Raw genomic sequence first — 144,179 nt, 5'->3', positions numbered from 1 at the left:
GTTTATTTCTCCAGGGGAGAACACGTCAGTTCGGACAAACAAAATGTCTTCTCGAGGTGCTCCCCCTGCATCTCTGTGGCATTGCCTTTTATACATGATCTCAACTCTTTATTGCAGGGTAACACATTCCTGGCATTGGTTTACTACATCCCGGAATCCCTGCTTCCAGCTAGTTCCCACACATACCCAACAGCAAATGTCCCCCACCCTGGTCTCAGCAGGTGATTGCTATTGTGCAACTGGGCATTCCGGCAGGATCTGAAATATGCATAATCGGTCAGATCTAAGCGGGTCGTGGCATTGATTATTTCCGGCCCCTTTGATGGGAAGCAAGATCTTACTGTACGGGGGCAAAAAACTGTATCCGCAGGGGTTGGTTATTGCCTGGGACCGGATTGAACAGCCAGGTGCAGGGGAGGAGGTTATCGATGGGGCCTGTTCGTGCGTGGGGGATGAAAGGGCATGGGGGTTTGGCACGGGAAGTGACTCCAGGGGTGAGTCGCGCTGAGGATGCTTTATGACTCTAGCATGTGTGCTTGGGGGTCGTCAGCGCGCGGGGGATGATGGCGAGGTCAGGGTGATGCGTAGGTGATCAACAATGCACGGAATGGTCGTGGTATCTTAAAATGGCTGCCGCTTACGCGCTCGCAGAGGCCTAAGTTAGACAAGATGGCGCCGGTAATGTTCACATCATAATTTAATTTCCAACTCTTTGGACTTGGTTGTCTTGGAATGAACCATAATGTCAGGGCATTCTGTGATCCACTGGGAGAAGTTTTTTGCTGCTTGTTCTTGGAGGGTGTAGAGTCTGGGAGGTGTGAGCAGATAGCGTTGTCCCACCAGTCTTCTGATATTTCTTTCCACTCTCTGCGCTTTGATCTGGGGGGCTCAGAGTGGGGGTTTCTGGGTCCTGCAATGGTGAAGTAGACGCTTTAGTAGCCGCTCGTGATTCAGAACTTGTTTGCCCTGTGATCCAGTGTTGCTGAGCTCTGCTTGAGCTTTATTGGAGACGGAGGAGCTGTTTTTTAACCTGACTCGTCGTGGGAGGATATTTTAATACCTTGTGACCGCAGTGGAGAGAGAGGCGCCGGCCCCGGGACTGCGAGGACCAGCAATCACCAACTCGCAGCTGGTCCTCTTCCCGCGTGAGCCGCGCCCCCTCCCAGAGCCACACCCCCATCAAATCAGATAACTTCTCGCGGCCCCCGCTTCGCGGGTGCCGCTCGTGATTCAGAACTTGTTTGCCCTGTGATCCAGTGTTGCTGAGCTCTGCTTGAGCTTTATTGGAGACGGAGGAGCTGTTTTTTAACCTGACTCGTCGTGGGAGGATATTTTAATACCTTGTGACCGCAGTGGAGAGAGAGGCGCCGGCCCCGGGACTGCGAGGACCAGCAATCACCAACTTGCAGCTGGTCCTCTTCCCGCATGAGCCGCGCCCCCTCCCAGAGCCACACCCCCATCAAATCAGATAACTTCTCGCGGCCCCCGCTTCGCGGGTGCCGCTCGTGATTCAGAACTTGTTTGCCCTGTGATCCAGTGTTGCTGAGCTCTGCTTGAGCTTTATTGGAGACGGAGGAGCTGTTTTTTAACCTGACTCGTCGTGGGAGGATATTTTAATACCTTGTGACCGCAGTGGAGAGAGAGGCGCCGGCCCCGGGACTGCGAGTACCAGCAATCACCAACTCGCAGCTGGTCCTCTTCCCGCGTGAGCCGCGCCCCCTCCCAGAGCCACACCCCCATCAAATCAGATAACTTCTCGCGGCCCCCGCTTCGCGGGAGCCGCTCGTGATTCAGAACTTGTTTGCCCTGTGATCCAGTGTTGCTGAGCTCTGCTTGAGCTTTATTGGAGACGGAGGAGCTGTTTTTTAACCTGACTCGTCGTGGGAGGATATTTTAATACCTTGTGACCGCAGTGGAGAGAGAGGCGCCGGCCCCGGGACTGCGAGGACCAGCAATCACCAACTCGCAGCTGGTCCTCTTCCCGCGTGAGCCGCGCCCCCTCCCTAATCCAATAGGGTGTCACATCATTACTACAAAAGTAAGCCCAGTTACGCGCCAAGCGGGACGCGCGCGGGGCAAAGCTCGGGGCGAAGCCCGGGCAAAGGGCGGGCCGTCTGTGGCCGTCCGGGGACGATCGAGGACGGGACGGGCCAACCCAATAACATCTACGCCCAAAAAATCATATTGTGACCATCGCAGAGACAAAACATCGAAGAAAGGTAACAATTCCCCTTTTTTCCCTCTCTTGCGATATAAGTGGCACGAGACTTCTCACTAATGGGTCTAAAAAAATTACGCTCGCGAACAATCTTCATGAAACGAATGGGAACCGAGGAAGCTGTTAGAAAATCCACTGATAAAGGAATAAAAGCTGGCCGTAACACCCTGACCCCAGCAATCAGTGAATACTTCTCGTCTTTACCAGCAAAAAAGAAACCGGAAAAAACAATGTCTGCCACTGAAAATAAAATATCTGGGAGTCTGGACGATCGATCATGTTTATCGGAATCCCCCCATCTGTCTCATAATGTCAGCGATATCGTGTTTACCAACAAGTCTACTTATACAATAAAAGAACAACAACCTGAAAACTCCAACTCTAGTGCGGTGAAATCATCAACGCCTATAAAAGACCACGAGAGTTTACACAAAACAGAAGACTTGAGTATTTTTAATTTTACATCAGAACAAAAAAGCTTGAACTCCAATTTACTCTTGATAAAGGGCAATGGGAGCCCACAAACATTAAAGGACTTAAGTATATCCAACCAAAAAGCAGGAGAAAATAGTCTAGAGCTAAAGTCAACAAACACAGACACAAAAAAACTTTCTATACATGAACAAGATTCCTTTTTGGATCCCTTTTTAATAGAAAATAATAATCTTGAAAAATCTTCTATTCCTCTATCCAAGGCTTTCTTCTCATTACAAGAAATTCTCGAATCAGTTCTCTCCTTTTTAGGAAACATCCTTGAAAATTCTGATCAAACTTTGGATGTCCAAATTGGTATTCTGAAGTTTCTAGTAGAAGAGAAAAGGAAAAAGGAGTCCTCAAAAAACATAGAAGGAAAACTAGAGGATACCAATTTACGAAAAGAAAATGATTACAAACAAAGTAATTGTCACTCTTCTACTCAGACATCAGATGATGATCTTAAATCAACTGACAAAAGGAAAAAAAAGGAATCTTTTAATGAATCCACTCTATACTCCTTAAAACGATTGTTTAGAGAAAACCCCCCAAAAAAGCAAAAACAATTCCCGATTTTCAACAAAAAAACGAGAAAGGAAAGATTCTACAAAGACTCTGTAAAAGAAATCGAGGAATCACATGCAGAAATTAAATCTGAAATATTTTCAGGAGAAACAACACCAAATTTAACTAAGGATGTTATGCTAAAAGGAAAAAACAAAAGGAAGAAAAAACCTTTGAGAAGGATTCACAAAAAGCAAGCTCGCAAATTGAAATTTCAAAAAATTAAAATACCACAAAAAGATCTACAGGAGGAAAATGACGAGAAAAGTACGCCATGTAGGAGTAAAAAAGGAGAATCCCCCAAAGGAACAAGTATTGATAGAAAGAAAGCCTTGAACCCTAAGGCGGATGTATATCTCCCATTAAACACAGCTATAACGACAAGATATGAAAATGCTGATAAAACTATTTTTGAGAAGGAAAATGACTGCAGGATTGACACACAATCAAACGTACTTCAATTTGAAGAACTATTTCCCACTGACAATATCCCTTTTAACAGAAGCAGGATCCTTCACCTTTTACAAAATATAAAGACTCTTCAATTTATGACAAGCAGTGACATTGATCTAGTATCATTCCCAAAGCGAGGTCAGAGCAAAATCGCAATAGTCTCGTTCTGGTCTCCAGTAATACCAAGTATTATTCTGAAGGAAAAAGAGATAATATATCGATTCGGTTATGATGTCATTGTGAAAGCTGAGCTCAAAGGAAACAAAAACTACCCAACTTTCAATAACAACACGCAACTTTTTTCTACACTGCACTTGAACGAGGGACAAAGATCCTCGGGGACTTTAAGAGATCCAGAGGGTATCCAAATTAGAGATATAGAACAGGGAGAAGAGATTCTGAAAATCCGAGTAAAAAAAGGGGAAAGGGAAGTGTGGCATATGGAATCGAAGGCAAAAAATTTTGCTGAAAATAAAATGGAGAATTCATGGACCTGGCTTCCAGGGATATTAAATTATAACAAAGGTTCTAATCAACTAAAGTACCCTGTTTGACCAAGGTCTAAAGGTCACAACGTGGAATATCGCTGGTAGAACAATGAAAAAAATGAAGGAAGTCCTCAGTAATCAGCCCGACATATTGACCCTACAAGAAACCTGGGCAACTGAGCCCTTTTTACAAAAAGGTTACTATGTGTATAACATATGTGCAAAAGCCTCAAACCGGGGCCATGCCAAAGGGGGATTGGCTATTTTAATGAGAGAGGATCATTTGTGGGCACAAGAGATAGTGGAAACCAATAGTGAGAATGTGCAATGTATTAAACTGTCTCTGAAAGCCTACAATTTGACCCCAATTAGAATAATGTTGCTTTTCAATGTATACGCCCCTCCAGGAAAAAAGCACGACACCTTATATGACGATACCCTGCAAATTATTATACAAATAATAGAAGCCCATATGTTTCCACCCTATATAATTATGGGTGATTTCAACGGGAAAATTTCCAATACAGAAATAAAAAAGTGGGGAAAAATTTTGGAAGAGGAAAGCCTGGAACCTTTAATCCCTCAATTCCCCAGTGATATTCGATCTAACAAAAGAGGGAAAACACTGTTAACAGTACTGCTTTCCATAAATGGAACAATTCTCAACGGAATGTGGAAGGCGATATCCCGGCATCGTATACAAGACAGGGAAACGGGAGACCATCTATAATAGATTATATCATCTGTGGTAAAGACCAGTTTGAAACCATGTCCCATCTCTGCTCCAATTTCACTATAGATAGCGATCATGCTGTCATGCAACTTAGAACCAGTTGGTCGGTTCCGTCCGCAGAAGAAGGTCTGATGACCCTCGATAGAAAGGAAACTCTGGTAAACAGTGATCAGAGACGTATCTTTTGGAATCCATCCTCTTTGAGTAAAATGACAAATCTGGTCGAGCATCAACATTTCTTAAGGAATCAATATTCTGAAGATCCTATAGAAAATTTTGAGACCATGCTCATTGAACTTAAGGAGGCATTAACTGAAATGAATTCTCAAAAAATTAATACTAACTCAAAAAGAAAAAATAATAACAAAACAGGGAACTCACTGATAAAGAAAACCCTAAACAAATTGATACGTGCTCAATACTTATACCCCTCACCTACTAAAAAGAAGGAAATAAACAAATTGAAAAATCAATTAAGAAGAGAAAAAACAAGTGAGAGAAAAATCCTTCAAGATCGTAACTGGGTTGAATTACAAATTGCTGCCAAAGAACCAAACCAGAGAACCTATTGGTCCATAATAGCCAAAATATCGGGGACAAAAAAGAAATTACAAGCAGTACCTGTTCCTCCGAAAGAGTGGGAAATCTACTTGGCAGAACTCTACAAAATAAATGTGGACAAATTACAAGCAAACTGTCCAGATAATGTAAAGGAAAAAGTTAAGGAAAAAGTAATCACGAAAACAACAACTATAATGGTAGAAACACACATCCGGAGGGCAAGAAGTACAGGAGCCTTTGGCCCCGACCAAATTCCTATAAAGGCCCTGCAGACAAATTCTAAGGAATGGAGCCTTTTACTAACCCCACTTTTTAACTATATTTTTTCCACTGGTCAAGTACCCAAGTCATGGCAAGGGAGCACTATTATCCCTATTCACAAAAAAGGTTGCAAAACGGTAGCAGGAAATTATCGCCAAATAGCGCTGATGGACGCTACCGGGAAAATCTTCGCAGCAGAGGTACTATTGCAATTAAAAAACTGGGCCTTCTCGATGGGTTTGATACCCATGTTCCAGGCAGGCTTCAGACCCAAACATTCTGTTACGGATAACATTGCAATTATTCAGTTTTTTCTGGACAAATATGTCACACGAAGAAAACAGACGGTCTACATGGCTTTTATAGATTACTCGACCGCATTCGATCGTGTGGATCGTCCTACATTGTGGAAAAAATTGAGGAGTTTGGGAATCAATGATCATTTGCTACAGGTAATAATAAGCCTCCATACAACTACATGGTGTCGAGTCCAAATGGGGGGCGAAAAAGGATTAACGAAAGTAATATATACTGAAAATGGCCTTAAACAGGGTTGTCTACTAGCTCCCATGTTGTTCTCGTTATATCTAAATGATTTGCCAAATCAATTACAAAAGGGCTTAAGCCTGCCCCCAAAAATTAACCAACAAAGAGTTCATTTGTTGCTTTATGCGGACGATATAGTCTTGTTCGATCTCACACCATTTGGTCTGCAAAAATCTCTAGATATTCTGTTCAAATATTCAAATGACAATTTTTTAATCCCGAACGTAAGAAAAACCAAAGTTGTAGCCTTTTCTGGGAGGAAGAAAAGTGCCAAATATAATTGGAGGCTAGGAGATGAAAAGGTCGATGAAGAAAAAGAATATATTTACCTCGGCAGGATTCTTTCCAAGAATCTAACAAATACAAAGCATATTGAGAAGCTAACGAAAAAATCTGATTTACATGCAGGAGCACTTTCAAGACTATATAATGCCACGGGGAGCAGGCATTTTTCCTCATTAATAAAAATATACAAAGTGAAAATACCTGCAGTCCTGTCATATGCCACAGAATATATTCCCATTCAACAATGGGGCTTCATGGACCGTCAAGAGGGAAAAATCTTGAAAAAAATTATGAAGGTCCCAATTGCAACACCAGTTCAGGTTCTACGGCTGGAATTCGGAATTACTAGTGCTTCTGCCACTGCTGTGGCAAACATAATTAGATGGGCCTACAATCTCCTTCATGCAACGGAGGGTACTCTTAGATTTCTGTTACAAAAAGAGACTTTTGGCACAGATGTAGTTAAGCAAACTTTCTTAGTGAACATGTCTGCGGCGTTCCAAATGGCTGAAATTTCTACAGATATCTTGCAGACTTGGTCCGTGTCACAACTAAAACTCTTTCTCAAATGTTTTACTCCTAGGTTGAGTTATGATTTGGACTATGCTCACAGCTATAGGCTAAAAATATTCAAGCCATTCACTACACTTATAGAGTATAAACATATACAGCCTTATATTTCTTTTTGTCTTTCTCATAATGCAAGGAGGGTAATTTTCATGTGTCGAACTGGGATTTTACCTGTACAATCTTATAAAGCAAAATGGTCACCTGGAGAACTCTCCCATCTATGTTTGTTGTGTCAAGGGGGTGAGCAGACTGTGGAGCACTTACTGTTCATTTGCCCCAACTCTAAAGTAGTAGCAGCTCGCGCTCATTATATTACACCGATATACAGATCCTGCAGGCTAACAAATGAAAAAGAAATATTAACAGCGGGCATAAATCCTCCGAACGAATTTGTATGCTATAATTTGTACAAATTTTTTAAATCCATGTTAGCTTTATATTAATTTGTGAAGTACTTATCTTTTGTTAATTCTTTTCTCATTTTATGTTATATTTGTGGTCCTCGGTTGAGTACCTACACAAATAAAATCTTTTTGACTTTGACTTTGACTTTGACTTTAGTAGTCAGACCATGAGAGTAGTGTGGAGTCGATGTACTTGACTCTGTCGCTGGAGGTAAAAATGGGATTGATCGTGTGTCCTGCGATTTCAGTAGGGTCTGTGACTAAACCTGTAAACCTGTAGACTTGTAGAGCGCAATTGCTGCCCGGAGGCGTCCAAGCGCTAGGGTAACCAGAACCTACCGAAGAGCAGATGAGGAGGAATCTAGGGATTAGTGGGGGGAATTAAACAGGAAAGTCTTTAATTGTTTACGAAACACAGTGAGGTTGGGATTGGCTCTGAGATGTAGGGGCAGAGTGTTCCAGGTTCTGGACGCATTGTAGGCAAACGTCCTTCCGCCTGACCTGGATCTTTTTATTCTTGGCGCCACTGCTAAAAAGGTCTGGCTGGAGCGAAGGCTTCGGTTGGGAATGTAGTGAGTAACTAGGTCACGTGAAATGCTGGGGCCTGTGTCCCAGAATGCTTGGTGGGCTATGCACATAGCTTTAAAAAGGACTCGCTGCCGAATCGGTAGCCAGTGAAGGCTGACCAGACCGGCCCTCACTGATTGTCTCCGAGGGTTCTTGAGCAGTAAACGCGCTGCGCAGTTCTGCACTATCTGCAGTCTGCGCAGAGTGTAATCTGGGGCGCCTAGATAGAGCACATTGTTGAAATCGAGGCGTGAGTGTATGAGGCCTTGTATGGCTACCTGTTTGGCTTCCAGGGGGAGGAGGGGGAAGATTTTATTTAGCATCCTCATGATGCCAAAACAGGTGGCTGATAGTTTTGTGGCTTGAGCGTTGAAGGACAGAGATCTGTCTAGCCACACTCCGAGGCTCTTAATATTGTTCTTGGGGGCTGGGGGGGACTAGCTGCTTGTGGCCGGCCGATGTTACTCATTCACTTCAGGAGGTCTGTTCCCATGAGGCACAGGGTCAGAGCTGATTTGCATATAGCCAGTGTCTAACCCAGGGTGGTGTGGAGTGCAAAAAAACGATGGATTTAGGCCCAGATCCTTGTACTGGGGTGAATGTATGACATTGTTCTACATTCTGTCCAGCAACTGTGTTTTTTGCAATTTTCACCCTGAGTGTGCTGGGTATACTCAGACGTGAGTCCCAGGCTCTCCACACCACTGGAGTCAAGCTATCCAGGCTGAAGAAGGCTGATAGCCAGAAACCGGTCCTTGGATGCTTGATTCCGGTCTGGGAAAGACATGGCTTGGTAGTTCGGACTGGACTGTTCCCATGAGGCACAGGGTCAGAGCTGATTTGCATATAGCCAGTGTCTAACCCAGGGTGGCGTGGAGTGCAAAAAAACGATGGATTTAGGTCCAGATCCTTGTACTGGGGTGAATGTATGACATTGTTCTACATTCTGTCCATCAACTGTGTTTTTTGCAGTAGACGCTTTAGTAGTCAGACCATGAGAGTAGCGTGGAGTCGATGTACTTGACTCTGTCGCTGGAGGTAAAAATGAGATTGATCGTGTGTCCTGCGATTTGAGTAGGGTCTGTGACTAGCTGCTTGTGGCCGATGTTACTCATGCTCTTCAGGAGGTCAGTGCAGTTGGTATTGCTAGGGTCATCGAGATGGAAGTTGAGGCCCCCTAGGAAGATGTAGTGCTCAGAGTTGATAGCGATTGGGGTGATTATTTTTGGTATGGTGTTGCAGAAGATGGGGCGTGTTCCTGGTCTGTAGGGAAGTGTGCCTCTGATGGCGCTTTTTCAGTTCCTGGGAAGTTGGGAGTTGAGGTGTTCCACAGTCGGTATCGGGCCGTCTGGCAAAGTCGTGCAGTGGATGGCGTCCTTGTAGATGATGGCAATTCCACCTCCTTGTTTGTTGGTTCAGTTCTTGTGGGTTATTTTGTAGCCTTCAAGGATGGCGATGGCGATGTCTGGAGCGGAGGCGGGGTTCAGCAAAGTCTCGATGATGAAGATGACATCTAGGGTGAGGGATGAGTTGTGTTGTGTTTGCCGAGTGAACGTGTGTTGAATAGGATGCACTGGAGTTTAGTAGCGGTGGTCTAAGACGACGTGGTGGACATGGTCACATTTGCTGTATCTCTGGTGTTGTTGGTTGTCTCTGTGCTGAAGGTGAAGCAGCAGTGTCAGCAGGTGGCCGGTCCTCTGGTGGTGCATGGGGAAGTGCAGCAGCAGTTGGTATCAGTGAGTTGGCTCAGAGGTCTACAGCGGTGTAGCTTAGTGGAGTGAAGGTGTGCAGACGGCTTGCCTTTGGCACATCTTCAGCACTCCAGCTGCACAGCAGCTTCCATAAGTAGTCCTGGGAGATTGAAGGGGCCAGCTGAGAGGTGGGAGGGTGGGAGCTGGAAGTGGGAAAACTGGTGGGAGAATCGGCGGCAAATACCAATACAAACAATAGTAAATCTCCTGATAAACTGGAAGAACCCCCAAGGCACTAAAACGCCACCAAGTAAAAATCTGAAGCAACAACAAGACAAAATAAATAAAGTAAATGTAAATACGATTTACAGGCCAGGAAAGGTCCCCACAGTGGGATCAAACCAGGGGGCTCAGGGACTGCATCGCGGTCACCTAACCATGGGAGCCAGGGCAGATGAACTGCATCAGCGGTGGAGCAGTGAACAAGACCACAGAGGTCAAGGGCTGCTTACAAGGGTCGCAGAGTGACCTCAATAAGTAGTCATAGGAGGTGAGAGGAGCCTGCAAGGAGGCAGGAGGGCGGGAGGACGGGAAGTGGTAAATCTGGTGGGAGAATCGGCAGCAAATACCAATACAAACAATAGGAAAACTTCTGAAAAACAGGAAGGACCCCCAAGCCACTAAAAACCACCAAGTAAAAACCTATAGGAACAAAAAAACAACACAAATAAAGTAAACAGTTGGTTCGAACCAGTGACTCGGGGACTAAGGTGCGGTCATCTAACCAGGGGAGCAAGGATAGATGAACAGAGGCCACGGGGAACAGCAAACAAGGCCATGGAGGTCAGGAGCTGCTTCCTCCTGGGAGGTGGGAGGGGCCGGCAGGGAGTCGAAAGGCAGGAGGATGGGAAGTGGGAAAACTGGTGGGAGAATCAGTGGAAAATACAAATTCAAGCAATAGGGAAAACTGAACAACAGGAAGAACCCCCAAGCCATTAAGTCAATAAAAAACCACCAGGTAAAAAACTGAGGCAACAACAAAACAAATAAAGTAAATGTAAATAAGATTTACGGGCCAGATAAGACAAGATTTCCACAACAAGATTGAACCAGTAGACTCCGGGACTGCGGCGCAGTCACCTAACCAGGGTCCAGCGTTACAGAGACTGGAAAGGGTGAGCCTTGAGGAAAAAAGTGCTTGTTTGGTTTTTATCCTTTTTGAAAGATCTGACCCTAGCGTAGCATTAGCTAACTACAGATAAACCCATAAGACAATCACCACAGGAGCCCCAGGGACTGGTTTTGAGCCCAATCTTTTCCATATTTACGTAGCCCACTTGGCCAGCCTGATCGAGTCATTCGATATCACCTCTACTCGATGATACACAGATCATTAGATTAGAAGAGAATACACCTCATCGGGCCATTCGATATCACCTCTACTCGATGATACACAGATCATTAGATTAGAAGAGAATACACCTGATCGGGCCATTCGATATCACCTCTACTCGATGATACACATATCATTAGATTAGAAGAGAATACACCTGATCGGGTCATTCTATATCTCCTCTACTCGATGATTTTTCCATACATCATTCATTGGACACAGTAACATACAGATATTTTACGTTCCGCACAAGCTGACATGATCGCTCCTAAATATTTACACATGCATGTTAACACAACTAACTGGTGATCTGCATAGTCGCTGGAACTAACCAGGTACACGTACATCACTTTCAATTAAATGATACAGTACTTATTGCATACAAATCACATTTGTACACAAATGCTGTAAGAAGAATTCAAACAAAATTGGCAGTAGGGGATACATGTGCAAGATAGTGTACAATATCTCTCAATATTTCAGGCAAGCAAATGCTCAAAGGCAGGAATACAACCACTGCCAGCAGTTGTAGAAACAGATAGACAAGGTCTACCCTAAAGCACAATCATAGTTTCAAACATGAGCAAAGCTAGCATAAATCAGTGTACATATCAATAACAAACTCTCTTTAGTGGTATTGAGTTTCTTTCCTTCTCTTTATAATTCCATTTTCATGGATTCTTCAGGGTAAAACAGTTCTTATTTCTTTTCAACCACGGGTAACCATAGAAAATTCTTGCCACAGTTCGTAATTTGTAAATTCCTCAGCCAAAGGATAGCCAAAAGGTCTTGCCAACACATGTTTCTACGCTCTGCATCCACTGAAAAAATACTCACAGCAGTACAGACTGCTGCAGTGGGAGAAAGAGCGCTAACACGGGAAACACATAATTGTCGTGACTCCGGTACTGACCTTATCGTGATTATGAAAGCGATAATTCAAAACGCTAAGCTTTACATCCAAGATGGATTCAATGGGCTAACTCTCTCACTGCAGCCGATGCAGATTACAGATTTAACTCTACATTACAAACTCAAGCATTCTTGCAGTACGAATAATAATATCCTCTGCCGAATGAAATTTTGCCTCTAGATCGATATGAATGCATCATTTATACCTAGGATTCTACCCAGCCTGCCGTAGGAATTAAACAGCAATATTCTGTGGCATGTGCAATTGTTAAATGGCAAATACATAAAGTAAAGTTCAGTCTGGGGAAAATACACTCAGCACAGCTGGTGGAACTCAAAACCCTGATACTGGCACAACAAAAACATGGATTGTCAATTACCCACACTTATTGTGTGCGATTCATTTTACTGGGCCAGATTCACAGAACTAACTTAAGACAAAATCCTAAACTTACTACAATTTTGGTATTCACAGAAGGCACTTACTCATTTCGGTATTCACAGAAGTTAGGAGTCCTAACTTTAGGACTCCTAAATGCCTTCTGTGAATACCGAAAGTCTTAAAGTTAGGATTCTTCTCAGTTTAGGAGTAGTAAAGGACTCCTAAACTGAGAAAAATCCTAACTTTAAGACTTTCGGTATTCACAGAAGGCCTTTAGGAGTCCTAAAGTTAAGAGTCCTAACTTTGCTACTCCTAAACTGAGAACAATCCTAACTTTAAGATTTTCGGTATTCAGAGAAGGCATTTAGGAGTCCTAAAGTTGGAAGTCCTAACTTTACGACTCCTAAACTGAGAAAAATCCTAACTTTTAGACTTCCGGTATTCACAGAAGGCATTTAGGAGTCCTAAACTTTGGACTCCTAACTTCTGTGAATACCGAAATGAGTAAGTGCCTTCTGTGAATACCAAAATGAGTAATTGCCTTCTGTGAATACGAAAATGGTAGTAAGTTTTGGATTTTGTCTTAAGTTAGTTCTGTGAATCGGGCCGACTGTGTCTGGTCTCCAAATGTATATTTACACCATGGGGGCCAGAATCGATTTAGAGATTCTAAAGTTTGAACAGTAAAGCACTATATGCTTTGGGAATAGGTGACAAAGCTGAAAGAAGGTCTGCCACCGGCTTATGTTATTCATGCATTGAGTCATCAACATGTTGGAGTTCACATTGAGGGAATTTAATGGAAGATGAAGCCGCCAAGGCAACAGTTCATACTGCTACAGTTGCTGCAATAATAACATTCTGTACCCTCAGATTCCAGATGTGGCGGATAGAGTAATACCAAACATTGATCGCAGATTAGTACTGATAAAAGCTGCACATTAGGGTCTGGGTTTGCTCGTGCAGGGATTACTGCTACAGTTTTATTACTGAAGCACCGCTATTGGTGGCCAGGTCTATCAAAACAGACTAAGGATTTTGTACTAAAATGCAACATCTGGCAGCATATGAAGGCTCCACCTTGGCACGTCCAGCACAGACATCTCTTTTGATTTCAGGCAAGCCCTGTGGTGCCTCACAATCAGATGGGGCTTACAGGTACATCTTGGTGGCAAGGAACTAACTGTCCAGATTCCTGTAGGTTTGTCCACAGCGCTCAGATGATGCTCAAACTGTAATAAAGGATTTATGAGTCTTCATTGGGATATACTCAATTGGCACACTACATTCCGACTATGGTCCGGCATTTAGCTCTCTGGCTTACAAAGAGGCCACGGGAAGTTTGGGTGTGGCATTGCGGTACTCCACTGTTAGAAATGGAGATATATAGTTGGCAGAGGTTGGCGCTGAGGTCCAAATAGGGATGCTTCTTCCTAACATACTTAACACAACAAGGAATCTGGTGGTCTCAAGACAGACACAACTCTGCATAAATGGACTTGTTTTCAAATTTCTGAACCCCTACACAATTACAAGCTATGGTTACTGATCCTGTACACTGTTTTTGTGTCTATTATTTTGATGATATACAACAACAACAATGCTTCCCTGTAGACTTATTATGAACTAAGACAGTTTACAAACCATAGAAGGAAATGGACTGTCTATAGTGCCGGGTAAGTCACTCGAGGAGTCGATTCATACGTTTTCACTTTGTCTCGATGCACCCTTCACTTCTTTAGTCACATGAGCAGCTGTTCACATCTTGAGCACTTTATTTCACTATTATAGCTGACTTCATTTGCTAAATTCTGTGAATAGATTGAATCAAGTGGGATTGTTCTATCGTTGTTTTTCAAATGTATTTTCAAAATTGTCGAAGTCATGTCAGAAAATGTTAAATCTGTACATTTCTGGTTAATGGACTACTCGTGGAGAGCGGCGGCATCCACACAGTCATCAAGTTGGTATTTTTCAGTAATCAGTCTACAGGGAAGCATTGCTACTTGTTATCTGCTGTTCCCCCAGGTGCCTGGTCTATCAGTTTGGGCATACCTTTGTTCTCTTTATGGCATCACTTTGTTGCGGCACGAGTGAGTTACGGGCACTGAGTGTGCGGCTGCCCTTCACATGCTTATTCCCGGAGGAATTATTCCTCAGAACTACATTGCCTCTCCTTCCCAAGTGGTGACCTCTTTCCATCTGAGGCAATCTGTCACCCTTCCCACCTTCTACCTCCAAAGGAGGCGAGAGCAGATCAGAATGCGCTTTATTCGATTTATGTTTAACCATAAAATGCACAATACATAATAAAAAACTTGCATTTCATGTATATATACAAAATTACAAAATAAAAATTCAAACGATATTTTAAGAAGGAGTGGGACAATCCATTGTCAGCCGTTGTCTAACCACCCCTTTCAAGGATTTAACAATGTGATCAGTCACAGATCTGTCATTCAAATATTGCAACTTTAGAAGGGTGGGCTGCATTGTCTCAAGCCAAATTGGTAAAATCCATTTTTTCCTGGGCATAGCATAAAACTTACAAAAAACATAATATGAATTGTCGACTGAGCAGAGATGTTATCACACAGGCATAAACATAGGGTGCGGGACCAGTCATTAGTTGTTGGGAAGGTAACCCTAGTGTGAAAGCTGCCAAGGCGTAGGCGGGTCAATAACAATCTATCATAGGCTCCTTCAGTGTTCAATAAGTATGGCTGTATTCCTGGTTGAGTCAAGAGGAGTTGGTGTGTTCTCACTGACGGTTTTACAATGTTGCTAGATAGATTAATGGACTCCAAATAATCCAGACATAGTGATATTAAATTATTTCTAGTAACATTGGTCAAGCTGTCAGGGTTAGAGAAATATTCAGGATGGCCTAGACTTTCTAAAAAATATTTGACATAGGTCAACTAGGAAATTTGATCAGCACCATCAAGGGACATAAAATCATTATCAGGTCCCTGTTCAAGCCAGTGGAAGTGCCAGTCCAAACTTTATGCCACAACAAGATGGGCTGCAGTTTAATCAAGTCTAGGAGATAAGGCAACCCCAGCTCAACGTTTCATACGAATGTGGCTGTACTACTGGGTACAGCTAAAAGATATCTCAGGAACCTATTTTCAACTATTTGCAGGCACTCGGCATTGGCAAGACCCCAGATGCCTGCTCCATACATGGAAACAGGAATGCATTTGGCTTTATAGATTGTTATTAAATCTGCAACTGGGCGCCTCCCTAATTTCCTGGCAAAACCAGTGGCTTTATAAAATAATAACTTCCTGGATTCAATAGCTTTAGCCCATAGATCCCCTTTTTCAAATACATTGCCCAAGTAGGAAAAATGAGCCGTGAATTCGAGTTTCCTGTCTTCAATAAAGAATTCACAGGCACTTAGTACTGGGCTTACAGCATTTCATTATAAATGTTTTATTTATATTGACACGAAGGTCAAGATCTAGTATATAGGCAGAAAAGCTGTTAATTACATTTTGTAGGCCAATGGGGGTACGAGCCAATAGGACGGCATCATCTGCATTTAATAAAGCTCCTATTGGCCGTCCGTTTATGCATGGCAAGTCCTGACAATCATTACCTAATTTTGCTCTCAAGCTATTAATATAAATAGTGAACAGGAGGGGTGCCGACACGCACCCCTGCCTCACCCCCTTCTTTACCGATAGGGTCTTACTGAGTTCACCGCCCCTTCCATAGTGCACCCTGGCCCTAGCATCTAAATAAGACTGTTTTAAAAAGTTAAGAATGGGTTGATCAACCCCCATGGCGTCTAAAATGCTCCATAACTTCTGATGGTTAACCCAGTCAAAGGCTGAACTCAAATCAACAAAACATAAAAATAAATTCCCTCTTTTAGCCTTTAAATACTTTCCAACCAGTAAGTTCAGGTTTAAGCATTGTTCGATGGTTCCCACACCTTAGCGGAAGGAATACTGTAATTCAGTAATTCAGAAATTATTCAGTTTTCCTCTGCGCATAACCGGAGGCGGTTTAAAACAACACGCCCAGCCACCTTTGCAAAAGAATCTAGTAATGAAATTGGTCTATAGCAGGACGGATCGTCACGATTGCCCTTCTTATAAATAGGGACCAGTATCGATTCTGTCCAAGTGGCTGTAAATCCCAGGGTGAAACAAGCTTTTAAGACCAGGGCTAACAGGGGTCCCCATTGCAGTGGATCTGATTTAAATAATTCCATGGGTATGCAATTGGGGCCTGGGGCTTTGCCCTCCATACTTTCGTTGATGGCCAAGATCACATCCTGGGCATCAAAGTCGATTTCAATAGGAAGATGGTTTGGAGGGATTAAACGCATGGTCACCTCGTTTTGGGGATCCACGTGATTATTATAAAGGCCAGAAAAATGGGACACCCATTTATCCTCCTCTATTTCGATACTCGGCAGGTTACCCGAGGCAAGGAAAGGGGCATTCACTGCCTTCCAGAAACCTTTTGTATCTTTCAAGGCTGATGCTCGTTTTAGATCTTGCCATAATTCGGACTTTATGTTCGCCTTGCTTTTTTTAAGAGACATCTTATAGGCGAATCTTGCCCTTTTTATATCTGCTCGATTTTATATGGGTTTATGTAAGGAGGTTATCAAGGCTGCATGGGTGTGGGAACATTTGGCACCAAAACAACTGCTTCTCTTGTTAGCCCATTTCTTACTTTTTGCCCGTAGTCCATTTTGTATAGTCTGAATTATTTTCCCAAAAGAACTAAGAATATCTGTTTTGTTAGTGTTTTCATCGAGACAGGCTGTAAAATAATCTTTACAGATGGTTAAGAGGTGCTTACAAAGTTCAGATTGATTTACACCCGCCCATTTGACTGTGTAACCATTTTGTCTATTAATAGCAACATCCCCTGCCAGTGTGTTGCCAGTGTTGTACTTGTTAATGCTTTGGCCCCTGACCTACGCTCCCTGCCCAGGGCCACCATGAACCTAGAGCCGCCCCTGATTTGCCAATATTATTGTATACGGTGTGGCTTCTGGAGGTAGATTTAAGGTCAGGCCTTCTTCATTTACCCTGTCCCTTACCGTATATGTGATCTCGGGGTTGGGCAGTCTTTGATTAATAATGGGTGCTATATCAGATGGCGCTTTATTATAATATAAATTAAGATGACTCTATGTCCAACACCCCTCCCAGATTGTACGGCTGGTTGTGAGATGTCCGCCATATGAGGGTTGGTTATATTTCCACCATTTAAGCAACTGGGCGGTATGTTATTTGTGCCTAAACCCTGTATTTTGCTCAACAGTTCCTCGATCGCCAGGGTCATTGCCAGCAGTTTCTCTGATGTGGCCGAAGCTGATAGTGAAAGTTGATGGTGTGGGGCATTGCCAGAGCTCTGCCCCTCACTAGGCACCAAAGAGTTCACGGAAATGGAACACGACTTCAGGCGCCCAGACGAATCAGTCAATTAACCTTCTAGAAGCTTTAAACGGCCGTCCAATGAAGCAACATTTTTGTCTATAGATTCCTGATCCGACCAAGGGCAGTGTCCAAAACTGTCATATTAATGGCATTAATGGCTGTGCCGTCCTCCTTGGGGCAGAATTGCGTAGACAATGAAACATCCAGGGTCTGAGTACCTACAGAGCAACTCTTTACCGCTTTATTGGTCTGGGAGTCACACTCAGATTCCTTTTGAAGTTTTTGTTTTGATTGACCGATACCCTTCTTACGGTTCATGGATGCCTTTGCCTTCGGCTTAGCCTTTGTGCCCCCAATAGAAGATTTGGAAGTCCAGGTTCTAGAGGCTATGCTTGGCCCGTTAGAGATATCCATTTGTAGTGCTGGCGGCTCATCATGTAGAAGGACCAACACATCCGAGGCCACTGGTACTGTCCCCAAGTTATAAGGTGATGAGCAGGATTGGGTTAGGTTTTGGGAGATACCTGCTGGATTATGTAATCCTAATGAGGTTCGCCTTGAATGAGATAGGGGGTCTAGAGACAGCCGCCTCTCTGTTAGTTCTATCTCATGGCATAGTAATGATTCTGCCCTCGTTATAAATGCATCAGATAGTCACTCCACCACGACGTTAAGTACCAATCCCGCTTCACACAAATCAATGGCGCAGAAAGCTATAATTCAAATCTGTACCTGAAGGTCGTTATAGAGGTGGAATGATGTAGGGCCACTTGTTAGAGTGTGGCCCAGCCCAACCTCCTCCGGGCCTCAACGGGCAAGGATCCCCCGAGAGTTTTATGGACCCGGTGGCTGGCTGGGGCTGCTTCTCACGTGAGACCGCACTGCCCTCTGGGAGATCGAGTCCAGGTAGTCCGTCGTCCGCGTTTGGGAGCAGAGAAGAAATAATACTGAGTCCAGTGGTGGTGCCACAATATCCCAACAAGGGCCCAGGCAGCAGCATAAACAGCAGAGCAGCAATGCGGGCAAGTAAGGGCGTGATCATATCAGCAAGAGCCCCAAAAGAAAGTCTATGTTTATATTGACCCTAGGTGCGGACTGTAGAGGCTTCAAGAAGGGCACCTCTGCCCAGAAGAGGACCGTATCTCACTGCATCAGTCCCCGAGAGCAGAGTCCTCCGCATCAACACTTGTCAGGGGTGTTCTGTGGCTGAGATTTACTGTGCGGTGACATGGGCTTCCCTCCTCCACACCTTCACTAAGCGGTATTGCATGGATTCAGAGAAGAGGAGGGATGGCCAGTTCGGACGTTCAGTGCTTCAGGGTCCTTAACAGCGTTATTTAACACCATAATGACTCTTGGTGTGGTTCCAGAATCATGGAAGTCTTCCATAAGTGTGGCGATTCACAAGAAAGGGGTGGAGAGATGACCCCTCCAACTATCGGCTAATTTCCCAATAAGGCAACATCAGGAAAATCTTTGAGAAACTCTTACAGTCACGACTCAAGACCTGGACAGAGGAGAACAATATTGCCTTTAACCCTCAGGCTGGATCCTGAAAAGGCCAATGTAGTATCGAACAGGCTCTGAGGTTGTACATGATCTGTATGAAGTTCGTGTCCCTGGAAACTACCCGCTCTTCTTGGTCTTTGGAGACCCAAAAACAGGATTCTATTCTGTCGCTGCTCCGTACTACGGAGGCTTCTGGAGGAAGGAGGTTCCCAAGCAACTATTTGAAAATCCGAAAGGATCTGCAGCGGCAATCATTCCAGAGTAAGATTTGGTATAAAAGAAGAATGCACAGAGAAGTTTGAAATAAACATTGGCATTGGGCAGGGTTGCGTACTTGCCCCAGCTTTATTCAACATTCACATCAGTGGAACTGATTCTCTCGGGAATCTTCATCTTGATGTTCCGATACTGGAGAAGGAGAATATTCCGATCCGGCTGGTTGCAGATGATGCAGTAATATTAGCGCATACTGAAAAATCCATGCATCAACTTTTGGAAGGCTTAGAGCTATTCTGTAAGAGACAGAAGTTAATAATCAATAAAGAGAAAAATATATGATAATTATTCCTAAATCAAAGGTATTGTTGACATTCAGGATTAATGGTAAACCAACTAAGCGACTTAAAACATGACTACCTCTGCATATGCATGGATGACCATTTATATTGGAAAGCTCATATGGCGAAGGCGGAAACAAACTTGACGCCACTATTCTAAATTTTGCTAACTCAAGCAGCAAGAGACCAATAAAACTAGCACTGATGCATTCAAGACAAATGCACGTGTGGCCTGCCCTTATGGTGCTGAACTGTGGGATTTTACGAAAGTTCAGGCTCTTCTTAAACTGGGAAATATCTTCTTGTGACATGTACTAAACCTGGGTCCTGGAACCCCAATAACAGTATTAAGAGCTGAGCTGGGGTTCACCGGAGGATCTCACCCCGTAAGATAATGGATGCGAGTGTGGTCAAATCTATCCTTTGCATCATATAGTATCATTCCGCAGGAACTGCGACGATGCAGGATTACAAAATGTTTTCCCCGGTTCAAGCACGCTGAGAACATTCTAACATACACTAGTTGAGTAGAGCAATAGAATCATCTGGAACTGATGAATAAGGCAACACTAGAACTGATTAAAAAGAAATATTGGGCATTCATGTGGAGCAAGCAAGAAGCCAGGAAAGGCATCCTTCCGACTAATTACCAGAAAGTAAAATGTGAACCGCGCCTGGAGCAGTTCTTTGACTTGCTGTTCCCTGCTGAGAAAATGGTTTTATATCTCATGTTCAGATTAGGAACTCTTCAGGTGCGGGCCTTTACTAAATCATGGTTAACCCCTTCGACACTCATGACGAGCTGGGCTCGTCATGGTGTAGCCTCCTCATACACTGATGACGAGCCCAGCTCGTCATAAAACAATGAATATAGCAATTTCCCAGCACAGGAGGGGAATTGCCTTAGCAGCCATGGAGTTAAAGCCCCTGGCGGCGGATCTGACACGTCCCCGTACAAAACAGGGCCCTGAGTCATTTATGCGTGTTATGCTGCTGTGTGATATGTTGCTTAAAATCCGAAGGTACTACCTACGTCCATTTTTTCTAACACGTAATCTGAAATGCTGCAGTGCAGTACTTTTCTTATGTTATAGAACTGATCGTATGGAGATTTGCCAGGCAGTTGCTTTGTATATGCAGACCTGCTATAGACAGCAGCGAAGGAAGTGGGTTCAAGCCATACACCAACTGTAGTGATGGATTTGAAATTTTCCGTTTATCTCTGGGGGCTGTGCTCGTCCTTTGACATATTTGCCCTCATAAACTGGAGCGCAGCTCGACTCCAGCATGAAAGGCACTGGAGAACCTTATGGACTGGACAGAGCATCGAGAGGTATTGTTGCACATTTCTACTTGTACCTGCACTTTAGAAAATGCTCGCTTAGGTGTTGGCCGTCTATTGGCCCATATCTGAGGGTTTAATTTCCACCCGGCTGTCACCAAAACTGTAATTATTTGGTCAATCCTCGATTTTTTACCACACTAGGTAACGTCTGCGCAGCAGGCTTGTGCTCTTCTTTTATTTCTGTTGTTTATAAGACAGCTTTCAGGCTTCCTAGCAGGTTTACTTGCTCTGAGTGGGCAACAAGCAGACGGAGACACCGGTATCTGCACCTATGTACGTGCTTGTTAGCTGGTACGCTTTGTAAGATCTAATGACCGCTCTAATTGATTGGTTTTAATAGTAATTTACGTCATCCATTTGCACTAGCATTTTACGCCAGATCATGGATTATGCGCAAAGTGTAGTATTTGTATGAACGGTGCTTGAGTCGTTTTAAATCAACAAGAATTGTGATTGTTTTATTATCTGCTGTAAATAACGCTGACAATAAACCTTTGCCATCAAGTACCACACCTGCAGGAATGCTCAGTGGGTTGTGCGTAGCTAGATTTAACATGGACGTCTGTGGAAGTGTGTCCCTCCAGAAAGCAGAGTAGATCATACGGTGTGGGTCAAGAAAGGTTTACTTAAGTATCACAGATGCAGAGACCCCATCCATCATCAAGCTAAGACCAACGGACAAATGTCTTTATTCCAGCTCACGGCCTAGCAACTATCCCCACATTCCAGAATATCATGACACAGGACGTCACACCTTCTCCCCCCTTACATATAGGGAGGAGTCACTTTAGTCTGGTGCTCAATTACATGTGTACATGTGAGTCTGGTGGTGCCTGGTAACTGAAAGGCACGCATTTGTTTACATACAATTTCAAATATGTCTGATTTATTATTCCTATTACCGCGCTTTCAACCTTGAGAAGGCCCATCCTAGACCAGTGTGTGGACAAAACACATGCAGACAAATTGAGGACAAAGGGATTGGGACATGGTCTAGGGACACTGACAACAAATCCTACATCGAACCTCACCTTTAACTGATGGAACGCAAAGAGCGATAGAAAGCGATATACTGAGAAAAAGTAACCTTGAGATTTGCTGCAAACTAAAGTAAATTACAAAAAACTAATAAAAGAACTACATATCCACAGCTGTGAGACCTGGAAGCCGATTATTTCTCAATATAGCCCTATTTTATGATTACCTTACAGTGCTCACATTATCATCCGCGCTAGAAGAGGTGGGAGCCTGGGGTGTCTGGTCACAGAAGCTCATTTACATACAAAGTGGGTGACAGCCTGTTCACAACGTACAGCACCGCTTGTACACAGAAAAGGGTAAAGTCTTGAGTCTTTTTTTTTCATTTTCTTTAATATATCCTGCACCTCGCTCTCTTTTTCTCTTTCTCTCATTTCAATGAATAATAAATTACTCAAATTCCTTATTGCTTTATCAGCACGGCACAAGTCGGGGGTAGCCACAGTTTGAAGGGGTCCCCACCACTATTATCTAGAAACTTGACTCAGTTTCATCTAGCTCCTTAGCCTACAACTGATAATTTTAACTTTGTGCCCCAGCACTGCAGCCACAGGCCTCTGAGTGTTTGTTTGTGTGAGTGGCGCAAGAGAGTAACAGAGAACTTGACAAAATTAGCCCTTCTTTTGCTTAATACACTGTAAATGTGAAACACTTTGGGGCTTATGGGCTGGATAAAGAATAACGTCAGGAAACAAACGCAAATTAAAAGCACATTTTATTTATTCGCTGAAAACTGTTTAAAAATTGAATTTCCAAGTTCCACATATCTGTTTAAAAATATTTACACTTTCAGTCATTTCCGAGTTTAGTTACAAACTAATAGTGGGAAAAACACATGATGTATAAAAACTGAAACCAAAAACTTATTTTTACATTATTTTATGTTTCTTGTTTTGTGTTTTTTAACAGGCCGTCAACCTTTTCTGTGAAAATTATTATAAGGGCCTGACATCACTTCTTGTGATGTCACTACATGTGATGTCACTGTAATTTGCATATGATAATGGGCTCCTTCACTATTTTCCTTACTTGTGCGCTGTTTATTGGCATGACATGGGTCTATGGGTATTAAAAATAAACATGTAAATTCACAGGTGTTCAGCCCATTTCTCTGGTGATGTCACACATTGACATGTATTTGGCAGCTTCTTCTATTTTTAGGTGAGTACAAATAATGTGCAGTTCCCCCTCCTTTCATTTCTCTCTTTTTCTCATCCTTTTCTTTGTCTCTCTCGCTCTCTTTATCTCTCACCCTCTCTATCTCCCACACACTCCTGTAGCGTTAGCTTCATGAATTTCACTGCCACTTCTGGCATTCATACGACAAATCCTTTAAAACATTTGAGAATGTTGTATATTTATACTTACATAAATATGACTACCTGGTGTCTGTAGTCCTTTCTTAGTGTTCCTACCTTCTCTATCTCCCATGTTACCTATCTGTGTTCTATTTGTGGTGTTGAGGATTCCAGCCCTGGCAGTTGGTCTGGTCAGCTGTGGGGTTTCTCTGCTCTGTGTCTTATCTTATCTAGTAACTTAATAAATACATCTAACTACAAGAAGACGTGTCCTGCTGCCGGCTTAATTCCATTTACAACATTTTGGCGACGTTTGAAGCTGACCAGACCAGAGGCAGACCAAAGGAGAAGACCAGGAAGACCAGAGCAGTACCTCACCAAAAAAGAACCCATCTAATTGCGGCAAGAAGCAAGAGGAAAAGTTGAAACAGGCGTAAGAAAGAAGGTTTGAAGAAATTAACCGCAAGTTACAAGAGAAAATCAACAAAACAAGCCGCAAGTAAATTCTGTGAAACGCTTGAAAATCAGTTAAAGCAACTGTGAGTAAAAGGAAACGAGTGATTTACAAGGAGAATACAGTTTGCTGAAAAGGAAAAAAACGAGTGATTTTCAGGGGGAATACTGTTGTGAACATAATTTCTGGCGAGCGATTTTACTTTGTTTGAACTGTCAACTGCCTTATTTTGTGCATGCAGAGAGATCCTTCTCCTAGGCAGTCATCTTCATTCTTATGACGTCGTAGAATCTCCGTGGGGTGTGATGGAGAAGTAGAATCTTCATTGCGGTATCAAGCGTCATCAAACTTTGAACCGGGAAGGACTCTCAGCGCGTCACTGCGCAATGGCACGTAAGGTGAGCGGCCATTTTTGTATTTAGATTACCAAGGTTACCGGAACAATGCTACGCTGTCGAAGACATGCAGGCTGACCCATGTTTGATGTGATCGGAACAATACAAAGCTACCCAAGTACGGCGAGTAGAGCTGAGGAGAGGTCATTCACGCGCAGTCCGACCGATATTCACACGGTGAGAGAAATGAAAAAGTGTGCTGCGTTTGTTTAATTTTGAAAGATGTGTGCTGGAAATCCTACAAGTGGAAATGTGCCGTACATCATTATTTGTGGCAGTACGCTTACATTAAGATTAAAGCTTAACTTTTGTCAGAAGTCTTGCTGTTCAACAAAACGTGAAGGAACTTCGCACCGAGCGACCTCAAGAAGATAATCCAGTGGATTCGGTGCCCCAGAGGAATTCCATTTGCTCCAATGCACTGTGCTCGGTGTTCTAAGTTATTGGTTCAGATTACAAGCGGATGACAATTTTGAGGTAAGAGTAGTGCCAATGGAATTTATGGGATGCGCTACCAGCCTGTGTCTTTTTGGACATTTGCAGGGTGAGTAACTTCTTACGGGAATGTCATATTGCTAAATTGTGAAGTGACGGAGGTTTAGAACTTATGACATGACATGTCCTTGAATTTGAAAGCACGAGGCTGACAGGTTTTTTGTTGTTTTCGAGGCGTATTTGTGAAAGGGAAGAACAGTTACTCAGTGAAATCCTTGACAACACTGCCACCTTATGGATTTAGAAATATTTTATGTTTGTTCAATTCTAATTAATGTAGAATTCGATCGTCACAACATGAACTGCTACAGTAAATACTTTTGGAATTTCATTAAAAAATGATTTAAAGAAATGCAATGTGATTTGGCGGAATGTAGCAATTGGCAAGTACAGCGTTTAACGGTGAGGAGCCTCTAGACATATGAGGCAGAAGGAAAATAAAATAATCAAACTTAATGTCAAAGGAGGAGAAAAGTAAAAGTGAGACTGTTTAGTCCAGTTAGGAGCCAAAGCTACTGCAGAACAAGAACAAGGATGTGTCAAGACTCAATGGGAGGTCAATACAAGGACCGTTAGAACCAGCGGGGGACTAAGTAGGATACAAGAATCTAACTGGGAGAGGACAAGTAAGTCTCAGGACCGGAGGGGGACAAGGTCCCAGAACCAGGAGGGGACAATGGTCCCGGAAGTGGTCTCATGTGGAAGTGGGCAAACGCCCCAGTGACACAGCAGATCTAGATGGAGACTCCTGTGGTTTAGTGGGACAAAGGTTCTATGAACAAAATAGAGATGAAAACGTGAATTCCAGGACCCACTTAACTGAAGAATGGGTGGGGACAGAAAAATTTCTCTGGACTGGTAGAGGAGATAATACATTCCAGAACCTGCTGAAGCAAGGCATTGGTGGGGACAGAAGAATGTCTCTGGACTGGAAGAGGAAAAATAAATTCCAGGACCTGCTGAACCAAGGAATTGGTGGGGACAGAAGAATGTGTCTGTACTGGTAGGTGACTAAGTGAATTCCAGGACCCGCTGAACCAAGAGTTGGGTGGGGACAGAAGATTGTCTCTGGACTGGAAGGGGACAAAAGTTCCAGATTTAGGACCGAAGGAGGAGTGCCGGGAGTGGACAGATGACGTCCCAGGAGCGGTGGAGGACAAAACTCCAACAACCTGTACCGGGAGAGGACGAAGAGATTCCCAGAACGGGCGGGGTTCACGACTGAGGTTCGTGAAGGACTAGAGCTTCAGTACTGCAACAATGTTGTGATGAGGTGGTTCTTTGAACCGGCATAAATGTTCTGCGTTTTTGTACCAGACTTTTAGCCCATAGTGCTGAGGCAAATTGTCCACAGGAAAAATGAAATTTAAAGAAATTTCGGAAGCCTAATACAACCAGAGGCTCTTAACCTGAGGAAAAGACCCAAAAGACACCTGGTTCAGAACTAGTTTTTGGACTGTAAGAAGTCTAGATCCAACTTTTTTTTTTCTTCGGGAGCATTCTTCCAGAACTGTCATTTATTCAACGTTAGCTCAAAGCTGCGACGGACAAATATGCTTGGAGAAAGTGAACTCTCTATTTCTGTTTTTGGTGGCCACAATGATGGAGTGTAGAGAGTGGACTGGCTCTTTGTTTTTGTCATTTGAAAGGGGGAAGGTGGTCATAGTGATCTTCATCTTATTTCTTGATCCTGATTCTCTTTCTCCCTGTTCTGGAAGTTAATGAGATCTTTGATCTCCTTAGTGTTATATGTGTCTTTCTTCATGCTTTAACTCTTACTGTGTGTTTGAGTCTTTCATTTTGTCTTTTGTTTGTAAGGGTATCTCCCACACACTCCTGTAGCGTTAGCTTCATGAATTTCACTGCCACTTCTGGCATTCATACGACAAATCCTTTAAAACATTTGAGAATGTTGTATATTTATACTTACATAAATATGACTACCTGGTGTCTGTAGTCCTTTCTTAGTGTTCCTACCTTCTCTATCTCCCATGTTACCTATCTGTGTTCTATTTGTGGTGTTGAGGATTCCAGCCCTGGCAGTTGGTCTGGTCAGCTGTGGGGTTTCTCTGCTCTGTGTCTTATCTTATCTAGTAACTTAATAAATACATCTAACTACAAGAAGACGTGTCCTGCTGCCTGATTAATTCCATTTACAACAGAGAACAAGGGACAATCAAGTGTGGAAGACGAGTTGCTGGGAGTGCAACTGATTGTCCTGGCACATATATACTTTTGATGTGGGATTTTGCTTTTTCACCATATTCTTCAAACAGAGTCTGCTGCTTACAATGGCTCAATTCGGGTAAAAAGTAGAGTTTGGCAAGTCACAAAATGAATAGGGAGAGCCATGTCGGAGAGGAGCCACGGGTCACACTTAGTTATGATGGGATATAAAATCCTATATAGATGGTATTGGCGAAATATATCCAATATATGTGTTAGCAATATGTACTCATTAATTTCTTTCTCTGATATATATATTTAGTATTGGCTCAATGTGTCTAACCAATATGAAGTTCCCGCTTGTTTTTCATGTGCTGCAACCCACTGAGCTATCTTTGAAATGTGCAAGCTTTAGGTGTACAGAATTGTTCCTGTAATGTGGAAACTCTTATGATACTCTTGTCCCCTCAGTAAGGGACCTGTTATGCTACATTGCTTTCCTTTTGTTAGGTTCCCAATATGAACATTTCTGTATATTGATAGAGGCTTGTTAATGGCAGGAAAACCTCTGATGCAGACACTTGTTCTGTAACTTCACTCATGGCATAGTCCCCCTCCCTCTTGGAGTTTGAATTACTGAGAGCAGCTTCAAAGTGAACTGTCTTTCCTTTAACTTGAGAATCCAAGGCCATCTGGCTTTGGCTTGCTGAGACACACATTCTTGCAGACTCTGTTCTCGTACTCTCAGGTCCCGAGATAGGTAATGGAGTTCCCTTTCTGACCTGTCTCAGGAATAGTGCAGGCCCTGCTAGCTGTAATCAATTGTGCCCTACATGGACTTACTGTATCATATGCTGACAACTTGTTCTTCCATGAAAGGTGATCTTGATAGTGACTCAAACTGTATAAATGCATTGTATCAACTGTATGCTGGCAGTCTTCTCCGCGCACCCAGAGGGGTGAGGATGAGAGAGAGGCTCCTCTGGCCAGAGCTCTTTTGAAGAATAAATGATTGATCCTTCTCCACTGCCAACTGATTGATTATTGATAATTGGTAATCAGGAAGGGGCTAATTGGTAAGAATATCCCAATAGCTTTATGGTAATGTCGTAATATTTTGATTCCTTCAGTTGGGGACTCATCCGGGATTCCGCGTTTAGGGTCACCCCCTCCCATAAGTGGGAGAAGAGGGATAGGGGGGAGTTCTGGTAAAAGGGGTGGAAAAATAAGGATCCTAATTGCAGAGCCAGTTTTTGGTAAAATTCCACTCTTGCGCCCAGAGGCCTCCCCAGCTGCTAAAATGACCCTTCGCCGGAATCCTATAAGGTGTAATCCAGGAGCTGACCGTGTTAGTCTTCAGAGCACTTTGTCGGGAGCTGGCAGTGGAGAATATGCAATCACCTAAGTGCACCGGGTGAGGTTCTGTGACAATCATAGTGATGTTTTTGACTCGTTTGAATATGGACGAGTTTGGTATCTATGAACCGCAAATGATGAGTTTAGTGGGTGTACGCGTTTTCGCTACGCTGACCTGAACCGTTCGTCTTATTCGTGGGTTTCTTCATCTGAACCCACGGGTTCCATTTTAGATACGGCATCCATTTTGTCTCTTGCCCTCAAGTAGCCAGCGAACGGACACTGTCCGCTTCATGACCTTGGGATTCCTAAGCTCTTGCGGAAGACACGTGTTCCTTTGAGGGTGTCTTTATGATGAGGGGGATGACACTGCAAAGGCAGATGGCCCCGCTCGAGGCTCATCTTGCCGTGCCGGTCTATTGTTTCAGCCGTGCATGCATTAGGCACGAATCCTTTGATCTTGCAATCACGCTTCCGATGTTGCCCCTTACACTCTTTCTCAATCTGTTGTCTGTTTTCTGTCTTCCTTGCACCTGTTTCTGTCTCTTCCTTAAACTCGTTTACAGCCTGAATGGAATGTACTTAATGGTGGGATAACGTACTTTTACAGTTGGGAACCAGCGATGCCACTGTAATTAAGTTCCGGGCCTCTGAATACATGAAAGCGACCCTTCTGAAGTTTACTGTGGGAACTGAGTTGTAACCTTTTGTTCACCATGTCGTGCTATGACTAAAATCTGTATAAAAGGAGCGATCCACTTTAGCAATTTCAAGCAGTCTCCTAGAACCTACACACGTTGTACTTCTTGTGCCTTCTGTATTCCCTGCAGTAAATAAACGCTGATCTTTGACGCCGAAGGAAGTGTCCCGTGTCTCTGTCATTTGTACGCCGGAACAGGTAACCCACGAAGGTTTCAGGTGTTGTCCCCTGGCACCGCTGGGCCTTAGAATAGCCCAGTCCTTCAGTTGGCGCCCATGTGGGGCGACATCAGCGGTACCGGTCCAAAGCCCGACGATCGTGAGGAACTTCGTGTGAAATCTCCGAGGGAAGGTGCACCCCGCTTCATCGATCCTGTTGTCGAAATAAGTGGCCCGAAGACTTTTCCCACGAAGATTCCCGCCTCCTGACGGCTGCGACGGACTGATGCCCTGACTGTCGACCTGTTTTGGCGCCTGGCGTAGTCCTTTGTACAGCGAGACGATAGACGGGCCTTCCTGGTGACGCCATTGCTCTTTCAGTTAAGTATTTGTGGGTCGCTCCCAGAGTTCTTGGTTGTTGTTGGTGCTTGGTTGCTTGCATGGTTCCATTGCATTTGTGGTTCTTAGTTGTTGGTTCTTAGTTGTTGGGTTTTATTTGACGATTGCAATTGCCAAAGACCGAGGGTCTTGCATTTTTGCGAGGACATCGTAATTCGATAACCCTTGAAGTTTGGAAACTCGGTTAGTGTGCACGATGCCTGGCCATAGTACTTTGTTTAGTTGCTTTAAAAGTTGCGGTGCGGATTCCCGATTGGAGGACTCATGTCCGATACCTCCAGTTGGAACTCCGATATATGAGCTCTATAGTCGCCACGGAGTGGGTCCTATCATTTATAATGATTATTGGATCCGCTACACTAAAGATGATGGTGTCCTTAGTTGGCCACCTCATGGTAGTTTTGAAACAGCAATTTTGGATAATCTCGAAGCAAAATTGTTCAAAAAGAAGTCTAGGCCGGCCATGTTTGATTCCTTTCGGTTATGGCGTAAAGAGGCCAAGCAGAAAGAAATCAAACAGCTTAAGAAAAATAAGAGGGAAGGTATTGTTACGACGATGAGAAATGCAGAGCAGTTTCAGCGAGACAAAGAAGAGAAGGAAAAGGAAGTTTTTGCTAGACTGCAACATATGGCGGTGGATAAATGTTATCCTGTTTTACCGTCGAGTTCTGATAAGAAGGGAGACGAAGTGATAGAGGACCCTTTGTTGTCCTATCTACTGAAATCACCACCCCCATATGCACAGGATACTACAGCGCATGTGGTTCCTCCTGTTCCTCAACCTGTCGTTCCGGCAGCTGCTGGTCAGCTTGTCGCTGGTCCTGTTCTTCCGAATCCTCTTGTTCCTCAAGTTGTCACTGCTCCCTTACCTGCCCTTCTTCCTACTGCTTCACTGTCTATACCTTCTCAGTCTGCTGCTCCCGGTACTTCTGCTCTTTTTGCTACTCCTACTGCTCCTACGTTTAGCCCTCATGTTGTCGCTCCTGTACTTCTCTCCTCTTCTCCTTCTGTCCGTAGTCGCATACCTAATGCGGTTGCTAATCTTTACTCTCCATTTGGACCGATCCTTGGGTCGGATGTTTCTGATGTCTCTCAAAGACGAAGTCAAATTCCTGGTGGTAGGGAGAGTGATACGTTGGTGAAAATGTCGCGTAAATGGATTAGGTATCCCGGTAAATACACCCCGCGCATGGTTTGTGAGACGTTCTCTCAGTTTAATGAGCCCACACAAAGATTTGTGTTTGAAGAAATGTGTAAGTCCCTACGAGAGGAGTGGGATAATGACGAGGTAGACAACGTGCCATCCGAAATGACTGAACTCCAGAATCAGTTTTCGAACGGTGTGATTGTGGGTACTAATGTTCGTCGTGCTTTAGAGCGCCTCCTATCCTTTAGATCTATAGTACAACCTCGAGCACTGTTTAAAGACGAAACTGAGGAATGGATGGCACAACCTGGACAGTATCCCATGCGAGAAGTTCCTCCAGTTTGGATGCCAGGTGATGCTAATGCCGTTCCTATTATTCCGCCACACTTCCAGAGAGTTTGGATACACCTCCCATCGAAGCGATCGGAAGTTTTGCAGGTGAAACAATCTTTGCCTGACCCCCGCAAAAATCCGGCAGGATACTATAAGGAGTTATCCCAACTTGTGGATGCTACTATTATGAACCTTGCCGACATTGACATGTTGTTTGGTAACGTGGTTCCGCAACCAGTTTGGGCGAAAATACGTCAAGAGAATCACGCAGCTGAGTTAGGCGGTGATTGGGCTGCACTTGTAGCAGCTGATGCATTACAGGTTGGTGGGGCTAAGCCTGAGCAGTTAATTACGGCTCTGCCTCAAAGAATCATTACACTTATGAAGACACTTATGCCAGCAATGAGAGTTAACTGGGATAAATTGTCTGCGTGTAAGCAAAAGAAAGACGAGAGTGTCTCCGATTTCTTTACGAGATTTGAGGAGGCATTCATCGATCATAGTGGTCAGGATATGAGCACTGAGGGAGGTCAGCGATTATTTGTAGATACATTTGTATCGAATTTGTTGCCTGAACTCAGCAACAAGTTGAAAAATTCTGAAAGTTCGTGGGCTGTTTCTACTTCTGCTCAAATATTGGCCACGGCCCAATATTACGAAAATAGGGAGAAGGAGGAAAATGATCGTGCGGATAAGAAAACTAAGGATCTTAAAACTAAAGTTCTGTTGCGACAAGCGTAACCTCAGCGCTCGAATCAAAATGACTCTCAGCAGCAAAATAGATCGCAATCACAGTCTTCTAGGACGCAGTCACGTACTGACTCCTCTACACCGAGATCTATGCTCGGTTATAATCAATGCGCATACTGTAGAGAGGAGGGCCATTTGAAGTTTAATTGTCCGGTTTTGCGCGACCGAAATAATGGAGGTTCGGCTTGAGGAGGTCGTAGTGGTCCTCAACAGGCTTCACGTGGTAGAGGTTGTGGTGTTACTCAAAATCAGAATGAGCGTTCTACCACTTCCTCAGATTCGACTAATTGTTTTGATCAGCGAAATTCCTCGTCAGGTAGATCTGCACAATATCATTTGGACGATTGTTATGTCGAGCATGATATTGATGACGGCAACTACTAGGACAGCCACAGACAAAGAGAGGGAGTAGTATCAGTTCCGGTTGATCAGAGAGGGCCTTACGTCGCAGTTGCCACATCGGGCGTAGTTGAGCCTTTTCTGTTGGACACTGGTGCAGCGAAAAGTTCTATCATGCATTCGAAACTCCCTGGCGCACCTTTGTCTGGCTTAACAAATGTTTCCGTTGGATTCTCTGGCACCCCCGTTAGCAATCCGGTTTCCAGCCCTTTGCCCCTTACAATTGGGCCTCGTGAGCTGAAAGCTCCTTTGATTTTGACTACTGGTTGTGGTGAGAATCTTTTGGGCCTGGATTTGCTGAAACTGTTATATGCGACCCTGTACTGTTCTCCTGCGGGAGTGGAGCTTACATTGGGTCAGAGAGTGATCTCTCCTATGTACTTGTCAACTGATAAGCTCCCACCGGAATTGAGTTCTCTTCCTAAGCTAAGTCTTTGTGGGCAACGGGTCCCAATGATGTGGGCCTGCTGGACATATCACCTTATGTTGTTCAATTGAAATCGAATGTGCGATTACCACGTATTCCCCAGTATCGTATCTCCCTCGATGGTGAGCGAGCACTGTTAGCGATCATCTATGACTTGATCGAGAAAGATGTTATCGAGGAAACTCTGGGAAATGTGTGTAATAGTCCTGTTCTACCTATTTTGAAACGGACTGATCCATCCAAGCCTCCTGTGTACCGTTTTGTTATTGATTTACGGGAGGTGAACAAAATTGTGATTCCACAATTTCCTGTGGTGCCTGATATTACGGCTTTACTGACTCTGATTCCAGCCTCTGCCTCTTGGTTCTTAGTGATCGATCTGAAGAATGCTTTCTTTAGCATTCCGATTGCTGAGGAAAGAAGAGATCTATTCGGTTTCTCGTTAGGAGGTCGCAGCTTTAGATTTAAACGCGCTCCTCAGGGCTATTGTGAGAGTCCATCGATCTACAGCCAAGCTCTTAAGAGTAAACTTGATGCGTTTGTGTTACCAGCTGGTGCGGCCTTGATTCAGTACGTCGATGACTTGTTGGTGGCTGCTGACACTAAAGACATTTGCAAAGCTGCTACAGTATCGCTGCTACAGCATCTCTGTGACTTACATCACAAGGTGTCACCTTCTAAATTGCAATATTGTTGTCAAGAAGTAACCTATCTAGGTCACTTATTGTCAAAGGAGGGAAGAAGGTTGACCCCAGAACGAATTGCAGCGATCGCTCGAATGACTGTGCCAACAACTCAGAGAGATGTGCGTGCCTTTTTAGGTATCACGTCGTACTGCAGGCAATGGATTCCAAATTTTTCATTATTAGCGAAGCCATTGGTCGCCCTCACGTGCAAAGATGTTCCGACTCCTTTGCCATGGACTGAAGAGTGTCAGAAAAGTTTTTCTGAATTGCGTGATGCGTTGTGTTCGGCTCCTGTGTTAGGTACTCCTGATTACAGTAAGCCGTTTACACTATACGTTCACGAGAGAGAGAGTTGTGCGTTGAGTGTCTTGACGCAACAATTTGGTGGTAAGCAGCGTCCATGTGCCTATTTTTCCTCGACCTTGGACCCAGTAGCTAGAGCATTGCCGAGTTGTCTGAGAGCGACAGCGGCAGCTGCGGTGTCCATCCGGCAATCTGCAGGACTGGTCATGGATAATATGCTTACGGTGATGGTTCCTCATGCAGTTGACACTCTCTTGAATCGTACGAAAACCCAACACTTGACGAGCGCAAGGTTGTCCGGTTATGAGTTGACGCTTTTGGCAAGTCATAAGGAAGAAACAAAGGGTCGTGTTGACCTAAAAAACACTCCATTGGCAGATCCTGATGGTACTTTGTATGTTGATGGTTCGTGTTTCAAGTTGCCGAATGGTGATGTGACGACTGCGTATGCTGTGGTGACATTGAGTACGGTTGTGGAAACTGCGAGATTAAGTCAGAATTCCGCACAGGCGGCAGAGTTGGTTGCGTTGACGAGAGCATGTGTTTTGTCTATAGGAAAGCGAGTGAATGTGTTTACAGATAGTCAATATGCTTTTGGCGTTGCACATAGCTTTGGTCGACTGTGGAGAAAAAGAGGATTTATGACATCGCATGGCACGAAGATCCAACACGGACAGCTTGTGAACGATCTTTTAGACGCACTTACATTGCCTAAACAGGTGGCGATTATTAAATGCAGCGCGCACCGAAAGGTGACGGATGATGTTGGTCGTGGTAACGCGTTTGCGGATGAGATTGCTAAAGACACAGCTAAAAATCTCGCAACCCGAATGTACGTTACGAGTTCAGTAAGGTGGCCTGCGGAGACTGGTATGTGTGAGGACACTGTTGAGAGTGTGAAAGTGATTCAGAATGAGGCCACTGAAACTGAAAAGACTAAGTGGAAAGAGAGCACGGGAAAGTTATATGCGCACGGATGTTGGATTGATTTGTCGGAGTGTCAGAGGTGGATGTTGCCGATGCATATGTGCTAGCCGTTGTGACTATGGCTCACGGCTTGGCACATATTAGCGCGAAAGGTATATGCAAGTTACTGTCCCCTGTATGGAAGAATGATGGTATCGCTAAGTGTGCTGAAAGAGTAGTTAAGAATTGTATGGTGTGTATGATGTACAATCCCGGCAAAGTCACACCCACTCCATCTGGCCATTTTGCTCCTCCTACATGTCCCTTTGAGGTTATCCAATTGGACTTCATCCATATGGAGAGATGCAATAACCTGAAGTACGTTTTAGTTGTGGTTTGCGCGTTCTCCAGATGGATTGAGGCCTATCCTCTTAAAGATAATACTGCCCTGTCCACAGCGAAATTCCTACTGAAGGAATACTTTCCTCGGTATGGAATGCCACGGATTGTATGGTCAGATAACGGAAGTGAGTTTGTGGGGAGTGTGATGCAGAGTGTGTGTAAAGGCCTTGGAATTCGACAAAAATTCCATAGTGCCAATCATCCCCAGTCAGCGGGTTTAGTTGAAGGGTACAATGGTACTCTGAAGCTGAAACTTGCTAAGATTCAAGCTACCACTGGTCTGTCATGGCCCGATGCCCTGCCTCTAGCTCTCTTGTCGACCAGGGTGACTGTACACTCTCGAGTAGGGCTTAGCCCATATGAGATTGTGTTCGGCCGTCCTGCGAACATTTGGGGGGTCCCGAGGCCTAGGGCCTTCGATAGTCTTGAGTACCCAATGTTAATTGATTATCTTCATGATCTGACTGCTAAACTGAGGTTAATTCATCAACAGGTCTTTGAAGCTCTACCGGCACAGACTGAGGGTCCTGGACATCGGCTCCAACCGGGTGACTGGGTGGTCACCCGCAACTTCGGCAGAAAGCGCAATTTGGAGCCGAGATTCGTGGGTCCATTTCAAGTTCTCCTGGCCACAAGGACTGCAGTTCGTTTGGAAGGCCGGAAAAATTGGGTGCATGCCACCCACAGCAAAAAAGTGCCTACCCCTTTGCCAGCAGATTCTTGGGTAAGGACCGGATTTGCCGCAACTGAAACGGAGACCCCAACGAAATTTGTGCCGTTTAGTGATGCTCAACCTGTAGGAGACACTTCATTGCAGCCAGATACATTTGTTGAACCTTTGTCATTGGAGAACTCAGGGCTTGAACAGTCATCTGATCGATTGGACGCTGTTGCACAATCTGAACAATTATTTGAAGAACAGACTCGTCCTGGAAGAAGCAGATATTTTCTTCGCTCTCACAACAAAGACTAATAAAACGTTTTTTTCGTTTTTTTCCCCTTTTTGCATATTACCCCCCTTACTGTCATTTTGAACATTATGAACAATTGCATCTTCTATTAATTCTTGAGTTCTTTTCCACATGTGTTTTTCCACAGCTAGGAGATTTGCACTAAAATTGAATGTTTGATTAAAGAAAACCTTACATCCGCGTTGACCGTAGGGCCGTGCGGGTACTTCCTTCTGTTTAGCAGGTTCCTGACACTAGGTCGGTACTTTTGTCGATTCCTGGGAACTCCTGGGAATTGATAATCGCTACTCAGAACGAAGTGCGTCAAGAACGTTGAGGACGGTTTTTAGAGGATGGAATTCTCAAAGTTGTCGGAAGTGGAGAAGACCTTAGCTCAAAGATTGACGCTACACAGGGTTGTAGGAACTAAATGCTTTCTGTTTCAGGTGTTCCTGCTGTTCTTGACTGTTTCCGTGTTATTGGTGGGTGGAGTGTATTTTGGACTACAGTCGTTATTACCTTCTGCTTTACCTACTTCTTCTTCTGTACAAAAATCTACTCTCACTGTTTCTCCACATTCCTTTCATCCTCTGCCCCAACACGAACAGGTTAGACGTGCGGAATTCATGAATAACTCCTTTGTCCAGCTTCTTCATCAACATCAGTTGGTGATGAACACTACTAACTGGTGGGTGTGTGGTATAATGCCACATACCATGGATAGGGGAATTCCGTATTTGGTCCTTCCTTATAGTTCTCAGGGGTCAGCTCGAGCAATCCAAACCATGTTCCGTAGCGCACTAGATTCCTACCCCCATCGAGAGCCACGCACTGCAGATCATGGTCCTGGCCCGTACCATAAGCCTTTGGCAAGAGCGATTGCTGATTTAGACAGATAGTTTTGACGCATCGCTTATCCCAGAGGAAGAGGTGCGAGCATACAGGGATCTGAGTGAGGCTGAGTATAGCATGTCAGTGGGTGATCGACAGCTTAAAAGCTCGTCTCCGATCTGGATCGTACCCCATCTCGGTAATTTCTGCTTGAAGGGTCTTGGCCGAAATCCGCGAGCTCAGCTTGGGAAGAGTGCTTGCACTGAAACGTATGTTTTACCAACACTCTCTTCCCCTGTTCTTTTGACTGCCAAGGGTACATACTTTGTATGTTACGACCGCGCATATACATGGTTGCCTCGTGACTTCTCGGGCACCTGTTATATTGCGAATCTGTTGCCACCGACCTTCACAGTTGCCTTGGACTATCACAAAACTAGAGTTGTGAGAGGTGTTATTAGCGAAGAGGACACTGCCGGTCAAGAAGCAGGAGACTTCTTTAAGGGTTTCCTGCCGTTTTGGGGACCTATGATTAATAGTAGGAACCTGAGACAGTTGACTCATGTGGTCGAATCGACTGCTAATATTACTGCAAGTGCTCTTGGTAATCTAACAGCAGAGCTTCAGGCGGATAGGCTTATGACGTTGCAGAACCGTATGGTTTTAGACATTGTTCTTGCAGATAGAGGTGGTGTATGTAAGGTGATCCATTCGAGTTGTTGCATTTTCATCCCTGATAACGCTCCAACTGTCTATCAAGCCATCTCGAAGTTGCATAAGATCTCCGAGTCCATACACGTGGACGTAGGTGATTGGACGCTACTAGGATGGTTTTGGGGCCTAATGTCGACGTGGGGTTGGAAGATTCTGACGATCATTGGGGTTGTTGTAGCATTTCTGTTCACGTGTTGTCTTTGTGTGCAGTGTGGTCCTGCCTTATGTGGCCTCTGTGCTGCAACGTGTATAAAACGGCCATCTGTTACCAAGGAAGCATTGATGGATAGAATAATGTTGCAGCAGCATCTGAATGATCTGATGAATATCGAGATCGATTCTGATATCGACTAGTGCTTGCCTACATGAGGGCAAAAGGAGCGTCTGAGGTTCTGTGACAATCATAGTGATGTTTTTGACTCGTTCGAATATGGACGAGTTTGGTATCTATGAACCGCAAATGATGAGTTTAGTGGGTGTACGCGTTTTCGCTACGCTGACCTGAACCGTTCGTCTTATTCGTGGGTTTCTTCATCTGAACCCACGGGTTCCATTTTAGATACGGCATCCATTTTGTCTCTTGCCCTCAAGTAGCCAGCGAACGGACACTGTCCGCTTCATGACCCTGGGATTCCCAAGCTCTTGCGGAAGACACGTGTTCCTTTGAGGGTGTCTTTATGATGAGGGGGATGACACTGCAAAGGCAGATGGCCCCGCTCGAGGCTCATCTTGCTGTGCCGGTTTATGGTTTCAGCCATGCATGCATTAGGCACGAATCCTTTGATCCTACAATCACGCTTCCGATGTTGCCCCTTACACTCTTTCTCAATCTGTTGTCTGTTTTCTGTCTTCCTTGCACCTGTTTCTGTCTCTTCCTTAAACTCGTTTACAGCCTGAATGGAATGTACTTAATGGTGGGATAACGTACTTTTACAGTTGGGAACCGGCGATGCCACTGTAATTATTTTCCGGGCCTCTGAATACATGAAAGCGACCCTTCTGAAGTTTACTGTGGGAACTGAGTTGTAACCTTTTGTTCACCATGTCGTGCTATGACTAAAATCTGTATAAAAGGAGCGATCCACTTTAGCAATTTCAAGCAGTCTCCTAGAACCTACACACGTTGTACTTCTTGTGACTTCTGTATTCCCTGCAGTAAATAAACGCTGATCTTTGACGCCAAAGGAAGTGTCCCATGTCTCTGTCATTTGTACGCCGGAAAAGGTAACCCACGAAGGTTTCAGGTGTTGTCCCCTGGCACCGCTGGGCCTTAGAATAGCCCAGTCCTTCACGGGTGAGTGAATTGTATTGTTGGTGTCTTTTGGAATAGCACTGTTGAGCGGTGCTTTTTGGTAACAGTTAACTGTTCTTTGAAGGTGACCAGGAAAGCCGGATCACGAAACTTGGTTGGGAATTGGGGATCCGACGTTGTGGCATAGTGGCTGCATGGGCGGACGCCTCGCAGACTCGATTTGAATTTGAATTGTTTAGAGGATCCTGTTGCCTTGGTGAACACATGTTTGTTCACACGGGTGAGCCCTATTTTGGATACTCCGGGGATGACCGGGTAAGCTCAGAGTCTGGTGCTAAAAGCTCAGATAACTGGCCCAACCGGAACAAACCTGCGAGGAAACCAGAGGATGGGTTCAGGGATCCTTTCGGTGGGACAATAGAGAAGAACTAATCTAGAGATGGTTCTTAGCGGCCGTTAGAGGGTTGTCCCAGGATTTTTTTCTTTTTTCTTTGGTAGATTCGATTCCCTGGACAAGAGTCGATGGGCTCTGTCTGTATTTGAAAGCATGCTCTTGGAATTTGAAAAAGCATTTTGAAAACTTGTGGCCAGCGGCGCTTTACAGCACTTTGGGTATAAACAAGTGAGAGTGTGTGTGACAGAGTGAATGCTAGAGAGGACACGTCCGGATGAGTGAAGATTGTGTCAAGTGTTGATACAAAGAATTGTGTTTATTTGAAAATGCCTTGTTTCAGTAAGTTATGTTTTGAATGTTGCTGGTACTGGAAAAAGCGTGTGATTGAATGACTGTAAATATGTGAAAGACTTCTGAGAAGTGAAATTGTTAAGGAGTGAGTTTAAGTTGGTCTCATCGCCGTCAAAATGCGTCAAAAAATCGCCGTCAAAATGCGTCAAAAAATCGCCGTCAAAATGCGCCAAAAAAAAAAAAAAAGAGTAATTGAGAGGGGTGTAACTAGACCAAAAAGCAAACTCTGTGATTTGATGACACCCTTAATGTACAAAAATACTAATGAAAAGTAATTGGGGACAGGTTAAAAGTTTAGTATGAGAAAATTATGGGTATTTCGAATTTGTGAATTGTTCCCATGCAGGCTCGTGTTCTTGGTAGTTCAGTGAATAAATGAGCTGGGTCCAGATTAATATCATGGTTGCAGGTTCTGATTCAAACTGGGCCTGCTGAGACTTTCAGCCATTAGAGGTTGATAAAATAAGTACCATTGTGTGGAGTAATAACATATATCTGTTCTATGCAACTATGTTATATATTTTTTTAGGTGCTGTAAATTATTTACAGTAAGCGGTTTACTAATCTGAGAATAGTAATACAATTCTGACCCCCCTGGAAAGAAATTGTATATAAAAATTTAATTTTGAATAGGGCGAATTATTGCAGTTTAGAAAGTATTAGCAAGACTTTTTGTCTTTGACAGCTTCAGAGCAGGGCTGTGCCAGGCAGATTTTACCCTTAAGGTCTGTAAGGTGGGGGCAGGAGAACAGTTGGCTAGCAGTCCAGGCACAAGCCGCGCTGAGGGGGCTATCTTTAGCTTCTCTGATAGAACAGGGCAGCTGAGAAATGACACTAAAGGAGTCTGCCAAGCGGTCTGTGTGCAATCAATGGTTGAAAAATAAAGTGTTCCATGGAGCTGCATTTATTTTTTTTAAATTGATATATAGGTCCTGGACAAAAAGTAAAATGATGATCTTGCATTAAATTTGATGGGCTACAAGCCTAGCTGAAAACGATTTTCAAATTCAGAATGAATTTTCATAGTGGAAATTGTGGCCCAAAAGGCTAACATGGAGTGTCAGTGAAGCAATTATGCTTTTAGAAAGCTGAAATTAAGATGGCCCTTATTAAGGTGGCCTAGTGTCGCAAGCTGATTAACAAGATGATAACAGTTAAGTAATGGAAATGTATTTTTGTGTTGGAACATGTTTTTTCTGATTAATAGTTATACTTGTTATTTTGTTATGGGAAAATGTCTTTTTCTGTTTCTGCCCACAGGTCATTCATGGATTGACAAGACACGTGAGTTGAAGTGGCAAACAAAATAAAATGTCATGGTTGTGAGAAGAAAAAGTGACTGTCAGCGATGTGTTGAAATGGATGTATTTTTGGCATAACCCCTCTCAAAAGAAATGTTTGTGTGTTCTCATGCTAAGCATTTTGGTCCTGTGTGTCAGATGCGACATAGTAAGTTCAGCTGACAGCTGGTCATCATAAAGATGACCTACTGTCAGATGGGGGTTGGAATTGCAAGGAAATTAGTTCTTAATTTTAAGTCTGACAAATTGTTGCACTCTGAGCTGTGGGTTCAGTGATTGTGCATCACTGCTCGTTTATATATGTTATTGTAATTTGTCTATGCTCTCTGTGCTTGGTATACTGATGGCTTGGCATATGTAATTTTATTTTATATATGATTTTGTCTTTGTGTTGTTTTGACAATTCTATTTTTTAGTACAAGTTCTCCTGTGATGTAAGGAGATGCCGTGACGACATCTGTCTCTGCGCAGCACTTGAGGGGAACTTGCTTGAAATGATTACATTCCACAGATATGGTCTTTTATCATACTGTGATCATAACTGACAAACACATCAGTAGTGTATGTCAAATTGGTATTGGAGAAAACCGAAAATGGTATGTAAAACTAAAATGTGCCACCTACAGTTAAGCCATGACTGTCTCTTCCTTATGAACACGCAGTCTTTGATTAAAATATTTCCTGAATTGGACATAACAGGAAGAATTGTGTTTTGAGGCTCTAGCTAAAAGGTGACTTAACCTCGTACTAGTTAAATTCTGTTCTGCTTCCTAGGTAGTGTATGATACCTTGAAGGAAAACCAGGTTTTCTTGGTCATATTCCTTAAATAGGCCTTAAAAATAAAAAAAATAAAAACGAAATTTGCCTGTTCTATGATAAAATAAATCCTTATAAAAAACTCTCTTTAGATATACTGTATTAGACAAGTAATGGGTAAACACAGCATTTGAATACATTGGATTTTGCTGTATTACACAGACATTTTAAGACTCGAAATATCTGTTTTAAAGGCTGCTACCACAAGCATGTTGCAACACTGAGAAGAGCATTCACTGCGAGATGAGCAAAACAGCTGTTGTTGTTGTTGTTTTTAGGCCACAAGTAGAACAGGAATGTTTACCCAGGCAAGATTTCCTCAGTTCAGCACGAGTGAAAAGCTCTGCATTTTAGAAATGCTGTTAAGGGATTTCACCAATGAGGTTCAATATTTTGGATAATTGAAAATATTTAACATGATTCCCTTTTCTTAAACAGTTGTCATTTTATAAGCTCATTCTTGTAAATAGTGGCAAAGAAAGTTGCCATGTTTTCAAGTTAGGCTGCTAGGCTTACGCTTATGAATAAAGGCATCTAAAATATGATAGGTGAGAGATGCCGCTTGCTTTAATAAATGGAATTATTAAAAAACGATTGGTTTTATTAAAAGATAAATTATTAATTATGAATTATTAGAATTGAATAGTACTTTTTGAAATTTCGTTTTTTAATATTTAGGAAGCTTAAAAGCCATATTATGACCTCCTAGCCTTATTATTTAATTTGGGTGGTGTAGGATTACATGATGAGGATATTTGTATCAAAATTTCACTCGGACAGGTGTAAAAGTAATTTTTTCTAAGGATTTACACGAGATATATCTGATGTCCAATCTTTGCAGTTAGTAGGAAACATTCTGAGGATAGTTAATATGTAGGCAAGGTGTAGGATATTTCTTTTTCAGGGCCCCAAGTAGCAAAGTCGAAATTAGGCAAGAATTCATTAATTTGCAACAACAAATTGTGCATTTAAAACGATTTTGGTCTGCCTTAGGTTTCAGTGAATACATGCATCAGGGTGTAATACAAATAGCTGACGTCTGTATTATGAAACAAATATAATACACACTGCTTTTATTGTATTTCTGCATTTTGATTAATAGATAGCCTTTGCCATAAATATGAAGCATTAATGCTTATAGGCTGAGGCAATAAACGTTTTTACATTTGCTAAAAGGATTTCTAGCCCTCTCAAAAGTGCTATGTGTCTCCTTTAAATTTTGCTTTAACTTAGTTGCTACACATAGGGATTTATAGTGTTGACAGAATTGAAACCTGTTTTAGATTTCCTCCTGTCAAACTGGGGGAAGGAAGAGGAGGTTAGCTCCCCGTTAGCCCCACTGCCCCCCCTTGCTAGCCCCCTTACAAATTAAGGCTAGGTAATATGTAATGTTGCTCTCCCCTTTTCTCATGTTTTATTTTGATCTTTAGGGGAATGAGTTCGGGGGGGGGGGTAGTTTCCTAGGTGACATGGCTAGTTCTTTATTAGCTAGTCTGTGTAAATGAACACACACTCCTTATTAGAAGCTAATGTTGCATAATTTGGAATAGGACAAAGCAGTTTTATATTTTCTTGCAGCCCTTAGTATATTGTTCAAGTATGTATTCCCAGGCTATAGTGATGTATTATGGACCCCCCCCCCCATATTATAATTCCCTTTTGTATGACTAGATGGGTTTTCGAGACCTTTTCTTTATGTCCACTTGAACTATAATAGACAAAACATAAAAAACCTTGCGCTTATTTCTGGAACATGGCATAATTACAAATGCCCATGTTAGTTGGTTTTTACCTTCTGTTCCTACTGTCTTGAATGTTGGTGGGATCAGATGAGATTTAAATAGTGGTAATACCATCATTAGTCGGTATTGCATTATGCACCTAATACACCATTATTAAAGGGAGGTATTTGTGTGCCTCTGAAAAGCTGTTTCCATATGTTTCTTTTTTTTTATATGTTTTAGATAAGAATTGTAGGAGCACATAGATGTAGTATTTCAAGAGATGTTTACCCCATTATACAATGCCATTGTATGTGAGGACATAGACATAGATAGAATTCCTGTATAGCTGTCTACCCCTAGACGACAGAAGATAATGGAAAATACCCAATTGAAAAGGCAGGAAGCACTGTCTTGGCCTTTGTATCCTATGAAAATAATAATGCATTCTAGAGTAATCCCATGGCGCATGGACACTCCTTGAAGATTACAGGCCACCTGATTGCAGTCACCATGTTAAAATTCTGAAACTCAAGATGGCCAAGATCTGTGAAAGCACTGGTCTGAGTTGGCCCGATTCACTCCCCCTGGCATTATTGTCCATGAGAACTACCCCTCACACTAGAACTGGGCTATCACCTTACGAGGTGATTTTTGGTCGTCCTGCAAATGTGTGGGGAGTCCCTAGACCCCGGTCCTTTAGGGACATTGATTACCCTCTGATGACAGACTACTTGTATGCCTTGACTAAAAATCTTCGTTCCATTCATCAACAGGAATCGGACACACAGCGGCCACCGCCAGAGGGCATCGGACATCGTCTGGAACCAGGAGAGTGGGTTTTGGTACGAAACTATGACCGACGAAACTGTCTGCAGCCAAGGTGGACGAGCCATTCCAGGTCCTCTTGGCCACGAGAATGGCGGTGAAGGTGCACGGGCGGAAGCATTGGATCCATGCTTCGCACGTGAAGCGCCTCCCGCTGCCACTACCTTTTGATGTTAAAAATCACTATGGAATTTTGAGTGAAGAAAACAAGGTCCCTGTGAGTTCTGTGCCTTTTTCGGATGTTCAGGATAAAGGGCAACCAAGTGAGGGGCCACTTTCTGTGAAATAAGCAGCACAGTCTGAGGAAGCTGCTGATCCTCGGGCATTGGAGGAATCAAATGCCCCAAATGTTCTTGCTGAAACGCTGTTCCCCGATCAGGAACGGCCTGGTCATTCGAAATACGACCTCAGGCCCCGAAGGCCACGCAGTACCCCAGCAACTGTTGGAAAGAAATAGGCAAAGACCTGAATCGAGGAGCGTTAGATTTTAGAAACTGGGGTACTGAGCGAGACACTGGACTGAACCTGTTGAGAGCTGGGAACACTTTGTAAAATAGCTCGTTTCAGAAAGAAAGACTGAGTTAAGGGCTGAGGTTGTGTTGGAATTGGAGTTGATTTCTCTTTTTGATCAAAGGAAAGAGCCTGCCTGTGAGGCTCTAACGGACACAGGGAGAAGATCCCTCAGGAAGAAGGAAGAACCCTCTGGTGGTCTGCGTGCTGTGTGGATACCCAGTTTAGATTTGTGGACTTTTAGAGAGCGGCCGAGTTTATATCTGGACTTTTAGAAAGTATGTTTCCCTTTGCTCGATTTACCCTCGAGGATGAGAAACCACTTGCTCCCCGGCGGTCTGTTTATTCTACACAGTTCTTTTCCGATGGTCGACCAGAGTGAAGGTGGCCTTCGTTGCTTTTATTATTGTAATTTCAATTATTTTGATGGGCATGTTCATATATTTGGCTGTTTAATGGAAGTAGTATCAAGTCCATCCTATGATGAAGAGTATCTCCATTTCTCTGGGAGTTTTGATAACAAACACCACTATTTCACTTGAGTATGTATAGGATTTATTTAATCTCACACAAAGACTGGCACAGATGAAGTATCTATTAGTTGAAGGGCCCATGAATTTCTTTTTACTCTGACTAGTGAAGGACACAAAGATGTCATGAAGTACAGTGTATTGCATTAGAGGTATATCCCGAAAAGACAGTAAAAATATATCCTGCAGCTCAATACCAGCCCAAATGTAATGAAGGAAGCATGAACTTTTCTTGCTAGATAAGAAAATGAAGTGTAGGATTCCAATGGTTCACCAACACTGAGTACACTAGTTCTTTCCCTTGAGCAGGAATGTTTCCCTTGAGCAAGTCAGTACATTTGTGTAATAATATGTGCAGTCAGTAGAATTCATTAGACCTATATAATGTGAAAATGTCATTATTAGAAAATGTATCTGAATATCTGTATATAATAATGCAGAACATATCATTTCATATATGTAATCCACTAGTATAAATTGACCTAGGCCTTAGGCCTCAATTTGAATTTTTCTTATGCCATCTCTCTGGCTTTCAGAAACATGATCAATTAAATGAAGGATGGTATAGTGCAAGGTAGTGGTGATCTCCCCCTCTGCATATAATGGAATGTCAGGTTCTTAGTTTTAGTGGCACTTTCAAATAAGAGAGTGTTCTAGGATTAGTTTTTGAATATTGGCTACATCACATCAAAAGGGCGGTCTGATATGATATAAAATCCTATATAGATGGTATTGGCGTAATATATCCAATATATGTGTTAGCAATATGTACTCATTCATTTCTTTCTCTGATATATATATTTAGTATTGGCTCAATGTGTCTAACCAATATGAAGTTCCTGCTTGTTTTTCATGTGCTGCAACCCACTGAGCTATCTTTGAAATGTGCAAGCTTTAGGTGTACAGAATTGTTCCTGTAATGTGGAAACTCTTATGATACTCTTGTCCCCTCAGTAAGGGACCTGTTATGCTACATTGCTTTCCTTTTGTTAGGTTCCCAATATGAACATTTCTGTATATTGATAGAGGCTTGTTAATGGCAGGAAAACCTCTGATGCAGACACTTGTTCTGTAACTTCACTCATGGCATAGTCCCCCTCCCTCTTGGAGTTTGAATTACTGAGAGCAGCTTAAAAGTGAACTGTCTTTCCTTTAACTTGAGAATCCAAGGCCATCTGGCTTTGGCTTGCTGAGACACACATTCTTGCAGACTCTGTTCTCGTACTCTCAGGTCCTGATATAGCTAATGGAGTTCCCTTTCTGACCTGTCTCAGGAATAGTGCAGGCCCTGCTAGCTGTAATCAATTGTGCCCTACATGGACTTACTGTATCATATGCTGACAACTTGTTCTTCCATGAAAGGTGATCTTGCTAGTGACTCAAACTGTATAAATGCATTGTATCAACTGTATGCTGGCAGTCTTCTCAGCGCACCCAGAGGGGTGAGGATGAGAGAGAGGCTCCTCTGGCCAGAGCTCTTTTGAAGAATAAATGATTGATCCTTCTCCACTGCCATCTGATTGATTATTGATAATTGGTAATTGGGAAGGGGCTAATTGGTAAGAATAGCCCCATAGCTTTATGGTAATGTAATAATATTTTGATTCCTTCAGTTATAAGGCCTGAGGCACGAGCTGATCCATCAACCGATATCAGAGTGTTAAAGATGCAGTAAATGATACTAAAAAACAAGGTATATGCTCTTTTATATCTAAAAATAGGTTATTTCTTGAACACTTGTGCTTCGCTTTAGTTCATCACATATCCTGCAGTGGCATTTGTTAATAGTAATACCTACATTTTACCAATTAAGTTTCTCATCTCCAGAGCCCTGACAACATGTCAACTCTGGGTGTGTTTGGTTTATAGGTTTTATCATTAATCCGACATGTTAGCTGAAAATATCGTTGTTAGTCCCAGTATTGTTCAGTGTTGCTTTTACAGATAGTGTGATCAGGTATGATTGTATGGTTTTCTTTGTATCTCTTCTTCACCAAATGAAAATCAACAATTTTTCTTTTCTTTTAGTCCACATTGTGCTTGCCTCCCACTGTGTATCCTGGTACATCATGTCGCTTTGCTATGTGTACGGAAGTGAACAATCACTGAAAACAAACTTTTATAATTCTGCAAATACTGTTATCTGTTTTCCTTCTTTACTGCTAGTCCGGTGTTCTATCATCTGGCATTTCAATGTCCCACATAATTTGAATTAAAATCTTTTTCCGTAATTCATTCCTCTCACAATAACTGCACTGTTCTGCTCTTGTCTATGTCCTCAGATAGGTCAATATTATTTTTGATGTTTTTTAAGTTCTTTCCGGAGTCTCTGTGTTCGCTGATGTGTTAGGAGGTTTGATAAATGACTAAAGTTCTTCCCACATTCACTGCTGTTGAATAGTTTTTCCCCGTGTGTGTTTGCTGATGTCTTTGAAGGTGGGATAACTGACTAAAGCACTTTGTACATTCACAGCACTTGAATGGTTTTTCTCCTGTGTGTGTTCGCTGATGTCTTTGTAGCCTTGATAATTGACTAAAGCTCTTGACACATTCATTGCACTTTAATGGTTTTTCTCCTGTGTGAGTTCGCTGATGAATCCTTAATGCTGAAGAGCTGCAAAAACTACAGTCACATTCACTACAAGGATAGGGTTTTTCCCCTGTGTGTGTTCGCTGATGTGTTTGGAGGTTTGATAAGAGACTAAAGCTCTTCCCACATTCACTGCACTTGAATGGTTTTTCTCCTGTGTGTGTTCGCTGATGAATTTGGAGGTTTGATAAGTAACTAAAGCTCTTCCCACATTCACTGCAGTTGAATGGTTTTCCCCCTGTGTGTGTTCTCTGATGACTTTGTAGTCCTGATAACTGACTAAAGCTCTTTAGACATTCATTGCACTTGAATGGTTTTTCTCCTGTGTGAGTTCGCTGATGAATCCTTAATGCTGAAGAGCTGCGAAAACTACAGTCACATTCACTACAAGGATAGGGTTTTTCCCCTGTGTGTGTTCGCTGATGACTTTGTAGATGTGATAATCGGCTTTAGCTCTTCGGACATTCACTGCCCTTTAATGTTTTTTTTTCTGTGTGAGTTCGCTGATGATACCTTAGTGCTGAAGAGCTGTGAAAACTACTGTCACATTCACTACAATGATAGGGTTTCTCCCCTGTGTGAGTTCGCTGATGATACCTTAGTGCTGAAGAGCTGTGAAAACTCCTGACACATTCACTACAATGATAGGGTTTTTCCCCTGTGTGTGTTCGCTGATGTGTTTGGAGGCTTGATAAGTGACTAAAGCTCTTCCCACATTCACTGCAGTTGAATGGTTTTTCCCCTGTGTGTGTTCTCTGATGACTTTGTAGCACTGATAATCGACTAAAGCTCTTCCCACATTCACTGCAGTTGAATGGTTTTTCCCCTGTGTGTGATCGCTGATGTTTTTGTAGCCTTGATAATTGACTAAAGCTCTTGACACATTCATTGCACTTGAATGGTTTTTCTCCTGTGTGAGTTCGCTGATGAATCCTTAATGCTGAAGAGCTGCAAAAACTACAGTCACATTCACTGCAAGGATAGGGTTTCTCTCCTGTGTGTGTTCGCTGATGTCTTTGTAGTCCTGATAACTGACTAAAGCTCTTCCCACATTCACTGCAGTTGAATGGTTTTTCCCCTGTGTGTGATCGCTGATGTTTTTGTAGCATTGATAATTGACTAAAGCTCTTGACACATTCATTGCACTTGAATGGTTTTTCTCCTGTGTGAGTTCGCTGATGAATCCTTAATGCTGAAGAGCTGCAAAAACTACAGTCACATTCACTACAAGGATAGGGTTTTTCCCCTGTGTGTGTTCGCTGATGTGTTTGGAGGTTTGATAAGAGACTAAAGCTCTTCCCACATTCACTGCACTTGAATGGTTTTTCTCCTGTGTGTGTTCGCTGATGAATTTGGAGGCTTGATAAGTAACTAAAGCTCTTCCCACATTCACTGCAGTTGAATGGTTTTTCCCCTGTGTGTGTTCTCTGATGACTTTGTAGTCCTGATAACTGACTAAAGCTCTTTAGACATTCATTGCACTTGAATGGTTTTTCTCCTGTGTGAGTTCGCTGATGAATCCTTAATGCTGAAGAGCTGCGAAAACTACAGTCACATTCACTACAAGGATAGGGTTTTTCCCCTGTGTGTGTTCGCTGATGACTTTGTAGATGTGATAATCGGCTAAAGCTCTTCGGACATTCACTGCCCTTTAATGTTTTTTTTTCTGTGTGAGTTCGCTGATGATACCTTAGTGCTGAAGAGCCGTGAAAACTACTGTCACATTCACTACAATGATAGGGTTTCTCCCCTGTGTGAGTTCGCTGATGATACCTTAGTGCTGAAGAGCTGTGAAAACTCCTGACACATTCACTACAATGATAGGGTTTTTCCCCTGTGTGTGTTCGCTGATGTGTTTGGAGGCTTGATAAGTGACTAAAGCTCTTCCCACATTCACTGCAGTTGAATGGTTTTTCTCCTGTGTGTGTTCGCTGATGAATCCTTAATGCTGAAGAGTAACTAAAACTACGGTCACATTCACTACAATGATGGGGTTTCTCCCCCGTGTGTGTTCGCTGATGACTTTGTAGCTTTGATATTCGACTAAAGCTCTTCACATATTCACTGCATTTAAATGACTTTTCCCCTGTGTGTGTTTGATTATGTCTTTGAAGGTGTGATAACTGACTAAAGCACTTTACACATTCATTGCACTTGACTGGTTTTTGTCCTGTGTTCGTGTGCTGATGAAGCTTGAGTAGTGATGACAAACTAAAGCTCTTGCTGCATGTGTATGATTCTTCTTTCTTGGTTAGTCTCTGCGGGTCGGGTATATATTTGTCTACATCCCATGACTGTATTTCCTGGTGGGCCAACATGGCTGTTAAAGCACTTGTGTTATTCTCACACACTTTATATGTGTGCAGTATTTAGCACGTTTTATTTCTGTTTTAACAATAAAATGCAATAGCCACCAAATATTTTCCACACTCCTAATACATAGAATGTGTCTTTGTAGGCAATTGTGCCTTTAGATTGGAATATGGCTATGCACGATTGCGGTAAAAGATGTATCTTCTTTCTGGCCGGTGCAAATTTGGACAGTCTGTTGTATTGTAGATAGAAGAACTCCTCTTTCCATTACCCGTCATTTGTCTGGCTCCACTCTGTTGTGCTTTTCGCTTGTTACTGTGGTTTGGCCAGAAAGAGTTACTATTCACCTAGAGCACGGAATGATGGCTTGTCTTTATTTTAGAAAATAGAGCACTGCGGTAATCACATCATACCGATCCCATGATCAAAGTTAGTATTTAACACTTGTTTATACAGAAGGCAGGTTGTTATTGCCTTAATTTTCCTAAGATCATTTCTTCATCTCGTTGCGTGGAGGCGCACAGCTCAGCCCCTTGCAATCACTGAACCGCCCTTGATGCTTCATGCGGGATCTGTCTGTTTGTGTGCAGGTTCCTCTGTCGCCGACTGCACTAATGTTTTCCTGAATACTGTAGCTCATTATTTCTGCTATTATTGAAGATTTACAGCATTCGCTTCAATATTGATGGTCAATTCATACATTCAAGGCTTGTTTTCTGTTGGATGTAAAGATATTTAAAATTACTAAATTGAAACAAAATGGAATGAGAACGCACAATAAGTAACTGGTTGTAAAATACATTTCTGGGGAGATTTACCAAATCTCCACGCAATGCAGCGCAGGCCTCCCCCTGCGAGGCTGTGCTGCGTTGCACGACAGGGAGGGAGCAGGAGAGCACCATATTTTCAAAGATATGGCTCTCTCCTTCCCTTTCCCTTGAGCCAGCACTGATTACAGCAGCCCTGCACCATGCACACACCTTAGCACCAGCGCACTAGGGTGTGTGTGTGTGAGCCCAGCATAGGTTTTGTACAGGAAGGACACCCTTCTTGTACAAAATACTATGACTCGACACGAGGGAAACCTTTTCTAATTTTGCATGCGTGTTGCACAGTGCAGCACGCATGCAAAGTCAGACAAGGAAGCAGAAATAAAAGCATCTCTCCTTCCAAGCGCCTAGTTTAAAAGGGTGCCGTTTTCTCACGCTAAACCAAATCTACTGTATTTGATAAATTGGGTTTAGCATGAGAAATAATGGGTGGTTGCATGGGAACCCCCATGCCCCACCATTGGCAGGCCCCCATGGTGCAAAGTAACGTGAAGCAGTGCTATACGATGCTTCACATTACTTTTACGTTATTTGCTGGAAAGAAAATTAGGAAAAAAAGATTTTGCACTGTTTTGTGCCACTTTTGTGACGCAAACACGACAAAAAATCTTACTAAATCGCCCCCTTCTTCTTTACTGCCTTTGTAACTTAGTAGGGAATATTTCATCATACACAGATATTTAACTAAAAGTTCTGGTGATCAGGTGACATCTTATTAATGTTTGAAAACAAGGTGATTTAACAGTGTTCACAGAGTAACTTAGCAAAGTAACAGCACTCACGGAGCACCCAAGTGCTTAAGGTTTTGCTTAAGATAGATGCATATGGTCAAGATTTCATTTTTTTTTATATATATCTTTTTATTATTAACAAACAGAAGAAAATCGCATTGGGAGTACATGATCATACATTTCAATACAAAGTGTGGGTCGTCTCACATTCAGGATAGAATTACAAAATAAAATAAGTTCTTGGGATCAAGGGGAATCATGAGTGTACAAGTCTCGTCGTCTGGCCGGGGGAGTACAAATATCACAGGAAGCATTCCGGGCCCCCCAGACCATACCACACTTTTCGGGGCAACCCTTAGCAATATAAACTGCACTCTCTCGAAACATACACCAGTCCAGATCCTGGGTCCATTTGGTACGCTGAGGCGACAGACTGGCTCCCCAAAGTTGTGCAATAATACGCTTCGCAATCATACATGCTAACAAGACCCATTGTTTCAAATATTGATTCAAATATGTGGGCTCCCAGATGTTTAAGAGGCATCTCCGGGCTTCCGGTTGTATCTCACACCCCAATACTTCCTCCATGACAGTATGTATGGCTCGCCAATACCTCAGGACATTCTCACAGTGCCACAGGATGTGCATAAATGTAGCCCCCTCACCACAGCCTCTCTTACAATCACCACTCGTTACCCATCCCATGCGTACCAGACCCGGCCCAGTGACGTATGACCTGTGGAGAATCTTCAACTGTACCAATCTGAGCCTCATCTAAATCGCCACCACTCTGGGGGAAGACACCGCTTCAATCCAGTCTTCATCATCCATTTCTAGCCCATCTGCTCCCCACGCTGCTCTAACACTCCCCAACGGATCGTCCATGTTGTTGATCAATTTCCTATAAATCAAGGAGATCGTTTTCTCGGGATGTGGCCGTCTAACACTCGGTGCTCCAGAGGGGAGGCCTACGGGAGATCTTCATCCTGAGATATATGGGCAAGGAGGGCATGCCTAACCTGCATGTAACGGAAATATTAGTTTTGATGAAGCTGGTATTTTAGTCGGAGGGCCTCGAAGGTCTGTACACCTCCGCGCCCCCAAATATCCTTAATCTGGCTGATCCCTATGAGTTCCCACCTATCGAACCCTTTAGTGGTCCACAAACTCCCCAGTTTCGCTGAGCTAAATAGGGGGGTAGCCAAAGTCAACTTCCCATCCCAACCCAGGCTCCTAGTGGCAGAATGCCAGACCTGCACCGTGTGCGCCGTAGGCCCGGCAAGTGCAAACTGCCCGGACTTAGCATACAGAGCCCTAAGGATGTCTCCACCCGGCGGCTGGCTGCGATCCATAGCATACCCCGGATCAACGGGTATGCCGTAGACCATCTGATTGATCGCCGCCAGATGTGAAGCCCAATAATATTTCTTGACATCTGGGAGCCCAATTCCTCCATCAGACCATGAGAAAGTGAGCTTAGTAAACGCTATACGGGGCCTACCATCCCAAAGAAGCAATCTCTGAAGGGCCTCTATTTCTCTGAAATATTTACTGGGCACCAGGTCCATAGCATTTTGAAGCACGTAAAGAAAACGCGGCAAGGCCATCATTTTGAATAAGACTGCTCTACCCAGAAGCGACAATGGTAGCATCTGCCATCTTTCCACATACCTGAGGAGCCGAACTAGTGGTGGCAACAAGTTCTCAGCATAGCGCCTCTTAGGGTCCAATGCAATATAAATGCCGAGGTATTTGAATCCTACCATTTCAATCTGTAAGGGACAGTTTTGCGGAATCACTGGTGGATCGCCCGACAACACCAACATCACCGATTTCGCCAAGTTAATGGCAAATCCCGAATATTTACCGAACGCCGCCAATATATCCAGAAAGACGATCAAAGAAGCTCTAGGCATGGTAAGATACAGGAGGATGTCGTCTGCATAAAGCGAGATTTTATCCTCCCATTCCAGCGACCACCGCAGTCCACAAATCGATCGGTCCCACCTGACCCAAGCCGCTAAAGGTTCCAAAGCTAACGCAAAGAGGAGAGGGGAAAGCGGGCACCCCTGTCTCGGGCCCCTTTCCAGTTCAAAATCCACCGATTTGCAATTGTTAACGACCACTCTGGCCAAAGGGGCCACATACAACAATCAAACCCACCCAATGAAATCAGGGCCGAAGCCCAACTTCGCCAATACCGAAAACAAGTAAGCCCACTCTACCCGTTCAAAAGCCATGGTGGCATCTAGGGACACCAACACAGCCGGCTGCAGCAGATCACGGGACCGACCCAGGACTCCGTGAAGTCTCCTAAGATTTAAAGCGGTGTTTCGACGCAGCATGAAGCCCGACTGATCCGGGTACACCAGCGTAGTGATTACCTTAACAAGCCTAATAGCTAGCACCGTGGCCAGAATCTTAGGTTCGGCATTAAGGAGTGAAATGGGCCTATAGGTGGAGGGAGATGTCCGGGGCTTACCCACTTTGTGTATTACCACGACATTCGCTATCCTATGGTCGTATGGAAGTTGCCCTATCTCCTTACTCTCCAGGAACATTGCTCGAATATGCGGAGCAATTTTCTGGGCATTCAACTTATACAACTCAATCGGCACCCCGTTAGGACCTGTCGCCTTCCCAGAGTTTATGCTCTTGATTGCCTGCACTATCTCATCATTTGTAATGGGAGAGTCAATATACTGCCGATGCTCATCAGATAATCGGGGCATAACGATATCCCTAATCATGTCCGCATGCTCAGCTTCCGTAAATTCGTTGGTGGAAGAGTAAACACCCTGATAGTATGAAGAAAAATAGTCTGCAATATCCTGAGGATCAGTAATGCTATCGGGTCCAAAACCCTCCAACTCTGGCACCAACCGAGAGGCACGCTCACCACGCTCCAACCAAGCAATAAGCTTACAAGCCCTGTCTCCATGTTCATATACCCTGCTCTGAACATCATTATGCTGCGAAACCGCACACTCCCTAGAAATGCCGTTATATTCATCCTGCTTAAGTCTCAACTGGTGGCGATCCTCCACCGATGCTGCCTCAGCCACTCGCTTCTCCAAAGCTATAACTTCAGCTTCCACTCTATTAACATCGGCTAGGTGCTGTTTCTTTTTCCCTGCGATTAAAGACAGGACATCCCCCCGAAGAACCACCTTATAGGCCTCCCATAAAGATTGTGCCGAGTCAACAGTGCCAACATTATTTTGGAAATACTGCTCCGAGACCTTATGTATCTCTTTCCTAATTACCAGATTTTTAAGTGCCAAGCATTAATGGGTGCGACTCTGCCGATGGCAGGCTGCCCCACTTCAACCCGCAACCAGACGGGGGAGTGATCGGAGACGCCCCTTCCCAAGTGTCGAGCTTCCCTAATGGTGTCCGACATGGCAGCAGTATGTGATCCAACCTGGACATAGTGTTGTGTGCCGCAGAGACATGCGTGACGCTTTTCAGAGCTGGATTGTGTGCTCTCCAACAATCTACTAGACCCAACGATTCCATAAAATCAGGCAGCCATTTCTGCAGCGGAGGGAGGACCCTTGGGGGAGAGCGATCCATACTACCCTCTACCACTGAGTTGAAATCCCCTCCCAACACAAGGAGGCCAAGCGGCAAGGTCAGAAACACAGCAGTCAAATCCTTGAAGGTATCAGATTGGAGGCCCGGGGGCACATATATGGAAAGTAAGGTGACCGCCTTTCCCCTGACCTTCCCGGAGACCCCTTACATATCTGCACCTCTGATCGGACCATGTGGCCTGAATCTCAAGAGGAAAGGAATTCTTCACCAAAATGCCAACCCCCTAGAGCCTGTTGTAAAACCAGCGTGAGCGACCAGTTTATAGCTCCCTCTATGCAGGCCCATGCAAGGATTACCCACCAAGTGCGTCTCCTGCAACAGCGCAACATCCGGGGAGTGGCGCCTAATCAGCTGGCTAACCATACCCCTCTTGAGCTTGTCCGCCAACCCATTGACATTCCAGCTCAGCACTCGTTTCCCCGATCAATGCAAGACATTTACCCACCACCACCACAATCGTAATGCAGACTCAATCTCCAATGCGAGTCAAACCGAAACTGAAACTTAACATGCCTAGAAAACAACCCCCCACCCTCCCGGAAATCCCCCCCCCCCCCCTCCACCCTGCACCCCTGCATAAGGACAACGCCCAAACCCAACTTGCAGAGTTCCTGTCGCCCCACTCAACAGCAATAGCTAAAAGTAGGAAGAGGAGGTGCCCACCGCCTAGCCCTCACCCCTCCTCCCAGATGATTCCCACCCGAGAGATATTCAATGTTGGCATTTCTTACGTACACTTAATACCCCCCCTACCAATGTCAAATGATCCGATCAGTCCCCGTTACTAAGGTCTTTTATTCCTGCTCCTGTCGCTCAACTTCTGCCTCCTGGCGCCGCTCTTCTTCTCTGTCCGCCATTACAGTGTCTAACCAGTCCGACACCACCTCAGGGTTATCAAAGAACCAGGCCTTCCCGTCCTTTTCAACCCGCAGCTTTGCCTGAAAAAGCATAGAATATCTCAATCCTTTGTCCCTAAGCCTCCTCTTAACCGGGAGAAAGTTCTGTCGTAGTCTCTGCACGGCTTGGGTGTACGACCTTCCACCTTTTCCAGTATTCCAAGAATACGGACGGTGTTGCGCCGATTGCGCCCTTCATAGTCATCCAGCCTGCGACGGGTCTCCTCTCGCGCCGCCTGTAAGGCCCGAACTTCCCTTTGCATCTCCGCCACATCATTCACCAGGCTAGACGTCTTCATATCGAGCGACTCATTTCGGCATGGTCTGCCCGTAGCAAATTGAACTCAAGCTTCACCGTGTCCAACTTGTTATCCAAAGAGTCCATTTTCGCCACCATCGAGGATTCAACCTTATTTATTGCCACTTGACGGCTTTCAGTGTGGGTTCTGTCCCTTCACCTGGGGAATCGCCTCCGAGCGAAGGGGAGTGTCTCTGTTCCACCTTTGGGCTGTGTATACCTGTCCAGCTTATTCGTTTGGACATTTTTCAGCCCTCTCCCGGTTCTAGAGGGGGCCTTTTCAGTCTCCGCTTTTGACACCATGAAGGTTGACAATAAATGGCCTCCGCTTCCTTCCCCGTGTCACGAGACTTCGCACCTCGAGCAACACTTCACACCTCTCCCGTGCCAATAGGCCTTACACGGCAATAGTCACACTGAGTAGGTCTTCCCAGCTCACCACAACCCCTCGGCAAGAAACAACTGTTGGTGCTGACCTCCGTGCCAGGCTGGAACTTCCGGTCGTCACAGCCGCTGTTGTTGCATTAGCGCACAGGCATCGCCCTCACCGCAGCCCGTGGCTCCGACGACATTAAGGCCCAAATCTTCAAATCATGACCGGGGGGTAGAATTTGCCGTTTCAATCTGAAATTACGCCAGGGAGCAGTTCTTCCGTTCCCCTGCCGAAATTCGCTCTCAGGTGTCAGGATGCAGAGCAGGATAGACGAAAGGAGGAGCGGGTCCTACGGAGCTACGCAATCACGCGGCCATCTTGGTACCGTGCTTGGCTCCTCCCCCCAAGATTTCATTTAAACAACAATAGAGTTTAGAAAAAGAGATGGCTCAGGCGGGGCTGCAACAGTTCCAGTAACTCTTTACGAAGTATACAACGAAAGTAACTCCATTCACACACTTCTCATTTCTTTCCTATTGACTTAAGATCATCTCAAATACCAACTCCTGTCTTTACCTCGCTGTTCATAAGTCACCTTTGATACTTTCAACAGCTCCCTTGGATCAACCATTTATGGTTTCTTCTAACCTGGAAGATTGGAACATTATTGTGGTTTGAGGGGCGTTTCCTATCGCCATAACATCTGTCCATCTCCCTGAAGCTAGGGCAGCTTACAGCACCCGGTTCTGGCCCTGAAAGACAACTTTAAAAAGCAAGTTATTCGTTTTTTCTAAAGTAGATAAAGTTCTGTAAGATGCAGCTCCTTCGGGGGGTTTTGTGTAAAACAGAGCGAGGGGTTTACTGTAAGGCCCATACTAAACATTATAAGCGCAGATAAGGCAAATAAACACTGATTCATATAATTTAATATTCAACGATATCAGCCATTTAGTACTTATAGAGAATCCATCACAACCACTAATTTACCTGACATAACCCTGCATCAGATGTGTGCATATTACTCTTTTTCTCCCTTTTCCACCATTACATGGCATCTGCCATGATGTTGTCTGTTTGGAGCCCAGGATGCCATTTGTGACCGGATGGGCATTTGGCAGAGCGGGAGGAGGTGTCAGTTATCCACAGGTGATGCGACATTTCTACCTTTCCATATTTCTCATATTCAAGTTGACCTAATTTATTGTCCTGCGGCCCCCCTACTGCCCGCTAGCTGCGCATTCACTCTGTGGGGTTTATAAGAAGTCAGATAATGGCCTGATAGTCACAAGGCCATGAATCTCACTTCTTCTACAACACTTATTGCAGACTTAGGGCCTAGTTTAGAGTTTATCCAACAGATTATTGTCTCTCAACTAGGAGTTGGTGAAGAATTCCACTCTGCCGGCGAAGCTCGTGATGCAGAATGGAGTTTTTTTCCTCAAGTGGTTCGCCAACGGTAAGGTGACGAGCGTTTGTGAGAAAATATAACGTGCTAGACCTCCTGCTGGTAACAGTTCTCATTGCGGGAGGTCACAGCAGGTCGCGACCACTTGAGTGTAGAACTGTCATTCTCATGGATGAAGCTGCCACTCGATTATAATGTCAATTAGAGAGGCAGAAAGTAGCCCCGCCCTCTGGCACGAAGCATAGTGCTGTTCATGCTGATTTTACAGTGTGGGACAAACTCCTGGCACTAAAAATCAGTGCGAGCAGCGCAGCTTAACAAACTCTGCCACAAGCGGAAGTCAGCGGAGTACAGGAGAGTTTTCCTGGCGCTTCGTGGAGTTCCGCGGAGTAAAACTCAGCGAACTACACCAAGGCCTAATCAAAATGTGACACATAGCCGGTCTGCCTTATTATAATTGCCAATGGATGTAATGCATTTTAATGGGGTGGGCAGGATACCTGTCACATTTGTGATGGAATAAAGCATACGCTGAAAACTAAATCAGGTATTTGGTCTACATGGTGTCCAGTGTGGCTAGCTGGGCTTGAAGGATCTTGTGGTTTGTGGGCCTCTCACTGCTTTGAGTTATAAAGAACAAGGGTCCTTAGCTTATTTATGAATCAAAACAATACAGTATAGGAACACAATGGAAAACTATACGAGTTGCGATTTCCAAACCCAGCCGGGAAAGGAGTTTATTTTCTGGAGGCAATGTCCAATCTTTCAATACAAACGAGATAGCATGACACAAGCCTGTGCCGTACAAAAAAGAGGGAAAGGAAAGATAGAATTAGGGTGAAAGGGGTGTCTTTCAGGCAAAGGAAGAGAGCAAGGACAGGGCACTGTGAACAAATCAAAGATTAATAACAGTGTCGCCTGGAGTGGAGTGTACACAATCTCATTTAACAATATTATAAGTGTAAACCCACTCATAGGTGTCGACGTTTCGATCCATATTGCTCAACTAGATAAATGGGATCATCATCAGGACTTTTATAATGAACAAAACATGCCTGAATGAGATAAAGCCTCAGTAAATCAAGGTGAAAATCCTCACAAGGGAGGTGTCCTTCTCTTCAGAATGCAGCGGTGGTGCACGTAATTAAACGTCAGGGAGGTCTTTATGGGGGTCCAGAAGAAATTGCTTTTTATAAAAATGCGGATGCAATTCGAGGTCCGTTTCCAACTGCATATAATGGCAGCACTTACTCCACTCAAAATGAGATCGGGGAGTAGCTCTATTAGTGTAGGCAACGGTGGCCGTACATGTGGATTGCCAACAGTGTGGCGTTTCAGACGCAAGTCTAAGTGAAGACGCATCTCTCCTGGGGCTGCTCGGTCAATGCCGGATGCAATGCCTTTAGTGAGGCTTTATCTCATTCAGGCATGTTTTGTTCAATATAAAAGTCCTGATGATGATCCCATTTATCTAGTTGAGCAATAGGGATCGAAACGTCGACACCTATGAGTGGGTTTACACTTATAATATTTGTGAGAAGTTGGCCCGATATGCAACGTTCGCTATTCTAGCGACCGCTATGTATCGTTCCAACGACCCTTATGGTGTTTGGTTGTAAGTCAACCTATAGACCAGCTATCCTAGTAGCGTGGATACGAGCAGTCTAAGGCTAAAGACTCGAGAGGGCGCGTTAAGCCAGCTGTTTACCACACATGTACCCCTTGAACACCCAGTGAAAGGACACCACACAAGTGTTATGAAAATAAACAGTATATTTATTAAGAATCACAACAGCCCTGTACTCTTTATGAGGACAGGGTACTAAGCACAACCAAATCTCTTTAGCAAATACTTCAAGTGCACGTTTAAAGACAAGTGTCCGAGGACACGGAAAGGTTAAGGCAAGTCGGAAGCGAGGGACTCGGGACCCTAGAGTAAGGAGGCTATGCAGGCACCGAAATGCCGAGTTACCTAGCCACGAGGGCTGCGGCTGCAAGTCTTACAGGCGTCGGGGTCTTCGCTGACGAGCCAGGAGCCGGAAGAAAAGGAGTTGCTGGCCGGCGACCAGTGGTGTATAGTTCGTAGAGATTGATGAAACCTGAAAGCAGAGGGGACCAAGTTCGTACTACTAGCCAGTAGTCAGAGGGTACCAGGAAGGCACCGGTTGGCCGTCACCTCGACCAGGTGAGTGGGCGACGCTAGGCTCTGCAGTCTCTCGGACCAGGAGGCGTTGTCGGCGACCACGGTGGAGGTGCGAGCTGTCCCACGACGGATGTCGCTGTCGGCGTCTTGGGTGGACCAGGAGGGTCCGGGGTGCCTCTCAAAAGATGGAAGCAGGGGCCAGTCTGGAGCAACCAGACCGGCAGTGTTGATTCTTGGTCGTCGTCACAGAAGGGCACGAGCCAGCGGCAAGTGACCAGACAACGTGCTGAGCAGCGAGCAGAAGGGCCCCACGCAGATCGTGGAGATGCTGGGAGACTGCACTTCGGTGCTGGAGCGGCTCAGGGTCGGGGCTTCTCGGACCCCAGAGCACTCACCAGAGAGTTACCTCGATGGTCGTGCTGGTTTTAAGAGCGTGCAGGTTCTGATGATGGCCGGTCCCTCGAGGTCTCGTCGCACCCACAGATCACAGCTGAGCTGATGACGTGGGTAGAGGTCAGAGGTGCCAGGGAAGCCGGTTCTCGTCGAGCTGGGCCGTCGGATTCCTTGAGGAAGGACTTACAGCAAACCGCAGAGTTCTTAGATGGTGCCCGCTGATGCAGGGTGACTACTCCTTAGCCACAAGGGAGAAATCTTAAGAAGAGTCTTGAAGTCCTTTCGTAGAAAGTATTCTTGATTCAAAGATGATCTAATTTGGAAGGGTCCCCGCTCCGGCCTTTATCCTAAAGAAAGGGGTGGGTACATGACTAGGTCCTGCCCTAAGGGTGGGACCAGGAAGGGGGGTAGTTACACCCCTCTCCCCTGCCGGACTTTCCCCAGGCCAGGGCTGTCGCCCCTGGAACTGGTTCTAACCGGCAGATGCGTAGTGAGCACCGGGGTGCCACTCCGCAGTCACCTTCTCGCAAAAGCCCTACCTACCCAGAATACACAAACCCTGTCTGGGACGGTGCGAACACCGCCCTTGACAGGAAACCCTTTGTCCAAGTGCTCCTCGCTGGAAGGACTCCCAGCAGCAGGAGGTCAGACTTGTGTCTGTGGTGGCAGCATCCATTTTGTGGAGCTGAGGCCTTCGTTAACTTTAACCGGGGTTCACAGTTACGTACATGTCGTGTCCCTCTAGAAGGGCGGAATGCTAACCTCGTCGCCAGAGGTGGTGAGAGGGCAGCATCCCGATTCGTATGACACCTTACTCGACATGTCTTGATAACGCGACACCGGAGTTACCGATATGGCACGCGTTATCATGGAACAGCTATTGGGCCTTGATCCCGCAAGCTGCAGCCGGCTCGGCTCGGGCCTGAACCTAACTCACACGAGCCCATGCACTCTGCCTTCAGGATTGTCAAGGCCTGCCATAGGAGTGACTGATAGGAACTCGAGTGTCCATTGTATGGTTAGATATAGGGCTACTATATCTAAAGCAAAGCGTGATTACACGACTTCGCCCCAGCTGTCATGCAGCCAGTTGTGTCAAATTTACGAGGCCAGCCAGGGGTGGCATAATACATGCTGCAGCCCATGGCGGCCCTGGGTACACCTATGCCCTGAGTTACAGGGTCTGATAAGGTGGCCCAGTACCAATTGGAAATGCACCTAGGGTACATGGAATCCATTTTAAAGAGAGAGCAGTGGGCCTGGGGTCCTGATTGGCAGGATCCCAGGTCGACTATGTCCAAAACCAGCTAAAACACAGGGCAAAAAGTTGGGGGCAACCATAGTCAGGATGTACCTTCCTACACAACCCCCCCCCAAACGAAAGGAGATAAGGCTATCCTTGTCCAGGTAAGCCTCTATTACCTAAGTGGCCATATAAGGAAGGACCAGCTCTGGCTTGGTTTCCCCCTGTGTCATGGTCCACTAGGCAACCCCTCACCCTAAGGGTATCTGAGGGTCTCCACCATAGGGAATCTCTGTCTCTGGTGTGTCTTGGGAAAGAAGAAGGCTGATGCTGGGATGGAGTACTGAAGTGAGGCTCCTCTACCTTTGGGCTCAACTTCCTCCAATCACCATCCATCATGCGTGCCTTCCTTTCTTTAGCTGAGATGCACTGAGCTCTCAGGGTCAGCCTCTGGCTACCTAAAGCTGGAGGCTGAGTCCCTCTGTTTGGCTTACTGGAGGGACAGGTCAGGTCTGGGGTTTTTAGGCCCCATGTTTGGCTGTGCCCAACAGTGTCCAGCTGTGGGAGTTCCCTAACTACTTTTAAGGGGGATCCCTCAGGAGTCTGTTCTATTTTCACTTGGCTAGGTTTACCAGCTTCAGTGATCCTAATCTGTTGATTAAGGGGTTCTTTTGGACAGGGGGCCCTTTTGGGTCCACCACTGGCCTCCCTGTCCTCTTCAGCCCTGGGCTGACTGAGGCAGGGTAGAGAGGTGCAGGTTACCTGCTCCAGACTGGGTCCCACCTGGGAAGGGTCCACTGCCATCAGGGGCTCTGCCAGGCTAGGCCTGACTACCTCTGGGGCAGTTCCTTCAACAGGGGTAGAGTCAGTTCCCTGAGGAGGCTGGCTCTCACCTAGTGTCTGGGAGGGGGAAGACTCTTCTTCCTCCTCAATGCTCTCTGTTTGAGTGGAGTGATCCATTGTTTCAGGCCTCACAACCTCACTATCTGTTTGAGTAGAGGCTGAGACCATTTCAACCTTGCCAACCTTTTCAGGAGGGCACTCAGTTTGTGTTTGGGCTGTGACTGTCACAGCCCTCCTATCCTGTTCTGGAAAGTCTGTCTGAGCCTGGGCAGTGGCTACCACTGCCCTTCCAACCTGTTCAGGGAGGAATGGTGCTTGGACTGGGGCTGTAGCTATTACTGCCCCACTAACCTGTCTGGATAGGCCTATCATTCTGGAGTGAGTTTCTTGCTCCACCTCAGCCCATGCTGAGAGTTCCAGGTCATTCCCCAGTAAGCAATCTACAGGTAGGTTATCTGTCACTGCCACCCTCATGGGCCCTGTGACATTACCCCAACTGAGCTTGACTACTGCCATGGGATGCCTTCTCTTCACTCCATGAATGTCTGTCACCTGATAAGTAAAACCAGGGGTCAGTTGAGCAGAGGGGACCAGATGGTCACTCACCATGGTGAGGCTGGCCCCTGTGTCTCTGAATGCCTCAACTTTCCGACCATTCAATAAAACTTCTTGTCTATACTTTCCCAAAATGTGGGGTCCAGTAGTGAAGTTGGCAAACCCCATGCCAGTCTCACAGACAAGAGTGTGGTCAGGGAACCTGGCTAGGCCATAGTCCTCCTGATTGCCCAAAGTAATGCCCACCACATTCTTGGGGGCACTCCCACCACCTGGGGGATTACCACTAGTGATAACAGGAGGTCTGGGAGTGTTACTTGGGGGTATGTTTTCCTTATTGCTATTTTTAGGGCACTTGGCATCACTTTTGTAATGGCCCACCTGTTTACAGGAATGGCAATAAGGTTTCTTCTGTTCTGAAGGAGTGTTCTGGGACCCACCACCCTTGTTGGAGTTTTGGGGCCCTTGGGAAGTCTTCTCTGTGGATTTATCCCCACCCTTCTCTTGAGGCTTGGTCGATTCCTTTTTCTGGTCACCACCCTGGTTTTTAGGCCTAACCCTGGTTCTGACCCATTTGTCTGCCCTCTTACCCAATTCCTGTGGAGAGGTCAACTCAGAGTCTACCAGGTGCTGATGTAGTAGCTGGTTCTGACAATTATTTAAGATTTGCTCCCTCATAATTAGATTATACAATCCTTTAAAATCAGTAACCTTACTACCCAGTAGCCAGCCTTCAAAAGCCTTAGTGGCACAATCGACAAAATCAGACCAATCTTGAGACTGCGTTTTCGGGGTATCCCTGAACAGCACCCTGTACTGCTCCGTGGTTAGGCCGAACCCTTCAACGAGTGTATTCTTCAAGACTTGGTAATTATTAGCGTCCTCTACCCTTGTGGTGAGGAGCTTGTCTCTTCCTTTCCCTTCAAAGGAGAGCCACAAGATAGCTGCCCACTGGCTCTGGGGAACACCCTGCACAGTGCAGGCCCTCTCCAAAGCAGTAATCCATTTGTGGATGTCGTCCCCTTGTTTAAAGGGGGGCACTATCTTACCAAGGTGTTTCGTATCGAAACTCTTTTCCCTATTACTAGGTACATTGCTGCCACCAGTGGGGACTGCCCCACTTAACTGTTGCTCTCTAGCGAAAGCAAGCTTTTCCTTGGCCAGGGCAAGTTCTTCCCTTTCGATCCGCAGATTAGCTGCCCTTTCCTTCGCTTCGTACACTCTCCTCTGAGGGGACGTCATCCCTCTTTGAGAAGAGTTGTGAGAGCCGTTGGTATGAAGGGATCTGCCAGAGCCTCTTGATAGAGATCTGGCTCGTCCATTCCCCATGTTAAGCTGACCTGATAGTGGCCCCAGGGGTCCCCCAGTACCGCTATCATGTTTGCTTAAGTTGGACCTGCTTAGTCTGACGACTTCTACCTGTCCCTTATCTGCCTCGTCCCCAGAGAGATCCTCATCCTCATCCTCCTCCACATCCTCGTTCTCGGTTGCGAGATGAATGAGGTCAGGATCGTCTCGGGTTCCCTCGAGGGGAGGCATGTCTCCTTCTGGATTAGAAGAGCTACGAAGTTTCTCAGCTCTCCTGGCATCATAAGTCTCCAAGAGACCAATCAGAAAGGACGTTGTGGGGTTAGACCCCTGCTGAATCTTCCGGGAGTGACACAATCGTCTTAACTCCTTGAAGCTCAGCACAGTATATCCTGAAGGGATGACCTGTGGAGGGTCAACTGACACAAGGGGAGACTCAGAGTTTCCTCCTTGGCCCGACATACTGTTTCTAGTGTGGTGTAAGTGATGCACCTACCTACACTATGTGTTTTCCTACTTTTCCCTTGCTAAGAGTTGTAGCCAAGGTGTGCTAAGCCTTGAGGAGCTACAACAGCTGGTTCAGTAGAACTCAGAGTATTCTAAGCTTTTAGTTATATGTACTAACAGTACTTGTGCGATCTTTCAACAAGATATTCTTAGGATACGTGTGGTAAAACAACAGCAAGCTCAAATCCCAACCCGCTGCTCACCAATGTGAGAAGTTGGCCCGATATGCAACGTTCGCTATTCTAGCGACCGCTATGTATCGTTCCAACGACCCTTATGGTGTTTGGTTGTAAGTCAACCTATAGACCAGCTATCCTAGTAGCGTGGATACGAGCAGTCTAAGGCTAAAGACTCGAGAGGGCGCGTTAAGCCAGCTGTTTACCACACATGTACCCCTTGAACACCCAGTGAAAGGACACCACACAAGTGTTATGAAAATAAACAGTATATTTATTAAGAATCACAACAGCCCTGTACTCTTTATGAGGACAGGGTACTAAGCACAACCAAATCTCTTTAGCAAATACTTCAAGTGCACGTTTAAAGACAAGTGTCCGAGGACACGGAAAGGTTAAGGCAAGTCGGAAGCGAGGGACTCGGGACCCTAGAGTAAGGAGGCTATGCAGGCACCGAAATGCCGAGTTACCTAGCCACGAGGGCTGCGGCTGCAAGTCTTACAGGCGTCGGGGTCTTCGCTGACGAGCCAGGAGCCGGAAGAAAAGGAGTTGCTGGCCGGCGACCAGTGGTGTATAGTTCGTAGAGATTGATGAAACCTGAAAGCAGAGGGGACCAAGTTCGTACTACTAGCCAGTAGTCAGAGGGTACCAGGAAGGCACCGGTTGGCCGTCACCTCGACCAGGTGAGTGGGCGACGCTAGGCTCTGCAGTCTCTCGGACCAGGAGGCGTTGTCGGCGACCACGGTGGAGGTGCGAGCTGTCCCACGACGGATGTCGCTGTCGGCGTCTTGGGTGGACCAGGAGGGTCCGGGGTGCCTCTCAAAAGATGGAAGCAGGGGCCAGTCTGGAGCAACCAGACCGGCAGTGTTGATTCTTGGTCGTCGTCACAGAAGGGCACGAGCCAGCGGCAAGTGACCAGACAACGTGCTGAGCAGCGAGCAGAAGGGCCCCACGCAGATCGTGGAGATGCTGGGAGACTGCACTTCGGTGCTGGAGCGGCTCAGGGTCGGGGCTTCTCGGACCCCAGAGCACTCACCAGAGAGTTACCTCGATGGTCGTGCTGGTTTTAAGAGCGTGCAGGTTCTGATGATGGCCGGTCCCTCGAGGTCTCGTCGCACCCACAGATCACAGCTGAGCTGATGACGTGGGTAGAGGTCAGAGGTGCCAGGGAAGCCGGTTCTCGTCGAGCTGGGCCGTCGGATTCCTTGAGGAAGGACTTACAGCAAACCGCAGAGTTCTTAGATGGTGCCCGCTGATGCAGGGTGACTACTCCTTAGCCACAAGGGAGAAATCTTAAGAAGAGTCTTGAAGTCCTTTCGTAGAAAGTATTCTTGATTCAAAGATGATCTAATTTGGAAGGGTCCCCGCTCCGGCCTTTATCCTAAAGAAAGGGGTGGGTACATGACTAGGTCCTGCCCTAAGGGTGGGACCAGGAAGGGGGGTAGTTACACCCCTCTCCCCTGCCGGACTTTCCCCAGGCCAGGGCTGTCGCCCCTGGAACTGGTTCTAACCGGCAGATGCGTAGTGAGCACCGGGGTGCCACTCCGCAGTCACCTTCTCGCAAAAGCCCTACCTACCCAGAATACACAAACCCTGTCTGGGACGGTGCGAACACCGCCCTTGACAGGAAACCCTTTGTCCAAGTGCTCCTCGCTGGAAGGACTCCCAGCAGCAGGAGGTCAGACTTGTGTCTGTGGTGGCAGCATCCATTTTGTGGAGCTGAGGCCTTCGTTAACTTTAACCGGGGTTCACAGTTACGTACATGTCGTGTCCCTCTAGAAGGGCGGAATGCTAACCTCGTCGCCAGAGGTGGTGAGAGGGCAGCATCCCGATTCGTATGACACCTTACTCGACATGTCTTGATAACGCGACACCGGAGTTACCGATATGGCACGCGTTATCATGGAACAGCTATTGGGCCTTGATCCCGCAAGCTGCAGCCGGCTCGGCTCGGGCCTGAACCTAACTCACACGAGCCCATGCACTCTGCCTTCAGGATTGTCAAGGCCTGCCATAGGAGTGACTGATAGGAACTCGAGTGTCCATTGTATGGTTAGATATAGGGCTACTATATCTAAAGCAAAGCGTGATTACACGACTTCGCCCCAGCTGTCATGCAGCCAGTTGTGTCAAATTTACGAGGCCAGCCAGGGGTGGCATAATACATGCTGCAGCCCATGGCGGCCCTGGGTACACCTATGCCCTGAGTTACAGGGTCTGATAAGGTGGCCCAGTACCAATTGGAAATGCACCTAGGGTACATGGAATCCATTTTAAAGAGAGAGCAGTGGGCCTGGGGTCCTGATTGGCAGGATCCCAGGTCGACTATGTCCAAAACCAGCTAAAACACAGGGCAAAAAGTTGGGGGCAACCATAGTCAGGATGTACCTTCCTACAATATTGTTAAATGAGATTGTGTACACTCCACTCCAGGCGACACTGTTATTAATCTTTGATTTGTTCACAGTGCCCTGTCCTTGCTCTCTTCCTTTGCCTGAAAGACACCCCTTTCACCCTAATTCTATCTTTCCTTTCCCTCTTTTTTGTACGGCACAGGCTTGTGTCATGCTATCTCGTTTGTATTGAAAGATTGGACGTTGCCTCCAGAAAATAAACTCCTTTCCCGGCTGGGTTTGGAAATCGCAACTCGTATAGTTTTCCATTGTGTTCCTATACTGTATTGTTTTGATTCATAAATAAGCTAAGGACCCTTGTTCTTTATAACGTAGTTATACCCATGGTACTTAGCTATCCGTTGGGTCCCCCTTGTATCTTAAAAAGCTTCTCACTGCTTTGAGGTCACGGCCAGGCAGAACTTCTTTTGAAACAAATCTGATCATGCCCAGCCTGACAGTTCTGGGGTATCGACTACTTTATTTTAGTCTTTTTTTGTCTCTTTGTTTATAGAAAAAACTTTTTTTTAAATTAGTTTTCATATGTCATCCAAAGAACAGTAATCAAACAATAAAGAAAAATAAACAGACAAAAATGTGTGCAACATATACAAGTGTAACATAAGTACAAAATCAATACTGTCATTTCAATTGACACCACAAAACATACTCATATAATGCCTTAAAATGATTTCTTCACTAGGCACCAGTCCATCAAATTATATACATAGAAAGAGACAGGCGGACAGCTCAGTTCGTAGATACTGCCTGCCTGCCTAACTAAGCCACAGGGTAGATACTTCTAGGGTTGCACTCCTAGGGATGGGAAGTGTGGAATTGATTGATACCCCTAGCTGCACCCTTCTTCATTTCCCGGGCTCGTAGTCAACGCGTTTCAAACCACTATGTGATTATGGGTTCTCCTCAGGACACGGACTGGAAAGTGTCAGAAACTGTAAATAATAATCATAATAGAATTGGGTGTCAGTATTGTATCACATTTAAATGCACTTGCAGGCTCTGTGAGTACTATAAGTAAAAGAGTACCTCGAGGTAGAAATCTGAACCTGCTCAGTCAGGCAATGGTCTCGCAGGTGCAGGAGTCCTGAGGAGAACCCATAATCACATAGAAGTATCTACCCTGGGCGGAGGAGCTACGCAGCGAAGCAGGATGGCCGCATGAGCTCTCGGCTCCGCTGACCTCTGTCCGTCGATCATATATCCTGCATCAAATCCTGATTTTCAGCCGGACCCCCGCATAGATGATCGACTGCTGTGTCCATTGGTGTGGTCCTGAGACTCTTAGCGCTTAGACTCGCTGAGTAACGTCGTGTGGAAGTTTCCGGCCTACAACCGCCCTGCGAGCCGGGGTCTCGAGTACAGGCCCAGCCGGGCTGCAGCTGCACAACATCGGCCGTGAGACCCGGACAGGGACCGGCCCTTGCCGCGGAAGAGAAACTTCTGGCCTGGAGTGTGTGGAGAGCGGTTGGTCTGCTAAGCGCAAAGGAGAAGTGCTGTTTTCGGCTGGCTGCCCTTTCGGGGAGTCTCTGCTCCGGAGCTGAGCCACCGCCGGAGTGGGACCACTGATCGGCAGCAGTGTTTTGGTACCCGACGGTGCATTCCCCGTCACCGGACGCCCCCACCCCAGTCTGCCTGCCCGGGCACTCACTGATGTCGAGAACAGAGCGATGGGCGGAAGTCCGGGGACATCGTGAGCCATCTTTGCAGACCGTGATGGCCGCCATTGGGGACCTACACTCCATTGTGAAGGCCAGGCTCCGTGAACTGGTTGCCGACGACACTGGCACCGAGCGGTCGTGCCTGGCGCCGGTCCCTTCCGAACACCGGCATATGGTGGGCTACCACGCGGAAGACCGGGACCCCGGCCGCGACACCGATCTGCCACAATTGTCTTTGTCCCGGAGCGCTACTGACTTAACCATCATGGAGGAAAAATTGACTTCACCGCCGCGGGCCCCTGCTGTTGGAATCACGTTGTGGTTCCTCCCTACCCCGGGGTTTGATGGCGACCGACGGATGCAGGGCCCCTCTACCGTCCCTGCAGACCTTACGGGACTGTTCTCTATTGAGCCCCGGGACGTCGATTCGGTGAAGGGGACTACGGTAGCTATGGAGGGCTATGCCGTGAAATGGAGACCGAGTAGACGCGCAATACCGGTCTTTGACTTGTTTGACTTATTTGACTCTTTAAGGGCAAGGATGGCACCATCGGACGGAGTTTGCTCGAGGATTCGGCGAGGGCAAGGATGATATGGTTGGTCGGGGATGGAATCTATGGCGCTGGGAGAGGACAGGGACAATGACTTATTGTTTTGCGGGAGGTCGGCGATGTTTAGCGTCTTCCCTTCATTGTTTTGTCTGACTTGATTTTGATACATTGTTGAATGCTTTTAGGGCTGTACGCGTCCGACGGGGGAAATGGGGACTATCGGGGGCGTGTAATATTGTTGGTTCCTCCTCCATCTTTTTCTTTTTCTCTTTCCTTTTCATTTCCTTTCTTTTGTAACTCTATATTCCTACTATATTTCGGGTTTTGGATACTGGGCGACAGGCACGCTGCTAGGGGGGGTAGGCTGTAGCCATCTGCAGGGGTGCAGGGCGGAGGGGTTTTATTATTTTTCCGTTCTTTGTTTCTATGGCCCTTTTTTCTTCTCGTCTTTCTGGCTTTCCTTTTTACCTTCGCTTTCGTCTGGGTTTGGGATCAGTGTATTGGGTTAATCTCTGGGATCTCATTGATATGTCTTAACCCGTGCCTCAACATTTACTGTTTTATCGACATCAATGGGCGGGCGCTTGCCTGGTGCATATAGTGACGGTATGCATGCTTATATTGATTCGCTTGTTTAATTGACTTTGTTTAAAAGTGTTGGACTCGCCTAATTGGCCCGCTCATTCGATGATTGTGTTCTGAAATTTGGCACCTGATTCCTCCCCCCTTCTTTCCTATTTCTCTATTTCACATGTGACTTTCATTTGTCTTCTTCGAAACTATCCTGATTTTAAAACATAAATTAAACCTCATGCATCCGGTACTATGATCCGTGTGTGCCGAAAAGTTTGTGCTTCTATTGTGCTGCCGTGCCTCCGGGATGTTCGGCTGAATAGCTGTGTGCACTTTTTGTATAAATAAAGGTTTTCCAAAAATTAAAAAAAAAAAAAAGTAGTATCTACCCTGTGGCTTAGTAAGGCAGGCAGGCAGTATCTACGAACTGAGTTGTCCGCCTGTCTCTTTCTATGTATATAATTCGATGGACTGGTGCCTAGTGAAGAAATCATTTTAAGGCATTATATGAGTATGTTTTGTGGTGTCAATTGAAATGACAGTACTGATTTTGTACTTATGTTACACTTGTATATGTTGCACACATTTTTGTCTGTTTATTTTTCTTTATTGTTTGATTACTGTTCTTTGGATGACATATGAAAACTAATTTAAAAAAAAGTTTTTTCTATAAAAAAAGAGACAAAAAAAGACTAAAATAAAGTAGTCGATACCCCAGAACTGTCAGGCTGGGCATGATCAGATTTGTTTAAAAAAAAAGTGTACCTGTCTGGTTACTTGTTCCGTTTGATATATAGGAGTGGTCCAAACCAGTCAGAGATAGGACCCAAACCTTTCTGTCGCCTGTAGGCAGAACTTCTGTCAGCAGCGCCTTGTGTGGATCTTCCTTTCCAGGCAGGACTTCTGTCAGCTGTGCCTTGTGCAGATCTTCCTTCCAGACAAGGGCTTCTTTCCTCAATGATCAGTTCAAAGGTCAGTAGAGGTAGAACTGGCCTAGGTCATCTTCTTTATTGCAGTTCTACTGGTCAAGCCACAGAGCTCAAGCTTTGAGATGAAGGAGAGTCTGGATTTTCTGAGCTCCGAGGAATATTAAGACAGTTCTACTGCATCTAACACATACTACAAGACTCCAAGAGTCCATGCTACAAGTGCTGCCCCAAGGTTTAAGTCAACCACTGTATCTGAACATACTCTGGCAAATGCCAACTAGAGAATAAACATCCTGCCTGCACTACAGAGTGCAGGCAGAATACACCTCGAGGTACATGGACTTTCTCTATCTGTCGTAACTGAAGATGTTAAACCTTGGTAACATCAATCCCCTTTGGACAAGGTCCTCCATTTACTATCAGAATGTAACTCATCCTGCGCAGACACAAACCCTCAAGTCTGTATTGCATGAAGCTGGGTGGTTCTCACCCAAAGGAGGGCCCTCCACAAATTTCTGACATTTTCTTATACCCCTGGACAGCCGTGGCAACACTCAGACTAACTACACCCCCTCAGGGATCACCAGTCCATCCGCCAGTATCAAGACTCAGATCTTTCAACCTTCTCTGTACTGTCTGTTGCCACATGAATAGGAAGTAGATTGTTACTGCAGAAAGAGGGCAGTGTCCTTGCAGTCAGATGCACTTGATTGGGATAAAAGGTACCATGTTTGTTAGAAAAGCTGCAACTATTAGAATAATAACATACCAAAAGCCTCGCATACAGTGCAATAACACAGACCAGGTACTAGAAAAACGTGATGCAAACAATGCAATAAAACAGGCCTTGGAAGAATCTGAAACAATCAGTGCAATAACACAGGCCAGGTACTAGGAAAACGGGACTCAAACAATGCAATATCACAGGCCAGGCATTAGGAGAATCTGACGCAAACAATGCAATAACACAGGCCAGGCACTAGGAGATTATGATGCAAACAATGCAATAGCACAAGCCAGGCACTAGGTGAATCTGTGGCAAACAATGCAATAACACAGGCCAGGCATTAGGAAAACGGGCCGCAAACAATGCAATATCACAGGCCAGGCATTAGGAGAATCCGACGCAAACAAAGTAATAACCCAGGCCAGGCCCTAGGTGAATCTGATTCAAACAATGCAATAACACAGGCCAGGCACTAGGGGAGCAAGCTATCTTATCGCCAGCAAGGGACACCACAAGCTCTGCGGAGCACCCTGGTGGGGCAGGAGTCCCAGGGTCCACGTCAGGAACGCGCTAGCGCCGTCAGCCCATCCAGGCACTCAACCTCAGTGTGAGGACTGCCTGCCCTAGCATCCATTGCTTTCACCGCAGGCGCAGCAGTGAGGGCGAGGTGCTTGTTGTCACCGCGCTTATAGCTCTGCCTCCCCCCGGCAGCGCGGGACGCGCGCGGCGAGGCCCGGGCCAAGGGCTGTCCCATCCTTGCCCTCATTGCCAGGAAGAGGCAGGGCAGAGCTACCCCCCTTTCCACTGGCATTAGGCATCTTGCCTACTCAGATTCGCTAGACATTCAAGAACTGTTGTGGATTAGTCAAGGTACTGTTAACGTGGTTATCTCCCAGCATTGCCCAAACTACTCTCTTTGATTCTAAATAATTACGCTTTCTCTCCTGAGGGGTTTGTGGGGCCGGTATAAGGGTTGCCAAGAGGCCTGCTCATTGCTGAATGTGTAAACAGGTTGCTTTAGACTTAACTTGCACTATAGAGGTAGCATGGGGAAAAGGAAAACTATCGAGGGCAGTGGGGGAGGGGCGGGGAGGGGTAGCAAAGGGAAAAAGGCTAGGAAGATACAGAAACATGCAGGGAGTAATTGTGTACTGGATAGGATAGACACCCACATTAGCGAGTGCGAGGAAATATTAGTGACAGATACAACCACCCATGTAGCAAATACTAAATCCCCACAACGCTCTACCCAACCAGCTAGTTTAAACAACCCTACCAGGGCCTGCCAATTAGCTATTCCAGATATGTTTTGTAACCCACTAAAACAAGTGTTGGCATAGCCAATAGGTCTCGCCTTTGGGACCTTATGTGTTTAGCCAGAACTTTTGGCTATGTTGTAGAGCATTGTGGCTGCTGTGAATTTTGTTGAAAAGTCGAGGCTCCAGGTCTACTCCCCGCACTGATCCGTGCGGTCCTCCGATTAGACATACAGATCCCTGCCTCTGACTTTGCGACGTGCCCGTCCTGAGTGCCCCATGTGTGTTATTACACGCCGAGCAGGGTACGGTCATCCTATAATAATGTGGCACTGAGTGGTATTATGTGGAGTGTATTTATGTTGCATTGAGTGGAGTGTAAGTATGTTGCATGTAATTAAGTGGCACTGAGTGGTAATATTTGGAGTGTATGTTGCATTGAGTGAAGTGTTATTATGTAGCATATAATTATGTGTTACTGAGTGGTATTGTGTGGAGTGTATGTTGCATTCAGTAGAGGGTGATTATGTGGTGTGTAATTATGTGGCACTGAGTGGTACTTAGAGTGTATGTTGCATTGAGTGCAGTGTAATTATGCGGCATATAATTATGTGGCCCTGAGTGGAATTGTGTGGAGTGTATCTTTTATTCAGTAGAGTGTAATTATGTGGCGTGTAATTATGTGGCATGTAATTATGTGGCATGTAATTATGTGGTACTAAGTGCTATTATTTGGTTTGTATGTTACATTTAGTGCCGTGTAATTATGTAGCATATAATTATGTGGTAATTATCGTGATACCCCAAAGCGCACTCCATCTATGTATGCACCCAGGATCTGGGAACAACACCCTTAATTCTGCTCGAGCTTAGCATAGTGCAGAACACAAGTCACCTTAAAAAATAACACTACGTTACAATGCAGTAACAATAGAGTTCTGTTCCCTGAACCCAGACACCCCTCCGATCACGCATGGACTTTCCTTTAATTTTGCCCGTGTATAGTGCTCAGCTGCCTTTAGGGTAGGTTTGCGCTCTACAGATACCACATATATACATAAATATTGTACCAAAGCCATGAGGGAGGTTCAGTGCTAAATATGTCAGACACTGAGTGCATTTCACTTGCGCGAGCATTGTGCGCAGCCTCTCGTTGGGTGGATGGGGTGACCAATTCTCTGTGTTGTTGGGTTTATTTCATTTACTGAACTGACTGTGTTCTTACAGAATACTAACTCGGGTGTGTGACTCCTTCTGCGGCACAGAGACTGAATCGAATCACTTGACTCGATTTACAGTGAATTCAAACCAAATGCGTCTAATTAGTAAACGTGTGAACTAGAGAGAGAGGGGGGCTTAGTTCAAATAAAGGACAAGAGATGGGAAGAGATAATAGAACATTATAAGGAACACAGAAGAGTAGGTTTAAGGAACAGGGTGGAAGAAAGGGTGAAACTGGGGTAAGAAAGGTCACCCCTTTGAGGAAATAGAAATTTTATGTGGCCAGTGTGTCCCCCACTCGCACCCTATCCATGTACCTATGCCCCATGTATGTCCATGTTATCATGTAATTCCCTTCCCGTGCCTGTAATAGTAATGCCCCTGCATTTCCGTCTAATGTTGGCATGTCAGTCATTAGGCCTTCCGTGAATGAAACGTTAATTCTGCACTGAGGCTTACGTTGCCAATGCATTTACATGGTACATGTTTAAAAGTCGAGAAGCACACGTTTTTGTGGCCCAGCCGAGCCAGGCCCTGAATTCAGGCTCCGAGCCTCTTTTTCTGACTCTGAAAGCTGCAGTTTAGGTATGCATCCCTGACCTCTCCCTTACTCCCTGCTCAGCCGAGAGGTGCCCGGCCTGGCCTGCCTGCCAAGACGGTATTTTGCCTACAGTTATCTGCTCAGCTCCGCAAAAACACATTCCAGTCTAGTGAAAGAGGTAAACATATTCCGCCTGCAGAGCATAGGGCCTAGCCTTCCTGTCTCCATGCAAGTGATTTACTGAACCCGTTGCCATAGAAGGCCCATGGCCCCCACGCAATGCACAGAGAAATATATGCGCACACTAGCATTTAGTGATGAACAGCCTTTACTCGAGAGACCTTTACTTCAGACAATAGATCCTCCAAACACAAGATATCAGATGTGCCAAAGGTGCAGGTCGTTCTGACATCCCAGACTCCAGACTCCTCTACTAGTGCTAAAGTCAGCCCCCCAGCTCTCCCCAGTTACACGTCAATTTCACGTCATGACCAGTTGCGCGCACATGTAGGGTAAAGGTTTCTGCTGACCCTGCAGACCTCCTCTATGCATCCACCCACCTATGACACACCTATGACTCATCAAGTACACACCTACGTGTACGCCTCCTTACACGCCTTCTTTCACGCCCATGTGTTCTTATCTCTCTCTTTCATTTGCTCCGCCTGGAATGTTCCACCTTCTCTATTCATTGTAATTGTATGATTTTACTATATATAATGTGTTATGTGAATAAAACGTCAGATATCCCTTCCTGAACCTTAGTGGTGATGGAACCCGATTCTCCACTGACTCGAGTCATTGTAATAAAGCCCTTTTGACTCGGACACCACGGACTCTGCCTCTCATTTTATGAGCTATCCTTATTCTTTATTAATGTATAGAAACTATGTCTGGGTAATATTTAATTTACCACATAAATCTGGAGCCTGAACAGGGACTAGTCCCCCTCCCCACGCGCCGGCGATGTAGGTGCAGCCCCCTGACCCCTTCTATAGCTGTGACGGACTTACAGTGTACACGTCAGCAGGATTTCCTGCCAACTCCCTCAGGCCCACGGAGGAGACGGAGACTGTGACCAGGCATCCACATGAGGCGGTGAGGATTGCGAACCATCCCGACCAGAGCCCAAGCCGAGAGAGCAAGGTCAGAGGTATCCAGAGGTCCACCTGTTCCGAGGCGCATGCGCAGCAGCAGCAAGAAGCCGTAGCAGTCCAGTCCAGTATCGAGTTTCCGAGGCCTTCAGTTTTGCTTCCCGGTGAGTACCGTTGTTGGGAATGCATATAGACGGGTTGATTTATTTGAGCCCGGTCAAGACGGGTCTGGGTACACAGATCCGGTAAAGACGTGTCCATTTCGGTGGATGCGGTAAAGACGTGTCTCTTTATGAGACCGGTATGACTGTACTGTTCTAGCAGTGCATCCAGTAAATGAGGTTTATTTTAGGATTTTTAGGATTGTGTTTTTCTATGTACTAGTTAGTATCTGTTTCTAATGTTTTAATGTCGTGGTATGAATGATTGTTTTCAGTCTATTATTGTGCTTATTGTGTTTTCGTTCAAGCTAGTTCAAACATGCCGTTGTTTTCGAAATTACGTCAGATAGGGACTAGGAGAGGGATACTCGAAGAGGCAGTTCCCGTCCCGCCTAGGGACACTCCTGGACATTTTATGTACCAAAAGCATGGCCTAGATGTCGTACTGTATTTAGACTTATGGGTAGATTAGACGAAGGATCTAGAAGAGAAATATAGATGGCCTGCCTCAGGGACATGGGATGCTGAGTGCATTATGAGAGCTAAAGGAAGAAGGTGAACGGGTTAAAGCAGAACAAATTGATAGGCAAAGAAATGCCCTTATTAAAGGCATGTATCCCATCCTCGCCGAGGGCCTACCTAAAGTGACCCCGGAAGTACCCAGTAACTTGCCGCCACCACTGATCCCGACTAAACTCCGTAGTCATAAACAGACAGCAGCGGACATTTTTCTTTCCTCCTATTTAGACGACGCTGCTCCAGAGTATGTAAATGAAGATCTTCCTCCTCCTCCCAATCCGACCAATGCTCCTGTCAATATCCCTACCAATCATTTTGGCCAACAACCCGTAGCACAAGATCAACCCGCATTAGTAGCAGCACCGGCAGAGAAAGACGACTCAAGCCAAGACGACTCAAGTCTAGGGGCATCGGGAGGGGGGCCCTCTGGATACATACAACACACCCCACCACCAATAAAACAAACATTACGAGACATAGCACTACAACGCACGCCAAAACCCATGACATCAACATCTCTTAGACAGTCACTTTCCGATTGTATATATGATCCAGTACCAGGTGAGGGCGTAATGCTCATATACTCAGTACGTTTAAGACGCGTTGCAGATTATTTGATCACTTTACCAGACATGAAGGAACATTTAGACAGAATATACCACTTCATTAGAACGGGGGAGAGACCAGAAAGTATACATGAGGCCATGGCAAATAGAAAGGTGGAGATTCAAAGCATGCTTTTAAAGTTTTTTATTAATTGTTTGATCAGGGAACGACATCAGCCAGATAAAGAAGTAACTAAAGGTATGAAGACTTGGAGTGACAATATAGGTGTTGGTAAACATGATACACAGATCAGAATAAAAAGCATGTACAGGAAAATTCGTAAAGAAATTCTTGATATACACAAGAAAGAACAAGCCGAGAAAGAGGACGACGAAGTCTCAGATGAGGATAATGCAGTAACAGAGGAAATGAATAACATGAATTACGTAGGTAGGGCAAGGCCATTTGACAGACCCATACGCCTAGATTACAATAAACGTTCCCTCTCTCCAATACCTGAGAGATGTTCCCTTGAACACCTATTCCAAGCTACTGAACATGCACTGAAAAAACGAGTAGGGAGTAGTGAGCTTTGTACTATGCATGAACAGGAACTAGCCCGGTCAGCAGTTCAATGGGCTTGTAATTCTAACATATATAAAGATGACATAGTAGCGCAAACCTTTTTGAGTCTTCCTCCGGAAGAACAGCGTTTAGCTGGTATTTACATGATTCAACATCTCATCACCTTGTATGAGAGTCAGCATTCTGATCCAGGTCCCTTGTATAAAATACTGGACGATTTACTCCTGGAAAGATGGAGAGGCCTAGGTACCGAATTAATTAATGTCATTCTAGATCAACGACATAAGTACTTGACTTTTCTGACCCCGCACTTGATTCCTGCCCCACCTCGAGAAAGAAAGGCCTTTCACATAGACAGACAGAACCCCCTACGAGAGGTTCATCCCGTTAGAACTACAGGGGGTGAGCTTCAACGAGTATACGTTTACACACCCTTGACGAAAATGGAATTATTGGAAATGAAAAAATTACTGCCCTGTCATGATAAAGACCCAGGGGGGTTCCACCGTGAATTAAAAGACATGCTCCGCATGGGGGAGTACACATACGCTGATACCATTAAAATGTTGAAAGTACTGTTACCAGCAGGCATTTACGAAAAGCTTAAAGAAAAAGAGTGGGAGGTGGGAGAGAAAAAGATTAGCTGGACAGAATTAGAAGACGAAGACAGACTCCGAGGCCCTGGTATTGGTCTTGGGGACAAAGCTAAAGAATTACCCGAGCTATTAATACAGGTTTTGCCGAGATTATTGACTACTAAAAAGGAAGATTGGGATGCTATTTCAGCCTGCAAACAGAAACAAGATGAAGACACTAGTGATTTCTATTCTAGATTTGAAAAATGTTTTCTTATTAACAGTGGCCTGAAGACAAGTAGTGAATCATACCCGCATCTTTTTGTGAGCAAATTAGTAGAGAATTCCTTACCGCAGATCAAAAATAGAGTACTGAAGGTTGAGAGTACCTGGCAAGCAAATAGTCCTTCCCAAATGTTACAAATGTTACAGTATCACCAGAATCGAATTAGAGAAGAACAGGAACACGAAAAGAGACGCATGAAAGATACGAAAATGAAAGTACTAGTTGCTCAATCAGTTCCAGCCGATGGCCATAAGAAGGGCGCGGCACCTGTTAAAGGGAACTGTAAGTACTGTAAACAGCCAGGTCACTATATAAATGAATGTGCTGTCCTGAAACACAATATAGCTACAGGTAAGACGAAAGAAAGACCGCGTCCTCCTAGACAGGATAACGTCCCGCCGAACACGCAATCGCCACAGAACACGCAACAGACAGTAGCTGTACCCCAACCCATTGCTGCCACACAACATGTCACACAACAAATGTACCAGTATGCACAGTCAGACTACCCAGATTATCAATAATACTCATAAAACAGCCTAGAGAGGGAGGTTGGCTTGCCCCTTATTGAGGTTCCTGTAGATCAAGAGGGTCCCTATGTACATAGTCGTGTATTGGGAAAAGACAGAAAATTTCTGATTGGCACAGGGGCGAGCAGAACTACCATCAGTCATGACGAGGTTCCAGGGGCACCCCTCTCAGGCTCACAGAATATTTCCCTGGGATTTTCAGGAAAACCTATTGTTAACGAAGTGTCAAAGCCAGTTTCCCTAGGAGTTGGTCCATTGTCCCGCACTACAGACTTGTTGCTTACGAAATCATGTCCAGAAAACTTGCTTGGTATAAAAACATTGAAAGAACTAGGAGCAGTGATTTGTTGTTCTCGGGAAGGAGTGAGATTGTTTTTACGTGATTTTAAAGGACATTATGTGCTGAGGGATTTTGACCCCAGACTCCAGAATGTACCACAACATTTATGGGCGCAAGGTCCGACTGATGTAGGTTACATGCACATTACACCACACCGTGTCACACTCAAGCAAGGAGTTGTACTGCCACGAATCCGACAATACAAGTTACCACCTGATGCTGTAGTAGCATTGCTGAAAATTGTTGACGAACTCATTGCACAGGGAGTGGTTGTAGAAACTGACTCCAATGTATGTAATTCTCCTATCATTCCGATTCTTAAACGAACTGACCCGAATGCTCCACCGGTCTACAGACTAGTGATTGACCTCCGAGAATTGAACAAATGCATAATACCACAGTACCCAGTGGTCCCAGACATTTCTTCACTATTGACTGCAATTGATTCCGAAGCGACGTTCTTCACTGTAATTGATCTCAAGAACGCCTTCTTTAGTGTCCCGATCCATCCAGAGAGCCAATATCTCTTCGGATTCTGTTTAAATGGACGAAGCTTCAAATTTACGAGAGCTCCTCAAGGGTTCACAGAAAGTCCTAGTATTTACAGTCAAGCATTGAAAAGACAACTAGACAGTATTCACATGCCTACTGACACTGCACTGCTCCAATACGTTGATGATCTTTTGATCACAGCACGGACAGAACGAGACTGCAAACGTGCATCACTGACAGTCTTATACTTCCTGGCAGAAAAGGGGCACAAAGTGTCCCCTTCAAAGTTACAATTCTGTGCCCAGCAAGTTGTATACCTTGGACACTTGCTGTCCAAGAGGGGTAGACAGTTGACACCTGACCGCATTCAGTTAATTGCACATCTTCCACAGCCCAAGACACAAAAGGAAGTACGGGCCTTCATTGGCCTCACTTCTTACTGCAGACAATGGATTCCTCAATACGCATATTTGGCCAAACCTCTCATACAGTTGACAACACAGGAGGCAGCGACTTCGACTGTCCTCCCTTGGACTCAGGAACATACACTTGCATTTGATGAATTAAAGAAAGCCCTATGTCAAGCACCAGTTTTAGCGACACCGTGTTACAGCAAACCTTTTACACTTTTTGTCACTGAACGCGAAGGCACAGCATTATCTGTCCTTGCACAAGATCAGGCAGGAAAACACAAGCCTTGTGCTTACTTTTCTAGTACATTGGATCCAGTGGCCCAGGCTCTGCCTGCGTGCCTAAAATCAGTTGCAGCAACAGCTCTAGCAATCAGACAAAGCGATTCCATAGTGTTAGGACATCCCCTGACAGTACAGGTTCCACACTCAGTGGAAGTTCTCTTGAACAGGACACAGACACAACACCTGACTATAGCAAGACTGACAGGATATGAACTGACATTGTTCCAGCCACACATAGAGATCAGACGTTGCAATATCCTGAACCCTGCTACACTTTTACCCTCGAGCACAGCAGATCCTACACCACATGACTGTGTGGATGTAATTAACACAGTGACGAAGCCAAGACAAGACTTGACAGACATCGCATTACCCGACCCAGACCTGACACTTTATGTGGATGGTTCATGCATGAGAACAAGCACAGGAGAGTTAGTGGCCGCATATGCAGTGACCACTGATACTGAAGTCATAGAGACACATCGAATTGACACCCTGTCTGCCCAAGCAGCAGAGCTCATCGCTCTGACCCAAGCCTGTATACGAGCCAAGAACTTGAAAGTAAACATATACACGGATTCACAGTATGCATTCGGAGTCGTACACGACTTTGGAGTCCTTTGGCAAGAGAGAGGTTTTCTGACCTCCCATGGGGCCAAAATACAGCATGGTCCCCTCATTCAAGCCCTGTTAGATGAAATACACTTACCTACAGCCATAGCCATCATGAAGTGCAAAGCACATACGAAAGTCACAGACACCATTTCCCAGGGTAACGACCTGGCAGATCGAACAGCTAAACTTACAGCCCAGACTCAAACAGACATTCCAACTGACACGACAAAGACTGAAGTACCACCACTGACAAATTGCATGACAGTCAGGGATCCCTCACAAGATGTGCTCGACATACAGACACATGCCACTCCAGATGAAATCAAGAAATGGACTGAACAAGGAGGGGTCCAGACAGATCAGGGATGGATGACAAAAGGCAAAGCCACATGGTTTCTCCCTGACTCCATGGTTCAAGCTATCATTAATACAGCACATAGTCCAGCACACTTGGGAGAAAAAGCCATGTTAGACAGTATACAGAACATTTGGTTCAACAAGCATTTACGTGCAGCAGCGAAACAGAAAGTGCGTACCTGCATGATCTGTTGTCAGTTCAATCCAGGCAAAGGCATTCCCGTGGAACAAGGTGGATTTCATCCTCCTGACCAGCCTTTTGAAGTCCTCCAGATGGATTATATTCAGATGGACAGATGTCGAGGATTCAAGTATGTTCTCGTAGTTGTATGTGCCCTATCTAGGTGGACAGAAGCGTACCCAGTCCCAGATTACACTGCAGTGACCACAGCCAAGCAGTTGGTCCGAGAATTCTTCCCGCGATACGGCTTGCCCCGTGTCGTGTACTCAGATAATGGGCAGCCATTCTCTTCTGAATTGATGAAACAAGTATCTCTTCTGTTAGGGTACCAGTGGAAATTCCATTGCGTACGACACCCAGAGGCAGCAGGTCTCGTCGAGAGACACAATCAGACTCTCAAAACAAAGTTAGCGAAGGTCTGTGCAGACAAAGGCGTGGATTGGATGGTAGCCTTGCCGGTTGCCCTCTTTTACATGCGTATGGTAGCTCATTCCAGAACCGGACTATCCCCGTACGAGGTGGTTTTTGGTAGACCGCCGAATATGTGGGGTACACCTATTCCAAGAAAAATAACCGATGTCGACAGTACTATGCTGACAGATTACCTGGCTTCCTTGATGTCTGCACTCCTTTCTTGTCGTTCACAGGTTGCAGCTGCCTTCCCCGACAACACCCAGGTGAAGACTCATGCAATTGTTCCGGGAGACCTGGTGTTTGTCCGTAATTTCGACCGTTCAAGCCCTCTGGAGCCCCGCTGGCGCGCGCCCAAATTGGTCCTGTTGACGACGAGGACCGCCGTCAAGGTCGAGGGACGAAAAGGATGGCTCCACGCCCATCATGTGAAACGCTTCCATGGACTTGGTTCAGTAAAGGACTCTGAGAACTGTCCCGAAAACATTGACTCTAAACCCCCTTTGCTAGAAAAGACTCCGCAACAAGAATATAGACAAAAGCTACGGTCTAGTAAGTCAGACAGCGTTTAATTGTTTAAGTCCCCCTCGGGTGAAGCGGTTAGACAGGTTCCTGACATGTATAAGATCGTAGACCCAAATAGCCAGAGAGATAGGCAGAAAAAGATTAAAGAAAAGTAATGCAAAAACTTACGCAGTAGATGCATAGTAACTCTGATCATTATGTTTTTACTAAGTATATCGATTATATGTATAAGCTTGACGCTACATGTTTTCTTTCCTCCTCTTGGTTCACATATACATTCTTCCTTCAATGACACTGTAGAGCACACATTCAGTGACCTGCCACCCCATGAATGGTCATATCGACTAGCACTGCGCAACAACACTTTTATTCGTATGTTACACCATTCTCACCAGACCAGCAATGTAACGAATTGCTGGGTATGCGGCCGACTCCCACCTTATCAGAAAATGAAGGGAGTTCTGCCCCTCTTTCCTTATCAGTTTTCGCACAATGGTTCGTGCGGAGCCTGGTTTGCTTTAATGTCATCCACACAAGACAGACAGTTCACAAACTCCCAGAGTGAATGGATTTGGGGGGACCTGAATACAGTTATGAATAAGGCATGTTTTCCCGATAAAGATGGTTTTCCCCAAAGGAAAGGAACACATCTAGAAAATGAAGTGTACGAATTAGGGAATGTTTCCCTTAACCTCATGATTCTGAATGTCCAGTCCGAGACCAATACAGGTTCACCGTTTATAACAGTCTTACCAGTAAAAGGTGAATTATGCGTTAGAAAGAATGGTTCAGTGCACCTAGGACACAGTGATTGTAATACTGTGGTCGAATTCCATGATAAAGGAAAGTCTACTTTCAAAGCTTCCCGCCATTCCTATTTTATTTGTGGTCAGACAGCCTATGTACGTCTGCCCTTAAATTGGGGTGGAACGTGTTATATTGCGTTCCTACTGCCACCTGTTTTTCTAGCCCCATCCCATTATCATCGAGACTCACGCCTAGTACATGTAAGACACAAGAGGGAGATTGAGTCCCCGGTTGTCGATCAGACAGACAGCGTGGGAGCAATATACAGATTTCAATAAAGGATTTTTTTTCTTTGTAGGTCCTGTCCAAAACAGTAAATTAATACGCAAACTAACCCGAACTTTGGAGGCAGTAGTGAATGAGACTACTTCTGCCTTAGGAAACTTAACCGAAGAGCAGTCTGCTATGAGACTTGTTGTTCTTCAGAACCGCCTTGTTCTTGACGTCATCCTGGCTGATAGGGGCGGGGCTTGTAGAGTGATCGGCTCCAGTTGCTGTGTGTTTATTCCTAATAACGCACCATCAGTGTATGCAGCTATAACAAGGCTTCACAAGATAGCTCACCAGATACACCAGAATCCAGGCACCTGGACTTGGTCCGGTTGGCTCTGGAGTGTGATATCAGCCTGGGGATGGAAAGTATTGTCATTCCTAGGAATAATACTGCTCATAGTATTCAGTTGCTGTCTCTGTCTGCAATGTGGCCCAGCGATTTGCGGCTTGTGTGCCACTGCTTGTATACCCCGCCCACGTTCTCGTTCCCGTGCACGAATAAAAAAAGACGAGCAAATGATGCTATATGAACAAATAGATGGTCTCATGAAAATAGATGTGTCCTAAAGGGCACAGTAGGGGACAAGGAGGGAATGAGGAAATAGAAATTTTATGTGGCCAGTGTGTCCCCCACTCGCACCCTATCCATGTACCTATGCCCCATGTATGTCCATGTTATCATGTAATTCCCTTTCCGTGCCTGTAGTAGTAATGCCCCTGCATTTCCGTCTAATGTTGGCATGTCAGTCATTAGGCCTTCCATGAATGAAACGTTAATTCTGCACTGAGGCTTACGTTGCCAATGCATTTACATGGTACACGTTTAAAAGTAGAGAAGCACACGTTTTTGTGGCCCAGCCGAGCCAGGCCCTGAATTCAGGCTCCGAGCCTCTTTTTCTGACTCTGAAAGCTGCAGTTTAGGTATGCATCCCTGACCTCTCCCTTACTACCTGCTCAGCCGAGAGGTGCCCGGCCTGGCCTGCCTGCCAAGACGGTATTTTGCCTACAGTTATCTGCTCAGCTCCGCAAAAACACATTACAGTCTAGTGAAAGAGGTAAACATATTCCGCCTGCAGAGCATAGGGCCTAGCCTTCCTGTCTCCATGGAAGTGATTTACTGAACCCGTTGCCATAGAAGGCCCATGGCCCCCACGCAATGCACGGAGAAATATATGCGCACACTAGCATTTAGTGATGAACAGCCTTTACTCGAGAGACCTTTACTTCAGACAATACATCCTCCAAACACAAGATATCAGATGTGCCAAAGGTGCAGGTCGTTCTGACATCCCAGACTCCAGACTCCTCTACTAGTGCTAAAGTCAGCCCCCCAGCTCTCCCCAGTTACACGTCAATTTCACGTCATGACCAGTTGCGCGCACATGTAGGGTAAAGGTTTCTGCTGACCCTGCAGACCTCCTCTATGCATCCACCCACCTATGACACACCTATGACTCATCAAGTACACACCTACGTGTACGCCTCCTTACACGCCTTCTTTCACGCCCATGTGTTCTTATCTCTCTCTTTCACTTGCTCCGCCTGGAATGTTCCGCCTTCTCTATTCATTGTAATTGTATGGTTTTACTATATATAATGTGTTATGTGAATAAAACGTCAGATATCCCTTCCTGAACCTTAGTGGTGATGGAACCCGATTCTCCACTGACTCGAGTCATTGTAATAAAGCCTTTTGACTCGGACACCACGGACTCTGCCTCTCATTTTATGAGCTATCCTTATTCTTTATTAATGTATAGAAACTATGTCCGGGTAATATTTAATTTACCACACCTTGAGCATCAGTTTCAGGAGCAAAAACAGAACTTTTAGAACCTGCAGCGTCCCGCGAGTGGTGAGCGCGCTCGTGTGGAATCTAACACAAAACAGATGACACACTGAGCACCGCTGCTCGTAACTGCAAGCCGTAGGCCTTTTCACACGCTTCCAGAGCGATTCCAAGAGGTCATTTTCCTAGAGCAGCGCATGCGCACGTGGTTTCAAAGGTCAAAGCACATCCACTGTGTCATGGTTGACAGGGTACCAGTGGATAGTTTAAAAACCAAGTGCGTCAGTCCCAAAACCGGGAGTGATCTAGTAAGATAACTCCTACATTTATTCCCCTTTTCCCATCACTGTTTGAAACTTTAATTTAAGTAGGGAACAACATGAGATATCCCTGAACATAATGGTGCATATTACTCTGATGATCAAACAACCTGTGAAGGCGTGCTTGAAGCAACTTTTTCTGTCACACTCTACTGACTTTGAAAATAGTGAATAAGAAACACCGTAAGTCAAACTCTAGGAAGAAAACAAAGGATGTGACTGGCAACCACATTTTAGCTAAACAGAGAAAGGAATGAAGCACATTGGCTGCCACCAGGGCCTGATCTCATTCCATGCTTTTGGCTTATGGGCAACATCAGAGGAAGAAGCTCCGAAATACTTGATGGCCTAATGATGCCCGGACAATCACTTCCAAGTTTGTCAATCCAGCAGGCAGGACAGGAGGAAAGGGCAAGCAAAAATCACCCTCCACCAGCCAAAGTGATAATCCCCATGTAGGTAAGGGCAAATTAGTAAAAGAATGTTTGGCCACCAGAGGATGAACGCCTACTCACTGTTGTCGCAGGGATTCTGCTCCTACACAGAACTGTGCATAGAGACTTGGAACCTTAGTGAATTAGGGTGTAACAAAACTCACCTTAGTATCCAAAATCCCCTACCAGACTAGCAATCAGTGTCTCATTGGTTCTTACACACTGCCAATGATTAGACAACCCAGAACATGGACTTAGAACACCTCAGGTAACGTGGAACACATGAACACTCTTTCGTTATACCAACATATCAATCCAGAACGAGGAGTAAATGAAGACACGTGCAAGTTTGAAATATTTATTTCTAATGCAGTGTTCTCAAGCGCCGTATCTTAGCTAATACAAGCAAACGTATTATAAGGAACAAGGTTAGCAGCATAGTTACTATTCCATAAAATACGAAGGGTGAAAGCATGTTAAAATGCTAAAAGGAAAACAGTACCTAAGTTTACCCTCCCTTGCTAGTATATTATATCTAAAGAAGGTCTCTCTGGGTTTAGAAGGGCGGGCCCATACCTCTGGTCTTAGCAGAAAAGGATCACATCATCTCCTGCACCAACTCTCTGCATACGAATCTACATCAAGTGTGTGTTCATGCTCTGTGCAGTGCATTATTAATCCCGCCTAAAACCCAGAGTTGGCCACAGCTGCATATGTGTTATGTCTAGACCGTGCGCTGATCAAACCGAACAACAAGTGCTGTGTTAAAATAACCTTGAAGGCCTCGGCACTCACTGTACAGACATAGCTTACCAAGCACGGCTGATATTAAAAGCAAACATACTATTCTCATGTGAAGCTAAATATTCTACTAGGCAAAAAGCTTTAATAACAAAATGTGCCGTGTGCAGAGGCTGCAGCAAAGGAAAATGGCGTTTAAACTTCTAATAAGCTCATGCTAACATAACACAGTGTGAAGGCAAAACCTATCTACATGACACTGTCCTGCCCCATTTCCATTCACAGAAGGCTGCGGATAGCCTCTTCCACATCAGCACTTCAGACACTGAGGATGAACGCCTGCCCACTGTCCTGCCCCATTTCCATTCACAGAAGGCTGCGGATAGCCTCTTCCACATCAGCACTTCAGACACTGAGGATGAACGCCTGCCCACTGTCCTGCCCCATTTCCATTCACAGAAGGCTGCGGATAGCCTCTCCACATCAGCACTTCAGACACTGAGGATGAACGCCTGCCCACTGTCCTGCCCCATTTCCATTCACAGAAGGCTGCGGATAGCCTCTTCCACATCAGCACTTCAGACACTGTCCTGTTTTTGTTTGTTTTCTTCCGAGACTCTGGCTTAGGATGCCCTTTTAGTGAATTACATTTCAAAAGGTTCAGCTATTTATTTAGTACGCTATAAAAAATTTAAAACACTAATAAAGTAAAAATCGGTATCAACCAAATACTGCCTTACAATGTATCCCTACATTTCAAAAATACAATTTTAATGGATTTAAAGTACAGAAAAGTGAAAGTTGTAGATGTTTGAAGTGGGGCACTTTCCATTTTAGGTCTCACTTACCAGACATTGCTGTTGCGAGTCTATTGCGAGTGGTGCGGGTGCGCTGGTGTGAAATCTGACACAAAACAGATGGCACACTGCGCGCCGCCGCTCGTAACCGCAAGTCGTGGGCCTATTCACAAGCACAAGCGTGTGAAAAGTCCACAGCGATTCCAAAAGGTCGTTTTCCCAGAGCAGCGCATGCGCTGCTCTAGGCTTGACCTAAAAAGGGTGCCCAGACATAGGCTGTGAGGGAAACCTAGATGCTGGAAGCGATAGCCAATCCTCAAATACATCATCTGGGAGTGGCCTACAGAAGACAGGGTCGGAAATCCCGTACACTAATAGGTTTCTATCGCTGGTGGAGTTGCTGGAGGAGGACACCGAAACGGGGCCTAGGTGTCACCCCCCTCATCAAACACAGCATCTCGAGACATGTATCCTAGAACCAGATTGCAGATCTACCAATGTTCCCCAAGAAATACTTCATTAATACTCTCAGACTAGAGGACGAGGATATGAGAACCATGCTTGAGGGTCTTAATTCCCTGGTAAATCAGCTATTGAATAAGGACCCTTCCTGTCCCTCTCGCCTCAAGCCCACTGACTCTACATCTCCTCAGGTGGTTTATCCAGAGTGGGAGATACCCACTGTAGGTAAGGCTCCCAAGTTGGCATCTTTTTGCAAGCTAGCCCCCGCAGCCATGCCACGTATAGTGGTTCCAGCACCCTCCAGGACCGAGTAATTAGCTCTGTAATTCGCAAAGACATCTCAAGGGCTTCCAGGCTTACCTCCCGAACCCAATCACTAGATTGTATCGAGCTTACACTGAATGAGGTTGATGTTGCGGAAAATCTTCTTTCCCTGGAATATCGTACTTGTCCCCAGAAGGTTCCTCGATCCAATTCAGACGGTTCTTATCGAGCAGTACGGTTGTATGACAATCTATTGTGGCGTTTTATTGCGCGCACGTTTACAGCGCGTCATTTACACATCGCAACGGCGCTTACATCGCCATTGTTTGCATTGCAAGCTGTTGCGACGCTAATGCGGCCATATCATTGGATAGCGTGTCACATCGCAGCGGTTACATCGCGCGACATGACACCGTAATCGAGCTAGAGTTATAAGCCCTATAGATATTTCGTTCTTTTGAACATTATGCGTTTATTTTGTTTATCGTCATATCCACTACCATTGTAACTTGCCACTCGACATACTGACGCCGAACATCATTGTCTCGGCGCAGGACTTATTTTCTTCTTTTTTATTTCACGATTCATTTTGTATTCTTTGTTTCTCTGTGAGAGTCGCCTTATAGCCTTTCCCACACGCAAATCAGATTAAATTATTTCATAACCACTCCCCTTCTATCGTCATTCATCTTGACAGTATTACATACAGTATCAGGCCCAACTAACATAGCCATAGGTCTATTTAAATGCGGTAGTTAACAATCTACCACACCGGACCGCCCGAAATCCAGGAGCTGGTTGCCGTGCTGTTATGCTGTCTCGCCACTGATCTAGGTAACTAACACGTTTGTGGTTAAAGTTGCATTTGGCATACAACGCAGAACGACCTACCACTGGAAATCATCCATTTCTATTGCCTAACATCGCAAAAACCGTCTACACCTAACAATATAGGACTATGATAAGGACTCCGGTATACAAATATTGAGAATTAACACCCCTGTGCTAACAGGTGTGTTTTTAGGTTCGCTGTATTCTTTCGTTTGGAAGGAAGAGCACCTGCATGTCTTAGGAAGAGTGCGATACAGTTACATGTGAGTGCAGGCGCTCTGGGTAAGGGAATATCTGCACTTTTTTTATTTTCTTTGCAAGAGCTTGTCCCCAAAGGTGTTTGAATTGTCCTGCACACTTGTATAGCTAGCTGTTCATGGACGAGGAGTGCAGTCACACAATGTTTCTCTAATATTTTGATGCGGACCGCCTTACTTTTGAACAGTTCATTGACCTTGTAATGGAAAATCTACTAAGTATGTATTTAGAAGTACTTAGAAAATGCTCAGGTGACTCTCCTTGAACTTTCTGATATACTCGCAGGCGGGCGGGGGGGGGGGGGTATTCATGCCTGAGCAGAGCTTCTACTAGAATAAATGAAGAGCCTATCTCTCGAATGGAGTGCATCGTGAGGTTGAGCCAGATTTTTATGCCTGGCGATCCCTTTAAAGTCACTTTCTTAAAAGCCGGGCCTAGGATTCTCAGCATATGTTTATGGTAAGTTTCTGGATTTGTCAAAACATTAAGGTGATCCTAAACTCAGAGCAACCTTACAATTAGCCTAAGTTGAGATTTATAAGTTGGTTACTCACCCATACACCCATCCACCCATACATGCATCCATCCGCCCATTCACCCATACACCCATCCATCCATCCAAGAGCACCCATCCATGCATCCATTCACCCATACATACACCCATCCATCCATCCATCTATCTATCCATCCATCCATACACCCATCCGGTGAGGCGAGTCAGTGCAGACTCCTGGTGTGACCCTCTGTACAGTGACACATTCATCTCACACAGGAGATGGGGAGGCGAGTCAGTGCAGACACCAGGTGTGACCCTCTGTACCGTGGCACATTCACCACACACAGGAGATGGTGAGGCGAGTCAGTGCAGACACCAGGTGTGACCCTCTGTACCGTGGCACATTCACCACACACAGGAGATGGTGAGGCGAGTCAGTGCAGACACCAGGTGTGATCCTCTGTACCGTGACACATTCACCTCACACAGGAGACGGTGAGGCGAGACAGTGCAGATATCAGGTGTGACCCTCTGTACTGTGACACATTCACATCACACAGGAGATGGGGAGGGGAGTCAGGGCAGACACCTGGTGTGACCCTCTGTATCATGACACATTCACCTCACACAGGAGACGGTGAGGTGAGTCTAGCAGACACCCAGTGTGACACTCTCTGAAGTGACACATTCACCTCACACAGGAGATGGTGAGGCGAGTCAGTGCAGACACCTGGTGTGACCCTCTGTACCGTGACCCATTCACCTCACACAGGAGATGGCGAGGCGAGTCAGTGCAGACACCAGGTGTGAACCTCTGTACCGTGACACATTCACCTCACACAGGAGACGGTGAGGCGAGTCAGTGCAGACTCCTGGTGTGACCCTCTGCACCGTGATGCATTCACCTCACACAGGAGATGGTGAGGCGAGTCAGAGCAGACACCTGGTGTGACCCTCTGTACCGTGAAACATTCATCTCACACAGGAGACAGTGAGGCGAGTCAGTGCAGACTCCTGGTGTAACCCTCTGTACCGTGATACATTCATCTCACACAGGAGATGGTGAGGCGAGTCAGTGCAGACACCTGGTGTGGCCCTCTGTACCGTGACACATTCATCTCACACAGGAGATGGAGAGGCGAGTCAGTGCAAACACCAGGTGTGACCCTCTGTACCGTGATACATTCAACTCACACAGGAGACGGTGAGGCGAGTCTAGCAGACACCAGGTGTGACCCTCTGTACCGTGACACACTCACCTCAAACAGGAGATGGTGAGGAGAGTCAGTGCAGACACCTGGTGTGACCCTCTGTACCGTGACACATTCATCTCACACAGGAGATGGTGAGGCGAGTCAGTGCAGACACCTGGTGTGGCCCTCTGTACTGTGGTACATTCATCTCACACAGGAGATGGTGAGGCGAGTCAGTGCAGACACCAGGTGTGACCCTCTGTACCGTGACACATTCACCTCACACAGGAGATGGTGAGGCGAGTCAGTGCAGACACCTGTTGTGACCCTCTGTACCCTGACACATTTACCTCACACAGGAGATGCTAAGGCGAGTCAGCTCAGACACCTGGTGTGAACCTCTGTACAGTGACACATTCACCTCACACAGGAGATGGTGAGGCGAGTCAGTGCAGACACCTGGTGTGACCCTCTGTACCGTGACACATTCACCTGTCACAGGAGAAGGTGAGGCGAGTCAGGGCAGACACCAGGTGTGACCCTCTGTACAGTGACACATTCACCTCACACAGGAGATGGTGAGGCGAGTCAGTGCAGACACCTGGTGTGACCCTCTGTACCGTGACACATTCACCTGTCACAGGAGAAGGTGAGGCGAGTCAGCTCAGACACCTGGTGTGAACCTCTGTACAGTGACACATTCACCTCACACAGGAGATGCTAAGGCGAGTCAGCTCAGACACCTAGTGTGACCCTCTGTACCGTGATACATTTACCTCACACAGGAGATGGTGAGGCGAGTCAGTGCAGACACCTGGTGTGACCCTCTGTACCATGACACATTCATCTCACACAGGAGATGGTGAGGCGAGTCGGTGCAGACACCTGGTGTGACCCTCTGTACCGTGACACATTCATCTCACACAGGAGATGGTGAGGCGAGTCAGTACAGACACCTGGTGTGGCCCTCTATACCGTGGCACATTCATCTCACACAGGAGATGGTGAGGCGAGTCAGTGCAGACACCATGTTTGACCCTCTGTACCGTGACACATTCACCTCACACAGGAGATGGTGAGGCAAGTCAGTGCAGACACCTGGTGTGACCCTCTGTACCGTGACACATTCACCTCACACAGGAGACGGTGAGGCGAGTCAGTGCAGACTCCTGGTGTGACCCTCTGCACCGTGATACATTCACCTCACACAGGAGATGGTGAGGCGAGTCAGAGCAGACACCTGGTGTGACCCTCTGTACCGTGAAACATTCATCTCACACAGGAGACAGTGAGGCGAGTCAGTGCAGACTCCTGGTGTGACCCTCTGTACCGTGATACATTCATCTCACACAGGAGATGGTGAGGCGAGTCAGTGCAGACACCTGGTGTGGCCCTCTGTACCGTGACACATTCATCTCACACAGGAGATGGAGAGGCGAGTCAGTGCAAACACCAGGTGTGACCCTCTGTACCGTGATACATTCAACTCACACAGGAGACGGTGAGGCGAGTCTAGCAGACACCAGGTGTGACCCTCTGTACTGTGACACACTCACCTCAAACAGGAGATGGTGAGGAGAGTCAGTGCAGACACCTGGTGTGACCCTCTGTACCGTGACACATTCATCTCACACAGGAGATGGTGAGGCGAGTCAGTGCAGACACCTGGTGTGGCCCTCTGTACTGTGGCACATTCATCTCACACAGGAGATGGTGAGGCGAGTCAGTGCAGACACCAGGTGTGACCCTCTGTACCGTGACACATTCACCTCACACAGGAGATGGTGAGGCGAGTCAGTGCAGACACCTGGTGTGACCCTCTGTACCCTGACACATTTACCTCACACAGGAGATGCTAAGGCGAGTCAGCTCAGACACCTGGTGTGAACCTCTGTACAGTGACACATTCACCTCACACAGGAGATGGTGAGGCGAGTCAGTGCAGACACCTGGTGTGACCCTCTGTACCGTGACACATTCACCTGTCACAGGAGAAGGTGAGGCGAGTCAGGGCAGACACCAGGTGTGACCCTCTGTACAGTGACACATTCACCTCACACAGGAGATGGTGAGGCGAGTCAGTGCAGACACCTGGTGTGACCCTCTGTACCGTGACACATTCACCTGTCACAGGAGAAGGTGAGGCGAGTCAGCTCAGACACCTGGTGTGAACCTCTGTACAGTGACACATTCACCTCACACAGGAGATGCTAAGGCGAGTCAGCTCAGACACCTAGTGTGACCCTCTGTACCGTGATACATTTACCTCACACAGGAGATGGTGAGGCGAGTCAGTGCAGACACCTGGTGTGACCCTCTGTACCATGACACATTCATCTCACACAGGAGATGGTGAGGCGAGTCGGTGCAGACACCTGGTGTGACCCTCTGTACCGTGACACATTCATCTCACACAGGAGATGGTGAGGCGAGTCAGTACAGACACCTGGTGTGGCCCTCTATACCGTGGCACATTCATCTCACACAGGAGATGGTGAGGCGAGTCAGTGCAGACACCATGTTTGACCCTCTGTACCGTGACACATTCACCTCACACAGGAGATGGTGAGGCAAGTCAGTGCAGACACCTGGTGTGACCCTCTGTACCGTGACACATTCACCTCACACAGGAGATGGTGAGGCAAGTCAGTGCAGACACCTGGTGTGACCCTCTGTACCGTGATACATTCACCTCACACAGGAGACGGTGAGGCGAGTCAGAGCAGACACCAGGTGTGACCCTCTGTACCGTGACACATTCATCTCACACGGGAGATGGTGAGGCGAGTCAGTGCAGACACCTGGTGTGAAGCTCTTCACCGTGATACATTCACCTCACACAGGAGATGGTGAGGCGAGTCAGAGCAGACACCTGGTGTGACCCTCTGTACCGTGACACATTCACCTCACACAGGAGACGGTGAGGTGAGTCTAGCAGAAACCCAGTGTGACACTCTCTGAAGTGACACATTCACCTCACACAGGAGATGGTGAGGCGAGTCAGTGCAGACACCTGGTGTGACCCTCTGTACCATGACCCATTTACCTCACACAGGAGATGGTGAGGCGAGTCAGTGCAGACACCAGGTGTGACCCTCTGTACAGTGACACATTCACCTCACACAGGAGATGGTGAGGCGAGTCAGTGCAGACTCCTGGTGTGACCCTCTGTACCGTGGCACATTCAACTCACACAGGAGACAGTGAGGCGAGTCAGTGCAGAGTCCTGGTGTGACCCTCTGTACCGTGGCACATTCATCTCACACAGGAGATGGTGAGGCGAGTCAGTGCAGACACCTGGTGTGACCCTCTGTACCATGACACATTCATCTCACACAGGAGATGGTGAGGCGAGTCAGTGCAAACACCTGGTGTGACCCTCTGTACCGTGATACATTCATCTCACACAGGAGATGGTGAGGCGAGTCAGTACAGACACCTGGTGTGGCCCTCTATACCGTGGCACATTCATCTCACACAGGAGATGGTGAGGCAAGTCAGTGCAGACACCTGGTGTGACCCTCTGTACCGTGATACATTCACCTCACACAGGAGACGGTGAGGCGAGTCAGAGCAGACACCAGGTGTGACCCTCTGTACCGTGACACATTCATCTCACACAGGAGATGGTGAGGCGAGTCAGTGCAGACACCTGGTGTGAAGCTCTGCACCGTGATACATTCACCTCACACAGGAGATGGTGAGGCGAGTCAGAGCAGACACCTGGTGTGACCCTCTGTACCGTGACACATTCACCTCACACAGGAGACGGTGAGGTGAGTCTAGCAGAAACCCAGTGTGACACTCTCTGAAGTGACACATTCACCTCACACAGGAGATGGTGAGGCGAGTCAGTGCAGACACCTGGTGTGACCCTCTGTACCATGACCCATTCACCTCACACAGGAGATGGTGAGGCGAGTCAGTGCAGACACCAGGTGTGACCCTCTGTACCGTGACACATTCACCTCACACAGGAGACGGTGAGGCGAGTCAGTGCAGACTCCTGGTGTGACCCTCTGTACCGTGGCACATTCAACTCACACAGGAGACAGTGAGGCGAGCCAGTGCAGACTCCTGGTGTGACCCTCTGAACTGTGGTACATTCACCTCACACAGGAGATGGTGAGGCGAGTCAGTGCAAACACCAGGTGTGACCCTCTGTACCGTGATACATTCATCTCACACAGGAGATGGTGAGGCGAGTCAGTGCAGACACCAGGTGTGGCCCTCTATACCGTGGCACATTCATCTCACACAGGAGATGGTGAGGCGAGTCAGTGCAGACACCTGGTGTGGCCCTCTGTACCGTGGCACATTCATCTCACACAGGAGATGGTGAGGCGAGTCAGTGCAGACACCTGGTGTGACCCTCTGTACTGTGACACATTCATCTCAAACAGGAGACAGTGAGGCGAGTCAGTGCAGACACCTGGTGGGGCCCTCTGTACCGTGGCACATTCAACTCACACAGGAGACAGTGAGGCGAGTCAGTACAGACACCTGGTGTGGCCCTCTGTACCGTGACACATTCATCTCACACAGGAGATGGTGAGGCGAGTCAGTGCAGACACCTGGTGTGACCCTCTGTACCATGACACATTCATCTCACACAGGAGATGGTGAGGCGAGTCAGTGCAGACACCTGGTGTGACCCTCTGTACCGTGACACATTCATCTCACACAGGAGATGGTGAGGCGAGTCAGTGCAGACACCTGGTGTGACCCTCTTTACCGTGACACATTCATCTCACACAGGAGATGGTGAGGCGAGTCAGTACAGACACCTGGTGTGGCCCTCTATACCGTGGCACATTCATCTCACACAGGAGATGGTGAGGCGAGTCAGTGCAGACACCAGGTTTGACCCTCTGTACCGTGACACATTCACCTCACACAGGAGATGATGAGGCAAGTCAGTGCAGACACCAGGTGTGACCCTCTGTACCGTGACACATTCACCTCACACAGGAGATGGTGAGGCAAGTCAGTGCAGACACCTGGTGTGACCCTCTGTACCGTGATACATTCACCTCACACAGGAGACGGTGAGGCGAGTCAGAGCAGACACCTGGTGTGACCCTCTGTACCGTGACACATTCATCTCACACAGGAGATGGTGAGGCGAGTCAGTGCAGACACCTGGTGTGAAGCTCTGCACCGTGATACATTCACCTCACACAGGAGATGGTGAGGCGAGTCTAGCAGACACCCGGTGTGACCCTCTCTGAAGTGACACATTCACGTCACACAGGAGACGGTGAGGCAAGTCAGTGCAGACACCTGGTGTGACCTGTACAGTGATACATTCACCTCACACAGGAGACGGTGAGGCGAGTCTAGCAGACACCAGGTGTGACCCTCTGTACCGTGACCCATTCACTTCACACAGGAGATGGCGAGGCGAGTCAAAGCAGACACCTGGTGTGACCCTCTGTCACATTCACCTCACACAGGAGATGGTGAGGCGAGTCAGTGCAGACACATGGTGTGACCCTCTGTACCGTGACACATTCACTGCTCACAGGAGATGGTGAGGCGAGCCAGTGCACACACCCAGTGTGACACTCTCTGAAGTGGCACATTCACCTCACACAGGAGATGGTGAGGCGAGTCAGTGCAGACACCAGGTGTGACCCTCTGTACCGTGACACATTCATCTCACACAGGAGATGGTGAGGCGAGTCAGAGCAGACACCTGGTGTGACCCTCTGTACCGTGGCACATTCACTGCTCACAGGAGATGGTGAGGCGAGTCAGAGCAGACACCAGGTGTGGCCCTCTGTACCGTGGCACATTCACCTCACACAGGAGATGGTGAGGCGAGTCAGTGCAAACACCTGGTGTGACCCTCTGTACCGTGGCACTTTCACCTCATACAGGAGATGGTGATGCGAGTCAGTGCAGACACCTGGTGTGACCCTCTGTACCGTGGCACATTCACCTCACACAGGAGATGGTGAGGCGAGTCAGTGCAGACACCTGGTGTGACCCTCTGTACCGTGGCACTTTCACCTCACACGGGAGATGGTGAGGCGAGTCAGTGTAGACACCTGGTGTGACCCTCTGTACCGTGGCACATTCACCTCACACAGGAGATGGTGAGGCGAGTCAGTGCAGACACCTGGTGTGACCCTCTGTACCGTGACACATTCATCTCACACAGGAGATGGTGAGGCGAGTCAGAGCAGACACCTGGTGTGACCCTCTGTACCGTGGCACATTCACTGCTCACAGGAGATGGTGAGGCGAGTCAGAGCAGACACCAGGTGTGGCCCTCTGTACCGTGGCACATTCACCTCACACAGGAGATGGTGAGGCGAGTCAGTGCAAACACCTGGTGTGACCCTCTGTACCGTGGCACTTTCACCTCACACAGGAGATGGTGATGCGAGTCAGTGCAGACACCTGGTGTGACCCTCTGTACCGTGGCACATTCACCTCACACAGGAGATGGTGAGGCGAGTCAGTGCAGACACCTGGTGTGACCCTCTGTACCGTGGCACTTTCACCTCACACGGGAGATGGTGAGGCGAGTCAGTGCAGACACCTGGTGTGACCCTCTGTACCGTGGCACTTTCACCTCACACGGGAGATGGTGAGGCGAGTCAGTGCAGACACCTGGTGTGACCCTCTGTACCGTGACACATTCATCTCACACAGGAGATGGGGAGGCGAGTCAGTGCAAACACCTGGTGTGACCCTCTGTACCGTGGCACATTCACCTCACACAGGAGATGGTGAGGCAAGTCAGAGCAGACACCAGGTGTGACCCTCTGTACCGTGGCACATTCACCTCACACAGGAGATGGTGAGGCGAGTCAGTGCAGACACCTGGTGTGACCCTCTGTACCGTGGCACATTCACCTCACACAGGAGATGGTGAGGCGAGTCAGTGCAGACACCTGGTGTGACCCTCTGTACCGTGGCACATTCACCTCACACAGGAGATGGTGAGGCGAGTCAGTGCAGACACCTGGTGTGACCCTCTGTACCGTGACACATTCATCTCAGTCAGTCAGTCAGTCAAAGATACTTTATTCGGTTCATACCAAAAACCATAAAAGTATACAAATACATACATAATGGCCCAGAACATCTAATCACAATATGGAATACATCATACAGAAAAAGTTAAAATACAGAATAAAATCATACAGAATTTAACCATAAATATTAAAAAAAATTAAAAATACATCAAGTTACCAGAAAATTAATTATCTACACACATTTAAAAATAGACCATGCAGGGGCCTTAGACAGGGCTGATTCATTTCTGTCTTAACCTCATGGCTATACTAAAAAATGTTGCAACATTAGAAATTTCCCAGGTATTGGACAGTAACTGAAGGTACAACAGGGCAGGCTTCACCTGCTTGAACCTTTTCTCTTTTAGCAAAGGTACAATGAATTTTTTCCTCAGACTCTTAAAGTGGCCACAAAAGAACAAAAAATGAGCAGTATCCATTATGGAGAAGCCATCGCAATTGCATATGTCTAGTTCCGTTTGCTTAGTCCAACAGGGACGATCAGAAAGAAGGAGATGGATTTTATTAAGACTGAATTTGGTTAACAAATACCTATGGTTCGCATTGTTGACCACCTTCAAATACAATTCAGGCTCATGCCCCAGATTTACGATGAGCTGATGGGTTCTTACAGTGCGTTTGGACAGCTCAAGGGCTTCTCTCTCCATGTCTTTTTTTGTCTTGAAGGTGGTTTTGACCCATTTCAGATCTCCCTTGGCAATTTTTGCCGGCTCGGTGAACAGTTCTGGACGACCTAATGATACTGCCAGTTTATGCACATTTTTTAGCCATGGTATAGAGTCCCAATAATCTAGTGTGAGGCAATCCCTTAAGACCTCATGGTTCACCTCCAGTTCCGGGTTTAACCAGACCGCAATCCATTTCAGAAGGGGTGCCAAGGCGATCCGATCTTCTAGGTACTCCAAGCCCACATTCTTGGTGAACTATAAAGCCTGCCGTGGCTTGTGGAACACATAAAATGGATTTCAAGAAATTATCCTCTGCCACTTGTAGCGACTTCACAGTCCTATAGCCCCAAAGTTCAGCACCGTACATGGCAATAGAAACACATTTGGCGGCATAGACTTTCAATACTGCCTGCAATGGTTTTACCCCCAATTTGCGTGAAAAACCCTGCACTGCAAAGATTGATCGTACAAAGGAATTTCTTTTCTCTAACAATTGGGGGGTCCAGGTAGAACATTCGTCAAATACCAGCCCCAGATAAGGGAATCTGGAGACTTTCGAAAGCTTATTACCATTACATTGCAGTGTCATCAATTTCTTCCTTCCCCTTCCCCTATCGCCTATAACCATGATGTGAGACTTTGTGTAGTTAACACTGAAATCCACACCGGACATGAACACATAGAATGAATCTAAAAGACGTTGTAACCCCACTGCTGTCCGAGATAGTAATGCGGCGTCATCCGCATACAATAATGCAGGAATTCCAAACTTGCCGGCCCTGGGAACATCAGTACATGCTACTCCTACAGCATTGCCCAAGTCATTAATATATAAAGTAAATAATAGAGGGGCTAATATACAGCCTTGTCTTACACCGTTGGTAATGCTTATCTTCCCCGTACAATTTCCCTTACTGTCATATCTTACTGTGGCTGTGAGGTCCCTGTGAAGATCAGCCAGGAAGTGTACTATGTTTTTATCTAAGCCCATCTTTAGAAGAAGCCCCCATAGTTTGGACCGGTTTACTCTGTCAAAGGCCGAAGTCAGGTCCAAGAATGCTATATACAAGTTGCCTTGCTTTACTGTGGTGTACTTCCCTATCAATAATTGTAGGTTGAGGCTTTGATCAATCGTACTTCGTCCCTTTCTAAACCCATACTGTAATATAGATAAGGAATTTGTTTCCTCAAGCCAATCTGATAATTTAGTCAGGACCACTCTACCTAAGACCTTTACAGCCGAATCTATAAGTGAGATTGGGCGATAATTACCAGGGTCACCCCTATTCCCTTTTTTGAAAATCGGCACAATCACCGATTGGGACCATGTTGAAGGAATACCTGATTTAGAAATTCTATTAAAAACATTACATAAGATTTTAGACCATATTGTTATGTTCGATTTAAAAAGATCGGCTCACACAGGAGACGGGGAGGCGAGTCAGTGCAGACACCTGGTGTGACCCTCTGTACCGTGACACATTCATCTCACACAGGAGATGGGGAGGCGAGTCAGTGCAAACACCTGGTGTGACCCTCTGTACCGTGACACATTCACCTCACACAGGAGATGGTGAGGCGAGTCAGTGCAGACACCTGGTGTGACCCTCTGTACCGTGACACATTCATCTCACACAGGAGATGGTGAGGCGAGTCAGTGCAGACACCTGGTGTGGCCCTCTGTACTGTGGCACATTCATCTCACACAGGAGATGGTGAGGCGAGTCAGTGCAGACACCAGGTGTGACCCTCTGTACCGTGACACATTCACCTCACACAGGAGATGGTGAGGCGAGTCAGTGCAGACACCTGTTGTGACCCTCTGTACCCTGACACATTTACCTCACACAGGAGATGCTAAGGCGAGTCAGCTCAGACACCTGGTGTGAACCTCTGTACAGTGACACATTCACCTCACACAGGAGATGGTGAGGCGAGTCAGTGCAGACACCTGGTGTGACCCTCTGTACCGTGACACATTCACCTGTCACAGGAGAAGGTGAGGCGAGTCAGGGCAGACACCAGGTGTGACCCTCTGTACAGTGACACATTCACCTCACACAGGAGATGGTGAGGCGAGTCAGTGCAGACACCTGGTGTGACCCTCTGTACCGTGACACATTCACCTGTCACAGGAGAAGGTGAGGCGAGTCAGCTCAGACACCTGGTGTGAACCTCTGTACAGTGACACATTCACCTCACACAGGAGATGCTAAGGCGAGTCAGCTCAGACACCTAGTGTGACCCTCTGTACCGTGATACATTTACCTCACACAGGAGATGGTGAGGCGAGTCAGTGCAGACACCTGGTGTGACCCTCTGTACCATGACACATTCATCTCACACAGGAGATGGTGAGGCGAGTCGGTGCAGACACCTGGTGTGACCCTCTGTACCGTGACACATTCATCTCACACAGGAGATGGTGAGGCGAGTCAGTACAGACACCTGGTGTGGCCCTCTATACCGTGGCACATTCATCTCACACAGGAGATGGTGAGGCGAGTCAGTGCAGACACCATGTTTGACCCTCTGTACCGTGACACATTCACCTCACACAGGAGATGGTGAGGCAAGTCAGTGCAGACACCTGGTGTGACCCTCTGTACCGTGACACATTCACCTCACACAGGAGACGGTGAGGCGAGTCAGTGCAGACTCCTGGTGTGACCCTCTGCACCGTGATACATTCACCTCACACAGGAGATGGTGAGGCGAGTCAGAGCAGACACCTGGTGTGACCCTCTGTACCGTGAAACATTCATCTCACACAGGAGACAGTGAGGCGAGTCAGTGCAGACTCCTGGTGTGACCCTCTGTACCGTGATACATTCATCTCACACAGGAGATGGTGAGGCGAGTCAGTGCAGACACCTGGTGTGGCCCTCTGTACCGTGACACATTCATCTCACACAGGAGATGGAGAGGCGAGTCAGTGCAAACACCAGGTGTGACCCTCTGTACCGTGATACATTCAACTCACACAGGAGACGGTGAGGCGAGTCTAGCAGACACCAGGTGTGACCCTCTGTACTGTGACACACTCACCTCAAACAGGAGATGGTGAGGAGAGTCAGTGCAGACACCTGGTGTGACCCTCTGTACCGTGACACATTCATCTCACACAGGAGATGGTGAGGCGAGTCAGTGCAGACACCTGGTGTGGCCCTCTGTACTATGGCACATTCATCTCACACAGGAGATGGTGAGGCGAGTCAGTGCAGACACCAGGTGTGACCCTCTGTACCGTGACACATTCACCTCACACAGGAGATGGTGAGGCGAGTCAGTGCAGACACCTGGTGTGACCCTCTGTACCCTGACACATTTACCTCACACAGGAGATGCTAAGGCGAGTCAGCTCAGACACCTGGTGTGAACCTCTGTACAGTGACACATTCACCTCACACAGGAGATGGTGAGGCGAGTCAGTGCAGACACCTGGTGTGACCCTCTGTACCGTGACACATTCACCTGTCACAGGAGAAGGTGAGGCGAGTCAGGGCAGACACCAGGTGTGACCCTCTGTACAGTGACACATTCACCTCACACAGGAGATGGTGAGGCGAGTCAGTGCAGACACCTGGTGTGACCCTCTGTACCGTGACACATTCACCTGTCACAGGAGAAGGTGAGGCGAGTCAGCTCAGACACCTGGTGTGAACCTCTGTACAGTGACACATTCACCTCACACAGGAGATGCTAAGGCGAGTCAGCTCAGACACCTAGTGTGACCCTCTGTACCGTGATACATTTACCTCACACAGGAGATGGTGAGGCGAGTCAGTGCAGACACCTGGTGTGACCCTCTGTACCATGACACATTCATCTCACACAGGAGATGGTGAGGCGATTCGGTGCAGACACCTGGTGTGACCCTCTGTACCGTGACACATTCATCTCACACAGGAGATGGTGAGGCGAGTCAGTACAGACACCTGGTGTGGCCCTCTATACCGTGGCACATTCATCTCACACAGGAGATGGTGAGGCGAGTCAGTGCAGACACCATGTTTGACCCTCTGTACCGTGACACATTCACCTCACACAGGAGATGGTGAGGCAAGTCAGTGCAGACACCTGGTGTGACCCTCTGTACCGTGACACATTCACCTCACACAGGAGATGGTGAGGCAAGTCAGTGCAGACACCTGGTGTGACCCTCTGTACCGTGATACATTTACCTCACACAGGAGACGGTGAGGCGAGTCAGAGCAGACACCAGGTGTGACCCTCTGTACCGTGACACATTCATCTCACACGGGAGATGGTGAGGCGAGTCAGTGCAGACACCTGGTGTGAAGCTCTGCACCGTGATACATTCACCTCACACAGGAGATGGTGAGGCGAGTCAGAGCAGACACCTGGTGTGACCCTCTGTACCGTGACACATTCACCTCACACAGGAGACGGTGAGGTGAGTCTAGCAGAAACCCAGTGTGACACTCTCTGAAGTGACACATTCACCTCACACAGGAGATGGTGAGGAGAGTCAGTGCAGACACCTGGTGTGACCCTCTGTACCATGACCCATTTACCTCACACAGGAGATGGTGAGGCGAGTCAGTGCAGACACCAGGTGTGACCCTCTGTACAGTGACACATTCACCTCACACAGGAGATGGTGAGGCGAGTCAGTGCAGACTCCTGGTGTGACCCTCTGTACCGTGGCACATTCAACTCACACAGGAGACAGTGAGGCGAGTCAGTGCAGAGTCCTGGTGTGACCCTCTGTACCGTGGCACATTCATCTCACACAGGAGATGGTGAGGCGAGTCAGTGCAGACACCTGGTGTGACCCTCTGTACCATGACACATTCATCTCACACAGGAGATGGTGAGGCGAGTCAGTGCAAACACCTGGTGTGACCCTCTGTACCGTGATACATTCATCTCACACAGGAGATGGTGAGGCGAGTCAGTACAGACACCTGGTGTGGCCCTCTATACCGTGGCACATTCATCTCACACAGGAGATGGTGAGGCAAGTCAGTGCAGACACCTGGTGTGACCCTCTGTACCGTGATACATTCACCTCACACAGGAGACGGTGAGGCGAGTCAGAGCAGACACCAGGTGTGACCCTCTGTACCGTGACACATTCATCTCACACAGGAGATGGTGAGGCGAGTCAGTGCAGACACCTGGTGTGAAGCTCTGCACCGTGATACATTCACCTCACACAGGAGATGGTGAGGCGAGTCAGAGCAGACACCTGGTGTGACCCTCTGTACCGTGACACATTCACCTCACACAGGAGACGGTGAGGTGAGTCTAGCAGAAACCCAGTGTGACACTCTCTGAAGTGACACATTCACCTCACACAGGAGATGGTGAGGCGAGTCAGTGCAGACACCTGGTGTGACCCTCTGTACCATGACCTATTCACCTCACACAGGAGATGGTGAGGCGAGTCAGTGCAGACACCAGGTGTGACCCTCTGTACCGTGACACATTCACCTCACACAGGAGACGGTGAGGCGAATCAGTGCAGACTCCTGGTGTGACCCTCTGTACCGTGGCACATTCAACTCACACAGGAGACAGTGAGGCGAGCCAGTGCAGACTCCTGGTGTGACCCTCTGAACTGTGGTACATTCACCTCACACAGGAGATGGTGAGGCGAGTCAGTGCAAACACCAGGTGTGACCCTCTGTACCGTGATACATTCATCTCACACAGGAGATGGTGAGGCGAGTCAGTGCAGACACCAGGTGTGGCCCTCTATACCGTGGCACATTCATCTCACACAGGAGATGGTGAGGCGAGTCAGTGCAGACACCTGGTGTGGCCCTCTGTACCGTGGCACATTCATCTCACACAGGAGATGGTGAGGCGAGTCAGTGCAGACACCTGGTGTGACCCTCTGTACTGTGACACATTCATCTCAAACAGGAGACAGTGAGGCGAGTCAGTGCAGACACCTGGTGGGGCCCTCTGTACCGTGGCACATTCAACTCACACAGGAGACAGTGAGGCGAGTCAGTACAGACACCTGGTGTGGCCCTCTGTACCGTGACACATTCATCTCACACAGGAGATGGTGAGGCGAGTCAGTGCAGACACCTGGTGTGACCCTCTGTACCATGACACATTCATCTCACACAGGAGATGGTGAGGCGAGTCAGTGCAGACACCTGGTGTGACCCTCTGTACCGTGACACATTCATCTCACACAGGAGATGGTGAGGCGAGTCAGTGCAGACACCTGGTGTGACCCTCTTTACCGTGACACATTCATCTCACACAGGAGATGGTGAGGCGAGTCAGTACAGACACCTGGTGTGGCCCTCTATACCGTGGCACATTCATCTCACACAGGAGATGGTGAGGCGAGTCAGTGCAGACACCAGGTTTGACCCTCTGTACCGTGACACATTCACCTCACACAGGAGATGATGAGGCAAGTCAGTGCAGACACCAGGTGTGACCCTCTGTACCGTGACACATTCACCTCACACAGGAGATGGTGAGGCAAGTCAGTGCAGACACCTGGTGTGACCCTCTGTACCGTGATACATTCACCTCACACAGGAGACGGTGAGGCGAGTCAGAGCAGACACCTGGTGTGACCCTCTGTACCGTGACACATTCATCTCACACAGGAGATGGTGAGGCGAGTCAGTGCAGACACCTGGTGTGAAGCTCTGCACCGTGATACATTCACCTCACACAGGAGATGGTGAGGCGAGTCTAGCAGACACCCGGTGTGACCCTCTCTGAAGTGACACATTCACCTCACACAGGAGACGGTGAGGCAAGTCAGTGCAGACACCTGGTGTGACCTGTACAGTGATACATTCACCTCACACAGGAGACGGTGAGGCGAGTCTAGCAGACACCAGGTGTGACCCTCTGTACCGTGACCCATTCACTTCACACAGGAGATGGCGAGGCGAGTCAAAGCAGACACCTGGTGTGACCCTCTGTCACATTCACCTCACACAGGAGATGGTGAGGCGAGTCAGTGCAGACACATGGTGTGACCCTCTGTACCGTGACACATTCACTGCTCACAGGAGATGGTGAGGCGAGCCAGTGCACACACCCAGTGTGACACTCTCTGAAGTGGCACATTCACCTCACACAGGAGATGGTGAGGCGAGTCAGTGCAGACACCAGGTGTGACCCTCTGTACCGTGACACATTCATCTCACACAGGAGATGGTGAGGCGAGTCAGAGCAGACACCTGGTGTGACCCTCTGTACCGTGGCACATTCACTGCTCACAGGAGATGGTGAGGCGAGTCAGAGCAGACACCAGGTGTGGCCCTCTGTACCGTGGCACATTCACCTCACACAGGAGATGGTGAGGCGAGTCAGTGCAAACACCTGGTGTGACCCTCTGTACCGTGGCACTTTCACCTCATACAGGAGATGGTGATGCGAGTCAGTGCAGACACCTGGTGTGACCCTCTGTACCGTGGCACATTCACCTCACACAGGAGATGGTGAGGCGAGTCAGTGCAGACACCTGGTGTGACCCTCTGTACCGTGGCACTTTCACCTCACACGGGAGATGGTGAGGCGAGTCAGTGTAGACACCTGGTGTGACCCTCTGTACCGTGGCACATTCACCTCACACAGGAGATGGTGAGGCGAGTCAGTGCAGACACCTGGTGTGACCCTCTGTACCGTGACACATTCATCTCACACAGGAGATAGTGAGGCGAGTCAGAGCAGACACCTGGTGTGACCCTCTGTACCGTGGCACATTCACTGCTCACAGGAGATGGTGAGGCGAGTCAGAGCAGACACCAGGTGTGGCCCTCTGTACCGTGGCACATTCACCTCACACAGGAGATGGTGAGGCGAGTCAGTGCAAACACCTGGTGTGACCCTCTGTACCGTGGCACTTTCACCTCACACAGGAGATGGTGATGCGAGTCAGTGCAGACACCTGGTGTGACCCTCTGTACCGTGGCACATTCACCTCACACAGGAGATGGTGAGGCGAGTCAGTGCAGACACCTGGTGTGACCCTCTGTACCGTGGCACTTTCACCTCACACGGGAGATGGTGAGGCGAGTCAGTGTAGACACCTGGTGTGACCCTCTGTACCGTGGCACATTCACCTCACACAGGAGATGGTGAGGCGAGTCAGTGCAGACACCTGGTGTGACCCTCTGTACCGTGGCACATTCACCTCACACAGGAGATGGTGAGGCGAGTCAGTGCAGACACCTGGTGTGACCCTCTGTACCGTGGCACATTCACCTCACACAGGAGATGGTGAGGCGAGTCAGTGCAGACACCTGGTGTGACCCTCTGTACCGTGGCACTTTCACCTCACACAGGAGATGGTGAGGCGAGTCAGTGCAGACACCTGGTGTGACCCTCTGTACCGTGACACATTCACCTCACACAGGAGATGGTGAGGCGAGTCAGTGCAGACACCTGGTGTGACCCTCTGTACCGTGACACATTCATCTCAGTCAGTCAGTCAGTCAAAGATACTTTATTCGGTTCATACCAAAAACCATAAAAGTATACAAATACATACATAATGGCCCAGAACATCTAATCACAATATGGAATACATCATACAGAAAAAGTTAAAATACAGAATAAAATCATACAGAATTTAACCATAAATATTAAAAAAAATTAAAAATACATCAAGTTACCAGAAAATTAATTATCTACACACATTTAAAAATAGACCATGCAGGGGCCTTAGACAGGGCTGATTCATTTCTTTCTTAACCTCATGGCTATACTAAAAAATGTTGCAACATTAGAAATTTCCCAGGTATTGGACAGTAACTGAAGGTACAACAGGGCAGGCTTCACCTGCTTGAACCTTTTCTCTTTTAGCAAAGGTACAATGAATTTTTTCCTCAGACTCTTAAAGTGGCCACAAAAGAACAAAAAATGAGCAGTATCCATTATGGAGAAGCCATCGCAATTGCATATGTCTAGTTCCGTTTGCTTAGTCCAACAGGGACGATCAGAAAGAAGGAGATGGATTTTATTAAGACTGAATTTGGTTAACAAATACCTATGGTTCGCATTGTTGACCACCTTCAAATACAATTCAGGCTCATGCCCCAGATTTACGATGAGCTGATGGGTTCTTACAGTGCGTTTGGACAGCTCAAGGGCTTCTCTCTCCATGTCTTTTTTTGTCTTGAAGGTGGTTTTGACCCATTTCAGATCTCCCTTGGCAATTTTTGCCGGCTCGGTGAACAGTTCTGGACGACCTAATGATACTGCCAGTTTATGCACATTTTTTAGCCATGGTATAGAGTCCCAATAATCTAGTGTGAGGCAATCCCTTAAGACCTCATGGTTCACCTCCAGTTCCGGGTTTAACCAGACCGCAATCCATTTCAGAAGGGGTGCCAAGGCGATCCGATCTTCTAGGTACTCCAAGCCCACATTCTTGGTGAACTATAAAGCCTGCCGTGGCTTGTGGAACACATAAAATGGATTTCAAGAAATTATCCTCTGCCACTTGTAGCGACTTCACAGTCCTATAGCCCCAAAGTTCAGCACCGTACATGGCAATAGAAACACATTTGGCGGCATAGACTTTCAATACTGCCTGCAATGGTTTTACCCCCAATTTGCGTGAAAAACCCTGCACTGCAAAGATTGATCGTACAAAGGAATTTCTTTTCTCTAACAATTGGGGGGTCCAGGTAGAACATTCGTCAAATACCAGCCCCAGATAAGGGAATCTGGAGACTTTCGAAAGCTTATTACCATTACATTGCAGTGTCATCAATTTCTTCCTTCCCCTTCCCCTATCGCCTATAACCATGATGTGAGACTTTGTGTAGTTAACACTGAAATCCACACCGGACATGAACACATAGAATGAATCTAAAAGACGTTGTAACCCCACTGCTGTCCGAGATAGTAATGCGGCGTCATCCGCATACAATAATGCAGGAATTCCAAACTTGCCGGCCCTGGGAACATCAGTACATGCTACTCCTACAGCATTGCCCAAGTCATTAATATATAAAGTAAATAATAGAGGGGCTAATATACAGCCTTGTCTTACACCGTTGGTAATGCTTATCTTCCCCGTACAATTTCCCTTACTGTCATATCTTACTGTGGCTGTGAGGTCCCTGTGAAGATCAGCCAGGAAGTGTACTATGTTTTTATCTAAGCCCATCTTTAGAAGAAGCCCCCATAGTTTGGACCGGTTTACTCTGTCAAAGGCCGAAGTCAGGTCCATGAATGCTATATACAAGTTGCCTTGCTTTACTGTGGTGTACTTCCCTATCAATAATTGTAGGTTGAGGCTTTGATCAATCGTACTTCGTCCCTTTCTAAACCCATACTGTAATATAGATAAGGAATTTGTTTCCTCAAGCCAATCTGATAATTTAGTCAGGACCACTCTACCTAAGACCTTTACAGCCGAATCTATAAGTGAGATTGGGCGATAATTACCAGGGTCACCCCTATTCCCTTTTTTGAAAATCGGCACAATCACCGATTGGGACCATGTTGAAGGAATACCTGATTTAGAAATTCTATTAAAAACATTACATAAGATTTTAGACCATATTGTTATGTTCGATTTAAAAAGATCGGCTCACACAGGAGACGGGGAGGCGAGTCAGTGCAGACACCTGGTGTGACCCTCTGTACCGTGACACATTCATCTCACACAGGAGATGGGGAGGCGAGTCAGTGCAAACACCTGGTGTGACCCTCTGTACCGTGACACATTCACCTCACACAGGAGATGGTGAGGCGAGTCAGTGCAGACACCTGGTGTGACCCTCTGTACCGTGACACATTCATCTCACACAGGAGATGGTGAGGCAGTCAGTGCAGACACCAGGTGTGACCCTCTGTACCATGACACATTCATCTCACACAGGAGATGGTGAGGCGAGTCAGTGCAGACACATGGTGTGACCCTCTGTACCGTGACACATTCACTGCTCACAGGAGATGGTGAGGCGAGCCAGTGCACACACCCAGTGTGACACTCTCTGAAGTGGCACATTCACCTCACACAGGAGATGGTGAGGCAAGTCAGTGCAGACACCTGTTGTGACCCTCTGTACCGTGACACATTCAACTCACAAAGGAGATGGTGAGGCGAGTCAGTGCAGACACCTGGTGTGACCCTCTGTACCGTGACACATTCACCTCACACAGGAGATGGTGAGGCAAGTCAGTGCAGACACCTGGTGTGACCCTCTGTACCGTGATACATTCACCTCACACAGGAGACGGGGAGGCGAGTCAGTGCAGACACCTGGTGTGACCCTCTGTACCGTGACACATTCATCTCACACAGGAGATGGGGAGGCGAGTCAGTGCAAACACCTGGTGTGACCCTCTGTACCGTGACACATTCACCTCACACAGGAGATGGTGAGGCGAGTCAGTGCAGACACCTGGTGTGACCCTCTGTACCGTGACACATTCATCTCACACAGGAGATGGGGAGGCGAGTCAGTGCAAACACCTGGTGTGACCCTCTGTACCGTGACACATTCATCTCACACAGGAGATGGTGAGGCGAGTCAGTGCAGACACCTGGTGTGACCCTCTGTACCGTGATACATTCAACTCACACAGGAGACGGTGAGGCGAGTCTAGCAGACACCAGGTGTGACCCTCTGTACCGTGACACACTCACCTCAAACAGGAGATGGTGAGGCGAGTCAGTGCAGACACCAGGTGTGACCCTCTGTACCGTGACACATTCACCTCACACAGGAGATGGTGAGGCGAGACAGTGCAGACACCTGGTGTGACCCTCTGTACCGTGATACATTCACCTCACACAGGAGACGATGAGGCAAGTCAGAGCAGACACCAGGTGTGACCCTCTGTACCGTGGCACATTCACCTCACACAGGAGATGGTGAGGCAAGTCAGAGCAGACACCAGGTGTGACCCTCTGTACCATGGCACATTCACCTCACACAGGAGATGGTGAGGCGAGTCAGTGCAAACACCTGGTGTGACCCTCTGTACCGTGACACATTCACCTCACACAGGAGATGGTGAGGCGAGTCAGAGGAGATACCCGGTGTGACCCTCTGTACCATGGCACATTCACTGCTCACAGGAGATGGTGAGGCGAGTCAGTGCAGACACCAGGTGTGACCCTCTGTACCGTGACACATTCACCTCACACAGGAGATGGTGAGGCGAGTCAGTGCAGACACCTGGTGTGACCCTCTGTACCGTGACACATTCATCTCACACAGGAGATGGGGAGGCGAGTCAGTGCAAACACCTGGTGTGACCCTCTGTACCGTGACACAATCACCTCACACAGGAGATGGTGAGTCGAGTCAGTGCAGACACCAGGTGTGACCCTCTGTACCGTGGCACATTCACCTCACACAGGAGACGGCGAGGTGAGTCAGTGCAGACTCCTGGTGTGACCCTCTGTACCGTGGCACATTCACCTCACACAGGAGACGGTGAGGCGAGTCTAGCAGACACCAGGTGTGACCCTCTGTACCGTGACCCATTCACTTCACACAGGAGATGGTGAGGCGAGTCAGAGCAGACACCTGGTGTGACCCTCTGTACCGTGACACATTCACCTCACACAGGAGACGGTGAGGTGAGTCTAGCAGACACCCAGTGTGACACTCTCTGAAGTGACAAATTCACCTCACACAGGAGATGGTGAGGCGAGTCAGTGCAGACACCTGGTGTGACCCTCTGTAACCTGACACATTCACCTCACACAGGAGATGGTGAGGCGAGTCAGTGCAGACACATGGTGTGACCCTCTGTACCGTGACACATTCACCTCACACAGGAGACGATGAGGCGAGTCAGTGCAGACACCTGGTGTGACCCTCTGTACCGTGACACATTCACCTCACACAGGAGACGATGAGGCGAGTCAGTGCAGACACCTGGTGTGACCCTCTGTACCGTGACACATTCACCTCACACAGGAGACGATGAGGCAAGTCAGAGCAGACACCAGGTGTGACCCTCTGTACCGTGGCACATTCACCTCACACAGGAGATGGTGAGGCAAGTCAGAGCAGACACCAGGTGTGACCCTCTGTACCATGGCACATTCACCTCACACAGGAGATGGTGAGGCGAGTCAGTGCAGACACCTGGTGTGACCCTCTGTACCGTGACACATTCACCTCACACAGGAGATGGGGAGGCGAGTCAGTGCAGACACCTGGTGTGACCCTCTGTACCGTGGCACATTCACCTCATACAGGAAGATTAATGCAAACTCCCACCGACTCATCGTTGCATTCACCAGCCGAATGAAGGCCTGGCCCCTGCCTCGACTGACTTGCACTATAGCGCTGCGGTGCTGCCCTCGAGGCACATACAGCATCGGATTGAGAAGGCGGGCAGTCGGGCATCGGCCGATGGGCCGGTGCCCAGGGGTCACCTGTGGGCCGTTTTCTTGTTAGCTCAATCAACCGGCCCACAGTGCCTTACTGCCTCTTCACAGCCCAGCCAGTGTAATAGAGGGGGCAGCTTGCAGGAACGTCGCTAGGCCAGTGTGCTCGCCCCTGCAGTCTGTAGCTTGGCCCCCGTGGGGCCAGGACAGACGCTCACTTCCCTGCTGTGCTGTTAAACTGAGGCGCCTGGCTGGGAGCAGGTTATTTGGCCGGTGGGACAGTATCACCTCAGCTCCCTGGAGTAGCAGCAGCTCTGTGCTTTACTCCACCCCTCCCCTGCTATGTCATCGCCCTGACGCTGTACGTGGCTGGCTGGGGTGGTTGAAGGGTAAGTGAAGGGGCACTGCTGGGGTCCTGTTGTTGGCACCTTAGTGCCAGAGTCTTTCAGGTCTTGGTAGACAGATGGGTACGTTTGGATAGGCCTCGCTGTGAGGCATCTTTCAGTGAGAAAAATTAAGAGGATGTAATGTCAGGGTCCGCCCTGCTGAATTTGGAAATAGGTTCCAGTCCCAGCCTCAGCGCAACAGGCTGTGATTCTGGGCAAATAACTTCATTGCTTAAGGCCTAAAACAAACATTAAGTTGATCTTTTTTAATGTGACTGGTGCATATATAATCACTGCCCTCAGGCTGAGTTGACTCTAAAACTACAATAAAAAAGAATCTTCTGTTGGCCAAGTTTTAAGAGTTTGCATCAGGAGTTGTGGCGTTTTGGCCACTTTATTTCACCTCACTCTAACAGCCAAAATGTAGTGCTTCAAGCTTTCACCAATGTGTATGGCTCTATGAGCTTTAAAATATGTAATTGATCAAACATTTCCTAAAAATGAGCCCAATGAGACTAGCCAAATGCTGTTTTATAAAAGGGTGAAATCCGCGAATGTGGGCCACTTTTTAAGGGGTGCCCGGGCCGAATTGTGATCTGGGCAATATGTGCTTTACACACGACTAGAACACCAGATGGAGCCGGCGGCAAGAAGAGAATAATTCAGTGAGCAAGAGAAAGAAATGGCACTGAGAGATAAAGAGAGAAGTGAGAGACAGGGCAGGATGCAGATAGAGAACTTGAAAGAGAGAGAGGGGGGCAGGAGGGACACAGAAACCCTGAGAGATAGAGAGAAGAACGAGAGAGGGAGAGAGAGGAATAGAAGGGGAGAGAGGGAGAGACAGAGAGAAACAGAGCTAGAGAGAAAGAGAGAGAGAGAGAAGGAGAGAGAGAAAAGAAGAAGAAGAAGCAGGAGCAGGGTGGCAACAGAAACCCTGAGAGAGAAGAACGAGAGACAGAGAGAGAGGGAGAGACAGAGAGAGAAGGGAGAGAGAGGGAGAGACAGAGAGGAACAGAGCTAGAGAGCAAGAGAGAGAAGGAGAGAGAGAGAAAAGAAGAAGCAGGGGCAGGGTGGCAACAGAAACCCTGAGAGAGAAGAACGAGAGACAGAGAGAAGGGGGAGAGAGGGAGACAGCGAGAGATAGAGACAGAGAGAGAATGGAAAGAGAGGGAAAGACAGAGAGAAACAGAGCTAGAGAGAAAGAGAGAGAAGAAAGAAGAAGCAGGGGCAGGGTGGCAACAGAAACCCTGAAAGAGAAGAACGAGAGAGGGAGAGGGAGAGACAGAGAGAGAGGGAGAGACAGAGAGAGAAGGGGGAGAGAGGGAGAGAGAGAGGGGGGAGAGAGAGGGAGGGTAGAGAGAGAGAGAGAGAGAGAGAGAGGGAGAGGGAGAGAGAGAGGGAGAGAGAGAGAGAGAGGGAGAGAGAGGGGGGGGGAGAGAGGGAGACAGCGAGAGATAGAGACAGAGAGAGAAGGGAGAGACGGAGCTAGATAGAGAGAGAAGAAGAGGAGGAAGCAGGGGCAGGAGGGCGACAGAAGCCCTGAGAGATAGAGGGGGGGCGAGATAGCGGGGAGAGGGAGAAGAAGCAAGGGGAGACTGAAAACCTATGAAAGAGAGCGAGAGAGAGGACAGGGGAGAGACAGAAACCCTGAGAGAGCGAGAGAGGCAGAGGAATAGAGAGAGAGAGACAGCGGGAGAGAGAAAGAGAGAAGAAACAGGGGCAGGAGGGAGGCACAGAGAGGGGGCGGCGGGTCGAAGCTGCTCTTGTTCTTTGCAGTCCACGAGGCGCCTCGTGCATCCATCGCTTCTTGGCGCTACAAAGAGCGGATCACACCGCGGATCTCTAAAGGGGCAGATTGAGATTTAACTGAAAGTGTAGCCTGGTGCGGGGCTCATGCCCCCCTTCACTGCCCCCCACGTACCCCCCCCCCCTCATCAGCAGGCGCTGCGGCTGGTGCTGTCTGTCTATGCCCCCCCTCTGAGTCCATCAGCGAGACACGTGGGGGGGGGGGTGCTCACTCACCCGTGCTCTGTTCCCTCCTCCGGACGGTCAGTGCCCCCTCTTCGTGGGGTCCTCAGTGCCCCTCGCTGGATGCAGGTCAGCGCATAGAAGCTCCTTCGCGGCGCTAGAGTGCAGGGCGTCTGGATGCCACGTCGGTGGAGGGGGGCCAATCAGAGAGCGGGGTGCTGTACCCCGCCCCCCACAGAGCGGCATGTATTTTCAAGCTCCCCCCTCTCTTCTGCCTGTTTAGTGCGCATGCTTCATGGGGCAGTGTCTGTGCTCACATTGAGTGGACCGCATTGGCTGCTGAAAGCCCCTCTCCCCTTGTATTTTTGTTTGCTCACAAGTGTCACTTACCTTCTGGAACTTAACGTCTGATTTTGTCATCTGTTCTCGTGTAATGATCTCATCATGTTTCATCTCTTTCCATTTTTACTACCTCATGTATTTTTATTTGCTCACAATTGTCACTTTTACCCTATGTAACTTAACGTCGGCTTTTGTATTGTGTTCTCGTGTAATGCTCTCATCATGTATCTTTTTTGTTCCTATTGTGAAGCGCTCTGACGCCTTCGGGTAAGGTCTGCGCTATATAAAAATGCATAAATGCATAAATAAATAAATCTCCACCTTCTCCCGCATTAATGCCCGCCAAGGTCCCATTATGGCTACCCCCCTGCACAGGTGATGACCCCGCCCACTCGACAGACCTGCTCCTTTACTGCTGTGTGTACATATACCCGTCCGGTTGATACCATTGTGTCCTACAATAATGCCCAGTCGTTAATACCCCCGCCTGCCATCCATGGCCCCCACCGGTGTCTGCAGTTTCCCACGGGTGAGCGTCTGGATCAGCCCCCCCCCCCAGGCTCTTCATCTTCCATTTTCCCCCAACAAAGCTCGTGCTGCATGCTCTTCCTTACTCTGTTTGCTGATGTGCCGCATTTCGTCCTTGGAGTATCTGTTTAAAGTTCTCCTTTTCATATCTCTTCTTTCTGCTTGTGTCGCCTCCCCAATTCATACACTGTTGCCTGCATCGTTTATTATACAGTCCTATGACCTGCTTCACTGTACGCCTGTCTTGAATACATCAACCCATGCTCATTCCTATTCTCCACTGTGTTCTCCTACATCCTTTGACTTCAATCTTCTTCAATCGTATGCCATTCTCGTCGTGTCCCTTTCAAACATTTCTGTTCCAGACTGGTAACTTTCTGTCCCCCCCCCCCCCCCCCACTATTTGCCAAGCCATTTGTTGCTGCTTTTAAGTGTCACCACTGTGTAGCGCTTTGATACATAAAGCATGCAGCATGCCATTTTTTCTAACTGCTAAATTGAGGATACTATGGCCTTCATCTCCTAGCATCTAAATAGACTGTGTCCCCTAAAGCCGAAAGAAATTGTTTAGTCCTAGGGGCATTGTCGCTGCATTGTCCCTCCTATAAATGTCATCATGCCTTAGCCATTCTCCTCTTGCCCCTTCATCCTATGCCTGTTCTCCCGCCTTAGCCATTCTCCTCTTGCCCCTTCATCCTATGCCTGTTCTCCCGCCTTAGCCATTCTCCTCTTGCCCCTTCATCCTATGCCTGTTCTCCCGCCTTAGCCATTCTCCTCTTGCCCCTTCATCCTATGCCTGTTCTCCCGCCTTAGCCATTCTCCTCTTGCCCCTTCATCCTATGCCTGTTCTCCCGCCTTAGCCATTCTCCTCTTGCCCCTTCATCCTATGCCTGTTCTCCCGCCTTAGCCATTCTCCTCTTGCCCCTTCATCCTATGCCTGTTTTCCCGCCTTAGCCATTCTCCTCTTGCCCCTTCATCCTATGCCTGTTCTCCCGCCTTAGCCATTCTCCTCTTGCCCCTTCATCCTATGCCTGTTCTCCCGCCTTAGCCATTCTCCTCTTGCCCCTTCATCCTATGCCTGTTCTCCCGCCTTAGCCATTCTCCTCTTGCCCCTTCATCCTATGCCTGTTCTCCCGCCTTAGCCATTCTCCTCTTGCCCCTTCATCCTATGCCTGTTCTCCCGCCTTACCACTTCCCCTCTAGCTACATCTGCTATGTGGTATCTTGTATTACTGCAAAGTGTCCCATGTCAGCCCTCATCCACTCTTGCTCTGCCTCCATGATTTGTCCTCGCCAGCAACCTGACATCAGCTAAGCAATGACCTGATGCTTTTCAGTGCTAAGAAGGCAGTGCTGCAGCCTGCAACCCGCCTCAAAGACCTGGAACAGCCTCCCTATGCACCTCCAGACCATCACCTCACTGCCGGAATTCCGAATGGCCCTAAAGACATGGCTGTTCGAATAAGCCAAAGACATACTGATGATGGACGGAATGCAGAGCAAATCAAACATTTACCTCTAGTCAAGTGATCTGGGTTTAATCCATCGTTCCTTTGCTCACCTCACAACCCCAGTTTGGACCCAGCCATAAGTAAATCAGTCTTGACCCTGTTCCTCATGGGATCAGTCCAATCCAATCTGCCAAGCTAGTTTGTCCCTGGACTGGAAACAAGCATCCTGGGACCGGTTTCGGGGCATCACCTCATATGAGCCAGGCTAGCTTGAATGCAGTGGCACAATGAGCACGGGACCCACGTCTGGGCATTCCCTTCCAACTTAGGGCGACAAAAGCAAAAGGAACAATTGATGGACGGAATGCTGAACAATACAAACATTTACCCCAGTCACAAAGATCTGGGTTCAATCCATCGTTGTTGGACTTGGCCCTTTTTGGCAGATTCACCCCTAAACGTTTTGCCTTTTCTGTAACGTGATATTGGTGGTTTTTGGCCTCTGCGCACTTTAGCACCCAGTGTAAAGTGCGTGCGCTCTCTGTGTTACATTTGTAAGGTTTGCCTGCCCTCCCATAGGAATGCATTTGGGATTCCCTGATCAGTGTGTGTCAGTGGTAATTCCTGTTATGAGAGGAGCAGTATGGTCAAGTCTGGTGTGTCTGAAATTGTGTGAATTAATGCTGTGCAATGGTGTGCGCAGATTTATTGTGGTTATTTTAAAATGCCACTTGTGCTGTGTGTCTGCCTGCCTGATGTGAATTGCATGTCTGGCTTGGGGTTGACAGGAGCTGAGGGGCATGGGTGGCTCCAGGAGGGGCGGGATGAGTCAGTGCTAGGCTGAATGGGACACCTGAGCTGAGAGTGGCGGGAGGAGAGATCCCCTGACTCCGAATAGGCTGGTGCTTCCCATGTACAATGCTTGCTCATCCCCCTGAGGTGTGTCTGATCACTGAGCCCCACCTGACATAGGGGAGAGGAGCTGGGCAAAACAAAGTGCTTCAAATCCCCCCTGAACCAGTTGCATCTGGTTCCCCTATGCCCTGCAATTTTACACAAAGGAAAATGTAGTATCAATATAGGGGCTGAGACCACATGAAGTTGTTCAGTTCAGTCTTGGTGTGCTGTTCCTGCCGGAGCGTGCTGCTGCTGGGGCCTAGGGGGGCTGCCATGAGGGCTTGCCTCCCTGGGCCTTGCATTGCCCGTTCACCTCTAGAGAGCACTTCTGGGAACAAGACTATCCTTTTGCCAAGGCGAATGTGAGAAGTTGGCCTGGCATATGCTGTCCACTATTCTAGTGGGCACCTTGCACCAGTCCAAATGACCCTTATTGATGCCAACACTTGAGTATATCCTAAGCTAAATTTCACATGAATAAATGTCCTCAGTAAATCAAAGTCGGGACGATCTTTTTATTCTCCATTTATTTTTCACTGATGTTTATCACACTTGATCCTAGCCAACACGTGTTTCGTCTTTCGTGGTGTAACCACAGACTTCATCAGGGCTAGAATATTATTATACACATAATTAATATACCTCATCATAAACCTCGACGGGTTTGACATACGTTGATCTTTTTACCAAGTCCAAACCAAAAAGCCAAGGTGCCTCAAGAAAAAACCACAGCCAACCACCACCAATAATAGCTAAGACACCCGACAGTGAGGCAAATAAGGTAAAGCAGATTCGAGACCAAGTTATCATTTCATTTGACATGACAAAAATAGAAAAAACACCACCAAATAGTTTTCTCATACTTGAGCCGAGGAGGGAAAAACCGTGAAGAAAGGAGAGTGAAGAAATAGATATCACAGCCTACCACACATTATTAACTGGGGAGTAACGATCGCATAACAGGCAAGCAAAACGTGTGTTGCCGTCATGCCCAACTAACAGAGAGAGATTGTAACCCCTGCAGACTCACCTAATTCTAACAGAGGAATATAGTTTTTGACCCATAGTCAGTCAGTTCAGTTTATAACTTTATTCGACAGTTTAAAAAAACGTCATAAAAGTACACAAATAAAATCGAACATGTAACATTACACAGGGAAAGTACATATCATCATGGTTTGTTTTCAGGGCATACAGAAGTCAACCAATAAAAAACAAAAAAATAGCTAAAAAACATACTTTTTCTTGCAGCAACAGATTTCAGGATAAAGGTTGCAATAAAAAAACACAGATCCGGGCTAGCAAGCGAAAATAACAATTTCATGGCATTTGAAGTAGAAGACACAGAGTATTTTTTAAATAACGGTTTCAGATAAACAATACGTAGGGCTTTATAAAGGGGGCAGATTAACATAAAATGCAGGGTACTTTGTTTGGTTAATCCATCACATGGACAAGCAGATGTTGGATAATTTTTCATCTTTGGAAAGGCCACAAGATTATGGACAATACCAAGTCTAAATCTGGATAGGACGAATTGGTGAGATTGCCTGTAGATGATTTTAAGATAGGTAGGCAAACCAGGTCCCTCGTTTGCATTGGAGGAATAGAAAGCATGGGTTGAGTAGTTACTTGTATCTGCTTTCCGTTTATCGAATTTTACCCTCAAAAATTCTTCTTTCACCTCCCTTTTGGATAAAGTAGTTACAATCTCGGGATCTTTACGTACATCCAAATCAAAGAGTTCTTTAAAGGTAGTGGTCACATACTTTATCCATGGTATATTCTTGAAATTATCCAAATACAAACAATCTTTGATAATGCTCTTTGTGAAACTTGTTTCATCCTTCAGCCAAATAGACCTCCATACCAGGAGAGGTCTCAATTCGATTAAATCGGCTATATGGTCCAACCTTAGTTCCTCGTGGACCAGGTAGTTAGATGCCGATGAAGGTAAACAAAATAACCGTTTCAGAAACAAATTTTCCAGAATTTGCAAGTCTCTGTTAGACCCGTACCCCCATACCCCTGAACCATAAAGCGCTATTGATGAACATCTGTGTCTATAAATATTTAACATTGCTGGAATCCGTCGGCTGCCCAGTTTATTGGCAAAACGGAAGACACCTAGTGAAGCCTTCCCCATCCTGGCTTTTATGTTAGTTTGTTCAGGTGTCCATGAGCCCCGACTGTTAAAAGTAATGCCCAAATAACAAAAGTTATCTACAACCTCAATTCTGTTATCTTTAAAATAGAAAGACTTAGGGTGATTCACCTTTTTGCCACAGACCATTATGAATGTTTTAGAGTTATTGATTTTGAGTTTCTTACCCTGAATAAAATCATAAAAACAGTTCATTAGCCGCTGGAGGCCGATTGGGGTTCTAGATAATAAAACAGTGTCGTCCGCATATAACAACACTGGAATAGGTAGGCCTCCTGCTTGTGGTGCATCAGCTTGGACCTGTTTTAATTCTCGTTCCATAGAATTAATAAAAAGGGAAAAAAGCAAGGGGGCCAATACGCACCCCTGCCTAATGCCTGATTTTACCATAATCTTTCTCGTACACTCTCCTGCTGGTCCATATCGAATCTGTGTGGAAAGATTGGAATATAACCTAGCTAAGAAATGGATAATAGCTGAGGGTGCTCCCATATCAAGAAGGGTTGTCCACAGCAGGGAATGATTCACCAGGTCGAAGGCACTAGAGAGGTCCGCAAAACAAAGGAATAAGGAGCCGGATTTGACCTTAGTATATTTACCTATTAAAAGGTTGAGGTTGATGCACTGGTCAATGGTCCCCAAACCCTTTCTAAAGCCATATTGGGATTGTGCCAGGATATTATTATCGGTCACCCACTCCTCCAGGCGTAGCAGTAGTACCCGGCTCATAATTTTAAGGGAGGAGTCTAAAAGGGAGATGGGGCGGTAGTTTTTGGCCTCCCCTCTATCTCCCTTCTTATAAATCGGGATAATAACGGATTCACTCCAGGTTGCCGGAGTGGAGTAATCAGTGGCAGCATTAAAGACCTGGGTCAATAGAGGGCTCCAAAGGGCCAGATCATGTTTGTATAGATCTATCGGGACCCCGTCGGGTCCTGGGGCTTTACCTCCTTTACTAGAATTAATTGCCGTGACTACTTCTCGGATGGTAATTCCCAAAGGCTGCGGAGTCAGCTGGGGATCATACAGGTTTTAACATAAGACTCCTCAGGGGGGTCAAAAATTCCTGAAAAATATCGGACCCAGCTATCTTCGCTTACTAATGCGGTAAGTACTGGGAAATCTTCTTTCTGGAGGAATGGGGCGTTAATAGTACTCCAAAACAATTTACAGTCCCGGAGAGCTGCAGCACAATCCAAATTGTCCCAGGCTTGTTCCCGGAGTTCGTTTTTCCTACGTTTAAGTTCTATATTATAATTGGACCTCAAGGTTTTAATCACTTCCCTGTCTCTTGGGAGATTGGACAGTGCTTGCTTAAGAGTTTTTAGCGCTGTTGTACAGGCTTGGTCAAACCAGCCAACCTTATCCCGTCTAGAATTGATCTTATTGTTAGTAAAAATTCTATTAATAATAGTGCCAAGATCCTCAAAATCCGCTATAATACCCATAGGGGGGCATTGACTTCCAGACAGCGAAATATCTGTCTGGAACCACCTACCACAGCTGTACTATGTAGTTTTTCTGATTTTTCCATACACCACTTTATCCGGGTTCCATTAGGCCTACTTGGAACAATATTGTCAACAACCCTGCCTGTAGGCGTAATTCTGGGACCCCAGATAAGAATAGACATAGTTAGGGCATTATGATCGCTCAGACAATAGTCCTTAATGATTGGCACTGTACAGAATGGCACCAAAAGGGTTGAAATCAACAAATGGTCAATAACCGACTCAGTATCCCTCCCTTTGAAAGTTGGAACAATATTGCCCATTTTATCAAGAGCTGGTTGGTGGATAACTAAATCAAATTTTAGCAGGAGACCATTAAGGGAAGTCCCATATGGGGAGTGTCGAAAATGTGCTAAATTCTCCCCCGATTCCCCATCAAACCCACAAACTGGGGTGTGAGGGTGCGGGCACGTTCTGATGTTGAAGTCCCCTCCCCATATGATGTCGTAGGATGTGTGGGATTTATTACAGATTTCATTTAAAAAGGCTTCCAGTTCGTCCACGACTAGGGTGCTGGTAGGATCAAATGTGTTATTGTAATGATTGATCAGTAGAGTGTTCCTACCCTTTTTGGCTTGTAATTCCAGAATTTGTGAATGTGTGCCAACAATAGAATTTGAACCTACAGTTATCGGGAGATCAACTGATATTAGAACAAGCAGGCCCCCTTTTGCCCTCCCCATAACGGATTCCTGTGCAACACAATTATAAGAAACAAAACCATCAAAATGAATGTCTATAGTGGACCATGTTTCCTGTAAACATAAAATATCAAACCCAAGAATAAGTTCCCTCCACCCTAGAGCCGAAGCTCTCTGACGCCAGCCAGCTATATTCCAGCTCAACAAGGAATACCCTTGATCACTTGAAGTAGATATCTCTTCTAAAGGAGAAATCATTGTACATCCCCTATCAGCAATAGCCTCATCGGGTGGTGAAAGATGGACTTCAGTTGGTTTATCGAGGGTTAAGGGGATCAGATCGGGTAAATCAGAAGTTATTTTGCCAACCATTACTGGTAAGGTGTAATACTCCACAGTAACCCCACTATCGAAAGAATTAGTCTCGTTGGGTAGAGGGGGAACAGTGGTCTAAACACTGGGTAGTCAGTCGACTCCTTCAAGCCCATCAAGACAACTATATCGATTATAATCCCAGAAGGTGTTCTGCGGGGTCTGAAATGGGGGCAATCTGGTGTGTCTTGGGCGAAAAGGCCTTCCCCTACGTTCAACCCTAGTCCAGTCATTGCTTCCATCATAGTACATGGGGTTAATAGGTGGTGGGAAGAAAAAGGAGACAGGGAGAGTCTGGATAGTAGAATCTAAAGATCTATTAACACCCGCACATATGTAGGACACTGTACGTGGATCTCTAAAACTGACAGTGATACAATCTCCCTTAATGGATTTAGGGGTTTTACCAACCCATGGTACCCTCCTCACCATGATAACTTCATTGTGCAGGTGTGCCGGTAAGGGTCGGTTCCAATTAAGCCATTTTATAACTTGGTTTTTAAGGGAGTTAAAGGTTTCAGTTTCACCCCTATCTAATGGAGGTGCTCCTGCCAGAATTACCATAAACCGGTTGGCCTCCGGTGGGAGATCAGGCCGTCTAATTCTTGGTGTTTTGAGATCTTCGGGTGGGGGCCCTTGGGTATCGATAGACATAAGTGCGGGTGGGATATGCAAACCTGGCGGGGGGCCTTGAATATTCTGTGGGGCAATTAGGTTAACCGAATTGGAAACTTGGGGAACAGGTTGGGTGCTTACGGTCGTTGGAACAGGAATTTGGGACACAGTAGTTGGAGGAATAATTTGGGGAGTAGGCATGCTAGGAGGGAGACCAGAACTATTAGGCTTGGAGGAGTTAGCTAGAAGTATAGCAGTTGATTTCTCTATATTAGACATTCTGAAATCAAGCCTATCTAGTTTGGCCTCTAATGGAAAAATAAACGATTTTAGTAGGGTTGCTATTTTATCCATAGAGATATCGTTACTGGGTGAGCTCCCTTCACCGTTGGAATTCAACAATACAGATTCTCCATCTATTCTAGCTGTTTTAGATGCCCTCCCGGTATTTTTACCCTTACTGTTATACTGTCTCTTCCGTTTCTTAATAGCCCCTTCTTTCCCCCCCTGAGTGGCAGGGAGGGTAGTATTTCCATCATTTACAGAGGGAAAGGAAACATTTGCACAATCAGAGACAAGGCTAGAATCAGCTACGATAATGGGGGGATTAGATATAACAACAGAATCTACACTTAGCGGGGGGGGCAGAATCGGGAAGTAAAAGTTGGGCATCCCCCACAGGCAAGCAGTCAGTAGGTCTTTCGGGAGTTTTAGCATTGGCTAAAGGGCCCATACTAGAACGTTTAAGAGACATTAGTTCCTTGGACAGTCGTTTCTCCAGTGTGACAATTTCTTTGTCAATAATGTTATTAGCCCTAGTAAGAAACTTCTCCATACCTCCTGCGGCAGATTGAGATCCTCCGGCCAACAGGGATTTGCTCCTGGTTTCGCGACCGACCATGATCCACAGGAAATCAGGCAGCAGGAAGATTTAGGGGGGTAGTCCGGTCCGGTCACTGCCGGTCACGAACGGGCACAAACAGGCCCGCTCTTGGCCCGGTCTTCGCCCGCTTCGTCGTCCGCGCGCGTCCCGCGTACGCGTTCCAGGCGTGGTTAAAATAGAGGAGGAGAGAAGGGGGCGGGAAGAGGAACCAGGTGCGCGCGGTGGACGGCGCTAGCACTTCTGGACCTCGCAGTCCCGCTCCCAAGGCAGATGACAGATCAGGCTCTCCCCCTGCCGAGGTGACCGAGCCGATATGCTCCCAGGTCGCAGGATAGTCAAATTAAAGGGCTCCGCTGCAGTTCTTGCCCCCAGAGCGGCCACAAGCACAGGACAACACTCCACACGCAGCTCGAGCGGCTCCCGCGCCAGCGGGGGCCGCGAGGAGTTTTAAAGATTTCAGGCAGGTCGGAGGGAGAAGGGGGCGGGAAGAGGAACCAGGTGCGCGCGGTGGACGGCGCTAGCACTTCTGGACCTCGCAGTCCCGCTCCCAAGGCAGATGACAGATCAGGCTCTCCCCCTGCCGAGGTGACCGAGCCGATATGCTCCCAGGTCGCAGGATAGTCAAATTAAAGGGCTCCGCTGCAGTTCTTGCCCCCAGAGCGGCCACAAGCACAGGACAACACTCCACACGCAGCTCGAGCGGCTCCCGCGCCAGCGGGGGCCGCGAGGAGTTTTAAAGATTTCAGGCAGGTCGGAGGGAGAAGGGGGCGTGAAGAGGAACCAGGTGCACGCGGTGGACGGCGCTAGCACTTCTGGACCTCGCAGTCCCGCTCCCAAGGCAGATGACAGATCAGGCTCTCCCCCTGCCGAGGTGACCGAGCCGATATGCTCCCAGGTCGCAGGATAGTCAAATTAAAGGGCTCCGCTGCAGTTCTTGCCCCCAGAGCGGCCACAAGCACAGGACAACACTCCACACGCAGCTCGAGCGACTCATTTAAGCTCACATCGGACTGGCAGCTTTAACGCCCTGCCAGTCAGTCTTTATAATCGTTAAAAGGGGAAACTCCCAGTTATCACGTATCTGTGGACCAAAACCATATTTATATCAACAAGTAGCAAAAACCCAATGCGTGTCCTCTTATATACAGCTAAAAATCAATAGTACAATTAAAACTCACTTGTGCTACGATGTCCTATAGGATGAGGTGTGTGGCCTCTCCCTGTGGACTCGTTCCAATCACTTTATCATCATGGAACCTAGAGAAAATATAAACCAAAATCTCAATATCTTTGTCCACTGGTATAATACATAATTCCTTGTACCTAGTACCCAATCCGTACTTCGCAATACAGTACATATAAGTGGGTATCATGCAAAGCAGCACTTCTTACATCAAATAGAAACAAGATGTAAAGTCAACCTTCTAGAAAGCTATCCTAGTGGTAGCAGTGGAGAGCAGAATTCAGGCTAAGACTTAGAGGCGAGTTAAGCAAGTTGTTTTACCATTTATAATCTCTTGAGTACCAAATGAAAGCACACCACACAAGGTATATATCAAATATATATGTATTTATTCTAAACACAACCCTTCTGGGCTCTTTATGAGGTCAGAGGTAAAAGTACAATACAAGGAACCTAATTAGCATACGATAAGTTGCACAGTGTACGTTTTGCCCTAGGGGCCTCCCAAACCATATACTAAAATAGTGGTATAAGAACCACGTGAGAGATAGAAAGCAGGCCTAGGGCCCGTGGAATCGCTGGGGCTTCCTAGAACCACTAAAGGATAGGGTGCAGGAGGCCCACGGGAGACGCGTGCAGTGACTATGGGAAACAAACAAGTTACAATTTTAAAGATTAAGGGCACTTCTAGGTTAACTACGATGAAACCCTTTTAGACTAGGACGCTTGGAGGGAAAATTACCTCAGCACTACCAGAGTACTTGTGTTACCTCACCCACGGAAGCCGGGTGAATAGGTGTCTTTTGGCGTCGGGTTTCGTCGTCAATTCCAATGGAGAGTTGCAAAGAAATGCTTCAGGCGACCAGTGGAAAAGTGTCCAGGTGGATCCAAGGGTGGATCGAAGATCTGAAGAACCTGAAAGCAAAGGAGACAGAGTCTGGGTCACTTGTCAGTGACCAGGGCGGCGCCAGGAAGATGCCACCAGATGTTGGGCGATTTCAGGTGAAAAGGTGAAGTTTGTCTCTTCAACCACGAGGACCAGGAGGTGTCAAGGACAACCAGGAGCTGGATTCGAGCTGTCCTACAAAGGATTTAGTTGACTGCGGTGTCGGTATCCGGATTGGACCCAACAAGCCTTGGCAAACGCAATCCATGCAAGATGTCGAGATTGGCTTCGGTGCAGACCAGCAAGGTCTGAGGAACTTCTCTTTAGGGGAGAAGTTGGAGCAAGCCTGGAGCAACCAGGAAAGCAAGTTGAAACAAAGGATTGTCTTCTTGGGGGCTCACTAGCCAACAGACTAGGAACCGCGAAGACGCGTCAAGCTGAAATGCACAAAGGGGGCCCACGGGACACTCGTGAATTGTGGGCCGCTGATCTTTGGTGCAGATGGTGCTCGGGTCTGGTGCTTCAAATACCCTAATGCACAACTTCGGGAAACTTTGGGAAGTAGGTGTAGAGTGCAAAATGCAGGATGTCCAGGAGTTCCGGCCCCACATCTCTCGTGTCCGCTACAGGTCTCAGCTTTGCTGGGATCGCAGGTCAGCATCAGAGATGTCTGGAAGTCTGTGTCCTGAGTCACACAGAGTCTTCGGGATCCGGCGGGAGCCTCGACAATGGAGACTGGCAAAGATGCTTTTGTTGCCTGTTTGAATAGGGTGGTCACTCCTTGACCACAAGGGAGATTTCTTCCGTCTTCCAGTCGAAATGGAATGTCGCAGGTCCAAGATTTATGATGCAGAGTTTCGTCCAGGGTAATCCAAAGTCCTAGGGACTGGGTTCCTATACTTATACTAAGGATAGGGGATGGACTAACTCTATGTTACACCCCTTCCCCTTTGTCCAGTTTCGTGCAAGAGCTGGGGCTGAGTGCCCCAGCAACCGGTTTGAACTGGGAAATGCATGGAGCACCTTGTGTTCCGCAGGCAGTATCTGAAAAGCATTCACTGAAAGCAGCCCACCCTGCCCCAATACACTAAAGCCTGTCTGGGGAGGTGCTGGCACCTCCCTGGACAGGAAACCTATTGTCCAGGCCTCCCATGCCAGAGTTTTGTCCAGCAGCAGCAGGGCAGACTTTTGTCTGTGGCAGCAGCATCCATTTTGTGATGCTTAGGCTCTGTTTAACTTTAACCCGGTGTACCAATAACCACATGTCTTCTCCCTCTAGAAGGGTGGAATGCTACCCCCGGTGCCAGGACTTGACGGTTGGGTAGTATTCCAAAGTGTTTGACACCTTACACGACATGTTTTGATAAAGCCAAACCAAAGTTAGCATTAACCGCAAGGATTATAATGCACTTGAGTATATGGTATGGCTATATCATAGAACAGCTATAAGGAGATGGTTCCGAAAGCTGCCGAGGGGCTCAGCTCATGATACGGCACCCTCTCACATAAAACCAAGCACTCTGCCTCCAGGATTGTTAAGGCCTGCCATAGAAGTGATTTTTAGGTGCATATGTATCTATAGTCAAGTCAAGTCATTTATATAGCGCGCTACATACCCAGAGGGTCTCAAGGAGCTTGAGGAAGGGTGGGGAATTACTTGTCGAATATCCAGGTTTTAAGTTGCTTTCTGAATGCAAGGTGGTTCTGAGTGAGGCGAAGGTGAGTGGGAAGTGAGTTCCAGGTTTTAGCTGCCAGGTAGGAGAAGGATCTGCCTCCCATGGTGGTTTTGTTGATGCGAGGTACAGTTGCAAGGGCTTGGTTGGAGGATCGTAGTTGGCGGGAGGGGGTGTAGAAGGAAAGTCGTGAGTTGAGGCAGTCGGGACCAAGTTCGTAGAGTGCTTTGTGTGCGTGGGTCAGGAGGCGGAAAGTAATCCTCTTGCTAACGGGGAGCCAGTGGAGGTCTTTCAGGTGTCCGGAGATGTGGTTTTTACGCGGGATGTCTAGTATGAGTCTGGCTGAGGCGTTCTTGATGCGTTGGAGTTTTTTCTGGAGTTTTGCGGTGGTACCAGCGTATAGGGTGTTTCCGTAAAAAGGAAGAACTTTGAACCTTTGAGGCGGGTAAACTCGGGAACCACAGCGCCAATCCACACACCTGATACATTGTTGTAATCGTCAGGGTGTGCAGATGGACATAGGCTATATAAACGTAATAAATATACGTTATTTTAAAAATTTACTGAAAAAAAAGTAGTCCCTTGGAAGAAGCGCCGGCCGCAGGCGTGTGAGCTGACGTGAGGAGCGCGGGGAGGAGCGGCGCCCAGGAGCGCGAGGAGGACCGGCGGACATGGCATGGGGAGGAGCAGTGAGGAGCGGCGGACAGGTGGTGAGGAGCGGTGGACAGGCGGTGAGGAGCGGCGGACAGGCGGTGAGGAGCGGCGGACAGGTGGGGAGGAGCAGTGAGCGGCGGATGAGGTAGGTTATTTATTTATTTATTTAGGAGCGGTGAGCGGTGGAAAAATGAAGCAAAAATGACAATTGTGAGCAAGAGGAAGCAAACGGAGCATTACAAAAGTGAGCCAAACGGTGCACTACAGGAGGAAAAAGTTACGTGTGCAGGTTACAAAAGCGGAGCAAGAGGAAGCAAACGGAGCATTACAAAAGTGAGCCAAACGGTGCATTATAGGAGGAAAAAGTTACGTGTGCATGTTACAAAAGCGTACAAAGTAAACATAGAGGTATAATACTGCATTACAGGAGGAAAAAGTGATGTGTGCAGGTTACAAAAGCATACAAAGTAAACATAGAGGTATAATACTGCAATATATGGAGGAAGGCTCCGGGAGACCCACGGACAACATTGGGGCGGGCGGGGGCCCTGAAGCCTAATTGCTCCCGGACAACGTCGGGACAGGCTGCTATATATATATATATATATATATATATATATATATATATATATATATATATATATATATATATATATATATATATATATATACATATACGCAGTTCCACTTCCTTCGCAAAGTGCCGGGACACCAGCACAACGGTGCAATCCAGGGGCAAAGGTAACCCTGTGTTAAATTCAGGCTCACAGTGCGTAGCAGCAACAGCCACGCAAATGCACTCTCCTTGACAGGAAAAAAATCACTTCCAATCCTTTTTGCGCATTCCAATGTTCTTTAATTCATCAAATGCGGCATCGTGATGGTAAACACGGAAATAACCCCAACGCGTTTCAGCGATACCTTCGCCTTGGTCATGGGTAATTACATTGCCAGTGTTCAAAACATTAAATAAAGTTTTACGTGATAAGAGCTCAAAAATAAACAAAGGACTCAAGACCCCATTATCGCGGCCATCTTGGAGTGGAGTGTTAACACATTGTATCTCTAAAGCTCATTTCAATACATTTCATCAAGTATATCTATAGACAATCCTGTCATACAAATAAGGCATGGAAGATAACATGAACATAACTATAATGTATTCGTTCGTGTATTCGTCTAATACAATTAAATCTTTGTTTGAACGGAGACGCGGAGCATCTGGATAATGACATTCTATAAACATGATTGCCACAACCAATGTTCGCCAGTTCATAGGAAAACTTCAAATTGCTCAAGTGAGCAGCATTGTATTCACATTAAGTATGTAGATTGTCGCGCAAACAGTCTTATCAATTGCCAACTCCCAAGTGAGAAATATTTTCTTGTCCACATGATCTCCAATAGTCAATACCCAAGTGAGGTTTCTTTCTGTACATCAATGTACTCCGATTACCTAAAATAAAAATTAAAAAGAATGGGCCAATGTCAAGTCAAGTCAGATAATTTGTATAGCGCACTACATACCCAGAGGGTCTCAAGGCGCTTAGAAAGGGGAGGAGGATTACTTGTCGAATATCCACGTTTTAAGTTGCTTTCTGAATGCTAGGTGGTTCTGGGTGAGGCGTAGGTACGCGGGGAGTGAGTTCCAAGTTTTAGCAGCCAGGTATGAGAAGGATCTGCCTCCCATGGTGGTCTTGTTGATGCGGGGTACAGTGGCGAGGGCTTGGCTGGAAGAGCGTAGTTGGCGGGAAGGGGTGTAGAAGGACAGTCGTAAGTTGAGGAATTCGGGACCAATGTCGTAGAGTGATTTGTGTGCGTGGGTTAGTAGTCGGAAAGTGATTCTCTTATTGACGGGTAGCCAGTGGAGGTCTTTCAGGTGACCAGAGATGTCTAATATGATCCTGGCTGAGGCGTTTTGGATTCGTTGGAGTTTCTTCTGGAGTTTAGCGGTAGTACCTGCGTAGAGGGTGTTTCCGTAGTCCAGACGGCTCGTGACCAGAGCATGGGTGACTGTTTTCCTTGTTTCGGTGGGGATCCAACAGAATGTTTTTCTGAGCATGCGAAGAATGTTGAAGCAGGATGAGGATACGGCGCTGACTTGTCTGTTCATTGAAAGTGAAGACTCCAGGATGACGCCTAGGTTCCGTGCGTGGTCTGTCGGGATGGGTGCTTTTCCGAGGGCTTCCGGCCACCAGGAGTCGTCCCATGCAGAGGGGGATGTACCTAAGATGAGGACTTCTGTTTTGTCTGAATTCAGTTTCAGACGGCTTTGTTTCATCCATTCGGCAACTTCTTTCATTCCTTCGTGTAGGTTAGAACTCCTGTATTCCCAAATACCAAGTTATAAGCCCTCTCTGGGTTATGAGTCTTGAAAAATAGTGAAAGAAATGTGAAACAACAATTACAACTAGTTAAAATCAGCAGAAAAACACATAGTCGACTACGGGCATACATCGAATTCACAAGGTACTGAAGTGCTTACATCATGGCAAGATCTTTTATAGACAAACAGTACATATCATGTCATACATTTCGCAGTTTTAGGCTCTTATTCCCCCAGATGCCATTTCATTTCTTCTTCAGAGTTAAGCCCTCTCGGCATCAGGGTATCTAATTGGAGAATGTATCTATTCTCCATCTGTCTAAGTTTACGGATTTTATCCCTCCTCTTTTCATGATAGGTAGCTTGTCAATCACGAAGAACTTCAACAAGTTTCTATTGCTCTTGTGCAGTTCCTCGAAGTGACGAGCAATTGGAGAGGTTTGGTCTTTATTGTCAATTGATCTCATGTGCTCCAGGACACGTTTTTTTGCTGGGAACATGGTGCTCCCCACGTATTTCCTGGAGCACGGGCAAATCAGCACATATACACAATACTCAGACAAGCATGTGAGATGTTTGTTAATGGTTTTTTCTACAGCTTCTATTGGGAAAAAGACTTTCTTGACATTGTTACTGTACCTGCACGCCTTGCATTTCATGCAGGTGTAAAAGCCTTGAATATCATTGCCTTTAGTTATGTTAGTACTAACATCATTCCTACTCAGTTTGTCCTTCAAAGAATGAGCCTTCCTGTAAGTCATGTTAGGGTTATCACCCAGAACATCAGTCAGAGTAGGCTCAGTTTTGAGGATGTTCCAATGACGTTTGAAGCACCTTTGTACTTGCCAGGATCTTGAGTGATAAGTAGATATAAATCTTATCACATCACTGGATGCAGTGGGTTTTAAGTCATCATTAGCAACCAGTAAAGAAGAGTGACTGATCGCACTAGCTGTTTTCAGTGCTGCCCCTATAACAGAATATTGATATCCCCTTTCAGAGAAACGTTCCTTCATACACTCACTTTCAATCTGAAAATCCTGTTCTGTACTGCAGTTCCTCCGAGCCCGGAGGAACTCACTGAAAGGAATGCTTTTTATAGAGGCTTTCGGGTGTCCACTATCTGCGTGCAATAAGGTATTAACCACAGTTTCTTTGCGGAATAATTTAGTTGATAGTCTGCCATCACATACCTTAACATGCAGGTCTAGAAACATCATAGTCTCAGTATTCATGTGACCCTCCAAGATGATGTTCAAGTCATTCCTATTCAAATCATCAATGAAACACACTGCCTCCTGTTGTGAGCCTTCCCAGATGATGAACAGGTCATCGATGTAACGCAGCCATAGTTTCACATGGCTGCGATACATCTGGTGGGTCCTCTCTACTTGCTGCTCCCAGCTTGCCATAAATAAATTGGCAAAGCTGGGAGCAAAACAAGTTCCCATCGTTGTCCCTTGTCGTTGTCTGTAATGCTTCTCATTAAAGACAAAGAAATTATTTTCCAAACAAAATCTCATCATCTGGATGATCATTTCAGTATGACTGAAATATGAAATTGATCTCGAGTTCAAAAATTTGCGACATGCCCTAATACCATCTTCATGCCTGATTGATGTATAAAGGCTACATACATCAAGAAAAATGAGTATGTAGTTGGCATGCCATACAAAATCACTGAGTTTCTTTATGAAGTCTCTGCTGTCTTTGAGGTAAGAAGGAACTTTTTCAACAAAGGGTCTTAGAAAGAAATCAATATATCTTGACGTGTTCTCTAAGTTGGTTCTGGCGGTTGCGGGGTCGTTGGTGAGTGAGAGGTCAGAAGTCACTTTCTAGGAAAGGCAAGGAGGAAGGATCAAATCAGAGGGTTTTTCCCCTGCACAAGATGCAAAGCATGTAAAAATAGCAATAGAGTGAGGGAATGCGTGGTACCAGGGAGAAAATCAAAAATGCAGATTAAAAAGTTCTTGAACTGCAACTCAGACCACACAGTGTACTGCTTAGAATGCCCATGTGGGAAACAATATGTAGGTAGTACTATTCATCCCACTAAAAAAAGGATCATGGAACATTTATGGGTGATCACAAATAAAGATCAAACCTATCCAGTTGCCATGCATTTTGATTTGAAACACAACAGCAATAACAGCCTGTTGAGATGTTTCTGTCTGGAACAGGTGGGAAAAGATGAGAGGGGTGGAGATAGAGTCAGAAAACTCGTTACCCTAGAATCAAGATACATAATCCAGTTGCAGTGCAAAGCCTCGAAAGGTTTAAATAAAGAAGAGGAAATGTGGATTCACATAAGTTAATTTTAGAGCCCGAGCAGTAACTACAGATGGCCATAAAAGTTACTTTGCCAAACCAGGGCGAGATGGATGAAAACTGCAATATTACAGTTCAAGTGGGATACTGAACCAGGTATTCTGTTGCCCATACAGGGCGAGATGCAGGACAGCCCAACGAATGGTTGATAGGCACTTGTTAAATAACATGCATTAGCAAATAACCTTTCCTAATACCGCGCTTGTATTAACAACAATGTTACAAGATGACCGCTATAGTCACTGCCCGGAGAGTTACTCTCACTACCTCTTTTACTGTCACTGATTTTTCGAATCATGATAACTTTAATTAAATGACAATTGAATGAATTGTTTGGTTGACACTGATAAAGGCGACCGTGGCAAAATGCGTCTGGCATTTGTGGAATAGATGTTTTGAAAATATAATTGCTCCGAGATATATATATATATATAAATTTTAAAAAAAGTATTTCAAAAAAACCCAATTAAATATAAAAAATCTCTTCTTTATACCAAAAGACACGAATATTTGGGTATAGAGAAAATATCACTTCACGCACTTTATTTGAAGACATATTTACATGCTGCTATAAACGGACTTTCGGGATCCAACTTGCAATCCTGCACATAATATTAGCGGTACAGTGTCCCAATGCATAAATGAGCTTAGGTCTGCATAAATTTGGAATTCAGTCCGTTAGATCTATATAACTAATTGTGGGAATACCTATGGTTTTAGAGGATGTTTCTAATTTTAAACTGTATATAATATATAAATTTATCAAATGTATATTTTTATAATGTGAGATATATATTTTTGTATGTTATGGTATTTTCATGAAAAACAATTGAAAATATATACATATGTGACCTAATGTACTCAGCTTATTTGCACAGGGACCTATTTGCATTTGGCATTGTACCTCTTTACCAATGAACTGGCATTTATGCAGTTATAAAGTATTTTGTTCAATGGACAAATTATACTATGATTTTGGTACGAAGTTGGTAGTATTGACACTACGATACCCAGCATGCATCTGCATGTAGTATTTCTTCTATTTTTGCACTGGGAATGGGTGAAAGCATCACGTCTAAAAAGTATAAAAATGAAAAGCGGACTATTTGTTTGTCGATTGAGAAAGAATACAGAGGTATTCGAAACGCGTCTGACAAATTTGGAATGAAATAAAGACCTGCTAATACCACGGAAAACTGGAGTCTGTATCCGTTTCTTTGGCTGTGTTCCGGCTGGGCGCTGCAAAGTGATTCGGAGGTGTTGGATATATATATATATATATATATATATATATATATATATATATATATATCTATCCACAGAATCCTCTCGTTTCGATCAAGGATGACAAGCCACACCATCAGGTACTTCAGAAGGTTGTTTATTTGGGCATAAACAAACGACGCGTTTCGAGCTCACGGGCTCTTGGTCACATGACCAGCATTTTTTTACTCATGTTTATATACTGATTCAAAATCATAGAAAGGGAAGAAAGGTCTCCGTGTTTACAGACATCACACGGAGATCTCTTTAAAAGCAATGCGTTTTATCACAGCAACAATAGAAACTCGTAGGGTATCTATAATAATGCATTTTCCCATTTGTTTGGTTTTAAAGAAAAGAGTTTTTGTAAATGAAAACATAACATTTCAGGTTAAATGTATCACGTTTCAAAAAGCACATTAAGGGTGTAGTACCCGTAGTGTGTTCACCAAAAAGAACAGGTTGTAAGGCGAGGAGAAAGTAATCAAGGAGAAATGGAAACTATAATTAGAGAGAGGATCTCGATATATCTATAAAGACTAAGATCGCTTGGGTGTAGTACCCTCTGTATCAACATCTGATGTATTCCAATCTCATCTTATTCGTGTTAAAGTAAGTGAAAAAAAGAACTATGCTCTATGTCTAGTCAACAATGTCAGATAGTGAGAATGTGTTGCTCAAAAAAGGTTTTATCTCTACCCCCCCCCAAAAGAGAAAAGAGAAAAAGATCTCGTGCTCATAGTAGTATTCAATAAATCCATGTGAAGCAGTGGTGCTCATAGCAATACTTTCTATCAGTGGTTTGTCGCTTCATATCAAGACGAGGTCTTACACTCTAGGGAGAGAGAAACAATGAAAACAGAACATATTAGTACATTGAAATCAACTGTACATATTCATTTTCGGGACATCATAGCACTATACACGAAGTCATAATATTCCACAATTTCAACCTGTTAATTATTTTGAGATAATAAAAACTATATTCAGCAAAGAACCAAACAATACTGAAAAAACAAATGATATTGGTTAAAAGACATATTTGAAGAGATATGTCATGAAATCAGAGTACCTTAAGAGGGAAACTGGGAAGCCTGCAGAACAGTAGTTTACAAATGTACATACATTTCTTCGTCAATATTCATCCCAAAAGGAAAGATACACCCTGCCTGTAAAATGAATTTGGACTCTGCTCTGCGTAAAGCTGTCAAACGATCTCCTCCTCTGATATGTTTGGGGATAGAATCCAGTGCGAAAAATTTCGCTTTGGTCCAATCTCCATCATGGTATTGGTGGAAGTGTTTGGCCGTACTGTATGCAAAGTCCTTGTTTGTGATTGCACGCCAGTGCTCCAAAATTCGCTTTTTTACGGGGAAAGTGGTTGAGCCTATGTACCATTTGCCGCAAGGGCAGGTAACAACATAAATGACATGGTCAGTGGTACACTGGATGTTTTTAGTTATTCTCCATTTCCTTTTTATTCTTTTAAGCTCGACCTCCCTTACGTTGGAGCTGTGGCTGCAGGCCTTGCACTTCCCACACCTGAAAAACCCACCTTTTGCTGACAGCCAGGTCTTCTTTTTTTCTAGGTGACTCTGTACTATTAGATCTTTGATAGACTTTCCTCTTCTATAGGTGATGGAGGGGTGTGGGTCTAGCCTTTCTTTTAGTACCTTGTCTTGTAAAAGGATGTCCCATCTCTTCCTTATTATCTGGCTGAAAGCTGAGGACTGGGTATTGTAGGTGGTTATCAGTCTTATAGGAGCTTTTGGGTTGGGGGGACTGGCTCTGGAGTCTTTAAATAATGCCTCGTTTTGTGGTTCTGGGGGTTCTGAACCTGTGTTTCAAATGTCATGATTCTGTTATGAATTTGGTATCAGTGAACCGCAAATAATGAATGCGTTATTCATGAGCATTTTCATCATGTTACACCAATGGATTCACTGTGCATTTGAAGGTTTTGCATTGAACACTTGGGTTTCATCTTGTAAATAGCAGCCATGTTATTTCATTGCCCTTACAGTAGGCTTTCCCCATGGCAGATCAAGCATTTAAAGGACATAACCTTAGCATGGGTTTGTGCTGACTTCTGCATGACCTGACGACAGCTGACCCTGTTGCTTGAGGCTAACCTCCCAAGCCAGTTCCTTGTTCAGCAGCTGGCGCAATAAAGTTCAAAGAGCAGGACATGTCCGACCTTTTATGGCACCATTCCCACCGCTTCTATCTCCGTCCCATCTGTTGCTGCCTTTCCTTTACAACATGTTCATCGATCTGGGTTGAAGGTTTTATGGTGGGTTTGTCCGGCCTGATGGAACAGGAAACCAAGCATGTGTGCAATCCTTTTTTTAGCCTGGACTTATCTTGAAAGTGATGCTTTGTATGCACGTCCTGGGAATTTCCAACATAATGCACTTCAAAGCAGGAATGTGTGCTTAAGGCGAAATATTCTGTATAAAAGGCCTGTGCGAAGGCCATGCAGCAGACTCTCTCATCCAGTTGCTTTAAGAGTGGCTGGGCGACGGAGCCTCACAATTAATGATAATAAAGATGTCTTTTCATATTTCAGATTCTGTGTTGATTTCTTTGCCACTCTTGAATGGACTACTTATTGGTAAGACCCCTGAGAAGGAGTATTGTAAATATTTGGTTCTTCAGTTTCTCTGGATGAGGGCTACTCTGTCTTCGCCTTTTTTCAACATATTGGCGTGGTAACCTCTCACTTTGAACCTGTCATGCATTATTTTCTTGTGTTCCTGATATTTCTCTTCAGTGCTGCAGTTCCTCCTGGCGCGTAAAAACTCGCCAAAAGGGATTGCCCACCTAAAGCTAGGAGGGTGGCAACTATTCGAATGGAGCACGGAGTTGCCTGCTGTTGTTTTTCTAAAGATCTCTGTTTCGATCGTATTGTTCTTGATCACTAGTCTGATATCAAGAAAGTTGATCGTCTGCTGACTATGCTGCATTGTAAATCTTAGATTCAGGTTGTTCAGGTTAAGTGCTCCTACAAATCCAATTAAGTCGCTCTCGCTCCCCTCCCACACAAAAAAGACATCATCTATATAGCGGAGCCAGACATTCACGCATTTGGTCCAATGTTCCAGTTCGTCGTTCCTGAGCACCTGCTCCTCCCACCAGCCCACCAGGAGATTGGCATAGCTGGGGGCAAAGCAGGTGCCCATAGAAGTCCCCTGGATTTGTTTGTATAGAGACCCATTGAACAGGAAGACATTTTCATCTAGGCACAATTCAATCATTTGAAGCAGCATTTTCGAATGAGCTTCCAAATGTCTGCTCCTTGTCTTCAGAAAATATTCACAAGCCTTCAGACCATCTCTATGTCGAATAGAGGTGTATAAACTTTCAACATCTAGACATACTAGCCAAAAATGTGCCTCCCAATTTATATTTTCAACTTTCTGCAAAAAGTCTTTAGTATCTTCTAGATGTGAGGTTAGGTCTTTGACATAACTCTTTAGAAAGTGATCGACATAATGTGAGACGTTCTCTAAAAGGCTGTTTATAGAAGATACAATCGGCCTTCCCGGGGGTTGGGTCTGATTCTTGTGCACTTTAGGGAGTAGGTAGAATGTGGGGGTGGTGGGATTCTCATTAATGAGAAATTTAGTCTCATCCCAACTAAGTAATTTCATTTTTTCCCACTCTCGAATGTTTTGGTGAACCCTATTCAGTAGTTTGCCTAGATAGGAGTGATCTACCTTTGTGTAGCATGTGGTGTCAGACAGTTGTCTCATAGCTTCACTGATATACAGTTTCTTGTCCCACAAGACTACGTTTCCTCCCTTGTCAGAGGGTTTTATGACTATCGAATCGTCATTTTTAAGCTGATTAAGTGCCAACCTCATCCCCGGTGTCAGGTTCTGTCTTTCCTGAGGTCTATTCAATAGTTTCAACATGTCATTGTTTACAAGATCATGGAATAAATCTATATTGTCTCTAGGTAGCTGGGGTCTGTATCTGGATTTGGGTCTGAAAGGTGTGGTCACAGTGCAGGGATTAGGTTCGATATCACTAGGTGTATCAATAAGTATGGGGATAGTATCTTCAACCTCTTGTGTGGTAGGGACCTGAGATTGAGTTAGATCAACCATACCCTCTTCATGCAAGGAAACTAAAGCATCCTGCAAATCTATGTTATTGACAGGAGAATCAGTGGCAACGCTAGGCAGTTCTGAGCTAATTTTTTTGTGCGTGTGTATTTTATGCAATTTGAGCTTTCTCACAAACATATACATGTCAATACGTGTTTGAGTGTAATCAAAATTCAGATCAGGACAAAATGTTAAACCAAGTTTAAGAACTTTTTCTTCATCTTCAGTTAAGGGTCTATTAGATAGGTTCATTACCGTTAGTTCTGGAGTCTGTTCATCCATTATTTGCCCTTCTGTGTCTGGCTTCTGTTTCCCACACCAGTAGTTCCTGAGTTTGTTGCGTCGCTGCCGTCGTTTTTTGCTTTTACCTTGCCTCCTCGGCCTTAATATCGGGTTCTTCCCCGTATGGATTGTTCGTTGGCCTCTGTTACTAGGCGCAGTTCGTCGGAAAAAACCGTTACCTCTAGGTTTTCTGCTGTATTGACATCAGTTAAGCTTGCTTCAGAGCTCAGGCTGGTCCCGGATTGCCACCGATCTTTGTCTGCCATTCCCAATGCCTTGTCCCTTAATAGGGTGGAACGTGCTTTGTCAAATTTCTTCGCGAATGTTAAAATTCTTCCAAGTTTGTAGTCTCGCTCATCGCGTTCAAATTTGCGTTGCTTCCTTGCAATCAGATCCTTCTCAAATTTGTGTATTTTTTCATCCACACTCTTTAGAATCTTTGATACCTCTGTTTGTTCCTTCTCAGTAGCTAGCTCGTCTAAGAGTGTCTGTATTTCTTTCACTAAATCCTCATGTTCCTCCCAGGCGTTTTTAACCAAGATCTGCATCATCGTTTTGGAGCAGGCATTAGTGTTCTCTCGCCATGCTTTCAGTACTTCCGGTTTTGGTTTGTTCAGGGTAGGAACAATAAAGATGCGCAAACCACGGGGGACGCGATCCACCTCTATGTAGTTTTGTAAGGATGTAGCTTCCCACCATCGGCTCAGTTCTTTCTTTCTTAGACGTTCCAGATTAAATCCTTTCTGTTTCAGTGTTACCACGCCAGGGGGAGTGGTTTCTGCTGACCCGGCTGTTGTGTTTCCATCGGGTCCTTTTTGTTTCTTAAATACGTTTTCCGCAGAGGCTTCCCGCCCCTTAAGGTACTCCATTGCCCACAATGCAATTCGGTCCTCCGACCGTTCCAGTACCTGAATGCGCGTCTGACAGTCTTTGTCTCGCGTACCCTGGCTGCCGTTTCCGCTGTGTTTACTGCACTCTGCCTCGTACCAATTTTACCGCGGTCAGCGCGATCCGCTCCGTGATTGACACCACGGTCCTGCGGCTCCACGTTACCGCGGCGGCTCCACGGCGTCTCAAGTGCAAACACTCGCGTTGTGTCTTTCCCCAGCGGGTTTCGGTTCTCAGCGCAGCCGGCGGGCGAGGATATTGACTCCACGTCAACTTTTTAAGATTTTGCGCTATTCCTCACCCTTCCAGACGGGTAGGGGCTGGTCTCTCGAGCGGGCGCCACCGTTCACGAACATCCACAGAATCCTCTCGTTTCGATCAAGGATGACAAGCCACACCATCAGGTACTTCAGAAGGTTGTTTATTTGGGCATAAACAAACGACGCGTTTCGAGCTCACGGGCTCTTGGTCACATGACCAGCATTTTTTTACTCATGTTTATATACTGATTCAAAATCATAGAAAGGGAAGAAAGGTCTCCGTGTTTACAGACATCACACGGAGATCTCTTTAAAAGCAATGCGTTTTATCACAGCAACAATAGAAACTCGTAGAGTATCTATAATAATGCATTTTCCCATTTGTTTGGTTTTAAAGAAAAGAGTTTTTGTAAATGAAAACATAACATTTCAGGTTAAATGTATCACGTTTCAAAAAGCACATTAAGGGTGTAGTACCCGTGATGTCATCAGTGATGTCACTGACCATGTCATGAATGATGTAATATGTGACATGATCAGCAGTGGATTGCGGGTGCGGGATATATAGTTAGTGCAACTAACTATATATGCGAAGTTCAATGGTTTTGTGTGAGTAAAATAAGGTTTTGTAAATGCAAATTCCTAACTATATATGGCCTAAAACCAATGGTTTTTTCTGTGAATTTCAATGGTTTTTTAATAGCAAATATCAAAAGCTGTCAAATGTCAAGTACGTGATAGGTAAAAACGTTTTCGTGTTTATGCACGCTCATGTGCTTTGAACGCTTCCCCCCCCCCCACTCCCCTCTTTTCTCTTAGTAGTACTCTCTCTTTGCAGATAGTGAAGGGTAGTTAACGCAGACCTTTATCCCCGTTGTAATCCGTCGTACCTGCTTGTCTCTCCATTTGATTGATTGTTATCCAAGCATTTACTGTTTTAGAATTGGTTCTCTTTGGATCATTCTCTATTTACAAACAAGCACAAAGTCGCAATACTCTGTTTAGTCTTTGCAATCGTGCAAAATCAGTAGACCACTAATTGGATCTCTTTTTGACCTCGCTAAAATACACACATTAGGAACAACCCTTCATGAAAAATACGAAAATAGTGAAATGAACTGAGCTCCACACCATGAGGGCTGCAAGACAGCTCGGCTCCGTCACCCACCCCGCCCAAAATAACGACAAACCCTATGCAAATATTATAAATATAGACAACACACCAGCAAAGAAACAGGGTAAAACATTTTATTAAATAACTATTTACATAACTATTTTATACTTTTGTTGCCCGATCCGGCTAGCTCAATCGATCGAGCATGAAACTCATGCACTGATAGCAAGCGTTGAGAGTTTGTATAATGATGGTTTCAGATTTCCCGCTCTTAAGATTTAACTGAACTTTTTGGACTGCTAAAAGCGGTTGTATTCCGACCGCTGGTTGGTGGAGACATTTTGACTATATTCTGGACCTGCGTTGTTGCGTAATGCGTCATATGACGCGCCGCGTTAGCGCACCCGGAAGTGCTCCGGTGCGCAAGGCGCAGCTTCCCGGAAACGATCCAGAGCGCGCCGCGCAGCGCGTAACGTAAGCATAACAGGTCATGTGACTTGTTAATAAAACTTTTCATTGGTTCATTTTACTTTTGTTTTCCTAATGATGTAAGACTAGGTCATGTGACCTAAAAATAACACTTTTCATTGGATGAAAACATTTTTTTTCCCAAACGATGAAAGCCCCACCTTCTTTCTGGATGTTTCAGACTGAAGCTGGCGTCACCATGAGAGCACCACCATCTCGTAGCTCCGTCGTGGCCATTCCGCAAGCAATCATGGCAGCCGCTCCCCACCGGAAGCCTGCGGGAGTCGAGGGCCCCCAAGACTTTTGTACAATCTTCAAGGCTGAGGGGACGCTTTCGAGAATGGAACCCAAACCCTGGCAGACAAGCGTCCGAGTTCCAAGGTGTCCCAGGGCCATTTTACTGGACCAGGCCCAAATCCGAAGAGCCGGCCGCCATTTTAAGAGTCCTGTGGCAGCCGCCTATCGCTGCACCGCAAGAGTGGGAGCAACTCAACTACATGGTGAGCGAGACGCTGTAGCCGTAAGAGCGGGCGGTAAACAGCTGAATGGCGGAAAAGGCACAGTGTAGCAAAAGCGGGCGGAATGGCGACTGAAACGATAAGGGGCGCCCCACTACAGCAGACGAGCCTCCGCCATGTGCTTCAAAACTGCATACGTATCTCGTGATATCAAGGTTGGGCAACCAGTACACAACAAGCAGTTACGAGTCCCATTTACACCGGCGCCATTTTGGGCGCGGCCGGGCAGGTCCAGGATCTAGTCAAACATAACAAATGAGGCTGACGTCTCTGAAGCAGTTGACGAACAGCAGGACATAGCAAATAAACATGAAGTCTCTAAAGCTGTTAACTCACTGCAGGACAAAACAAGTGAACCTGAAACCTCTGGAATAATTGTCGCTCAAAAGAACAACACATAAAACTCTGTAGAGCCTGAAGAAAGAAAAACAGAAGGGCACTGTAGTTTCAGACACACTTAACACTAATGACTTAACAAGGATATCGTCTGTTTATGAAGCAGTTATCATGTTCACAGAATTGACAAAGAAGTGTGCAGACACCAATGCTATTAAGAAACACAAGGAAATCCCTAACGCATTCTCGGAAGAGGTTAAGCAGCTAGGACCTGTTCACTCTTGACACCCCAGGTGATGTGTATGTTGCACTATAGTGCTGCATCGGGAATACGGACAACCCTATTGATGTTGATTTTTCATTATTGATTATTGTAAAGAAATGGCGACTCCCCCCTTTAGCAGAATAGCTAAATGTTTGCGTAATTTAGGCTTAAAAGTTATATTATTGTTGTTCTTGTTGTTATCGTTATAGTTCTGGTTAATTTCAAAAAATGTTTAAATATATTTACAGTTTTTGTTGCGTTCGTTATATTTAAAAGTTAATAAAGTTTTATAATCCTACTTTGTTGGAGTGCTATATATTTTTAAAAAATCGGGTGAATGGGGCCTTGAATCGGGTTATTGTCATGTGTGGGCTTTGCAAGTGTACTACTACAGGATCGGACATTTCAAACTCAAATGCACATTCTTTTTCTTACCTTTCCGAAGCATGGAGCGCAATAGCAGGCAGAGAAAGGGTGATGCACGTGTTGAACACTACCTGGCCTGGCAAGTTGCTGGCAGTGCCCCCCCGCCCGCTCCTGAAAGAGGGCACACACACACTGCCGCCCCGAGTACTTCACAAATCTTTAAAAGACCATGCGCTTGTTCATGAGGCTTAAATGGTTTATCACCCCTTCTAGAACCCCTGCATCGACCCTCTGACGTTTCCTGGAAGAATTAGCACGTAACACAATACCAAGCCCTGTCAGCTGAAACCCCCGAGGAATCGTGGAGCATATTATCAAGGGGGTTTATTTCTGCTTTTTTGGCTTTAAAAGCCAAAAAAAAGGAGATAAAATTATCTCCCTATTACCAAGCTGTCGATAACACCAGTTAGTGACAGCTAAAAGG

The 144,179-nt window shown here is 46.3% G+C and overlaps 2 protein-coding genes across 2 annotated transcripts; both read right to left on the bottom strand.

The window, feature by feature from the left end:
• Positions 1–46,132: 46,132 nt before the first annotated feature.
• On the bottom strand, positions 46,133–48,368 carry LOC147672880 (uncharacterized; the record flags this gene model as incomplete). The annotated part of the gene is made up of 1 exon (XM_086947954.1): positions 46,133–48,368. A coding segment is annotated over one exon (690 nt), but the record flags the coding sequence as incomplete, so codon positions are not given.
• LOC147672879 (uncharacterized) lies at positions 46,133–115,642 on the bottom strand. Its single transcript, XM_086947955.1, has 2 exons — positions 115,424–115,642; positions 46,133–50,951 (listed from the first exon to the last, which is right to left on the bottom strand). Exon 2 carries the CDS (start codon positions 50,238–50,240, stop codon positions 48,372–48,374), a length of 1,869 nt encoding a protein of 622 aa, XP_086804081.1. The 5' UTR covers positions 50,241–50,951; positions 115,424–115,642; the 3' UTR covers positions 46,133–48,371.
• Positions 115,643–144,179: the final 28,537 nt, after the last annotated feature.

This window comes from Lissotriton vulgaris, unplaced genomic scaffold, assembly GCF_964263255.1.
Source record: "Lissotriton vulgaris unplaced genomic scaffold, aLisVul1.2 SCAFFOLD_2727, whole genome shotgun sequence".
Lineage (NCBI taxonomy): Eukaryota > Metazoa > Chordata > Amphibia > Caudata > Salamandridae > Lissotriton > Lissotriton vulgaris.
Note: the sequence above shows the minus strand (reverse complement) of the source record. Positions and strands in the feature narration are given on the sequence as shown.

Excerpts from the sequence above, each read along its gene's own strand:
- LOC147672879 (XM_086947955.1), bottom strand. The coding sequence starts at position 50,240 with ATGTTGGCCCACCAGGAAATACAGTCATGGGATGTAGACAAATATATA.